This window comes from Dipodomys spectabilis, unplaced genomic scaffold (genome assembly GCF_019054845.1).
Source record: "Dipodomys spectabilis isolate Male_0828 unplaced genomic scaffold, ASM1905484v1 ptg000163l, whole genome shotgun sequence".
In the NCBI taxonomy this organism is placed as follows: Eukaryota; Metazoa; Chordata; class Mammalia; order Rodentia; family Heteromyidae; genus Dipodomys; species Dipodomys spectabilis.
In genome coordinates this window covers 11,724,315-11,864,689 of record NW_024870840.1, presented here as the reverse complement: position 1 = coordinate 11,864,689, position 140,375 = coordinate 11,724,315, and the positions used below count along the sequence as shown (strand labels likewise).

Genomic DNA, 140,375 nt, shown 5'->3' with positions numbered 1-140,375 from the left:
AAATGGTGAATGAACAGAAAATGTCAGAAATTAACAGAAACAAAAACTAATACAACTAGATACATTTTAACTATCTGGTGGTCATTTTTGAGTTTTTTAAAGTATATTCTCATATACTAAGTACAGAGACAGTTTTTCAGTGTTTTTGATGGGTTCTATAGTATAGTATACTGAAATGCAAATCTAATCCATAGATATCTTTCCTGAAGAAATCTTTGCACACATGCACAGAGAAGTTCATTGTACTATCACTTTTAATGTATTTATATTGTATTATATATAATAGATTTGTATAATATATTAGACACTAGTTTTATAGTGTTAGCATTGAAATTGGAGAGTAGAGGAGAACAGGATTGGGAAGGTTAAGAGAGATCTTAGATTTAGTGATAAAGTTCATTTTAAACTTTTATAAGTTGAAATACATGGAAGCATATCAAATCCTCACAGTATCATTTCTTGTCTTGGGTCTTACCAGTAATTCATTTAGATGATATAAGCAGATATATTAGAATAACCGTAAGAGAGTGTTTTCCTCAAAAAATAGTATTAGGGGCTAGCTGTGCAGCTAAGTGGTAGAGTATGTTTTAGCATGTGTACCCCAGTACCACACATAAAACTAAACAACATTTTATTTACCTTTTAAAATAATAAAAACAAAAGCATTTCAGGATTGAATAATATTTAGTACTTCAGCGAAAATTACAAATTTCAGTGCAAATATATTTTTCTGGGGGAAAATATATACAATAAACAAAAGTTGTAAGGTAGTAAAATTTGGAAGAACAGTTTTTTAAACAGAAAGTACCTACATACTCCCTACTTCTACACATACAGATAACCCCCTACTTTCAAAGTGGTTCTTTTTTTTTTGTACAATTGATGCCCTACATGGACACATCAGTATCAACTGATGACCATAGTTTACATTGGTAATCATTCCACAGGTTTTGGAAAATATAAAATAACACGTATACATCATTATCGTATGATTCAGAATAGTTTTACTGTCCTTGAAAATACTCTTTTAAAAATGCATACATTATAGGGCTGGGAAGTTGGCTCAGTGGTAGAGTGCTTGCCTTGCAAGCATGAGGCCCTGGGTTCGATTCCTCAGCACCACATCAGCAGAGAAAAGCCAGAAGTGGCATTGTGGCTCAAGTGGTAGAGTGCCAGCCTTGAGCTGAAGAGCTGAGGGACAGCACTCAGGCCCAGAGTTCAGCCAACACCACTGACTAAATAAATAAATAAATAAATGCTGGTATAATCCTAGGCTGTCATCCTAGCTACTCAGGAGACTACTCAGGAGGCTGAGATCTGAGGGTGGGAAAGATAGTGAAACTCTTATGTCCAATAAACTACCCAGAAAGAGCCAAAAATGGACTGTGGCCCAAGTGGTAGAGTGCTAGCCTTGGACAAAAGACCATCAGTGACAGCACCCAGTCCTGAGTTCAAGCCCCAGGACCTGCACCTAGCCCCCTCCCCCACCCCAAAATAGCATAGATTTAAAAATACAATCTCAAGGGAACTCTGAACCCCTGAAGCCCAATCATGGCTAAGATCAGAACCCCTGATCTCTTAACACTGGGCCATAACTAGCTTCTGCTCTCCAGTATTGGTATAGACTTGGCATCTACACTAAGAGCTTCCACATCAGGAAATGACGGCAGATAGTTCTTTTTTTTTTTTTTTTTGGGTCCGGTCGTGGGGCCTGAACTCTGGGCCTGGGTGCTGTCCCTCAGCTCTTCAGCTCAAGGTTAACGCTCTACCACTTGAGCCACAGCGCCACTTCCGGCTTTTTGTTTTTTGCTTATGTGGTGCTGAGGAATCAAACCCAGGGCCTTGAGCATGCAAGGCAAGCGCTCTACTACTGAGCCACCTTCCCAGCCCCGGCAGATAGTTCTTTATGAGCTCCACCAAGGACAATCTCCCTGCCCCCAAAGAGTGGCTTTCTCCTGATTAGCAATATCCTTCAGTGAGACCAACTCTTATGGACAAATAAATATTTACCATGTCTTCCACATAACCATATTAATATCCTTACAGGATTTGAAAACACAAAGCCATGTTTTTTCTCCTGTCTCTAAATTAATGACACCAATTAAAATGTAAGAGACTTAGCTGGGTGCCAGTGGCTCATGCCTATAATCCTAGCTACTCAGAAGGCTGAGATCTCAGGATCTCAGTTCAAAGCCAGCTCAGGCAGGAAAGTCTGTGAGACTTTTATCTCCAATAAACTACTCAGAAAAAGCTAGAAGTGACGCTATGGCTCAAGTGGTAGAATGCTAAAGTTGAGCACAGAGAGGCTGAGGGACAGTGCCTAGGCCCTAAGTTTGCCAACCTCAGGACTGGCAAGAGAGAGGGGGGGGGGGAAGAGAGAGAGAGAGAGAGAGAGAGAGAGAGAGAGGTTCAAGTTCCCCTAGATCACTGGGACCAGTAAGAAGTCATCTTAATTCAATTTCAATGAGGGAAAGCTCGTCAAACTTTTATTACATTTTATTCTGAAAAAAATGAAGATTAATGAAAAATTATAATTGTGTCAATTCATTTGAATCCTTAGAACCTCATTATACTTCCTAGACCCAATAAAGAATAAACTACACTGCTTTTGCTGCACAGTATTTGCAAGTTTACTCCACAATCAAGTTGCATTATAGTAACGTTTTGATGACATACATTGACCAAGAGAGACAGTACAAATAATAGAAATCCTGTTGCAACCCAAATTAGAAAGGACCAAATAAAGGAAGAAAATAACTCACTGTGAAGAGCCAAGGAGTCAAGTTTGGTGAGAAAGGTAAGAGAAAAACAAAAGGAAGATGAAAGTTTTTATGTTATGATGGCTTTTTGCCTCACCATGTAGAGTGATGCCTTTTAGCTGCATTTTCACTGATAGAAAATACAGGGACAACAAAAAATGCTTGGAATAAGGCTAGGGATATAGCTCAGTGGTAGAGCTGTGCTTAGCATACAGGGTTTCATCCCTACTATCCACTCCAAAAAATATCCCTGAAGAAAAGATGTTCTTTCTTTTCGCCTTTTCATGATCTCAGTTGCTAATAGTCTTTAGGAGGGGGAAAATGAGACGCGGGGCAAAGGGAAGTTTCTCACTCTATGAAAAGAATCTTCTTTCTTTTATGCACTTACCTTCTATGGGCCCTTGGAAACTCTATTCCATCAGGGTATTCATTCTGAAGCCTCCAAGAACCATAGCAGTTCTGGCCTTCTCTAGGATGTCATTAATGAGCACTATGGTGGGTTCATTCTAGACTTTAATGGTGAAGCTGGTAACTGAAGGAAGGGGCTGGTCAGCTCTCCCAGACTGTCCTGTGAGTTGAGGCTAAACAACGCAGCAAGACCCCACATCCCCTGTGGGCCGTTCAGTCGTTAGACTCTGCCCTATGCGTAAGGTTTCAAGAATCTTCAAAATATTTGTGGGTTTTAATAAATCACCCTATCAAAGATAAAATGTGGCCAGCTGGACAATTTCAACTTTTCCCCACCTCCAATAACACGGGAGGAACAAGGGAAAAACTTTCTTCAGAAAAACCTACCCCTCATTCATGTCTTGGTGGTATATGGACTTACTCATCTTTTGGGGGCTCATTTTCCTCATCTCTAAAATGAATATAAGCAAAATTTCCTATTGTGAGAAGGAAATAGACAATTTAAGTAAAGCGTGGGACAAGTTAGTAGGTTCAGAATATGGCTCCATGCACTCAAGGTGTACCTCTGCCTTTTTTATTCTCTTCTTTAGAGGGTGCACCAGGGCCTTACAAGCATTGTGTGTTCCATTACAACCTGGCCTGATCTTGGAGATGTGCAAATATGAGGAAGGCTAGGGATAGCATTGTTTTTCCTCTCTACCTGCAAGGAGAGGGAAGAGGTGCCCAGGGGAAACACTACAGCAAATACTGAAGATGGGTTTCAGGACAAGAGAGGTCTGTCCTGGTCCATTATGTTTTCTGTGAACTAGAAATTATATCAGCTTTGTTACAACATTCTCAACAAAACTGAAAAGTTCAGGGTGCAAATGGCATTGGCATTGGACCACAATTGTAGGGGAGTAGGAAGGGGATAATGCAAAGATGAAAATGTCTAACATCCTATAAAATGTCTAGCATTTTATAAAAAACAAAGCTAGAAATACAACAATGGCTTCCCAACCATCCTCCACTCTCGCAATTATCAGGGTTTATTGGGAACGTACGCATGCACACCGCCCCCCCCCCACCGCACACCCTCCCCCACACCCTACTTTATCAAATTATGATTGACATATAAAAATATCTGAAATTACAAGCATGATCTTTGCCATTAATCTATCATCTCCCAACATGAATTCCCATTAGTATTAATAATAATATAGTGTCCCTTCCCCTTTCATCAATATTCTTGGAGTTCAGCATCAAAGACAATATCAGTTGTCTTCTACAGTCAAGTTGCTCAGACAAAGAATCCAAGGTGAGTCATTTATTATCCCCCTGCCCCTCCTCTCTAAACAAAGTCCAGTTAAGAGAAATGATGTGTCAGGAAGCAGACAAGGAGATGCCTTATCTATAGATTCCATCCTTGAACTTTAAAAAAAAAAGTTCTTTCTTGCATTTTCTATCTTTTTAAGCTGTTTCTATGTAATAGTAATATTAGATAGTTGGAAAGCTAGACTTTGCAACAGGAGTCAAAAGAGAAAACCTTTCATAAAAAATTTTCGTTGATGTATCAATGCATAAAGATTACACATTTTTATGGGGTGCCATATGGTATTTTATGCATATATTGTGTAATGTTTGAATCAGATTCAACTAGATACCTCTTCAAAGAAATACAATTCCTTTATAGTGAAAATGCTCAAAAATCTTCCCTCTATCTATGGAAATGCAACAGCATACCAGAACTTCTTGTTCCTACCTAACTGTAACAGTACCCATTGAGCCTTCTCCCTCCTCTCCCCTCCCCACAGCTTCAGATTACCACCACTCTTTACACTAATTCTCTATAATTATGAGCAAAGGAGAACCTATTTTTTCAGCCTACTCTTCTCCTGGAGAAGATTTTTATGCCAATTCAGTATAGTTTCAGTGTCCCGTTCCACATCCCTGACCATCCCCATATTAACATTATTCCCAAACTCACTTAAAGATTTGGAAAAATGGCCAGAAGATTGCACACTGCACAGGCCAAACAAATTACCTATCAGATCAGCACCAGAACATTTCTGAAATTCAGTTTTAGAATTGTTCAGTTTTTCTTTTCTTTTTTAAACAGTTTTCAGGATTTTACTTCAAACTCCATTAGCTCTAGAATCCATTCACTGGCAAAAATTACAGATGTCAAAGAAAAAACTTTAAAAGACAATTTCTTTGTTCCCCTCCTAGAGGCATAAGATACTTACGAAGATGGTTTGGGGTCAGAGAAGAACGTCCAGGATCCTGAGAGGATTCTGAATCGGGTCTTCTCCAAATCCCTACAGTTTTCCTCAATTTGACATTGGGGTAAGTTGATGAGTCAGTGGGGTGAGAGGAGCAGAGAGATCTAGTGAAGCCTGTGGGTAATCACAAGTGGCCTTCTGGCTGGAGCTATAGCATCTCTCCCTTGGCTCAGTGCCTCATGTACAGAGATTAGTCATTAACAAGCCTTCCCTGCTAAATGATATAAACACAGAAAGGAAGCTCCGGAGAGCCTTCAGATTCCCAGGACAAACCCACAGAGCCCCCAAAGAGGGAATGTGACCGGGCTCATGAACTGTGCACTTCACCTCTTCGAAACACTCCTCCTGGCTGTTCTGTGGGCTCCTGGGTATCCAGATTTCTGCCATCTTTCTTCTCCCTTTCCAAATGCTTTTCCTATCACATTCCAGCGACAGAAGCTACAGACTTTCTACAGACACTCTACAGACGTTCTCAGCCCTTCCCACCCCCGGCCTCCCATATCAAGCAATAACAAACAGATCCGGCTGTAGATTTGAGACATTCTTTAGAATAGCTTATTTCCAACCCACTCCATCCCTCTGCTGTACTGGGTCTACCACAGCTTCCTTTCAGAAGAATCACATTGGCCCCAAGGAGTCCACTGTTTTGCGTTTTTTCCTTTTCTATTTTTCTGTTTGCTAATTGCATAGCAGCATAGAGGATGGTCAGATGCCTGCTCATTACTCACAACTTTTGCCTGAGACTCATGCCTTCTATGAGTCCTGGTTTCCTAATCTTTACAATGGATAGATATGGAAAAACGATCTCACAGACTGTGATGACTATTAGTACAACATATAGTTTGGATGTTTAGGAAAAGTACCCAGCAAGTTGGGCATGGTGGCTCAAGGAAAGTTCACAAGACTCCATCTCTACCAATGGTTGAGCTTGGTGGCATATACCTCTTATCCCAGTGACAAAGGGAAGCAATAATATTGAGACCTTAGCTTAAAAACAACCAACACAAAAAGAGGCTGGAGTCATGGTGTAATTGGTAGATGAACTGCTTAACAGGTGTGAGGCCCTGACTTAAAACCTCAGTACACAAACACACACATACATGCACACACACACACATACACACACACACACCATAGAAAAATGAAGTGTCTCGTATACCAGAAGCACTCAATAAATTTGGAGCATTATTAATTTTTATTCGTTAAATTACACTTTCTGCCTATTATACACTCATCAAGTTGTTAAGTATTCTCCTAATCAATCTCCCTGATGGGGTTCTCATTACCTAAAAATAAAATAACAGATATTTAGAAACATTTCCACTCTCAATCATCTAGCCTTTAATCTATCTTTCTAGAATTTTCTCACATCCTGTGTCTTAAAGATACCAAGGTTCCTGTACCAAGGTTTCCAGTCTCCATTCTTTTGTTTTGTTACTATCAGTTGCGGGACTTGAACTCAGAGCCTTGGTGCTATTCCTGAGCCTCTTTGTGCTTAAGGCTAGAGCTCTACTACTTGAGCCACAGTGCTACTTCCAGGTCTTGAGTGGTTAATTGGAGATAAGAGTCTCATGGACTTTCCTGCCCAGGCTGGCTTTGAACCACTATCCTCAGATCTCAGCCTCCTTAGTAGCTAAGATTACAGGTGTGAGCCACTGGCACCTAACATTGCCTCCATTCTTCTAGCCAAGTTTTTCCTGGCAGGTGGTCCTTCAGTTACTTTCCTTTCACATACATACATCTTCTGAAAGAGGTGCAGAAAAAAATCTCAAGGTCTTCCTGTAAACAGCCTATTCCTTGTCCATCCTTACTCTGTCCATGCAACTCCCTTGATCTTTGCTGTCTTCTTACTGTTCCTGAATTCTCCCAACCTTATATTTTATAGTTTTCTACTTGTCACATTTACAAGAGCAAAATTTCCAGAAGACAGGCATGGTAGCAGCAGATTTACCTTGGCATTATTCCTTGGCTTAACATAGAGTCTCTGCCAGAAGTATTGCATCACTATTTGTTAAGTCAGTGAAGAAGCTTAGAAACAAACAACTTTCCAAAGTGGCATGGCTCTGTGTGTGTGTGTGTGTGTGTGTGTGTGTGTGTGTGTGTGTGTGTGTGTGTATGTGTATGTGTGTGTGTGTGTGTGTTCAGGTGTTCAGCATCTGAACTCAGGGTGCTGTCCCTGTACTCTTTTGCTCAAGACTAGTAGTACTCTACCACTTGAACCACAGCTCCACTTTCAGCCTTTTTGGTGGTTAATCAGAGATGAATCTCACAGACTTTCCTACCTGAGCTGGCTTTGAACTGTGATCCTTAGATCTCAGCCTCTTGAGTAGCTATGATTAAAGGCATATCCATGGCACCTGGCTATCGTTTGGATCTTTGGTGGTATATATGAAACACATGTCATAAATGCCTTTTCAAAAATTTCAGCATCTGTTTTCTCCTCCTACTATATAGTTCATCAATCAATCAGGATATATCTTGGGGAATCCCATGAAATAAGGAGAGCAGTGTTTTCAAATTGTGTTCAGGTAGAACAAAGAAATGGAGTAGGACAGGAGTTTAGAACTGTAAATGCTGGTAAATGATTAACAGCCAGCTCTCAGAGAAGTGGGAATAGACAATACATGCACACATATTTGTCTTAAAAATTGTTAATATGTATAATACCTGTTTTATAACTGATAATACATGCAAATTTATCTATGATACATTCCATATAACTGAATTCCATGTAATTGAATCCATTCGGGGTGTTTTCATTGAATTCCTGTACTTGTTAATCAGTTTATGGTGGTAGTCCATCTAAGGTTTGAAATAGGATTGCTGCTCGGTCCCCTAGTTCTTCTCCCACAATACAGTTACTGTCCTGAATTTTTGTGTGTATGAGCGGTGGTACTGGGGTTTGAACACCAGGTCTGTGCTCTTACTTGGTTTTTTCACTCAAGGCTGGTACTCTACCACTTGAGCTACACCTCCACTTCTAACTTTTTGGTAGTTAATTGGAAATAAGAGCCTCATGGATCTTTCCACCCAGGCCAACTACAAACCTTGATTCTCAGATCTCAGCATTCTGAATAGCTAAACCTCAAGCAGTAAGTACCTGAAATTGTATATGCTCTGTCCTGAAATTGTATATGCAATGTTTGTACAAATTGTTGTCTTTAAACCGAATCCTCTTTTAATTTCAATACCAAGTGCATTTGGATATCTCCTTGTCTTGATATAAGCAGCGTCTTCAGATAGTTTTCAAACACTGAGAGAATACTCTTTCCATTCTTGTGTGTACTCTTCATGCTGAATCAACTATAAACATGACACCTTATGTTTAATGTGCATTAGTATTTTTCCAGTTGGGTATCATGAAACTCTTATCTTCAATTAAACAGAAAAATACTGGACTGGAGAAATGAATCAACTGGTAGAGCACCAGTTCTGAATAAAAAAGCCAAACAAAATGAGACTCTAGGACTTCCACTAAAAGAGAGAAAAGGACAGAGAGAGAGAAAGAGAGAGATAATTTTTATCATTTAGACTAGGAAACAAAAGAGAAGAAGAAAAAAGAGGAGGAGGAGGAGGAGGAAGAAAAGCAGGAAAGTCTGTGAGACTCTTATCTCCAATAAACCACCAGAAAACTGGAAGTGGCGCTGTGGCTCAAGTGGTAGAGTGCTAGCCTTTAGCTGAAGAGCTAAGGGACAGCGCCCAGGCCCAGAGTTAAGCCCCATGACTGACAAAAAAAAAAAAAAAAGAAGTAAATATTTTAGCTGTTTTTGACCAGATATACTCTCTATCATATTTTATAACCCTTAAAAAATCAAATCTCTTTAGAATGTAGGCTGTATAGAAACATTTATAAACCAAAATTTATCTGTTCACTTCAATTGTTTTATCCCTTAGACCAGTGCCTTTCTGTGGATAGGAGGAAACGATTTGTTCCCCCCTGTAAGAAATCTGGCAGTATCTGAAGACAACTGTAATTATCACAAGTTAGAGGAAATGTTATCTAGTAGGTAGAAGCAGAGGCTGCTACTTACCTTACATAATCAAAATACAATGGATTAAGTCTTTATATATAAATTGTGCTCATTTTCAGAGTGCAAATACTCTTCTTGTGGCAAATTTCAGAGTACCAGTATAATGTTACCAAATCCAGGGTTGGAAAGAGAAGCACATGAGTGACTCACCATTATATAGTATTTCTTCCAGACAGACCCATCAGATGAGAATAAAGATGATGTAAGCATGATAAAATAATTAGGATGTGTTGGATTTTTAGTATTTGATCTTGGCCCTTAAAATGTCTTTAATTGTTAAGTTTATATAATTTCAATACATGATAAAAAGCTATGTTCACAACCAGTTCAGAGGTTCCTGAAAATGTACCAATTAACTCATGAACACAGGTAAGCTAGCTCCAGCAATTCCACTAGGAAAATGAGGCTTCACCCACACAGGAACAACAAAAGCAGGGCTTTACATTCAGATTTATTTACTCCAAAGCTAAGATAGCTGCTTCTCCTATACTTTTCTCCACTGTCCTACCCATGCAAAGGAAGATCAAAATATTTATTCTGTGAAATGTTTCTCAGGACTGAAATGGTTTAATTAATTGCTAGATAGAATAGAGAAGCAAGTAGTCACTGCCAGATCATTAGTGATCAACTCTAGTATAATTTAGTGATACAGCAGAAAAGCCATCTTAGGGAGGGAAAAAAAATCTCCAATCATGTAAAATACTATTTTTTAAATAATATTTTGACCTCTTTATCTCTTAGGAGACTTTTTAATTGAAAATCTCCTTCCCCTACATCCTAATATAGCAGTTCACCAAAGGTCAGAAACTATGAAAGAGCCTGAAATGAATGAGCAACAGAGCAGGTAAGCTTTGAATAGCAATATTTAGGTTCCAGAAGAAGAGAAACCTGGGTCAGGACAGCGAGAGGATGGCAGGGCCATTAGTAACACAGGCGGGGGCCACAAAGGGAATGGTAAAATGCACAAAGGAAAGAGAGGATATAAGGCCTGGAGACACTAGCTAACCTCTTTCCCCATTGGCTCAGGCCTGGCTGAGAGTGGTTCTGTCCCAACCCTGAATTAGTCTATTGGAAAGGGATTGGGGTCTTCAGCTTTGAATAATTATTTTTCTTATTAGACATTATAACCCTCAAGGATTATATTCTCTAAAAGCAGAAAACAATTCCAAGACCTACGGATAACATAGTAAGAATAATACTAAAGCACAGATATCAGAGTTAGGGGCCTGGGTTCAGTCTCTGGTCTGATCATGTGACCTTTATCATTTGATCTAAAAAAAAGATAGCAAAAATACATGTGTCATGTGTTCCTAGGTGAACACATGACACACAGTATCAAATGAACATATATGACAAAATTTACCAAAGTACAGCAGCTCACAGGCGCTATCAGATATAAGATCTTCTAGGGTGTATAAGCCATTAGGAAGCCCTGCCATCACTCCGCCATCAGCTGTTTTAAGCACCATGCTAAAGTCCCCATTGTGAAAAGATACTTCTACTGATGGATGAAGATGACACTGAAATTTTATCACAGCTTGTATGTCCAAAACTTTTTTGTTTGGCTCTGCAATTTGAGGTTTATGTTTGTTTGTTCATCTGGAGGATAGAGTTCTTCGAGACAGGTTCTAGCTATGGAGCCCAAGCTGGGATGAAGATGTCTGTCCTCTTGCCTCTGCCTCCCAATATTTAACACAGAAAGTCTTAACTGGTGTCTGTTCTTTTCAAAGTTAAGTAGTATATGAAAGCATAGCATCAGCTACTCTGTCTACTGTGCTACAAGTGTTGCAAGTAGAAAAGTAAATATCAATTAATGGAGGGTTTGGTTAATTTATATGTGGGTGTTGATAAAAACTGGCTCCCAGTGGAACACCAATGTCACAGTTTTGGAAGTTTGGAAAGTGCTGGTTAGTCAAAAGTTCATTGGATCAGAGCCTAAGAGACTTGGATTCTGGGTATCATTTGGAAGGGAGGGAAGCCAGAGAAGAATGTATCAGAGAACGGGCATGTATGCCATCTGCCTTCACTGGTACAGAGTAGTGTTGATTGAAATGTTCTTTGAAATGTCACTGAAGTTACACAAGATTAGCTATTACAACTATTTGTAACACAAGCCACGGCTCTCTAAGAGCAGATGTTATACATTTCAGGATGTAGCAAATAATCTATATTATGTTTATGGTTACAGATCTGACTTTGTATCATACTAGATACAATCTTCATTATGAAATCCTTAATTTTTTTAATGAGATCCCACATTTTCATTTCATATTGAGCCCCATAAATTATGCAACCAGTCCCATGTGCTCGTTCAGAAAACAAAGACTTCCTGAGAGAACACTGGAATTCCTTTGTTGGGCAATGCCAAAAGATGAAGCAATAACTCCCAGTCTTGGTGGGTTGGGCATTAGCTGCTTTGAGGTTTATGATATCCATCATTTCAAAACAAGTCAGCTGTGCACTAACACCACACATAAGCCACTCTGGCTGTTCAGAACTTTTGTTCTGTCCAAGGCTTGTGCTCCATTGTTCAAGGCCCAGCTGGAGTAGATAGTCCAAGCTGCATTCAGATCATGTACAAAATAGGATGATCCACTTAATACCATGTGTTGCTGTATGGGTGATATGGATGCAAAATATTCATAGCAAGCTCTCAATAAAAGACATAACAGAAAGAGGGTGGTCACTGTTGGGCTTAAGTGCCATATTGTATCTAACCTGTATTTAATACACCAAGGTTCTATATTTTGTATTGGGAAATCCTCTATTTAGGAGATGTAGCTGATGGTCCAATAAAAAATCTATTTCTCTTCAAGAGAAATAAAGCAAAATAAAAGAGAAAGGTGTGGGTTTAGAGCCTCCAGTGGTAGCAATGATGTATTTATACTACTCCTTAGTCAAAAGTTCATTGGATCAGAGCCCAAGAGACTTTTGTGTTTTGGGGTCCTGGCAATGGAGCAGAGTCAGATGTAATAAAGATCATGATACTTGGGTCCTTAGAAATGATACTGAAATTTCCGGGCATAGGTGGCTCATGCCTGTAATCCTAGCTACTCAGGAGGCTGAGATCTGAGGCAGAAAAGTCCATGAAACTCTGATCTCCAATAAAAACCACTAGAAAACTGGAAGTGGTGCTGTGGCTCAAGAGGTAGAGTGCTTGCCTTGAGTTGAAGACCTGAAAGAGAGTGCCCAGGCTCAGAGTTCAAGCCCCACGACCGACAAAAAAAAAAACAGAAATGATTCTGAGACAGAAGAACCAGATAGTCTATTCAGGAAGTAAAGCATTATTAATATTAAGCATGTACAACTCAAAGGCTTTGAACGTCTTTTGTAGAATTTCCTCTTCAGACAGACAGAGGCCACAGAGATGCTGTCTCCCCTCTGGCTCTCAAAGCACACTCCAAACTCCTCTCAAAGCATTTTAACTCTTTCTCAAAACTGTTCATTTCCTTATCTGTCTCCTTTACTGGCCTGTAAGCTCCTTAGAGGTGGTGGTGGTGATGTCTTGTTCTCCATATCCCTGGATCCAGAATAGCACCAATCCTGCTGGCAATGCTCAAGGAAAAGACTGAGTGGCGTATGACGTACAAAGATCTCCTGCAATTCAATAATAGACCAACAAGGAAAAAATGAGGAAAGTACATGAAGACAGTAGACAGAACAGTACATTAAAATGCTTGCCAAATACATAAGAAGACATTCAATCACAAAAGGCACAATAATTTTAAGACAAAAAATCAGTATTGCAAGCCGGGCACCTGTGGCTCACACCTGTAATCCTAGCTACTCAGGAGGCTGAGGTCTGAGGATCACAGTTCAAAGCTAGCCTGGGCAGGAAAGTCCGTAAAACTCTTATCTCCAATAAACCACCAGAAAACTGAAAGTGATGCTGTAGCTCAAGTGGTAGAGCACTCGCCTTGAGCTGAAGAGCTGAGGGACAGAGCCCAGGCTCAGAGTTCAAAAAATAAAAAAAAAAAAAGAATCAGTATTGCTGTTAGATACATTGAAAGATATTTAAAGCCAATTATAATGAGAAGTGCAAGTTAACACTGCAATGAGGCATTTTTTTTTTACCTGATCGGATGAACAAATTCAAGTTTACTCACAAATTAAGCTGGTAAGAGTGAAGAAATCAGCTGTTGCTATATTGCTAATGGGAGTATGAATTCACTCAGCTTCTAAGGAAGACCACCTGCAAGTATCCACCTCTGACCTAGTAAGTCCACTTCTAGGAACTTATCCTAAAAGATATTGGCAGATGGGTATGAAATGATGGCATGCTCCACAACTGTTATTAAACTATTGGAATGCTTCTTTATTAGTCAACACCGCTGCCCTGAGCCCAGGCCATACCCCACTGTTACCTTACCAACCAGTCCTTTGCCAAAATCACTACACTTGTTCATAACCCAGCAGCACAGAAGGAAATGCCCAACATTTCCAGGGGCCTCTGGATCTATCCTTCAGCACTCTGTGGCCAGAATTGTTCAGTACCCAAGCTGTAATAGCTGTTAAATATTTAGATATCAATCCTATGTTCAAGGTTACCCAGGGCAATAGAGTGGAATAGCAAACCTTGGGAAACTTCCCAATCAATAGCTCATGTTCATTGGACCTTACTACATGCCAGACACTGATGTCAGCTCTGGACATTACCATATCTAATCCTCAAGACAACCCAGAGTGGAGACCTATTGGAATTCTCATTTTAAGGTGAGAAACCTGAGACACAAAGTTGCCCATAGTCACAGAGCTAGTAAGGGATGGAGTTACAAGTCTATCAGTAGTGTGATTAAACTCAAATGTGCCTTTGTAGGGATAAATGAGAGAAAAAAGGGTTAGAGTTAAACCACAGAGTAGAATATTATATAGGCCTAAAGGAGGGGGAGAAGGGCTGGGAAGGTGGCTCAGTGGTAGAGCGCTTGTCTTGCATGCCTGAGGCCCTGGGTTCAATTCCTCAGCACCACATAAGCAAAAAGAAAAAAAAAGCCGGAAGTGGCGCTGTGGCTCAAGTGGTAGAGCGCTAGCCTTGAGCTGAAGAGCCTAGGGACAGCGCCCAGGCCCAGCGCCCAGGCCCCACAACCCAGAGCCCCCCCCAAAAAAAGAAGGTGGAGAAGCTCATTAAAAATGCATAATAGAATACATAAAGGTATACTACTAATAGAACATTTTAATGTGTGCAGTTGTTATCCAATTTATGGGTACCACACATATAATGTGTATAAAATCACGTTACATATGTATCACCCACAAAGGGAATATGTATGTGTACAAAAAATAAACTGGGTTTGTTTTTAGAATATGTATGGAATAGATATGTGTGGAATGTTTTGTAAGAAAGGGGTAACAATAGTTGTTTGCCTCTAGGGGGACAAAGTATCAAGAAAAGTATTTGTTGTGCATGCCTGTTCTACCTTTTGAATTGTATTCCAAGTATATTTATTGCCTACCTTACAAATCATATCACAAATTCATAATATTAGAAATATGTATAGAAAAAATTGAGGTAGGAAGCAAGAAAAGAAAAAGAGCAAAAATGTGTATATAGCTGGTCACTTGGGAATGAGAGTATAACCTCCCCTCAACACACACACACACACACACACACACACACACACACACACACACACACGTACCTGCTCAGTCAGTAGAAATTATTATTGAGCATTTTAGCCGAGACATTAAACATGAGGCTGCTATGCTGGGCACCTGTGGCTCACACCTGTAATCCTAGCTACTCAGGAGGTTGAGATCTGAGGATCGTGGTTCAAAGCCAGCCCAGGCAGGAAAGTATGTGAGACTCTTATCTCTAATAAACTTCACCTTCCAACCTCCCCCTCCCCCCACTTCCCAGAAAAAAAGCCAGAAGTGGAGCTCTGGCTTAAGTGGTAGAGAGCTAGCCTTGAGAAAGAGAAGCTTGGGGATAGTACCCAGGCACTAATTTCAAGCTCTGGGATTGGCACCAAAAAAAAAGTGGCGGGGGGGAATTTTAAGGATATTTGGTAAGTGGAGGCAAGGCCTCCTGAGGGAAAGGAAGAGTTTAGAAGGCTATGGCAAATGTGAGCAAATAGGGTGAAGGTTACTGGAGGCTTGTATACGCTGAATAATTGTGCCCTGAGTCATGTGGATAAACACACAGAAGCTGAGCTCTGGGAATGGAGGAGTGGAGGAGAATGGCTGAGGATTGGTGCTGATTAGGAGTCAATCCAGTATGCCCATCTCAGGCAAGAGCAGAGGAATATAGACTAGAAATGATCACACTTTATCCTGTCCCCACATCCAGTGCTGATAAGGAGTTAGGAAGTTGTAGAGTTCTCCCCCAAGGGACTGGGCTAGAAACAAAGAAGTAATTGAAGGGTTGGCAGAAAATAGGACCATGGGAAAATGGCTGAAGGGGCTAGGATTGTTGGTTCTGAAGGAGGACAATTACTGTCCCCTACTTGATAACTGTCTCACCATTCATTGTCAGCGCAATGGCAGCCATCTGTTCTCCACTGCCACAAAGAAGACAAAGAAGGGAAAGGCTTCAACTGCAGCATGAGCAATTTCAGTGTGATTTGGAGAAAATCTTTATCTGAAAAAAAAAATATAAAGTTGTCAAACACCAAAAGAACAGACTCTGGGGCTCTTGATTAGCCACTTTCAAATTCCCATTGAGTAAGGCAAGTTGATCACCTTTTCTGTATTTCAGTGTCTTCATCTTAAGCAGTGGAAAAAAATACTAGCCTCCAGGCTGGGAAGGTGGCTTAGTGGTAGAGTGCTTGCCTAGCATGCATGAAGCCCTGGGTTTGATTCCTCAGTACCACATACGCAGAAAAAGCCATACTTGGCACTGTGGCTGTAGTGATAGAGCGCTAGCATTGAGCAAAAGAAAACTCAGGGCTAGTACCCAGGGCCAGAGTTCAAGCCCCAGGACTGTCAGAATAAATAAATTAATTAAATAAACAAATAAAAACACTAGGCCTGTTGGGCATGGTTATGCATACCAGTAATCCCAGCACTCAAGAAAAAGGATCATGATAGGCTGGGAAGGTGGCTCAGTGGTAGAGCGCTTACCTTGCATGCCTGAGACCCTGAGTTCGAATCCTCAGCACCACATAAGCAAAAAGAAAAAAGCCGGAAGTGGCGCTGTGGCTCAAGTGGTAGAGTACTAGCCTTGATCTGAAGAGCTGAGGACAGCGCCCAGGCCCAGAGTTCAGGCCCCACAACTGGACTAAAAAAAAAGAAAAAGGATCATGAATTCAAGGCTAGCCTGAGCTATCTAGCACAACTTTGTTTCAAATAAAGAAACAGCAGCAACTTCCAAAAGTTGTCCTAATGATTTAAAGAGATTCTTTATGTACAACATTTAGGGCAGGGCTTGTTGTGTGGTAAATTCCCAATAAGTAGCAGTTGTTGTCTTTTGGTATAAAAAATACAGTATCTATTATGCACAAATTCCAAAGTGATTTAAACAGTTGCTTGAGATGGTGTCTTTGATCTAAGAAAATAATTCCAAGTATGTTATCAATAGTTTATGTATAAGCTCGTGCTGATAGCTCATGCCTGTAATCCAGCTACTCTGAAGGCTGAGATCTGAGGATCTAAGTTCAAAGCCTGCCCAGGAAGACAAATCCATAAAATTTTTATCTTCAGCGAACCAGCAAAACACTGGATATGGGGGTTTGGCCCAAGTGGTAGAGAGCCAGCCTAGTGAAAAAGCTAAGCAAAAGCAAGAATCCCTAAGTTCAAGACCCCGTACCAACAACAACCAACAAAAACAAAAAGTCAGTAACAGGAAGTCCAATTAAACTTAGATGTCCCTTTTGATCAATGCTTTTTGTGGTATCAATGTTTTTTACAAATTGCTGACTATGGAGCTGGGAAGGTGGCTCAGTGGTAGAGCGCTTGCCTTGCATGCATGAGGCCCTGGGTTCGATTCCTCAGCACCACATAAGCAGAAAAAGCCGGAAGTGGGGCTGAGGCTCAAGTGGTAGAGTGCTGGTCTATAGCTGAAGAGCTGGGGAGAGTGCCCAGGCCCAGAGTTCAGGCCCCACAACCAACAAAAAGAAAAGAAAAGAAAAGAAATTGCTGCCTGTGTTTATGAATGTGTGTGTCCCTGAATTCCTCGTGTCCTGCCTTTGGATTTATCTAGTAGTGCTATTGTGGGAAGATTTCTCTAAGATTGGAAGGAATAAGGTTAGTGTGAACTGGGGAGCTGGGTCTAGCCAGTACCATCTTGGCCATGTGGTGGAAAGTGTATTGGGTTTAACTGGTGCCATCTTGTTTTCATGGCTCATTATCAAGTTACCTTACAACAAATGAGGAGACAAGTGCCACTCTGCTTTGGGTGGCAGGAAGGACTGTAAGGGGACAGCTACAAGGGGCTTCTAGAGTTTAGTCTTTGGCCCTAGAAATTCCAGGTTTTGCCAAAGAGTTGGAACCCACTGAGCCCCAGGGACCAATGCATTCTGGGACGGTGAGCAGTCCAATGAGAGATAGTATGGGTGGCATCTCTAGTTGACAATGCTTTGACCTTTAAGATCTGAAGCAGAGTGTTAATAAGGATCAAGGTTTATTTTCTCACCAGCTGACAGAATAGAACATAGGATTTCTTTTCTCCAGTCTTGAGTTCTGGTGGGAGATTTAAATCAGCTTCCTGTGGACCCTTAAATGTTGTGGGTTGGGAGTGGGGGAGAGTGCTTTCACAGTTCTGGGTGAAATCTTCCTTCTTGATCTATTCAACCGGTGAGAGCTCTGCTTCTAGCAAATCAAGTGCTTTTTTCTATGGCCAGCCCAGTAGTCCTACCTTTGTCTCCTTGCTGGGAGTGCACAGGCCAGACTAGGACAACAGGCAAAAGAGTTGCAGGATATTACTGAATGTCTACACTGATTTCCATTTCAGAAATAAATCCATACTTGCATAATGACGAGTCACCATCAGGCATCATATTGAGAGGAGGTAAGACAAGGTGACGCTACGGAGAAACACATGTCACTGGAGAATAATGGTGACACACACACTGTTGTCCAGCCAGCCCACTCTTTGCTGTTCTAGGCTAAGGAAAGGGAGTGTACCTCATATCAGGTTTCAGAATCAGATAGCATGGATAAAGCTGAAAACAGTGAATGCCTTGTTACTTTATCAAATCTTATTTCCTTCCGAGCTACCACATTTTATCAAAGAGAATCAGATTATCATCACAACAGTGCCTGGCACTACTTTATTAAGGAAGCTAGATCATTACTCATTGGGTTTTAATTACTAGGCTTTCATTTTGTCAGTGTCTCCTCATTTAATTTTCTTCCTGGAAGTATTTCCTCGCCTTTCCCATTTTATTGTTACTATCTCTAAATATTAAGTATTTGGCTTATTAAAAATTTTAACTGATTTTAAACATCAGCATCAATCATTTTGTTAATAACTTTTGGTAAATCCATAGCAAATGAGCAAATACAACTAACCATAGGCTTTTCTTTATTCTTACTTGTTAAAATACTATTCTTATAGCATCTGTCAGCACAGCAGACTTCCCTAGACTCAATGTCTGAGTGTAAAATATTGAAAAAATGAAACTAATATGTCCATGAGAAAACACATAAATGTGTCTACAGCAATCACATAGAACTCTAAAGGTATGATCAGAACTGCATTCATTTTTCTCCTAGGGTATAAAAGAAAATGGAAAAAGAGATTATGAAAATCAAAGAGATCCTGAACAATAGCAGAAAAAGGAACATTTGATTTGTTTTTGTACCAGAGTTGGCTTTAAACCACAATCCTCAGATCTCAGCCTCCTGTGTAGCCAGTAATAAAGGTATGAACTACCAGTGCCCATCCTTTATAGGGCTGTTGATTTTCTTTTATTATTGCTGCTTTTCTATTACATGGTTACTAAAGTGCATTTCACTATGTGTCTTTGAAAGTCATCCAGAGAGAACAAACATAGCTGATGAACAACTAGTAAAAAACAAAAACAAAAGATGAAATCTGCTGGGTGCCAGTGGCTCATGCCTGTAAACCTAGCTACACAGGAGGCTGAAATCTGAGGATCACGTTCAAAGCCAGCCTGGGCAGGAAAATCCCCATGAGACTCATATCTCCAAGTAACCACCAGAAAACTGGAAGTGGTGCTATGGCTCAAGTGGTAGAGCGCTTGCCTTGAGCTGAAGAGCTGAGGGACAGCGCCCAGGCCCAGAGTTCAGGCCCCATGACCAACTCCCCACCTCCCAAAAAATGATGAAATCTGAGTCCACTGTGGCCCAGAGCCTAAGCCCCAATCTCAGGTCTGCCTAACTAGCAGCACAGACAATAAATTATGCCTACTGGCCTCAGTCTCATCTCTTTATGAGGATTAAATAAGCTATTGTCTATAAAGCACGGAGCCCTAACTGGCACACAAGAAGTGTGTATAGCCACTACTTCTATTTAAACAAGTAAACATACAACAAAGCATTCTGTTCATGAATACTCAGTCTCTGAGCTCAGTTTCCATGGGAAATAAATGAACATTTCTAAAACCTCAAATTTTAAATGAATTTTCAACTGTGTCCTTTTGGTCCTCTCCAGGATTCTCGGCCATGTTCCATCAGGCGCCTCCCACCCCCCTGGTCAGGATCCTTCTTGTCTAATTATAAACTAAATTCTGGCTTGTTAGCAGGAAAGATTTTCTCAGGCTCTGTTTTATAAACAATACCAGAGAAATCACAGATGCTTTGAAAACCAGAAGGGCTCTCGCGGCCTGCAGTCATTTTTTTTTTAATCTAGAAGATACCACAAATGACTCTAATGGCTTTAAATGTTGTGTATTTGCCCTCAACAAGCACAACACATTAAGGCTTTCTGTCCTGTAACATGCATCACACTGTCTAGTAACAGTTTATCTCCATGTCTGCCTCCAGCATGGTAAATGCTGTGAGAGCCAGAGCACATTTCATCCTTCATTTATCTCCTAGTCTTAACTCAGTGACACATACACAGTAGGCACTGCATAAGTACTTGTTGGATCCATGAATAAACCAATTAATGAAAAGCCAAATGAAGGCAGGGACATATCCAATACATCCTGTTATCACCTATGGCATCCATCATAGCGAATGAGTGACTGAGGGAATGAGGGAATGAATGACCATCATCTACTAAATCCACTTGAGAATCAAGCAACTTTTAGAATACTAGTAAACATCATTTTTGTTACCTTCAGCCACAAAACAATGGCATTTAAATGTCACTGTCAATTTTTAGAGATCTTTCAAGCCATGTTATCATTTGAGAAACTCCATTTTTCATGACAGTTTTTACCAAAAGTCTCAAACACTTTCATTAACATACAAATAATTAGGTTTCTTGTCCTGGTGTGGACTCAGTGTGGTTCTTTCTTGTAGGTGAGTGGGGAATGGTCCCCTCAGGACCTGAGCTTAGCAAAGCCCATAGCCAGAGCCTGAGCCATATTCTTTCTAGGATTGAGGCATAGCTGGAAGAGGAGGGAGGCAGCCTACCAAAAATCCATCCTCTATGAAAACCCAGGAGACTCTTGGGATTTCCCAAGAGAGTTATTTACTCTCTAAACCTGGGTCCCCTGTTAGTCATGATGTTGCAGGCCTGTAATCCTAGCATCTGAGAGGCTGAGGCAGGAGGATCACAGGTTTGAAGCCAGTCTGGGCTACACAGTGAATTCAAGGTCCTCTTAGGCTCTATAGGTAGACCCTGATTCAAAAAGCAAAAACAAAAGTTGGGTTCACAAGCAATAAGTCAGTTTAAACATAAGTGTAGTTCTGAATAGTCATGGATTGGTTCTAGGATCCTTGCAGATACCAAAATCTGAAAGTAGTTCAAATCCCTAGATAGAAAGGTTAAGTTGGGGCTGGGAAGGTGGCTCAGTGGTAGAGCACTTGCCTTGCATGCCTGAGGCCCTGGTTTCGATTCCTCAGCACCACATAAGCAAAATGAAAAAAGCCGGAAGTGGCACTGTGACTCAAGTGGTAGAGCGCTAGCCTTGAGCTGAAGAGCTGAGGAACAGTGCTCAGGCCCAGAGTTCAGGCCCCACGACCGGACCCCCCCCCCAAAAAAAAAAAGAAAGAAAGAAAGGCTAAGTGATGCTAGGTACTGATTTCCCATGCCTGTAATCCTACCTATTCTAGAGGCTGAGATCCAAAGATTGAGGTTCAAGGCCAGCCAGGCATGAAAGTCCAGGAGGCTCTTATCTTCAATTAACAACCAAAAAACCATAAGTGAAAGTGTAGCTCAAGTGGTAGAGTATCAGCCTTGAGTGAACAAAAGGCCAAGTAAGAGCATAAAGTCCTGAGTTTAAGACCTACTACCAGCACACAAAAATAAAAAAGAGAAAGAGAAAAAAGAGAGACAGAGACAATTTTTTAAAGGACAGAATTTAAGTCCCAGTCCCAGTACACACACACACACACACACACACACACACAGAGTATTTGCATATGACCTCTTGTATACTTAAATCATCTCTATATTACTAGGTTATAATGCCTGATCCTATATAAGTGCTGTGTAAATAGTTGTTATATCCTATAATAACACGAAAAATGTCTGTATCTGCCCAGTACACATTGTTTTGCTTTGCTTTTATCCTATGGCTGATCAGATCCACAGTCATATAGGCAGTGGCTATAGAAGGCCAATCACACTTTCTCGAGTACTTTTCCTGCCAATGTTTGCTCACACAGAAGACTCCAATTCCCTTTTTACTTCTACCAGACTCATACAAACCCAAGCTCACAGGGCCTTTCTCTGTGTGATGGAATTAATATAAACTTGGGGAATCCAGGCTTGGGTCAAGGAATTAGACAGTCTTCCATCTCTCCTCTTTGTAGGAAAACAAGACAAAACAAAACCCCAAATTGCTTCATTGACAGATGCAGATAAATATCAAAACTCTTTTATTCTATCTTCATTTTTCTTTTGTTGTTGTTGTTTTCCCAATTATCTATCATATCTTTTTAGTCATTGCCTTACTATTTATATTTTTATACCCAATCCGTAAAGATATTTTCTTAAACAAAAGCCCTTTCTTCCCTGAGAATAATCTCATACCAGATGCTGAAAAATTATTTTTGCCATCTAAACAGAGATCCAAAATGGTTCTCTGAGATCCCTTCTCAACTTTTCACCTAGAGAGTGGGTTTTAACTATGTATGCAGACATAAAAGTTAAAGACTATCTTTCTCAGTTTTCCTTGCAACCACATGTAGCTCAGGAATACGTGCAGAACTTATATGCATGAATTACCAGTCATAGAGCATGTTTTCTGCTTCTTTTTACCTCCTTCTTATTGGATAAAATGTAGTCATCATGGCTTCTTTTCCTTTTCAGTGATTTGCCTCTTTAAGTTCTTTTCTTTTTTCAAGAAGGAATTTTAAAATGTACTCATTATCTTGCCCAGGTAATTGTAACCCCTCTGTACAGTATTTTCACAATTTTAAAATAAAAGAAGGAATTTTATACACTTTAGTTTTGCTTCTTTAAATTCTTTTCCCATTTTATGACTGTTTTGTTTGGCTTCTTAAGCCACGTGCAGTTATTCTTTACATATTCAATACTTTTAACTATTGTAAGCATATACATTGCAAGTATCTTCCCTCTCCTCCTTCAACTTTAATGCACAGAATTTAAAAACTTTTGGTGCCAGTCCTGGGGCTTGAACTCAGGGTCTGGGCACTGCCCCTGAGCTTTTGTGCTCAAGGCTAGTTACTCTGCCACCTGAGCCACAGGTCCACTTCTGGAATTTTTTTTTTTTGGTGGTTAATCAAAAATAAGAGTCTCACGAACTGTCTTGCCCAGGCTGGCTTTGAACTATGATCCTCAGCTCTCAGCCTGCTAAGTAGTTAGCATTGTAGGCATGAGCCAGCAGTGCCCAGAAGAATTTAGGTATTTTTAATGTTAATTCTTTCTAATTGTGCTTTTGTCCTCTGCTTAAGAAATACTCTCCCCAAAAAGGAAATAAATAAAAAAATAAATCCTCTCCTGAGCAATGATGGTATAAACTGACTAAAGTTACAGTAGTATATTGATAGGTGAAATACTACAAAGAAACCTCTTTGTACAGCTAATAATACTTTAAAAACAAAGAGTGACAAGAATTTTCTATTAGGAGTAAGAAACACTGGGAGAAAGAAGTATGAAGAGAGAAAGTAAATGAAGTGGGAGTAGTTTATACACAGCTATAAAAATAAAACAGAAACCAGTTGACATTGTTTTAAGCATGGGGGAGGGGAGGGAAAGTGATAAGGAAGTAATTTGATTAGGGGAAATATCACAATGAAACAAACTCTCCTTTACAACTAATAGATACTAAAAAAAATACAAGAAAGAAAGAAAGGAGAGAAAGAGAGGGAGGGAGGGAGGGAGGGAGGAAGGAAGGAAGGAAGGAAAGGAAGGAAGGAAGGAAGGAAATATTTTCCTACTTAGAATCACAAAAACTGGTTCTGGGGCTGCAGCTCAGGACCTCACACTCTTGACATCTTGCATTACTCTAATACTTGAACCATATCTGCAGACCCACTTTTTGCCAGTTAATTGGAGATAGAGTTTCACAGGCTCTACTGGCATCCAACTTTGATCATCTGGCTTCCAGCTTCCTGAGTAGGGAGGATTACAGATGAGAGTCACTGGGCTTCAGATCATTTTCCTAAACCAGATGCTGGTGGCTAACGCTTATAATCCTAGCTACTCAGGAGGTTGAGACTTGAGGATCACAGTTTGAAGCCAGCTGAGGCAGAAAAGTCTGTGAGATTCTAATCTCCAGTTAATCACCAGAAAATCTGCAAGTGGAGCTGTGACTCAAGTGGTAGAGCACAAAAGCTAAATGACAGTGCCCAGGCCCTGAGTTCAAGCCCCAGGACCACCCCCACCCCCACCCCCAACACACATATACATACATAATAAAAATTAAACTTAAAACAACAACAACAAGTCATTCTCTTATATTTTAATGCAGCAATTTTAAAGTTTTGGTTTTCAAATATAAGTATTCAATTTTGAGAGAAGTAAACATGTATTGGTTTGGATTTTTTTTAAATACTAAATTATGTCTTTGGTGATACTTGAGGGATTTATGAATAAAAAAAAAGAATTCACATTTGAAAAAGAAAATTTTCAGGATTTGCTGTATATGCTTTCGCTTTCCTTCCATTTTTTTTCAGTCAAGTTTTCAAGTGCTCTTAAGATCCCTTTATCAATCTCTCACGCAGCTATGATCCTTGGTTTGTACTGAGCAGTTTATGCACCTCTGCAGATTGCTCATCCTTCAACGCTCTCCAGCCTTGGCCATTTGCCTTTCTTCCCCGGCTCGAGCAATCACAGAGATGGCACCTGTCCCAGCTGCTGCCACCACTGCCTCATATCCTACGGCCTTCAATTTCTCAATTCCCCCAGGGATGAGGACTGGACTTAGCATGGAGCTGCAATCTGACTGAACCCCGTGGAGAATGATTTTTCCAGCCAATGGACACTTCCCAAGGGGGCTGGTAACACAGCCAGCCAGTGAGAGACTTGGTGCCCTGACCAGCAGGTTTTCATCAGAAAAGCACAATGGGCTGTTCTGAGAAGTACAGCACACGAATGCTCAAAAGATGTTCCATGGTAGCTAGCAAGGTTTTCTGAAGGAGGAGGTGCAGGTGCATTTAAGCTTGGTGACATGCTAATTTATCTTGCTTTCCCTCCCCCTCTGGGTTCTTATCTTCTTTCCTTCCCTCTTCTTTCTCAAGGATTGTAGTTTTCCACCTCCATTGCATGCGCGCGGCGCACACACACACACACACACACACACACACACACACACATACATTAATGGCATTTTAAATTTTGTTTCATGCTTTCTAGGGAACCAAAACTGAAGAGAATTTGCCAAAAAAAATTAAAGGTAGATGTGTATGTCCATCAATACTTAAAATTCAATGTTTAATAAAATTGATAAATAGTTCTAGTAAAGATGTGAAAACTATAATCATTAAAGTTTGTAAAGATGGTATCAATAAGTCAGTTCATTTGGGAAGTCATTTGGTGAATTGGCTAGCTTCTGTGCGAGGAAAAATAAAGAGGCGTATAATGATCTAAGTCCTATTTAGAAGATACATGGGATAGGAAATAATTATGGCTAACTGTGAAAGTGGAACTAGGTGAAGCTAAAAGTATACTTAGATTCTGTTTGGGGCAATTGAATAGTATGTCAATTATATTCATTTCATTAAAACAGAAGGTGGAGGTTGAGGGTAGGGGCATCTTTAACATCTTCATAAAGTTCACCAGGAAGTGGTTTATTCCTGTAACCCTAGCTAAACTCTCAGTATCTCTGTTTGAAGCCAGCCCAGGTAGGAAAATTTGTGAGAATCTTTTTTTTTTCATAGAAAGCAAGAAAAGTGATTTATTCCTAAGATGGTGGAGGACATTCATCCTGAAAAATAGAGTTCGCTGTAAATGTGTGTGTGTGTGTGTGTGTGTGTGTGTGTGTGTGTGTGTGTGTGAGACACCAGTGCGCTCTGCTCTGCACATGCGCTCTCCCGCCTGGCCCCCGCCAAGGCTGGCTTGTCTTGCAGGAAGCACTTGTGAGTTGGTCAGAGCTGTCCCCCCATTCAGAGACACCCAGATTTCCCGGAACAGCACCTTTTCTCCCGGATGTAGAGTCGATTGAGAAGGCACCTCATTCAGCAGAGTGTAGAAAGGGTGGAGGAAAAAATACTGCATTGTACAGCAGGATCTTCAAGTGTGGTGTGAACTTTTAAGGCAGCTGATGCCCAGAATAGGCATGTCAAAGATGCATGGCATGTTGGGTTTGGAGGGATAAACCAAGGTACCAAGAGGCCCACGAAGCCCCAGAATACTCTCATCACGATGAGAGGCACCATAAGGCCCAGGGCGGTGCCCGCCAGCCCCTGCCTGCCGTCTTCTTCGGGTCCCACCAGGAGGTTTGTGAAAATCTTATCTTCAGTTAAAGGACAAAAACCCAGAATGGGGCCTGGGAAGGTGGCTCAGTGGTAGAGCGCTTGCCTTGCATACATGAGGCCCTGGGTTCCATTCCTCAGCACCACATAAGCAGAAAAAGCCAGAAGTGGTGCTGTGGCTCAAGTGGTACAGTGCTAGCCTTGAGCTAAAGAGCTGAGGGACGGTGGCCAGGTCCCAGAGTTCAGTCCCCACGACCAACAAAAAAACAAAAACAAAGTATCCAGAGTGGAGCTATGGCTCAAGTGGTAGAATGCCAACCTTAAGCAAAAAAGCCACCAAGTGGTAGAATGCCAACCTTAAGCAAAAAAGCCACGCGAGAGCGAAAGGACCCTGAGTTCAAGCCCCAATATTGGAACACACATTTTTAAAAATCTATCAAAACTATCAATTTAGCTCGTAAAATGAAAATATGTTTAAAAAGTTGGTCAAAGATACAGCTAAAAAAAAGAGCGGCTAAGAACATGGCTAAATTAGTGGTAGAGTGCTTGCCTAGCATGCATGAGGCCCTGAGTTTGATTCCTTGGTACCACATAAACAAAAAAAAGCACTGGGGTATAGGACTAATAAATAATAAAAATTTATACTTCTGGAACGTTTATTTTTTTAGTCACTCCATTATTCTAATCAAGAATTTGTAGAAAGCCTACAGATTGGGAGATCTTCACTAGCCATACAACGGACTAGGGTCTCATATCTAAAATATACCTTGAACTCAAAAAATTAAATCCCCCAAAAACAAATCCTCAAAGAAACAACTGCCCAATAAATAAGTGGGCTAAAGACTTAAAGAGAAACTTCTCTGAAGAGGAAAGAAGGATGGCCAATAGACACATGAAGAAATGCTCAACCTCTCTAGCCATAAAAGAAATGCAAATCAAAACAACACTGAGATACCACCTCACCCCAGTTAGAATAGCTAGAATCAAGAACTCTAATAATAACAGATGCTAGAGGGGATGTGGACAGAAGGGAACCCTAATGCATTGTTGGTGGGAATGTAAACTTGTTCAACCACTTTGGAAAGCAGTATGGAGGTTCCTCAAAAGACTCCACATAGAGCTCCCATATGACCCAGCAATCCCACTTTGGGGCATTTACCCAAATCATCACAAACAAGACCATACTAAAGCTACCAGCACAACTATGTTTATTGCAGTATTATTTACCATAGCTAAGATATGGAACCAACCCAGATGCCCCTCAGTAGATGAATGGATCAAGAAAATGTCGTATATATACACAATGGAATTCTATGCCTCCATCAGAAAGAATGGCATTGCCCCATTTGTTAAGAAATGGAAAGACTTGGGAAAAATTATATTAAATGAAGTAAGCCAGGCCAAAGAAACATAGGTCCCATGGTTTCCCTTATTTGCAATAACTAGTGTATGTCTGAGACAAGCAGAAAAGGTCAGATAAGATGACGGTAGGCGAAATGAACCCCAAGATAAGGACACAAGTGTTTTTTTCTTGCTATTGTTTCTAACCTATTTATAAGGTGATTATTTCTTTGCTTTGTGTGCCCCCCATGGTTAACCCCTGTTTTCACTGTATTTGATGTTGGTATAATTTGGGGAGGAGAAGGGAAAAAACAAATTGTTTAAATAGGGATACAGGTGGACCCATTGCAACAATGAGAAGTATAAGATGCTATGTCCAGTCCAAAAAAAGAACTTCACAACTTTGGCGGGGGGGGGAGTATAGTGGTGACGATGAGAGGGCAGGGATGGTAGGGGAAAAACAAAGGAGGAGGCAACAATGCTTGATAAGAAATGTACTCATTACCTTGCTCAGGTCATTGTAACCCCTCTGTATGGTATTTTCACAATTAAAAAAACTTATTAAAAAAAGAATTTGTTTGGAGCTATCCATTGAATAGATAAGAGTAAGCATCTTCAAATTCCATGCTTAAGAGTGTCTGTGCACCTATGGATCTGAGTCATGAAATTCACTTAGCCTGGAGAAATAATTGCTTGTCAGTATGAAGCTAAACTGATGAATAATTTTGACAACGCTGCAGACCAAATTAGTGAACTGCCCAACTTGAAATTTCTCTGTTAGCCCCTGTTTTTGCCAAGTGTTTAATTGTGAATGGCTATGATAAGCTATCGCTCTTCCTTCACTTAGAATAAACATTTGTGGGCTCACTGACATTACACTATCCATATAATGAATGCATTTGTTCTTCCCTTGTGCTACTACTGGTAGTTTAATGACAAGATACCTTGCTGGAAGATAGCAGAAAAGTTGAGGTCAGTGGATACTTTATGTGAGATAATAGGGAAATTTTGGAAATGTTCAAGGTAAACTAATTTAGTACAAGGAAGAGGAAAGGGCATGGCAAAAGCTTGGGAATTAGAATAGTATTGAATGTTGACACACCATTTAGAAACTAGAAATGAAGCAAGTTCCTCATGCTTTCCAAGGCACAGATTTCCTTCTGTCAGATGGGTATAATGGCAACTCCACAGAGTTGTTATGAGAACTAAAATCATGTCTCCCAAGAGCTAGGATAGTGCCTAGCTCATAGTAAATTGCTGATGAATAATCAAACGTTCATTTACAGATGGTTTTTGAAGGTAAATGAGAGTATATCTCTATCAACTTTGTCACTCTATAGTCAGTCAAACTCCTCTGAACTCTGTATAGCATAACTTCCTTTGGGCAAATCCATTTTAATGCAATTTTATTTAAGATTTCTTTCATCAGTTTATAAATGGATTGGCATACATGTTTCTTTGTGAGACTATTTATTTATTTGGTGCTGGGGTTTGAATTTAGGGCCCAGTGCTTGCTAGGCAGGTGCTCTATCACTGGGCCATGCCTCCAGCCCAGATGATCCCACGTGTATGTTCTCTGTGTCAGTTGCTAGGTTATTGTCTGTCAGCTCTAAGCCCATATTTCTATACTTGAATTTGTAATGCTGGGGCTGGAACTCTGAAAATTGTGTTTCTGCCTCACCAGATGGTGTGGTACTAGACAATAACAAATTTTATTGTACTGTTTATGGTTTTTTCTCTTTTTTTCCTTTGGTTTATTCCCTTTTGTCACTATTTTTGATTTCTATACCCTTTGTCTTGTATATAAGTTTATCTGATTTGGGGAGGGGAAGGGGAAGCACAGAAACAATGGGACAAAGGGTGAACCAATGATAATTACTAGACTGAACTACAGAACATGAATTACAGAGCTGAACTACAGAACAGGGGTAGGAGGAGGGAAGTTGGGAGGAGAAAAACTGGGGGAGAATGAGGGAGGGGTGACATTGTTCAAAAGGAAATGAACTAATTACCTGACTTTTGTAACTGTAATCCCTCTGTACATTTACAATAATTTTTTTAATTTTATGTATGTATGTATGTATGTATATATGTATGTATGTCAGTTGTGGGGCTTGAACTCTAGGCCTAAATGCTGTCCCTCAGCTCTTCAGCTCAAGACTAGCACTTTACCACTTGAGCCACTGCACCACTTCCAGTTTTCTGAGTGGTTTATTGGAGATAAGAGTCTCACAGACTTTCCTGCCCAGGCTGGCTTTGAACCGTGATCCTCAGATCACAACCTCCTGCGTAGCTAGGATTACAGGCGTGAGCCACTGGTACCCAGCTTGAAACTTCTTGTTTTAACTATGTTAATTTTTTTGTGCTTTACATTCAGGAGCTGTCTTGCTTTTAAGTTGGACAAAAATAGATGAAATGATGATTTTTAGACATTTGCTAATAGAATTCATTTGAGAGAAAGAAACAAAGAGGTCTGCCTTACAATTGCTCAAGCTTACTACCTGGAAGCAGTTTCTAAGCTACAGTTCAAGGAACAGGACTCAAAAAAAAACTCGCTCAGTACTGTTGCTGAGTGGAGGGGACAGAGGTCAGTCTTGATGCATCATTTCTCAGCTACCAGGGTGACAAAAATTATAGTATGACCACATTTCCGGTTGGCAAGACTGTAAGGTCACTGGGTGTGGTGATTCCTACCTGGAATCCCAGCTACTTCAGAGGAAGAGGCAGGAGGATCTTGAGTTTGAGACCAGCCTGGGAAAAGTTAAAGAGACTTCACCTCAAAAACAAAAATAAAAGCCAAAGAGTACTCAAGGCAAAGCTCCAGTGGTAGAATGCTTGCCTAGTAAGCACAAGACGCTAGGTTTAATGCCCAGTACTAACAAAACAAACAAAACTGCAGAGAAACAAGAATGCATATTGGTAAAACTGTTCTTAATAGAAATCTGGTGATTTCTATTACCAAACTACCTTCTCACTTACCTTCTGAACCAACGATTCCACTTCTAGAAAACTGTGCTCAAGATACACTTCTAACAATTACACACACACACACACACACACACACACACACACACACACACATTATTTATTGCATCACTGATTGCAACTGCAAAATACTGAACAACCTAATTGCCTTTATTTAGGAAACCGATCGGCTCAGTTATGATGTATTCATGTAATGGAGCATTATGATGTTGTATAAAGGAACGAAGAGGATTTCTATGAGCTGATAGGAGTAATCAGTAGGGAATGCATCACCAACTGAAAGAGAGCAAAGTGCAAAAATATGTGTACAATATGAGATGCTTTCCAAAAACATACATGTATGTTTTTACTCTTCTGTACAAAAGAAATGCAAGAAGGACAGTCCAGAAGTTAATGAAATCATTACCTGCAAGGAGCAGGTCAGATTGAGGTAGAAAGAATGAATGAAAGACTCATTTGAAAGTAGAAAGGAGGAGAATTAGTGTCACTTCGTGACTATATCTTGTAGAGGGCCTTAAATCAGATACCAAATAATATGGCAGGGACTGGACAAGCCTTAGATAGCTCTCCTAGCAGGAGATCTAACTTCACTCCCATATTCTCCCATTCTTCCATGTTTTGGACCTATCAACTGTGCTATGAGCCCCGCATCAGGCCTTGACAAATAGGAGACAGAGAGTGAAAGAGATCGGCACAGGTTAGGGAAATGAAACTTCTTCTCTTTAGAAATGTAAAATCCTATGTCAGAGGCAATTTCACACTCCTCAGTTTCTACATGACTTTCAAATGCTCTTCATGTTCATTAGCACAAATTAAGAGCAGTCTTTTTAATTTGATCTAAGTTAGAAGAGAAGCCAGGTGAGAAATGTGTGAATGTTTAATTACTCAGTCTTGGGATCTTTAAATGTTTAGTTGATCACCATCATAGGTTAAATATAATGCTGAGGAATCAATAATCAAGAAGTCATTTTTGCATGAAAAAACATTAACTTGGCGATTCCATATTCAGCAGTTTCTCATGAGTAAATCATCAGACATATACACAAATATTTAGGCAAATATTTTAATAGCACAATGGTGGAAAGTACCTAGATGTCCGGTAATGGAGAAATAGCTAAAGTATTACATCATAACTTTACTGCAATGTATTATACATGTATTAAAATTATTTTCCAAAGCTTTCTGATGATATGAGGAATTACTCAGAATACCAGAAAGTAATCTTACAGAGAATTTGTCTGGATCAAGATGCCTGCTAACAACAAAAAAAATGTTGGATATCTATAGCTCAGAGGTATTATTACTAATGTGGAGGGAATTTTTTGGAGCAGGATATATGTGCAAGTATATATATATATATATATGTATATGTGTGTGTGTGTATGTGTACATATGTACATATGTATGTATAAAATCCTAGAACAATTAACAAGAAAGGAAAAATTACAAGGAGAAATTCACCAAAATGTTGCAATTACTATCTTCACATTAAGAGGCTTTGGGGAAATTACCTTCTTATGTTTTATAGATATTCTCCATAACTCATAAGTACTAAATCTATTCTGTGACCTCCTTTCATTTCTTTCTCCAAAACTCTATATCCAATTCATCAATTGAACAATTTCACCTTCCAACAAATTGGAAACTATCTACCCAGTCCTCACCACTCTATATACCATGGTCTGTGATCAGTTGCCTGAGTTTCTAGCCCAGGCTTCTTTCTTGTCTTTCAGCTTCCACAATTGTCTTCCCACCTCCACCCTAGTTTTGAGAGGGAGGAGTACTAAAAAAAAAAGAATTATGGGAGGTAAAAGGAGAACTCCATTTAGAGAATGAAAAGTCGCAATCGTTACCTCTGATAGGGTAATGGAGCAAAAATGAGACTAAGTTGCAAATCTGACATGCACATGAATAGAATGGCTTTCCTACTTGGTTTCAATGGCATGCCCATCTCCCATTACTCAAATGAAACACAGTAAAAAGCTCTTATCTGTGGCAACCTTGAGTTAATGGTGCTTTTGGGTTGCCTGTGGTAAATCCTTTCAGATAGAGCACGGAGAAAGTGGAAAATTTGGATCACCATGCAAACAACATTTTAAAAAAAAGGTAGGAGCCAAGATGGAAAATGAAGGACAAGGAAAAAACTGCAGGAAGAAAGCAGGGCACTGATATTTCAAGCCTGTAATCCTAACTCCTAAGGAGGCTAAGAGCTGAGAATCACAATTCACAGGCAGCCTGGGCAGGAAAACCTGTGAGACTCTGATCTCCAATTAACCACCAAAAGACTGGAGATGGAACTGTGGCTTAAGTGATAGGGAGCAAAAGAGCCCTGAATTCAAGCCATAGGACCAACATGAAAACAAATGACAACAAGAAAAATCTTGGAGGGAGAAATGACCAACAAATCCTCAGATAGTTTAAGATTGCACCCCAAATTCCCCACAGTATGTGTAATGGAGGCATAATAAACCACTTAATTTCAGTATGAAAAGAAAAACGAAGTTCAAAAATCTGAGGAGCATAAGGGTATCCACTGGGGCATTTATCTTAGGTGAATAGATGAGCTGGATGAGGTCATATTCACTCTTGTTTTGGGGGCTGGGGATTTAACCTAGTACATGGTAGGCAATTGCTCCACACTGAGCTAATTCCTAGACCTCCATATTGTTTTCTAGTTGATTTCTTGTGAATATCTCATGATAAGGGGCATTTCTCATTCATTTCCATATCTCCTACACCTGCCACAGAATAGGTATGAGAAAACATTTATAAAATAAATGGATTAGAGAGGAAGGAAACAAGAAGGGAAAGAGGAAGGAGGAAAGGAGGAGGGAGAAGATGGGAGGGTAGGAGGAAGAGGAAGAAAGGAAAAGAAAAGGAAGGGAGAAAGGAAAAGAGGTGGGAGGGAGGAAGGGGGGAAGAAGGGGAAAATTTATGCTAAGAATGGCTAGTGCTTCCTGAGCACTTGCTTTACCCAGTTCCAAGTGTTTTCATATATTACATAAATTCATCGATTCAAAATTAGAACCCAATATCCCACCACCACCACTATTTTTTTTTTGTCAATAGTGGAGCTTGAACTCAGGACCTGGGTGCTGTCCCTGAGCTTTTTTGCTCAGTTCTAGCACTCTACCACTTTGAGCCAAAGCTCCACTTCTGGTTTTCTGGTGCTTAATTGGACTTAAGAGTCTCATGGACTTTCCTGCCTGAGCTGGCTATGAACCTCAGTCCTCAATCCTCAGATCTCCTGAGTAGCTAGGATTATAGGTGAGCCCCAGCGCCAAGCTTCTTTAGTATATTTTTACTGTCAGTGATCAGATGTATGGTATCAAGGCATTCTCTAATTAGACTAGTAAAAGAACAGATGTTTTTACTTTTTTTAAAAAGAGGGATGCTCACAAAAGCTATTCTTATGTAAGTTGTCCAGGTGCTCTTGGCTTATGAAAATACATATGAACACCAGAGGCTAGAAAACTCTGAGATGATGTCCTCATTATTCTATTATATGAACTACCAGAAATGACAGCTGACTCAAAGCAATTATCCATTTAATCCAGGCCTCCCCAAAGCAGCTTGCTTTGGCATTGCCTTCTTCACTAATAATTAACCTAACTTAGATCTATGGATTTTTCTCATGGGTCTTTGAGTACATTCTATTTCAGTGGTCATCCATCAACTCCTTACTGAGAACCTACTTAAAAAGTGTCAGGCACTTTCCTAAGTGCTTGGGCCCAGGAATAACCAAACAAATTTACTGCTCTCATGGTGTTTGTACCACTTCCCAATTGGGGAAGTTACACACACACACACACACACACACACACACACACACACACACACACACACACACACACACACACACACACACACACACACACCAGTAAAGGTTCTTAAATCATTCCTTTTCCTTAAAAGAATGACAGGTAGTTCCTCAGTAGGGAAGCAACAGGTATTCTGCATTCTTCTCTCTCTCTTAAGACCCTCAGCAAATCTTACCCAGAACCAAATCACTGCCCAGTTCTTCCATTGCTACCATCTGGTCTAAGCCTTCAGCATCACTCATCTAGATAATTGAAATAGACACCCATCTGGTCTGACCATTCTTCTCACCCTTCATTTTCCTTCAGACAACAACAGAGGGATCCTTTTAATATATAAGCTGATCCTGACACTGCTCAGCACCCTACAAAGATTCTCTTGTTTCACTCAAAATGAGAATCAACGCAGTCATCCACAAGGCTCCATACAATGCATCCTCCATACTGCCTTCTCTTACTGTTCTCTCCCTTTACTTTCATTGTTCTAGTCATAGTAATCTTCTCCATGATACACAAACCCAAAGACATGTCTCCACCTCAGGACCTTTGAGCTAGCTCTTCTCTGTCTCAAACATTTCACCCCTGATGTCTGCATCTTCACCTTCAAATCTCTGCCCTGCTCTTGTATACTTCTAATCTCCCTTCCCTTGCTCTACTTAATTTCCTTTCCTCATTACACATATCATCCTTTAAAAGAGTTATGTTTGCTATCTTTTCCCCCACAAGACCATGAATTTGTTTTCTTTCCATTGTTTATGCATTCCTGGAAAGTAAAATAATGCCTGCTAATAATGATAAGAACAGTAAATATATATGTAAATATATATGGCCATTACTACCTTCATCATCATCATCATCATCATCACCATCATCATCATGAATATCAAGGAAGAGGAACTATGGAGGGAGTAAGGTTTTCCTACTTGGAGACACCATAATTCAGAGACAGATCAAAGATTTCCATAATCAAAGATCATTGGACTCAAATTCCAGTTCTGTCATTTACCTGGGACCTGGTGCATGCTACTAAGCCTTTGTGTTTTTGTTTCTATTTTTTTAACCACAAAATGGGAAAATGACACCTGTTTCCCAAACTTTCTGTACTGATGAGGTGGCAGAATTGATAAAGGTCTGTCTTGATCAGAGCACAATTACCAACTCTCTCAAATTAGTAATTTCATCTTACCTTAGCCAGATCTTATTTAACAGAGTGGATTGGGCTCAAAACTTGTTCCTTGGTTCTCTGGGCTCAATTCAGGCAGTTGTACAATGAAAAGAGGCTGCTGGTGGAACCTTTGGGCCTCCCAAGACATTGCTTCACCCTTTCTGAGGGGTTAGCTAATCTATGGCTATTAGTTACTGAGCCCTTCAAAAGTCAACAGATAATAACAGGAGATAAATAAAACCTTTGTCACTTACTGCTGCCTTGGTTTTATACATAGGCTGCCAAAATGAGTTGCAACAGGAACCTTTGAACAGACTAGTCAAATGGTATGTGCTGATAAACGTTTATTTAGAATACAGCTCTCTTTCCTGGAATTGCTCAGTAATGAACCAATTACTCTAAGATCCACTTAGATATTTGGAGCAGTTGATCCCAAGTTTAAGGCCATTAGGCACCTCCCTCTGTCTTCCTCAGAAAAATCTTAGGTTCCCAAAGTAATCTTTAGAAAGTAAGGGATAATTCTTACATTTTTACTTTAATTAAACTGAACTTGATCAAAACTTACACTTAACACCATGAATTAGACTGTCATACTGCATAGCTGTACCTCAGTCAAAAACGAATTAATCTGATGTTTTAGAGAGATTGAACAGCTCAATTTAAAACATGCTCATTCACAATAACCAAATTAACAACTGTTCAGCAAACTGAACAGCTTTTAGAAGAAGATATACAAATGGCTGATAGATATATAAAGCAATGTTCAACATCCTTAGATATAAAGAAAAATCAAAACCATATTTAAACTCTACCTCCTGCCAGTCAGAATAGCAGCCTTCATGATCCCACTATACAACTATTAGGTAAATATCAGAAAGAGGGTAATCAATATACCAGACAGACACCAAATGATGCAACCAGCTAAGTGTTCAGCAATACATGAATGGATGGATAAAAATGTGGTATATTTATATACTATGGAATATTATACAATCATAAAGAAAAATGAAATCATGCTATTTTCAGGAAAATGAATGGAAATAGAGGACATCATACTGAGCAAGTCAAGCTCAAAGAACAAGATATTGTCTGTTTTCATTCATAAGTGGAAGCTAAATCTCATAAACACCTATTTTAGGTCATGAACACACCACACACACACACACACACACACACACACACATATATATATATACACACACAACACACAACACACACACACCACACAACACACACACATATATATACACACACATATATACACATGTATATATACACACATATATCCATATATACACATGTGTATATATGTATATGTGTATATATGGATATATGTGTGTATATATGTATGTATATACATATATACACACATGTGTATATATGTGTGTGTGTGTTGTGTGTGTGTACAGATAAGCACAAAACATGAGTCTAACTAAGGGATAAGTTAGACTAGCCTCTAGTTAGACTATCTAGTTAAACTAGCATCCTATTTAGGAAGAGAGAGAGAAAAGGGAAAAGAAAGAGCATTAAAAAATTGGGATACACTGTACCATATACGAAACAGAATAAAGAACCTCAATGAAAGCTGTTGATCTATGGCAGGTTGGGGGAGAGGAAGCAGAAACAGGCTGTGTTGTGAAGAAGGTACTAGTGAGAAAGGATTGGGTTATGAAGGTGAGAGGATAGATATAATTAAAACAGGTTGTTAGCAAGTATGAAAATAAAATAATAGCTGCTGAAATCATTTTAGGAAGGGAAGAGGAGGGTAGGGGAGAGAGATGGTAGGAAGACAGTGAAATACAGTGTCACAATTAGTATCCCCCCTTGTATAGCTAATATATGCTAACGAAGATAATCTAAAAATATAACGTGCTAATTTATTCAACATATACTTAGCATCTATTATCTGTGGTGGATACAATTCTAGACACTAGAGATCTAGCAGTGATAGGGACACACAAACAAACATTCCTGCCTTCATGGGGCTTACATTCTAATACAAAAGACAAATAAGTAAGACAAAATACTTGCCTAGAATAAATGGAAAGGAACACGTAAAGCAGGGAGCATGGTGGGCATGCAAAGCATGGGGAAGATGCTGCTTTCCAATAGTGAGGTCAGGAAAGGTCTGACTGAGAAAGGGCTGTCTCAGGGATGACCTGATACTGGAAATGACAGTGAGCCACTGGGACCTCAAGAGAAGAGAGAGCCAACAAGGGCAGTAAGATCTTGACGGGGCCTCACTTGCCTGCATGTTTGTGGGTCAACTGGAAGTCCACTGCTGCCGAAGGACCCAAAGAAGTTGTAAGAATAAACTGGGGACGGTCTTGGGGTTATGTTCTGGGTCAACTTTCCCTTTGAGTGAAATGGAGCTAGTCAAAGGTCTTAAGCAAAGAAAAAGCATTATCTTCCATTCCAGTGACACCATGCTGACCACTGTAGGAGCCAATGTACTCTTGAGAATCTTGAAAATGATTCTCAAAAGCATACAGGCTATTTCAAAGATACAAGGCTTAAACATTGTTATGTTGTCTGCAGAGTGGAAATGACTCAAATGAATGCCCATCAACTGATGAATAAATGAAATATGAGGTTTATCTCTACAAGGTACTATTATCTAGAAAATGAGATAAAGTACTGACACATGCTATCATAGGATTGAAAATAATGCTAAATGAAAGCAGTCAAACACCAGAAGCTATATGTTATAGAATGCCATTTATATGAAATTCCCTAAAAGCAAAAAGCAGATGAGTGGTTGCCAGTGGGTGGTAAAGTGGCTCTCTGGAGGTGAGTCCCATATTAGTAAGTAAATACACTTTCTGATAAAGCTAAATATAAAATGCCATACAGTATATAATATCCTTTCTAGGAAATGCCCTCAATAAAGGAAACCATAGAAGCAGAAAGTAGATTAGCTGTTGCCAGGGACTGTGGAGAGGGAACGGAGAGAGACTGCTAGTGAGTCCAAATGGTCATTTAACAATGGGTTCTGTATTGGTCCTGCATTCACAATAGAGTTTGAATCCTAAAAGATATTTTGATGGTGTTAAGTGGAAAATGAAATATATCAAATCAGTAACCCCTCTGTACAGTATGTTCACAAATAAAATTAAGTTAAATTAAAAAAAAGAAATATATCAAATCAGGACTAATTTGTAAAATTCTGGAGGAACAGTTGATAAATACAGTTATATAGTATCTATATATAATATAGACAATAGTATATAAATATAATGTATAAAGTCAAATTTACAGGCCTATTCCTTCACGCATTCTGTGACACACATTTCCTTTCCCCATTTGCTACATCTGCCACACTGTTTCCTCTACCTCTTGAAATCTCTTTAATGAAGTTTCTCAAACTAGGATAGTTCTTAATTTTGACTGTTATTGCTTGAAACCATCAGCTGTCTGGGATACAGTCTGGATATCAACCTATGCTATAAGCAGTTCTAAAGTGTAGCTAAGATAACCATTATCATAGGACTATTGCACTTCCTATACATAGAGAAATAAAGAAGACAAGCAAAACCCTTGCTCTCATAGAAGATATTATCCTAATGGAGAAAATAAGTGTGTTGCTTTCTAAAATAAAATAAGTTAACAGAGTGACACATCAAATGGATAAAAGTATATACACTAATAAAACTAGAGAGCAAATGAGAAAAATTAAGGGGACATTAGATACTATGTTAAAAAGGAACTATACAACTTGTGGGTAGGGATGGGAGGGAGAAACTGGGGGGGAGAGAGAGCTGAGGTGATATTGTCCAAAAAGAAATGTACTCATTACCTGACTTATGTAACTGTAACCCCTCTGTACACATCTTTATAATAACAATAAAAAATTAAGGGGAAACTTGAAATATTCTAACCATGTGACATTTAACTGGCAAAGAGACACCATGTGAGAAAAACTTCAGACAACAATGTAAATAGCTCACGTTCAGAATCAGGACACCCCCAATCAACAGAAAGCAATAGGAACAATGCCATATGGAAAGGTAAGGCAGGTGACAGCCAGCATCAGAAGAAGCAAGGATGTGTGGCAACTTCTATTCTCATTGTGGTTAAGATGTTTGCAAAGACTGTTTGCAAAGGTAACCACCACAATCCTTGCATCTCTGAACAAATGTTCTTTACAGTGCAACTTGGAGGCTTCCTCTGATCAAGAGGTGACATTTCTTTTCTCTTCTTGATCTGGGCCTGGCACTGTAACCAAGAAGATGTAGAGTTGACATGGTGGGACATTTGATACTTGGCCTCAAGAGGCCCTGCCATGTCCTCGGTCCGGTCCTCAAGTCCACCACATAAAGACACCTAAGCTAGCTGCTGGATGATTAGAAGTTGTATGGAACAGAACCAGGACACCTCCAGTCAGCAGGAAGCATCAACTGTCTGTGAGGCCAACCAGCCTATCCAACCTCAGCCAAGTGAAGAAATAACTATAGAGTCATAAGAGTGAACACAGGGCAGACCAGCAGACCAGTTGACCTGGCTGATAGTTAATCCTTAGATTATGAGCAAGTAAACAGATTTGTGTTCTAAAACCATGGACAATGAATGGTAGACATTACATAAATCATTGCAGTTCTAAAGAATGAAGGAAATAACATTTTTAACATTCTAATGACCAATTTTGTCTCAAAATGTATTGATGGATCATCTGTAAGAACCATGGTCTGCCTTCAATACTCCTAAAATTACATAAAACATTAAGATCTCCATCTGAGAAAATGTAGCTCACTGGGCATGGCTGGACTACTGGGGCCTTAAACCTTTCTCCTCAAAATGAAATCCTATTCTCAAGGATTATTCAAACTATGTGAATCATACACATTAAACAGAGAGAGAGAGAGAGAGAGAGAGAGAGAGAGAGAGAGAGAGAGTCAGAAGTCATTTGACTCTGCCTCATTTGAACAAAGAATTAAAAATTTCTGATGAAAACCAGGATCATATTTGATATCAGGACTGGTTGCATGTGAAAATTAAGTCTGAAGTGTCTGTGAACTCCAAACTGATGTTTTAATTCTATGGTATGTTGAAACAATCAAGAAGCATTATGTCATTCTTTAAAATGTAGATGATTAAGAGATGATCTTTAAACATGAACTCTTGGAAATAACTTTGAAACAAGCTTTCTCCAGGCATAAAAATCTATTATGTGAAGAAATTCCTTAATTAGTAGAAAAGGAAAAGAAAAACATGTTTGTTCTTGCTGTGCATAATTATGTAATCTGCAGAGAAATGGGGTTGACTTTGATGATATAAATAGCATTGCTGTTTTTAATCATTCTTCAAGTAGTAATATTTAATCAGCCTTCGTGGCTATTAATTTCCAGTACCTTGTAGTATTTTCCATTAATGTTTAAGAAGGGGCTGGGAAGGTGGCTCAATGGTAGAGTGCTTGCCTTGCATGCACGAGGCCCTGGGTTCGATTCCTCAGCACCACATAAGCAAAAAGAAAAAAGCCGGAAGTGGCACTGTGGCTCAAGTGGTAGAGCGCTAGCCTTGATCTGAAGAGCTGAGGGATAGCGCCCAGGCCCAGAATTCAGGCCCCACAACCGGACCCCCCCCAAAAAAAAGAATGTTCAAGAATGTTTATTACCTCCCTGGAATGTTGTTCATCATGCTTTATTACATATTAGTCAGTTGAGAAGAAACAATGTCAGTACTTTCCAAGTCAAGTTAATCTTTTTTAATTCCAGTGTCATACAGTCACTATCTGGAATGGTAGAAATGTTAGAGAAACTGGATATTTTCTCCCACTTGACTACCCACCAGATTCCTCTGATCTATTGCATTAGAGAAAGGAGGAGGAAGGATAAGAAATAGAACAAGAACTCAGATGAAAGAAGATGAAAGGGCAAATGTGAGGACATAAAGAAGAAGATGCTGGATGTTTTTAAGTGCTGAAAATTGATCTTCCACCTGCTGGACAAGTCTTCTACCACTGAAGTTAAAATCCATCCAAGAAGAGGAAAAAAAGAAGATGTGAATTAAAAACAAACAAAAACCAGATGCTGAACCAAGAAATTGGTATTTCAAAGGTATCTCAGGCAGAGGCTACAAGGACCCTTGTAATTACTAGTTTTAATTCAGCACACCCTTTAGAGCTCATCTGGGCATGATTCTACCTTCTGTTGGGTCATGGCAACTCTGAGAACATCACAACTGCTAGTCATGCTACAGATAAACCCTCTTTCCCAGGAATCTAGGAACTGACACCCCGACTGAAGGAGTTCTGTGGGCTCCATCCACAGCCCAGAGAAGTCTGGAGGTCTCACCTCAAAGCCATGGAAGGCCCGTGGGGAACAGCAGAGGTGTAGCTGCTTCGGAATCTGACTAGATAGTCACTCCTTCCTCCTCAAGATACTCTCTGCATGTGAAAAAAATCCGGCAAAGTGGGAGCTTCACCAGAAAAGCTCTTCTGCCCCCTGGTTTTGAAAAGGGAGCCCTGAGCTCTGGCTTGGATTGGTGGCAACAACATCTGTATTGGAGAAAGCTGAGGAAAGGAAAGTAGACCCACCTGGGCACTCCTTCCTGGAGGAAGGGCTGATCTGGCTGTGGTGCCTTCAGAGTCATGGTACTGGTTTAACGCAGATTTTATTTCTGAACACTGGTATCATGAGGATGTATTGTATGTGGAAAGAGGATGGTATGGAGGGAAGGGAAGGGAAAGAGGAAAAGAAACTGAAAAAGGGGGAGAGAAACTATTATTTCAAGATATCCTTGTGTCTCAGGATATTCTTGTCACTATAACAAATACTTGTACTAAACCTAAAAGAAGAAGATTTCTTTTGGCTTATCCTTTTGAAGATTTTGATCCAGGATCAAATCCTGCCTTATAGACTGACTACTGGTCTGCTATAGCTCAGCACTACTTGGCAGGGACACAAGGCAGAGGAAACTTGTCTCCTCTCATCCCTATAGACCAGGAACAGAGGAGAAAATACACAAGAGACTGGGATTCCATTAGCCCACCTCCTAATAGAGACAGGTTGAGGGACAGGTTGTTAACATATGGACCTTCGGGGTCTATTCTAAACAGCAGTATCTGCTCTGTAATTGATATTAACTAAGTTAGCCACTTCCTTACTGAATAACAATGTAAAAATGGAAAGTCAGGTTGATTTTTTTCCTAGGAAATGTCTCTTACAGATCAAAGCATACAGATTTATAATCAAGGACTTAATCACTATTATTTAGAACAGTGGGAAGAAATGGAAACTACCAAGAACTTCTAACCACTGGTCTAGGCACCTAATATGAAATAATACTATTCAGACACTATAAATCAAATTCTCATTGGTGAGGAGATGAAAGATACTGTAAACTGGGCGCCAGTGGCTCACACCTGTAATCCTAGCTACTCAGGAGGCTGAGATCTGGTCCAAAGGCAGCCTGAGAAGGAAACTCCATGAGATTTATATCTTCAACAAACTACTCAAAAAAGCAAGAAGTAGTGCTGTGGCTCACCTTGAGCAAAAAGAAGGAAAAGAAAAAAAGAGGACACTGTATTCATAGAACTCCTATTCACAAATTGCCACTCAACTTGTAAAAAAAACACAGACAGAACTGAACTTTTGCTGTGTTTAATCACTGACAATTTAAGAATTTATTGTGTCACCATCCTCGGAAAGAAGAGAATCTATAAAGATAAAAGAAAAGGCGATTTCAGTGTCCATTAATGACAGACTAGGGAATTCCAATCAATATTCCTACTAAGAACCCAGACAAAGTTGTTTTTAACTTTCTACCTGGAGGTACTGGAAGTAGTAAAGATTATCTGACCAACTATAAGAAGATAAAAACCCAGATAAGTGAGTTCGATGTTTGAAGCATCTTTTCTCTTAGGAGCATTTGTTAATGTTGACAGAGACAGTTTTGTGTCAAAAGTTAGACCCTGTTTAAAAAAATAAAAAGAAACCACAGTGATGTGGTTGGGACCCTGAAGTTCTGTCCTTTATGAGTGGAGATAAATTGGAAGAGACTTTCGATGGCATGTAGCTACGCTTGAAATCTCTGGGGGCCAAGAATATCTCCATACCCTCCAACTTCCACAAGAAGTAAAAGGCCTGGGAGAGGGGAGGAGGGGATTTTAAGCCAAAATGTATTTCTTCAAACAACCTTTCCAATATAACATTTGATTCAGTTGAAGAAAACCAGGTGTAGATACAGATGAGATTATATGAACAAAACCCAGCAAAATAAACAGAAAATAGAAACACAATCACATGATCTCCGAAGATTGACACTAAGCAGACTTTACAACAATTAGCTTGCTCTGTTGCAGGAGATAAAATACAAGGCTGAACATTTCAGCAGAGAATGGAGGTGGGAAATAAAACATAGCATAAATGAAAGAATCAATTTATTTTAATTCTAGAACTGGAAAGAAAATAATCAAAATTAAGAACCTAATGAATGACATTTTACCAGATGAGACTTTGCTTTTCCTCTCTTTGAGAAATAAAGAACTGAAAAACAAATTAGAACAATTACAGAATGACAAACTGAGCATGATGGCACACACCTGTAATCACAGCACTCCAGAGGCTGAGACAGGAGTTGTATCTTAAAAGATCAGTGTGGAGAATAGCCAAATCCAATGGAAAACATAAATCTACAGACTGAAAGTTAAATTAATGAACTTTACAGAAAAGACAAGGGGGGGGGGCAAGTTTTGTAGTCAAAGATGACTTTAGGAGTTCTGGCACAGTCAAAAGAGTGATATGATTATCTCAGATACACACAGAGGGAAGAACAAGCTTGTTGCAGTTAAGAGGAAACAGCATTGCCTGGCACCAGTGGCTCAAACCTGTAATCCTAGCTACTCAGGAGCCTCAGATCTGAGGATCACGGTTCAAAGCCAGCCTGATAAGGAAAGTCCGTGAGACTCTTATCTCCAATTAACCACCAGAAAACCGGAAGTGGAGCTATGGTTCAAGTGGTAGAGCACTTGCCTTGAGCTGAAGAGCTGAGGGGCCGTGCCCAGGCCCAGAGTTCAAGCCCCACAACCAACCAACCAAAAAAAAAAAAGGATTCAGCATGAAATCTAAATAGAAGGCTTCAAATTTTACTTATTGAATTTAATACCTAGGCAGGTCTAACAAATGGCCCATTATTCCTTGAAGACTGATTATTTTTCTCCTGTGCTCACTGGCTGAAAAGGACAATCAAGACTTCATTAACTCAAGAATCCAACCACCTTAAACTCCTTCCCTGCCACCTTAAACTCATGCTTGGCCTCCCAGCAGGCAAGGTAGGGGGTACTCTATGAATGGATGTTAGCAGGAAAACATATAGACTTGCCAACATTACGTTGGTGTTCCAATGTAATGATATGTCTAGTACAATCTACACAGAAAACAGAATAATATAGACAGGCTTTTTTTAGCTTTGAACACCATGATCCAGGATCCATTTTTCTCTGAGGGCAAATTAGAGGCAAAAAGTGAGATTTAAGCAGGTGACACCAACTTCAAATGAGACAACTACAACTTTGTGCTACAATCTACAATAGTACCTAATGAGGGATATATATATATATAGATATATATAGATATATATAATATGTACCTATTTATTTACTTTATTAACACATAACACACAAAAACAAAAACAACTGGCTGCCATAAACTTCTGATTTATTTATTTAGAAAACATCACCATTTTCACAATAAACTTTGTGACTAATGAAAATGATAACGCATGCTCTCTTTACAGCTCAAAATTTCCCCTCAAAAGGTTAAAATCTAGTAACAATAGTAATAGCTATTTATGAGCACTTCTATATGCCAGAAACTGTCTTAGTGAATTCACTCATTAAAGTTATTTAAATATATCTGACAACATAAATTATACATGATACAATAATATTGTTTAATGGAAAGTCAGACAATTATCTTTTAATCTGAGATTGTTATTTTTATAAAACACATTACAACAAGGGATCAGACATTACAACAGGTACAGCAAGGGATCAGACATACATAGATGAGAGAAATTAGGGGGAATAAAAAAACACTTTACTATAATAATAAACTGTAAGTAAATCTATGGTTTTCCATGATATTAAATTTTTCTTCTGAAAAATAGAAATAATGTCAAAACCAATGGACAGGAAAATAATTTTATCTTTGCGTAACCCTTTACCTGCCAGCCTTATATTTTTATTTGGCCTTAACATTTTAAAGTATATCTGGAGCAAAGCCACCTTATTGCCTGGTAGAATCAAAGATGAATTTTTCAATACCAACTATAGGTCCAGTTGTTCACGATGTAGTTGTTCTAGCATTTACTTATATAACTACTGCTATAATATTGTGCTTCCCCTGAATATCATTCCAAACAAAGTTATTCAAAGTACCTCAATCATTTTTATAATCAATTTTATAAGATATAGTCAAATTCCCTAATATACTCAGCAGCAGAAAATGCTAAGACATACATGTACTTAGAAGACTAGCCGAATTTTACCTAATAAAGAGCATGACATACTTCTAAAATTATTACATGTCTTAAAGGTTTACAAGTAATCTGGGACATTATTTAGTCACATTCTTGGTTATTATAGAAAGGTGAGCTTTAAATGCCAGGTGGCCATTTGATTCTTAGAAATTTGGTTTTCTTGTCTAGCTACTTTTGTTTTTCTCAACTTCTTTGAATCTCCCATGTAGTCTGTGATGCTTATTAAACAACCATAAATTCCCAGAATCCCTTGACTCTTCAAGTAATATAGGATTGTAAAGGTCTTTCAGTCCACACTCTTGCAGAATGCTTGAACCCCCTTTGCTCCATCAACTTAAAAAATCCTCATCTCCGCACCTGCTCCAACAGGGAACAACCCACACATTCTCTTTTCCGTTGTCATCCTTGCAAATGTCTTTCTTATACTGAACTACCTTCTTTCTAAAACTGACACTGAGAGAGCTTCACGCATCTCAGCCCTAGCCTTGACATGATGACTTTGGGCTAGCCAAACTTCTGCGTTAGTCTCCTTCATTGTAAAGTAAGGATAACACATTGTATTATAGGAGTGTGGAGATTGAATAAGGATGTTCATAGAGCACCTGGCACAACAGAAAGCCTCTGTGAGCCACAGCATTCATGCACAGCTACCCTCTGAGATGTAATGGCAACTCTCATTTACTCTCCTCAAGCCTAATATCTTTGTCTCCTTCAATATTTCTTTGAACAACATTGTGTACTTGTCTTCCTTATTCTCCTAGTCCTTCCTGTCTGAATAAATTCAGTTCTTTGAGAGTAGGCTCAATTGCCAATCCAAATTTTAAACACTATAATCAACTGTGTGTGTGTGTGTGTGTGTGTGTGTGTGTGTGTGTGTGTGTGTGTGTGTGTGTGCATGTTCTGGGGTTTGAATTCAGGGCCTGGGTACTATCCTTGAGCTTTTGTGCTCAAGGCTAGCACCATGAGTCACAGTTCCACTTCTGATTTTTGATGATTAATTGGAGATGAGAGTCTTAAGGACTTTCCTGTTTGGGCTGGCTCAGATCTCAGCCTTCTGACCAGTTTAGGATTACAGGCATGAGCCAGTGCCCAGCCTATGATCAACTATTTTATCAATTGAAAGCAAACTCCATACATTTAGCGTCACTGCAAGATAACATTTCTCTTTTCTCTCTTCCTGATTAGGTCTCCTCCCTTCCTCCATGTCTCTTCTGATGTCCCCCATACTTGGCTCTCTGGCAAGCTGGGCTATGGAAAGGAATAGGGATGGATACTTTGTGGCTCCAAGGTAAGATGACAGACATGGACCTCACACATTAGGATGTGTCTGAGAAATGTCCCTCCTCATTCTGGTAAGATGGTGGCTCTTCCTCCTCAACAGTGGCTCCTCTCTGTCTGCTCCATTCCTTCTTCCGGACTTCACAATTCTGCATGGTGGCACCGTACGACATCTTCTTCCTGGGACTCCCAGAAGGCTCATGGTTGAGTTCTGTCTCTTCAGCTAATTCATCCTGGTCAATGATCCCACATTTCTCCTCAGAGAGATTCTCTGGGTCAGCCCATTCCTGCTTCTCCCCAGAAGCAAAGACTCCATAGAAGATCACACCACTGTAGTGCACCAGTGCAGCTATGAGGAACACATTCTGCCACTCCTCACGGGTCTAAACCAGGAAATAATGCACCAAATTCAATATTTCAGCCCAAAACAGCGATTAGGAGTGTGTCATAAAGGCTACTACTGGACAAAAGCACCTGCTTACAGCAAAGGCAGCTCTAGATCTGGCGTCCCTGGGAGAACATGTGTCCAACCCAACATTCAAGACCCATACAAAATTTGAGTGCTTAAAAACGTAAAAGCGTCAGCGAGAGCAGTACATGCCTGTAATCCCAGCTCTGAGGAAGGCATAGATAGGAAGTTCAAGGCTGATCCAGAGGAAAAAAATGTGCAAGACTCTACCTGGCTCAAATGGTTCAAACCCCAGGACCACAAACAGTTACAAATCACAATTAATGCACACTTTTAATCTTAAGAGCACATTTGAAAATAAATTCAAGCAAGGCACTCATGGCTATAATGCCTATAATACTATACTACTTAGCTGAGAACTGAGGATCATTGTTCAAAGACAATTCAGGCAGAAAAGTCCTCTATCAACCAGCAAAATGCCAGACTGGAAGCATTTTGAGGTCGAATTCCAGCTGAGCAATCAAGTCTGAGTGAATATATTATCCTGAGTTCAAACTTCAGTACAAAAAATAAATACATAAAATTATAATATAAATTACACACAACACCGTTGCACCGCTATGTTGAATATACAAATGGGGTTTTCTCTCACATAGTAGGCTAAAATAAACAGCATAGTACCTTACTATGCTAAACATCAGAGGTTTCCTTCATGCCTACCACTGAAAACATAGCAATATTTGGGCCATTCAAGTATTCAACCTTGAAAGTGGTGCTGTGGCTGAAAATGATAGTAGTGCACCAGACTTGAGCAAAAGAGCTGAGGGATAGCGCCAGGCCGCAAGTTCAAGCCCCATGGCGACCACCAACAAAAAATAATAACAAAGTATTCAACCTTGAAAGCCATAGCTTATTTACAATCATTGTCTATATGTTAAAAACAGTAAACCAAAATATAATAGGAACTTATATTTAAAATTAGAGGGTAATAGTATCTTGGATTCTTTATCATATCATGGACAGAGAGAACACAGATCCTCTGTCTATAAAATTCCCAAATCCCATCTTTTTTTCTGTCAAAAAAAACCCAAAAACAGTCACCTTATCTTTTCTTCTTTAAGAAGAGGGAAGAATTTCTGAAGATGTATTTGTAATAAGCAATCAAAAACAAGTAAGTAAAAACCTACGATTCTTTTCAACCATCATGAGTTAGTAATTCTAATGTACATAAGGCAAGACCTACCTTTTTTTTCAGTGATAAATCTAGAGAAATCCTGTGGCCTGCAGTGGAATTCTCTGTACCACCCACACTAGTCTAAATATACCAAGTTGAGTTCAGTGGGGACTGAGGGCCACACCCTTGAGAGTTCTTAGAAGGGTCATTAATGTCATGTTTATTCTCTTTCTTAACAGGGAAGTATAACAGCACTAAGGCTTGTATGTTGGAACATGCTAAGGCATAGCTAGAAACAGGCTATAAAGTTTAAGCACTTGGAATTATAAAACAATCTTGGGTAACTCATTCATCCTGAATGGCTCATCTCAGTTTTTTTTTTCTGTACCTCAATAGTCTCTAGGGCCTTTGCCCTTTCCCCTAAACATTTATTTCCCAGCTGATAAAATGTAGAGCCAAACAACAATTAGCCCAAGTGCCATCAACAAACAGTGGCTTAGCCAGGTGTGGTGGTACCTGTCTGTAATTCCAGCATTCAGGAGGTGGAGGTAGGAGGATTGTGAGTTCCAGGCCAGCCTAGAATACATAGTAAAATCCCTTTCTCAAAAAGCAAAACAATAAGAAATGTACTCATTACTTTGCTCATGTAACTGTAACTCCTCTGTACAGTATTTTCACAATAAAAATCTTATTTTAAAAAAAGCAAAACAAACAGATCAACAATGATATAAAAAGTAGAAGAGGAGGTAGAAAGGAGAAGAAGGAAGAAGCTGAAGAGGAAGACGTTGTTCACCATTGTTAAGGCTACAACTTTAAATTGGGGTAAGGCCTTGGGGTCTTCAGCTTGCATGGCCCTTCTTTCCTCTACTATTATAGCGCATAACCACAAAAGAGAGCATTACCTTGTGCTTGGTCATTGCCCCAACGATGAGAGGACAGACCATGCCGGAGAGGGTCCCCACTCCATTTGAGATCCCCATGAGAATGCTGGCGTAGCGGGGCGCAATGTCCAGGTGGTTGACGTTAAAACCTAAGGTAAAGCCAAACCTTCAAGGTCAGGGTCAAGCCCAGAATCCAAATGCCCTCTGTGAAACATGGCTTACCCCAGCTCTCATCCGTCTATTTGATCTCCTCAAGTATATGACTGATACTCTACCAAAAGAGCCCAATGGAGCCTCACTACGCAGTGTCTGATCTAAGTGGGATACAATATTCATGAGTGATTAGGAAGATCTACATGGACTTGGATTTAGAACTACCAAAAATAGAGGGTTGGAAATCAGGAAAAGGGCAAAGCTACAGAAGAGGCTGATTGCAATGGGAACTAACTGCCAATATTGCCCAGGGAGTATATCTTAAAGTTAGACCTCAATTTTGACAGCTTAATCAATATGCAAGTCTGAGCAAAAGATCTACAAACTTCCTCAGTTTCTTAAAAAGCTATAAAGTGAGGCACTTATCTTACAAACTTGTTTTAATAATTAAGTAAAGTAACATGTTACTTTATGCCAAAATATGCTCTTTTTTATTTTTTAACTTTATTTATTTACTTATTTAGAGATGGTATTTTACTATATTGGCCAAGCCCTAATTCAGACTCCAGTGATTCTTCTCTGTCTCCTGAGTAGCAGAGGTTTTAGACATGCACCTCTAGGTCTGTCGATCCAAAGAATTTTTGATGTGTAATTGATTGTCCATCTTGTCTACCATCATCTTCCCTAAACTAGTAAAGCCTCTAGCACATGGTAATCCCTCAATGAATTTGTTTTTATTAATTATCGATGTGAGCTACTGAAGTATATTTTCCTTTTGGTTTGTTTTTTATCTCTCTTCTGTACAAAGATCCTAAAAATAGTATTAAAAACATTTTTTTCTTCTAATCTGACTCATTAGTTGATTATTTTCCTACTTCCATTCAGGGAGAAATTTTAAGAAAACCTTTCTTTGGAGGCAGTAATAAATATACCATCTCTTTTAGATCACAGTGCCAATCAGAACATGAAACTGCTTCAAATTAGTTAATCTTACTGTGATATGAATGTGATGAATGCTTTGTTAGAAAAGAATTCAAAGATAAGAAGCAATTAATATCATTGGTATTATATTCTGATACAAAGCCAGACTAGGCATCTATGTTCAGTTAAAGATGATAGAAGAAAAGCCATTTAAGTGTCTAGCTATACAATACCAGTGGTTCAAGTGTGGGGGGGAGGGGAGAATCACTGATATATTTTTCATAGCAGATAAAAAAAATTACACACCAGCTGGGAGAATCTGTCTTCTCTACCTAGGATATTTCTCAAAGCAGTAACCAATTACTTAGCCCTGTATCTAACCTCACCTATCTTGGTTCTGATGTCTATAATCAGCTCCAAATTCGTGCCAGTCTTCCCTGAGAATCCTAATTATCCTTTATGAAGTTGACACACAGGAGAGCTTGAGTAATGGCTGCTCCCAGGGTTGTAGTCCTTCTCAGAGTGTCATTGTTGAGTCAGATCTTTATTCCAGTCTAAGCACTCAAAATACTTGGGCAAGTTAAATCACCTCCCTGAGCCTCCCTTTCCTCATCAGTAAAATAGATGTAGCAATGTCCTTTTCACAGGATTGCAATGAGGATAAAGTGAGATCATAGTTTTAAAGTGGCAAGATAAAGTAAGTGCTTTTAAAAGGCAGCTCATAACCCCGGGAGTACTGGGTGCCTCTCTTCCTGATTGTGACTTAATTGGCAGTTCAGGAGAATGAAAACAATATGAACCAGAATGATCCAATATCTCTGGGAACAGGATATGAATCTCTTGCCTCACAGTTATCAAGGGAAGGAAGGGGTTCCTCAACATCCTCCTGGAAGCAAGTCATAATTGATCTATCCTCACTACTCAACATGTGGACTACCCCCTCCCTCCAGACATGGTAATGATGGTCTATAATCGCAGCACTCAGGAGGCAGGGGCTGGAAGAACACAAGTTCTGTGCCAACCTGAGCTACATAGTGAGTTCAAGACCAGGCTGAGCTACCAATTGAGATCCTGTCTCAAAAACCCAAGGGTTGGGTATGTAATTCAGTGGTAGAGTGTTTGATTAGCACATATAAGGCAATAAATTCAATCTCCAGTAATCACACACACACACACACATGCACATGCACACACACACACACACACACACACACACACACACACACACACACATACACACACACACAGAGTATAGAATAACAATACCATCACTCTGCAAAGCTTGTAGAAATGTAGACTCTCAGGACATACTCTAGACCTACCAAATTACAATCTGCCACTGGTGACCAGCTCAAGTTATTTCTTTTATACATTATAAATAGTCAAGCAAGGTCTCAAATCCACTTCTATGTTCTTCCAAGCCCAACTTCTTACCTGTAAGCTACTTTGAAAATAGACATTTTTCCTTCCTAAAAGAAACAAGTAGCCAGGGTCCAATGGCTCACATCTGTAATCCTAGCTACTCAGGAAGCTGAGATCTGAGGATGCTCAGGTAGGCAAGTCCATGAGACTCTTATCTACAATTAATCACCAAAGGGCCACAAGCAGAGCTGCAGAGCAAATGGGAGAACACTAGCCTTGAGCAAAAAAAGCTAAGGGACAGCATCAGGCCCTGAGTGCCATTGAGCTCTAGGACTAGCACACACATGAAAGCAAACCACAAAAGCACGGTCTTGTCTTTCCTTCCCAGTAATACATGGTGAGTTTATAGACAAGATTCAGAAACCCAAAGAATGCTTTACCTGAAATAGCAAAGCCACTAAATCCTACAGCAAGCACCAGAAAGGAGATAGCCACCCCTTTGGTATGGGAAAAACCAACCACCAGGAGCAAGGTGGCCTCCATGCCAAAACCTGCAAATGGAAAGAGAATAGGGGCAATGTTATTCTCATATCAGTCAGCCCAACATCATTGATTTATCAAGTAAGAATCCATATTTCCCCTGTCCTAAATGTATACAATCTGGCACAGTACTTACAGGTGTTTCAGGACTTCATGACTATGTTCATGTGACCTTTCTAACATTATCCTGTTGCACCCTTGAGCTCCAAATGATCCCAGTCTATTCCAGCAAGGCTTCCAGAATGAGGAATGCTGTTAGTTCACCAAGGGATAGTTGCTCATTCCATTTCATAAGCCAGGTATGGGTGGCTCATGCTTGTAATACTAGCTACTCAGAAAGCTGAGATTGAAGAATCATGGTTCAAAGCCAGCCCAGGCAGCCACAAGACTCATCTCTAGCCACCAAAAATGCCAGAAGTAGAACTGTGGCTGAAGTTGTCAATCATCAGCCTCAAGCAAAATCATTAAGGAACAGTGCTCAGCCCTGAGTTCAAGCTCCAGAAAAAAAAAGAAAGAGAGAAAGAAAGAAAGAAAGAAAGAAAGAAAGAAAGAAAGAAAGAAAGAAAGAAAGAAAGAAAGAAAGAAAGAAAGAAAGAAAGAAAGAAAGAAAGAAAGAAAGAAAGAAAGAAAGAAAGAAAGAAAGGAAGGAAGGAAGGAAAGAAAAGAAAGAAAGAGAGGGGGGAGGGAGGGAGGGGGGAGAGAGGGAGGGAGAGAGGGAGGGAGGAAGGAAAAAGAAGAAAAGAAACTCTCACATAAAATATGGCTTCTCACATAAAATAACATGATAGATAACCTTCTAATATTAACTGTTGAAAGCAGCCAGACAGCTGTAGTGATCATCTGAAATAAAACACAATATCTTACTGTTTGGGGAGCATAAAAGAAAATTCTTCCCTTTTAAGTTCACCCAGCTCTCAGGCCTCTTTTTTTAATGAGACAATTGCACTAAACAGCAGGACAAAACTATTTTCTGTTCCTTTCATTCATAACAATACAACACAATAAAATATGATGATAAAATTATAAATAAGTTTCTTCTCACCATAAAAAGAAATGAAGAGAGAGAAGAAAGAAGGAAAAAAGAAAGGAAGGAAGGAAGGAAGGAAGGAAGGAAGGAAGGAAGGAAGGAAAGGATGGAAGGAAGGAAGGAAGGAAGGAAGGAAAGAAAGAAAGAGAAAGAAAGAAAGAAAGAGAAAGGAATGAAATGAAATTCAACTAACAGCAGACAGGAAGATGGTATAAACACCCTTTGCAGTATGTGAAGTTGTGGGGTACGGGATGGGAAGGGGAGGAAGGAAGGGTAATTAGCAGGGCTCTATTTTGGAGACAGTCCGCTAACTCCATATGATTGAACTACAGTTACCTCCAAGGCTACATACTTGGTTCACCTTATTTCACTTCTCAAAAGCCAAAGCAAACCAATCACAGGTTCTTTCTTTTTCTTCTTTAGGTTAGGGCTTGAGTTTAGGGTCCAGACCATAGACTCAGAAAGAGCTGACTTCAGATTCCACTCAGAACCACTATATTGTGACCTTGGACAAATCATATCACCTTCCCAATTCCTCAGCTAAAAATAAATAAAGGCCAGGTGCCAGTGGCTCATGCCTGTAATCCTAGCTACTCAAGAGGCTGAGATCTGAAAATCACAGATCAAAGCCAGCCCACTCATCTGCAGGACACTCATCTGCAAATTACTCAGCAAAAAGCTGGAAGGAAGTACAGATGTAACTCAAGTGATAGGACACCATCCTTGGGTGAAAAACCTTGAAGAAAGAATGTGAGACGCTGAGTTCAAGCCCCAGTAACTCCAGCACAACACACACACACACACACACACACACACACACACACAATGAAATGCCAACACAATCTTATAGGACACCAGAAGATGAAACTGATCTATAAATATTAAATGTGTGTGCATATGGATACAAATGGCAGCCAGAGGTCCAGTATGCAGATACTTGAGAAGCCCCTTGGAATTCTTTCCTCAGGCTTCATATGGAGTTCTGACGGTTCTGAGGGCTTAAAAAAATCTGTCACCTCCCACTGTCACTTTTGCCACTGCCGCAGGCCTGGGCCCCATCATCTTACATGGCAACTCCAACATTTGATGGATCTTCCTTCTCTGTCCTCTTCTGATCCATTTGCCACCTCAGTGTGTTTCTCAACTACACGCTTAATTACTCTTTCTTTATCATTAATGAAGGGCCGCACTTCACTAGTACAGTGCTAATAATAGTCCTCTTGCTGCTCCTCTTCTGCAAACCTTGCCTCTGTGCTCATGTCTATTCATCCTGATGAAGCTCTTTGTCATTCTCACACTCTACAGCTGTTTCCTAACTACACAGGTCAATCTCAAGTCTGTGCAGAGTATTTGCACATGCTCTTCCTTTGCCTGGATTCCTTGTTCCCCATTAACTTCTCTTTTTCATTAAAGTCCTCTTCCAATACTGGCTGCTTTCTCTAGAAACCTTTGTGGATAACCGTCTCACCTTTAACCAGGGAAGCTGACATCTCCTCCTTCTTCCTTATATACTAGAACTTTTTTACATTGGTGTTTCTGCCTCTCCATAAAACCATACTTTTACTACAGAATCTAGCTGGCAATGTAGTAGGTGCTCAATAAATAAAAGTAAATTGATATCAAGGAGATAAAATGGGATCACCAGGTATAATCACCTATTGTAGATATTGATTGATATTTATCTGTCTGAACCCATGTCTTCAAAATCACCATAAAGAAGGACAAACATTAGTAACTATTAAATGTACAACTACGGAGGGTCATAGAAAACTACGGAAGCAGTAATGCTGCTTGTTTCATTCAGCTTGGTTTGGTACTAGAGACTGAGCCCAGGGCCTCATGTCCATAAGCAAGCAAAACTTCCACTAACGATCCACATCCCCAACCCTCCTCCTTGTCTGCCTCCTCTTCCTGACCATCTTCTATGTACCTCCTCTTCCTTCTCTTCCTCTCTTTTTTTGAGATGGAGTTTCATTAGATAGCTTGGGAAGGCCTCAAACTTGTGATCTACCTGCCTCACCCTCCCAAGTTGCCAAGATAACAGAGCACTATCGTGAGAATGGTTTTTAAAACTGCTGACTGAAGAAAAGGCCTTTAAAAGCCTAAATGGAAAAATGAAATATAATAGAAGCCTAAATGCTCCCCCACGGTATAACTCCTGTTTTCACTGTATTTGATGTTGGTATACTTTGTGGAGGGGGAAGGGAAAAAACAAATTGTTTAAATAGGGATACAGGTGGACCCATTGCAACAATGAGATGTACAAGATGCTATGTCGAAAAACGAACTTTACAACTTTGGCAGAGGGTGGGGGTGGGGGAGAACGGGGCAGGGGCAGGAGATAGGAAGGGATGGGAAGGGGAAACAAAGGAGAAGGCAACAATGCTTTATATGAAATGTACTCATTACCTTGCCCATGTAACTGTAACCTCTCTGTAAGGTATTTTCACAATATAAATGAATAAATAAATAAATACAAATAAAAACCTAAATGGGGTGATGCATGCCTCTAATCCCAGCACTCAGAAGTCGGAGGCAGAAGTTTCATAAGTTCAAGGCTAGTCCAGACTTTATTGTAAGAACCTATCTCCAAAATAATAATAATAATAATAGGCTTAAATGGTTTCTGCTGACAGTTAAAAATCTGCAAGTAGAACTGTGTATTTTAAGAGATTAACAATAAAATGTAAACATTGGGGTAGTCAATGCATCCTCAAATGAACCTATCTTGAGTTGAGAGAAACACCAGTAGAATTTTAAAAGTTATGAAAACTTTCATTTCATATTTAAAAAAAAGTCTGAAGCTCACACAGGCAACTGATTCAACCAGACTGGATTTTTTTTACTTTAGTCACACTTCACACATCCTTTAGCAAGGCATACAAGAATCTGACATTGTTCTCCAACGATCTTGGAAATGTGCCTGATTGGGAATGAACAAGAACTCTAGACTATCATGTCTTAAGGTGATGAGTTTGTGCTAAATGGTGGTAACCTCCTAGAATCCTTGACTAGGGAAGAAAAGAAGGATGTGACAGGCTCCAAGACATGTGTGATTCTCCTCAGATAACAAATGTCCTCTGTATTTGTTTTCATGAAATGGGAAGTTCTCTAGAAGATCATTGTTATGGCCTTGCTGTATCAACATATATCTGGATTATCCAGTGATAGCACACAACTCTGTTTTCCTATCATTACCTCTGTATTTAAGCAAGGTATCTTTTCTCCTTAAAAAAAAATCCTAGGTTGGGGATGTGGCTTAGTGGTAGAGTGTTTGCCTAGCATGCATGAAGCCCTGGGTTCAATTCCTCGGTACCACATAAAAAGAAAAAGCTGGAAGTGACACTATGGCTCAAATGGTAGAGTGCTAGCCTTGAGCAAAAGAAGTTCAGGGACAATGCCCAGGCTCTAAGTCCAAGCCCCAGGACTAGTAATAAAAAATAAAATCCTATATAGAATTTATGGAAGCAAAAGGGGAGGAAGATGAAGCGCAGGAAGAAGAGGCTGACAAGGAGAAGGGTTGGGGATGCTGGGTCATTAGTGGAAATGCTTATTTAATAGACATGAAGCTTTGGGTTCAATCTTCAGTACCAAACAGAGACAAACCAAACTACAAATGCTACTGCTTTCCCTGATGTACACGGAGATACTGAATCGAGGTATTTTTCAAAGATGGAAGAGGAGCCAGGAGATTTCATATGCAAATAATAATTTCTGCAGTGGTGGGGAGATTTTCTCTCAACTTGCTCTTGGTTAGAATGTAAAAGATGATTGAGAGCTCTCCTCCACTGGCCAACATCATCTCCACCAATTACAGAGAGGCATTAGCACGAAACAGGACAGAACTAAATATGACACAACACTGTCACCAAACATGTTCAAGAGTCTTCAAGGCATCTGGGTTTTGAAGTGGTTGTGAAATTCGAATTCACCCAAGATCTGACTTCAACTTGCTGATTTAGAAATACATTACTTTAGTCAATGGAGACATAATTGAATAGCAGGCATTTATTGAATGCTTCATTTGGAAAGCTTCTGGTATTTTTGTTTGGTTTGGCTTGGTTTTGTTTTGCTTTGCTTTGTTTTGCTCTCGTATATAGCCTAGGCTGGCCTTAAACTCAAAATCCTTCCCATCTTAATCTCCCTAGTGCTGGTTCTATAAGCATGTACAACAATTCCTGTTTATCATTTTAGATTATTAATCACACTGGATTTCCATGATGTTGCAGGATCATATTGTACCTGCTCCTGAATCTCCCCATATATATTCTTTATTTCCAAATAGACTTTACCTATCTAATCTTGAATAGGAACAGAGTGGCTAAGAGCGTTAGCAATGGGATCAGCCAAACCTCATATCTTACACAGGATCAGAACTTCTGTCTGTAAGTTGTATCTAGTAATAGTATCTCTTCTACATAGTGATTCTACGGATTAAATAAGATAATGTATGTAAACAATTTCACTTAATGTTGGGCACAGACAGCACTCAATAAATGCTCATTTATAAAGCAAAAAGTAAAGAAGAGGTTAGAAAAGCTAAACAGCCATGAACCTATGAGAGTCCATAACTAATTGCACCTGCCTCTTTTGAAGAATGTGTCTTTGCAAAAGAAAGCATAAGCTAAACAAAGCAGGAGAGTGGTTGGTATGAATTTGTGTGTACATGTGTGTATGCATGCACCACCCATGCACAGCATAGAAGAATATGGAGAGAAAATGCTTCTGTGCCTTTTCAAATCATATGTATGTGAAGAATAAGAAGGAGAAAAGGAAATAAACTGGATAAAAAAATCAATATGGCTGGGAGCAGGCAGCTCACACCTGCATTCTTAGCTACTTAAGATGCTGAGATCTGAGGATTGTGGTTTGAAGCCAGCCTGAGCAAGAAAGTCTGTGAAGCTCTAATCTCCAATTAACAACCAAAAGCTAGAAGTGGAGCTGTGGCTCAAGAGGTAGAGTGCAAGTCTTCAGCACAAAAACTCAGAGACAGTGCCCAGGTCTTGAGTTCAAGCCCCAGGACCAGCATATAATAATAATAATAATAATAATAATAATTGATGATGATGATGATGAAAAAGATAAGCATACATAACTGGAAGTTATTTTGTTTTGCCTTGAGTATAGATGGAAGAAATATTTCTTTGGTTTTTAAGTGTGTCCTGATTTATTAAGTTGTACCCCCTCAGATTACATGAGTACATGCTGATGTCCGGGCCTGATACAATAGATAAGCTGGGGAGATGGACTTAGGGGTCTTTAAGATCTGCTCCAATAACTAGATCCCACTTCTAACATATGTTCTGAAGCTCTTCTACTCTAAGTCCACAAAAGCCACAATGCCCCCTATGAAGTCCACAATACCTCCGCAGTTCATGATCTTCCTGACAGCAGTCGTGGTCAAGATTTTCCTGCTTCTTAAATAATCAGCCAGTTGTCCTCCAATGGGCACAACAATTGTCATCACCATGTGTGGAACCGCTGACAGGAGACCCACCTGGAGGAAAAGAAACAGTGAGCCATCTTTCATCTTTCATGGCTTCTGCGAGATACAGCTTCATACCTCCCTGCTCACCCCTATGCCAAAGCCACAGCCACTACTAAATGTAATCATCTATTATGGGTTCCCAAGGAGGTCTGGGTTTTATAATAAAGGATCCATGAGTGAATGACTTTCAGCTTACACTCCTCTGTCTCATCTACCAGACTGGAAGCTCCCTGAGGGCAGAGATGACTTTTACTAATCAAGAAGCCTAAAAAGCAACCAGCACGTGGAGAACAGAGCACTCCCTGTGAGCAGAGTGCTCACTGCTGGCAGCCAGCATCATGTGGCTGCTGGTTCTTCCATGGTCCCTTCCGATAATCACTGCAGCTGTTCACACATCTATCTGTGTTAGGAGGCTGCTCTTACCCATAGAGGGAGGAGGTTTTTATTCTCTTATGATGATAGTTGATGTTTCCTCATGGAAACATCTCTTCCCGAGACACAAATGACTAAGCCAGGCCCAAAGAAACATAGGTCCCATGGTTTCCCTTATTTGCAATAACTAGTATATGTCTGGGACAAGTAGAAAAGGTCAAAAGCTATGTACATATGACTAGATAAGGTGAAGTTAAGCAAAATGAATCCCAAGATAGGGACACAGGTGGTTGTTTCTTTCTTGCTATTGTTTCTAACACATTTATAAGGTACCATGTGATTTTTTTGTTGTTGTTGCTTTGTATGTTCCTTCCCCTATGGTATAACCCCTGTTTTCACTGTATTTGATTTCAGCATAATTTGGGGAGGGGAAGGGAAAAAAAACAGAATGTTTAAATAGGGATACAGGTGGACCCATTGTAACAATGAGATGTACAAGATACTATGTTGAAAAACAAACTTTACAATTTAGGTGGGGGGGAGTGTAGTCGTGGAGGTGGGGTAGGTGGGGTAGGGGACAAAGAAAGGAGGCAACAATGCTTGATAAGCAATGTACTCATTACCTTGCTTATGTAAAAAAACATATAAAAAAGGCAATCTCTGGAAATGTTAAAAGAGTTCTTTCTAGCCATCATAAGCAAGGGTTGTTAATACTATAACCCACATGATGGAGTGAAGGATGTATAGTCTGAGGATTGAACTTTAAGGTTCTTTCTGCTACTCAATAAGTAATTTATAAGGAGAAAAAAACCCACACTATCAAATCTTTTTTGTCCTTTCATATTCAGTATTTGAATGAGCTTTCCAATTATTTAAGACTGACTAGAACTTAAAATTATTTATTTATTTATTTTGTTGGGCCTGGGGCTTGATCTCAGGCCCTGGGCACTGTCTCTGAACTTCTTTTGCTCAAATATAGCACTTTACCACTTGAGCTATAGAGCCATTTTTGTTTTTTTCTGTTTATGTGGTAATAAGGAATCGAACCCAGGGCTTCATGCATGCTAGGTAAGTACTCTACCACTAAGCCACCTTCCCAGCCAGAAGTTAAATTTTTAGTGTAGCTTTGATAGAAAAAAATGAGAAAGCTATTACATTTTGAAGAGAATATATAATTTGCCTGAACATCAGGCTATTAGGTATCATAGACTATTATAAATTATTAACAGCAATTTATTTCATAATATAAAGATTTCTTGGCATATAATATATAAATAAATTAATATAAATATGTATATAATATACAATACAAATAAATATAATAAATCATGAGACAATATATATTTTATATTATAAAATGTAATTATATAACATGATTATATAATATATAATACATTTTGCATCTCTCTTGATTTCAAGAGAGCTAAAGTTCAAGAATATTCAAAACATCGTTGTGTTTACCTTACTTATTGCAAATCCAAAGACCTCTTCAAAATAAGCAGGCTGACTTATTAAGAGCAAATAAAAGGTCCAGCTTCGGCAAAAATTTGCCACAATGATTGCATAAACCGGCAGTGATGTAAAAAATCTTTTCCATGGTGTATTAAATTTCTAGGGAGTAAAAGAATACCATAAGATTTTTCAATAAAGATATTGATGTGTTTTTTAAGAAAATAACACTATCATTGAGAGAATTAATCAAAGAAAAAAATGTAAAACTTTTATCTATCTTTTTTTTTTTTGATCGTGGGACCTGAACTCTGGGCCTGGGCACTGTCCCTGAGCTCTTCAGCTCAAGACTAGCACTCTACCACTGGAGCCATAGTGCCACTTCCCGCTTTTTCTGCTTATGTGGTGCTGAGGAATCTAACCTGGGCCTCATGCATGCACTCTACCACTAAGCCACCTTCCCAGCCCTATCTATCCATTTATACTTACACTTAGACTAACCAAGTTGGTTCCTTCTCCTATACTTGTCTCTATATAGGTTCTCTCCTCATTAGAGATGGTTGGGTGCATTGCTGGACACTCATAGGCCTGTAATAGCCAAAACATGTACCAAATAATCCCAAACATACCTGCAGTTAAAAAACAAAAGGGTGGAAGATAATGTCTCATTTTCTTCTATCTCTAAATTTTTCACTTTTTATGATACTCCCAAATAGTGGTCTGTTTTAGTTAAGACAAAGAATTGTGTTGAATTTCCTGTTGTTGTTAACTGGTTTTTAAAGGAAGATAATGTTCTGCTCATTTAAAACAATGGACTCTAATATAAACGTTAAATCAATAATAAGTAGACAAGGGTTCCATTTACACGATAAACTTGTCTTCCTAATTTCTGTTTTCATACAACAAACTCACAGCCAAACCCTTATACAATAGGATACCATATCTATGCCTCACTATGTGAACCATGATGTCAGATCACTCACCATAAATGTAAAAGACGGAGGCCCAACCAATGTACTGCACCAACACCCCTGCCAAGGGCATGGCTACCACTGCCCCTGCATAGGAACCTGGAGAAAAGAAAAGATTGACAGACAAATTGGCCCATTGGCATGCAAGCCTTCTAAAACCACAGGGAGTTCATGTGGCAAAATTGAGAATAAATCAGCCCTGAGTCCAAACCAAACTACCTGAATAGGAAGAATCAGGTAAACTCCCAGTTTACCTTGAAAACTAAGCTCAGATCTCAGCCTCCTGAGCAGCTAGAATGATAGGTGTGAGGCACCAGCACCCAGCTCATCTTATTTATTTTTTTAGGTATTCTATTTTATGAAATGAACGGTTGCTGGTTCTCCAATTGAAAATCAATATAATCGCTAGGTGTGGTGGTACACATCTGTAATCCTTGCTGCTCAGAGGGCAGAGGCAGAAAGATTGCAGGTCAAAACTCAATCAAAACCCAGTCTCAATATTTATACAGGTAAATACTTACCTGTATGTTTATCTTGTCTAGACAAGATAATAAGAGCTAGAGCCCGTGACCTGGCCTCTCTATCTTCTGTAGCTGTAGCATAGTAGCAAAGAATACAAACCCTGCTGAACTACCAATAAATATTAACTGAAATGAAAAGTTAACATCTAAAACTTCTTCCAGTCCATGGGTAATTAAACGGTGGCTTCAGAAATGAAGCATGAGGAAGTGGTGCTGTGGCTCAAGCGGTAGAGCATTCACCTTGAGCTAAAGAGTGCAGGGACAGTGCCCAGACCCAGAGTTCAAGCCCCACGACTGACAAAAAAAAAGAAATGAAGCATGAAAGGAAATTCTGCTTTCTATAATCCAATGTTAAGGGTGATCTTGAGGCAATAAGAATTGGAGGAGTCTTCCAGAAAAATAGATTAAATCACATCTTTCTAAACTAAGCTACCCCCAAGGAAGGTCCAACTTTGGCTCTGGAATCTCAATGTAACACCCGAGGAAGTTCAAAGACTCAGAGATAAGATAGGAATGAAATATCCATCACCTGGGATTGGTTTGAGGACAAACCAAGCTGCATATGTGAAGTTACCTTGCAAGCTATCAAGGTTTATACAAATGCTATTACTGCTATATCATGGATCAGAATGACGAGGTACTTTTTTTTTTTTTTGAAGCTCAGAATTCCTTAAGTAATAAGGTAAGCATTCCAGGGCATATGTTAGTAAAGAGCTTCAGATCAACTCTGCTGTGTATGGAAAAAGTAGTCTTCTGCCCAGGCCAGATTCCCTGGAAGGGAGCACAGGAAATGTGGTTGAGGTGATTCAGAGATCCACCTGGAGCAGGGAAGATGAGAGCTAGCCAGCCCACAACGAAGAAGATGCTTTCTGAATGTCAAGTTCTGGGCTAAATATACTGCACCTAGAGTTGATTATTTGTTTGGTTTTGTTGCCATCTGGTTTATTTTTACCAGTACTAGGACTTGAACTCAGGGCCTGGGTGCTGTCCCTGAGCTTTTGTGCTCAAGGCTGGTGCGCTACCACTTGATCCATAGCTTCACTTTCAGGTTTTTATGTTAATTGGAAGTAGGAATCTCACAGACTTTCCTATGCAGGCTGGTTTTGAACTGTGATCCTCAGCTCTCAGCCTCCTGAGTAGCAAGGATGACAGGCATGAGCCACCAGTGCCTGGCTCTGCACCTAGAGTTTTAATTTCCCAATTTTTACCTGATGTAGTTACCAATGTTAGCCACATGTTACAGGAGAAACTATGGCTTGGAAAGGGAAAGTAAATGGTTTTTGAGGACATGTTTCCTATAGAGGAACCCAGGTTTGTGAGAATCTCTCACACTATAATAATTCAGTCCTGCTACTTCATTGCCAAAATGTCAATAGTGCCTTATTGTAAGAAGTATTCTTTCAGTCAGGTGTAGGGATGCACATCTGTATTACCAGAACTCCAGAAGATGAGGCAGAAGGATACAATTTCATAGCAGGACACAATCTCAAAAAGTAAAACAAAATGATTCTTCCATGGGAGAAAGGATCTATCAAACTCTGCATCTTTCAGACACAGCTTTAATGGAGGCTCCTCACACTCACTCACTCATCACAGCTCCTTGAGTGTACCCCCAAGAGCACATACTACTCCCAGACTAAACCCCAATTGCAGAGAGTACCTCAGTGCCTTATGTGCTCACAGAGGAAGCCCCAAAAGATGGTGGAGTGTCACGATGAAGAAGAGTAGCTGAGCTGGGAGTGGGAACACTAGGCATGAGAATTTAATCTGTTTTTTTCCTTCCCAAGCCTCAGTTTCTTTTTTTTTTAATTTTATTTAATTTTATGTATATTTTTATTGTAAAAATACTGTACAGAGGGGTTACAGTTACATGAGCAAGGAAATGAGTACATTTCCTATGGAGCATTGTTGCCTCCTCCTTTGTTTTCCCCCTACCATCCCTTCCCTCCCACCTCCACAACTACCCCTCACCCCCTCACCCCTTCCTCCAACCCTACCCATCCACCAAAGTTGTAAAGTTCATTTTCAACATAGTGTCTTGTACCTCTCATTGTTACAATGGGTCAACCTGTATCCTTATTTAAGCATTTTGGTTTTTCCCTTCCCCTCCCCAAATTAGAGAAGTGTATCTACAAAATGCAGGGCACCAACATCAAATACAGTGAAAACAAGGGTTAGACCGTGGGGGAGGAACATACAAAGAAATAAAAAATCACATGGTACATTATAAATACGTTAGAAACAATAGCAAAAAAAAAAGATATTTGTGTCCCTATCTTGGGGTTCATTTTGCTAAACATCATCTTATCTGGTCATATGTACATAGCTTTTGATCTTTTCTGCTTGTCCTACACATGGACTTGTTATTCAAATAAGGGAAACCATGGAACCTATGTTTCTTTGGCCTAAGCCTCAGTTTCTTTAACCGTAAAACAATATAGTGTGAGTAAGTGATTTATGGAGTCCTCTTCTCACACTAGTATCTTTTCAGATTAAGATCCGATAAGCTCCCAAGCCTGGGTTTCCTTCTGATGGAAGATAATTCCCCGGGACTGGTCTTAGAGCTGAAGCCACTCCTTAGCTGAGACATATAATAAGGCCTGTGACCTTGACCAAGTAACTTTCCTTGAGAATCAACCCTTTCTTAAATCAGTCCTTTTAGGGCTATAAAAAGACAATATGGATTGGGAGTGGCTGCTTAGGCATTCTCAATTTGCTGGCAAGTCAAAAAGAAAGGTCTTACAAATAAACCAACAGAGAAAGCAAGGCCAAGGATCTAAAAACCCACAGTCAGCAAGTAGTAGCTAGGGTAATACTCTGGCCAAAAAAAAAAATGGTTTTTCAGGACAGGAAAGGCTAAAGACATTTTAACTGTTCATGCAATTCCAAACTAAGCACAAAACAGACATGAGTGAATATTTCATAACAAATCCCCAGGAATATTTCTGATGGTTCTTGTTGGTGGTTATTATTTAAGGGCTGGTGCATGGCTCAATTGGTAGAACAACTCTTAGCAAGCCCAGAGCCCTAAGTTCAAATCCCAGAATCACCAAAAATAAAAAAGGAGAGAAGAACAAAGAAATGAAAATATAGAAATGAAGAGGAAGATTTATTTCTCCTTTTCGCAAAGCTGGCCTTAGAAAAGACATGCTGGCCTCAGAAATCAGACCAAGGAAGAGAGGCAAAGCAAGAAGTCGTGTGAGGAAGATTTCCTCCAGAAAGCATGTCTCCACAGACAGGCCAATTTGAACAGCTATTCAATTCAAACCACTTTCACAACCACTAATGAGCCTTCCTTAACAAGGACATATTAAAGAAGCTTGAAGAGGAAGAGTAGCATGATTAAGAACTAATTCTTTTGTTACAAACAAAATAAATAAAAGCAGGCATTTGGGATCATGCTGTGGATAGACTGACCTGCATGGACAAGGACATGAAATGAAAACTCAGAGATTTCCCAAGATCAGCTCTACAAGGAAAAGGACTTGGGATCATAAATAAAAAAACTTGAATTTCTAGCAACATTACCAAGAATCCATGGCCAATCTTCTCACCCAGTCATTGCAAAAGCAGCCCCCAAAAGATAGCATATATTATCTGGGCACGAGTGTCACACATCTGTAATCCTAGCTAGCTACTCAAGAGGCTGAGGATTGCGGTTCAAAGCCAGCCTCTTATCTCTAATTAACAACACACACACACACAACCAAAACAGAAGTGGCACTGTGGCTCAAGTGATAGAGTAAGAGCCTTGAGTGAAAAGCTAAAAAGAAGAAACACAAAAAGATAACTCATTACCTTACTTAAGTAACTGTAACCCTCTGTACAGCACCTTTACAATCTTTTTTTAAAAAAACAAGATAATGTATAATTTTCTTTCCAGGTACTGGTGGCTTATGCCTGTAATCCTGGCTACTCAGGAGGCTTCACTAAAGATAACAGTGGAAACACAATGGGACAAATCCAATCCTTACAGCTTGGGCCACATTCTGACTTTTAGAGTCTAAAGCACATTTGCCTTCATGGACCCTTTTCCCTATAAAAACATTTTAAAGTACATTTTGCAGTTTATGATGTCTCCTTTTTGTTTTTGTTTGTGGCAATACTGATGCTCAATGCTTGGCATTTGCTAATAAGCAACCCCCCCACCACTTGAGCTATGCTCCCAGCTTTTTTTTTGCTTTTAGTTTGTTTTCCAGGAAGGGTCTCTCACGTTTGCTCAAGTCAGCCTTGGACAATATCCTTCTTCTACCTGTGCCTCCTAAGTAGTTGGTACCTCAAGAGTACGCAACCACTCCTGGCATGTTAACAAGATGAAGTTCACTAAGCTTTTAGTCAGGCTAGCCTCAAATAGACACATTCCTGTCTCTACCCTCCAACACCCAGGATTGCAGGCACGAACCTCCACATCTGACTACCATATTGTATTTCTAACTTTAGCAAAATTTGGAGACCCAGGAATTAAAATTACATCACTCTTTGGGGAGCACTAATTTTCTTTGAGTAAGATGAATGGGTACCACTTCATTTTTATCTGTAATATTGTGAATATATGAATTTAAATATCTCTATGCTGATGTTGACATGCTAGTAGTAAGGAAAGTACCATATCAAGAGAGAGGTAAACTCATTGCAGAACCTGTGTTAACTTGGGTAAGTCATTGCACTTCAGCGTCAATGTTTAAAAAAGAGGGACTTGATAATCCCACCTCTTTCACTTTTGGTCTTAGCCAATGGCATTTGTTGGCCAATCCAACAACCACCTCCAACTGCTTATCCCTTCTCCTTCTCTACTTCAGATGCTAGTTCTCCTAACCTTCTTAGAAGATGACACAATTAGGACCAAGGAAATATAAGTGAAAGTCTAGTTGGAGCTGTGGAAAGCTATTTTGTTTTCCTGGTCAAAGGAAGAGAAGGAGCAAGAACAGAAGCAAAATGAGGACTTGCCAAAGAGAAATGTCTGAACACACCTAGACTCTAGATGACCCAATAGCAGAAACCAGTCACTTTGGGAAATTTACTATGTGGGGGGAAAAAAGGAAATTATTTTCAAGGTTCTTCGTAGATTTCTTTTCAATCCCCAAAAGCATCCCTAAGTGAAACTTGTTATGATTCTCACATACTTACCACAAAAAGAAGTTGTGGCCAGACGGCTTCTCTCCAAAGGTGGTGCCCACTTACTCCACATGCCATGGCAGGCTGGGTAGGTCACACCCTGCAAGAAGGGTTGAAAGTCAATCATTTTGACTCCTATTTCTCTCTGTGCTTTAAATTCGGATCACTATGGGATGAATGGCCCTTTACTGTATATAAATTTGAAAGCATGTGAAGCATTGTAATGAAAGTGATCACAATCATAGCCATCACCAGAGAACTGAAATGGCAGGACAAGATAGGAGATTTAAAAACAACAACAACAACAACTGAGTAAAAAAAAATGTTTTTTTGGTGAGGACCATGTTGTCTCAGACATTATCAAAACTTCAAGGAAAGTCTATCTCTTACCTCCACTAGGCCCTGCAAAATTCTGACACCCATGACACAGCCATAATGTACTCTGGCTGCAGACGGAATGAACATGTTCAAAGTTGATGTTAAGAAAATGGCAGCTCCAAAGACCCTAAAGAAACAGAGCATTGTGTTATTGAATGGGGCAAGATGGATGAGATACTTCAGTGAAATATCCAGAAACCAACCTAACAGCTCATGAAAGTTCATTGTAGAAATTAAAGAGGCATTAGTTTAGAGAAATAGGTGATGTTTGGGGATCTGATATGTTCAAGCTAGACTCCTGGGCTGCTTCTTCCAAGTTTGAGTACCAGGGCCAATTATAAAAACATTTATAGCAATGCAGGAATGTCCTGCTTAGATGATATCCATATTGGTCCAGAATGACCAAGTTGAAAGGAACTTGCTAGACATCTACCATTCTACCTGGCTCCATCTAAGTGAACATCTCTCTTACCCGTGACTTCTATATTTGTGGGATTATGTCTCTTGTTCTCCACAATGCTTTTAGTAGACCACAAGAGAAACTAATGACTATCCAGCCATCAGCTTATGATCAGCCTGGGACCAGCCAAGCACAAAACAAGTCCTGTACCTACCTATCTCAGCATACCAGTACCACCAGTACCACCAATAAATACCCTGCCAGTACCACTTGCTTTCTCCTCCCTGCCCTGCCCAGGATTCACTGGAGGTAAAGAGAAGGAGGTGGTTTCTTCTCTCCTCCCACACATTATTAGTGGCATGCTGTAAAAATCATATTATATGTGATTTTCTTTGAGGGCAGAAGTGTAAGCAGTAACCAAGGAGACCAAAGCAACCCATATTTGATTACTTTTTTAAAAAGAATATAATGGGTAGATAACAATAAGAGGTACAAATTAGAAAAGGATTTAAGGTGGGAGGAGTGGGTGAGAATATTGAAAAGGTGATATTGATCAAGATGTACTGTTATTGAATGGGGCGATGATGCATGCTTCAGTGACTGGCAACTTCTTTGTACAACTACTTAAAGATAATAGGAATATTCAAGAAGAACCTAAGGAAAGACAGTTATGTTTCTACAGTTTTAGATCTCATCATGGTGGCTTTCAAATTCTTTGACCTTGACCCATAAAATAGAGCTCACTTTGAAGCCCATATGATACCTACTCACACACAAATGTAATACAAAAAAGTTTCAATAATATTTCCCCTATGTTGCTAGCTTATTTTCTGTCTTATTTGACTACCTTCTCTTCCATTCCTCTCTCTTAAAAATTCTTATTGGTGAATCACTATGTTAACTTCACAACCATCGGATGAATTGTTTTTTACAATTTGAAAAAAATTACTCTCTCAGTTTACGTAAAGTCATCTGAGAAACATGAGAGGTGGCCTGAAAATACATCAGGTACATGATACATTTTACAACACCTCCCCCAAGTGGCCATCTTCTTGTGCTTGACTGCCTCTAATGACAGGACTCACTGCTTATTGAGATAACTCATAATTGCTAAAACACTCAGCTTCTCAGACCCCTTCCATGGGCATATCTTTGGCTGGGGCCAAGGTTCAAGGGGTAGAGCCACCTGCATCTAAAGCACTAAATTCAAACCTCAGTACAAAAAAAAGTATTTTGCCATCTGAAGGTCAGCCCTATTGAACACAAGATAGAACCTTTGTGGTACTTAGTATAAGTACATAGGTTCACAGACCATCATCAGCAATTTAGTCCAATGTTTCTTGTCACAAATGAGAAACTGAAGGTCAGAGAGAGACTGCAATTGAGTAGAGGTAACTCAGTAAGCCAGTGAGGAGCCAAGAACGGTTCTTTTCCTGGCTCAAAGTTAATTGCCCTTTTGACCAAATAAACACTTAGTGAGTTGTAAGTAACACTATTTTTTTGAAAGTCAAGGATTCAAGAGCAGGTTCATTTGAGAGCCACATCTCTAAAGTAAATCTATCTGTACAGTTCCTGTTTTTCATCCTGAACCCCTTAAATTGAGAACCAACTGTGCAGATTTTTTTTAAAGGTACAGAGCTGCATTATAAAAATAAAAACAGCCTCAAGTATGGACCATTACAATAAGAAGCCAAACATTTTACTAGGTATTGTGGAAAGCTGAAATATAGCCTGGGTAAACAGCACTCATGTCAATATATTTGTTACCTGTTTGCAGCAAACTTGTTTGAAATGAAGCCACCTGGAATTTGTGTCACTATATAACCCCAGAAGAAAGATCCATGGATAAGGCCCACTGTCTCTGGATCCCAATTAAATTGTGCTATCTGGAAACGAGAAACAAGATCCAATTGTGTTAGAAAGCAGAAGATAGAGCAAACAAAAATAAAAACAGCCTCTAGTAGGAACCATGAAGATGGTAAGCCAAATACTCTACCAGATATTGTGAAAAGCTGAAATATAGTCCCAAAAGATATCCCCATCAAATCCCTGAAAGCTGTCATTTCTACTTTATCTAGAAAACAGGTCTTTGTGGATGTAAGTCAAGGATCTTGAAATAGATATCTTGAATTATCCAACTGGGCCCTAAATCCAGTGAGAAATCTCCTTAGAAGAGAAAGTTGAGAGAAAGAGATGACATAGAAGAGAAGACACGCAGAGAAGAGAAAGGACTCAAAACAGAGGTGGTAGCTCCTGGAGCCCCCAGAAGCTGAAAGAGGAAGTAAAGCCCTGTCAACATTTTGGTTCCAGACTTCCGGTCTCTACAACTATGAGAGAATAAATTTTTATTGTTTGAATTCATCAAGTTTGTGGTCATTTATTTTGGTAGTCTTAAGAAACTAATAGCTAGGCGCCAGTGGCTCATACCTGTAATCCTAGCTACTCAGGAGGCTGAGATCTGAGGATTGAGGTTCAAAGCCAGCCTGGGCAGGAAAGACCATGAGACTCCTATCTCCAATTAAAAAAAAAACAAAAACAAAAACACCAGAAAACCGGAAGTGGCGCTATAGCTCAAGTGGTAGAGCACTTGAACTGAAGAGCTGTGGGACAGCACCCAGGCCCAGAGTTCAGCCCCACAACCAACAAAAAAGAAAGAAGAAAGAAAGAAAGAAAGAAAGAAAGAAAGAAAGAAAGAAAGAAAGAAAGAAAGAAAGAAAGAAAGAAAGAAAGAAAGAAAGAAAGAAAGAAAGAAAGAAAGAAAGAAAGAAAGAAAGATAGGTAACTCCCTATAAACAATCTCATTTTGTTTGCAAAACAGTCCATTTATTTCCATTTTATAATACAGTAAAGGCAATGAGAGTTGATAAAGAAAATGCCAGTTCTGCTCTCCTACTACACACTTCATACTTCCAAAAGGATTCTGCCACCCTCCCAATCAGAGGCAGATTTCTCCCTGCTGACCACACAACTGACTGGACACCAAAGTAGAGAGAGCTTAGTCATAGGCTAGACTCACTCAACATCTCTCTGTGTCTGTTTCTGTCTCTGCCTCTGTCTCTGTCTCTTTCTCTCTCTCTCTCTCTCTCTCTCTCTCTCTCTCTCTCTCTCTCTCTCTCACACACACACACACACACACACACACACACATACACACACACATACACACACACACACATACACACACACACACACACACACACACACACACACACACACAATCAATCAATCAATTTGGAACTCAGAGATTACAGTTAAACAATAATGGGCACTTAACTGAAATCCCAAAGAATATGGAATCAAGACTGAGTAAATCAGCTCACTGCCAAGGTAAGCTGATGGAATTCAGCTGTAGCCGAGAGCAGCCAGAGCAAAAGTCAGAAAGCAGTCCGTGGAGAGATCCAGAAAAGATGGAGCAGACATGGAGAAGCAGGTGAGAGACTGCAGATGAGGGCTGGCCAACTGGAGACTTGAGCAAAGGACATTTTAGATCTTATGGGGCAAAAGCCCGCCCACCCTGCACTTCTCGTAGTGTCTCTGTTCCCACCGAGGGAAGGTTTACACAGACTTATTTTCCTTCCTCAGTGGTACAGCCTGGATTTCAGTGCCACCTCAGGCTGGGGTCTCCCTGCCCAGGCCACAAACATGTATAGACTTGCTTTCTGCACAGAGCTTTCATGAGACTCCTTCAGCCCTGCCGTAATCCCTCCTCAACCTGAGCTTGTTTCACACACAGCACTTCAGTTTCTGTAACCAGCATTCCCTGATCAGGACGAAAGGACAATATGCCAAAGGCTCCAGCGCTAAAAACAAGTCCAGTACTAGGGCTTAAACTCATGCCCACAGTACTCTCCCTTAGCTTTTTTGCTCCAAGTTGGCGCTCTACCATTTGAGCCAAAATTTTGCTTCTGGCTTTTTGCTGGTTAATTGGAAATAAGAATCTTACAGGACTTTCCTGTACAGGATAGCTTCAAATCATGATTCTCAAATCTCAGCCTTCTGAGTAGCCACGATTATAGTCATGAGGCACTAGCACCCAGCTAACAGTCAATTTTGAAAGAAGTTTGGACTTTTCCCTGACCATAATGGCAAATAATATCTAGGTTTCTCAAATTCTAGTCCTTTTTTTTTTTCCATTACCATATGCCAGACACTATTCCAAGGGCTTTAATTTTGTGTTTGTTTGTCCATTTGTTCATTCATTTTGGTGCCTGAAGAGTGAACCCATTCCTTGAGCATGCTCACCACATGCTTTACCACTGAACTGCAACCTCAGCCCTAATTCATAATTATTAAATTGAAAAGTGATTATATACACATCAGTTAAAATCACCCTTCTTACCACTTTTAGAATATATATCACATGGTTGTATGTGTGTGTATGTGTGTGTGTGTTTGCACGTGCACTTGAGTTGCTAGGGAGTAAATGAATCCAGAGCCTTGTACCCACTAAGCAGATGATGCTCTACCCATAGACCACATATTTACTTTAAAAACTTATCTGGATAGGTGCTGATGGCTCATCCCTATAATCCTAGCCACTCAAAGGACTGAAATCTGAGGAACATGGTTTGAAGCCAGCTCAAGCAGGAAAGTCCATGAGACTCTTATCTCCACTTAACCACCAAAAAGCTAGAAATGAGGGTATGGCTCAAATAATAGAGCATCAGCCTTGAATGAGAAAGCTAGGATCCAGGGCCAGGCCCTGACTTCAAGCCTCTTTACCAGCACAGGGGGTTAAAAAAAAGATTTACTTAGTCATACTGAATACTTCTCTCCTTTTGAAAATAAGGATTCCAAAAATAATCTCAATGCCAAGTGTCTAGGTTTTTCCTCCATAAACCCAACCAAATGAATATCATCATTTGGGGGCACTTTGTCATTCTAGCAGACACACTTAGCTGATACCTAAGTTTTGTCCTATTTGAACAAGAGAGACATGATCTGCGAGAAATTGGAGTTGTTGCTAGAGCTGCTAAACTATTCTCCAGGCTAGAAAGGATGGTGTAAAGCATAGTTTCAATTTTAATCAATTCTTCTAAGACTCTAGAGGGTAAAACCATAGAAACTTGAGACCACAGACTATCATTGTTCCTTGGATTTATCAAAATGTCTTTTCTATATCCCTCCAAGCAGACTCTATTGACCTGGGCCTATCTTTTCAAGCAACAAACAAATGCAAAACACCATCTCATTTTGATCTGGGCATCAGCAGACAAGTTTTAATTAGCTGGCCTTGCTCACAAAAGGCTGAGAGAATGCATGTGATACACATCTGAAACCTCACTAATATACATCATTCTTTATTTACGACATGCATGATATGCTCCTCCTCCTCTATCCTCCCCTCCAATTCCAATCCTTCGCCCCCACACCCCCCCCCCCAAAAAAAGACAGGATCAATTTTTAGGACATATTCTGCTGTGGCATCAGAAAGAAACTGGTTAGAAAGAATCTCTATGGTGCTATTTTTCTTTGGCAGAATAATCTCTTAGTAAACAAACAAACAAACAAAAATCCTGCAGACCAACTTAAAGACTCCTTTTCAATGGACCAATATCAAATTTTCCCAAGCCAGTGCTTGGCAGGAGACTTGTCCAGATGATGCTAATAGATGTGGCAAAGAGAGCATGCTGCTGCATCTTTTCAGTCCAGAAAATAGCACAGCCCACAGCCTTGGAAAGTCATACAGGATACACAACATTACAGGCTCTTAGTCATGCAACACCTTTCAAGCACAGCTTGTAGAGTAATAACTTTTTCTAAAATCCTCTGGACTTCAAGTTAAGAATTTAAAATGTGCAGGGTGATGATGGACCAACACCTGTCATCTCAGCTACTCGGAAGACTGAGATCTGAAGTTCAAGGTTCAAAGCCAGCCTAGACAGTAAAGGTCATAAGACTCTTATCTCCAATTAACCAACAAAGAAAAAATGCCAAAGTGGAGTGGTAGCCCAAGGGGTAGAGTGCTAGCCTTGAGCACTAAAGCTCAGGGACAGTGCCTAGGCCCTAAGTTCAAGTCCCAGGATTGGCACCCGCCCCCCCTCCCCCGCCAAAGAAAAAGAATTTTAAAAATGTTAATTTTAATAAAGGGTTCTTAAGTTATCAACAAGTTTCCAAAGAGGTTCAGACATGGCTGTCTCAAGTACTGAAACAGACTATGTATTCTCATTCTCTTTCTCTCTCTTCCTCACTTTCTCTCTCTCTCTCTCTCTGTCTCTCTCTCTGTCTCTGTCTCTCTCTCTCTCTGTGTCTCTCTCTTTGTCTCCCACCACCCCACGTAAACACACACATTCTTCAACTATCTTTCTTCACACCTCACCAAAATCCTCTTTCCCTAGTCCAGCCATCATTTTCTCTGGGAATTCTTTCATGACATCAGGCTGGGCTAGGTCTTCTTTAGATGAGTCTGAGGACTCTGTGTACCACATCAGCAGAGCAACACAACCCCCAGATTGTCATCACGTACCATAAGTCTCCATGAGGACAAGGGCCCAGTCTATGTTGTTCACCATCTATCCAGAACCCAACACATAGTTGTCACTCTACATTTTCATTGCATCAATGAAGGACTGGCAGTACATTCTTTCTTGCAGCAAAGCTTTTACACAAGTACTGTCAAAAACAAAATCTGCCATAGTTTGAGTATACTAACCTGAATTTCTGGTTTCCCATTCACATAGACAGTGCTATTGTTGACCATTTCCACAATGGCAACTCCAAGATTGCACCGAATCCCAAAGGAAATGCAGAATCCTAGCCCACTCATGATGGCGATGATATAACGCTTGGGAATGCCACAGCAATGGCAGTCACACAGTGGGGGGCTTGGCCTGCATGTCTGCACTGGTCTTCCTTCTTCATTCAGCTCAATGTTATCTTCTTCTTCATTGGTCCCATCAATTTTTCTACATTAGAAAAGGGATGGACAGAAAACAAAAGCCAAGATGAGAGGGATAAAATATGTACTACACAAAAAGAAAAATTCACTGAGTGGAAAAAATAAAAGGAAAACCTACAATATGATACAGCCTGTATTCTGTGGTTATTATTATTATTATTATAGCAATCATAATGATTAATATTACTGTTGTACCAGATAGTATGTTGGGCTAATATGGCATTAAATCTTTTAGATCTCATAACCACCCCATGAGTTATTATTACATTGTTTTTATAGATGAGGAAACCTCATCTATAATGGAATGGAATGTTAACCAAGTCCAGAGTTTATGTCCTGTATTGAATTTCCTGCTGAAAGAGGAATGTCTTCCAGCTATTTCCTTTTAGCTTAATTTTAGAGACACTGGAAACTTGCTGAAAATATACTCAGACAAAAAATTAAATAATTGATTCTTTATTTCCTATTCTTCTTAACTAAGTGTTAATAAAAACAAGTTTTAAGTCTTCTTCTAAGTAAGGTAAGGAGGCTTTTTTGTTGTTGTTGGTTGTGGGGCTTGAACTTTGGGCCTGGGTGCTGTCCATGAGCTCTTCACCTCAAAGCTAGCGCTCTACCGCTTGAGCTGTAGTGCCACTTCCGGCCTTTTCTGTTTATGTGGTGCTGAGGAATCGAACCCAGGGCCTCATGCATGCAAGGCAAGCATTCTACCATTGAATCACAACATATACCCAACTGGTTGTCTAGCCTTTCTTCTTTGGGTAGATCTTCTAAAGAGGTGATCCTTAGGAAACATCTTGTATTCAAATGGCAAGTTCAAGTGTCTTCCAAAGGGAGTATCCTTCATTGACTTCTAGGGCCATTAGAGTGAATTTTAACTTCTCTTCTTATTTTTTATTTTTTGTAGTAGTGAGTTTGAACTCAGGGCCTCACACTTGGTAGATAGGTATTCTAACCCTTAAGCTATGTCTCCAGCACATTTTGGGCATTGGTTGTTTACAAGAGAGGGTCTTAGTTGATGTTCAAGCCAGCCTGGACTACAATTCTCCTTTTTGTGCTTCCCTTTGCTGTTAGGATGACAGGTACATGTCACCACAACTAGCCACTGTGCTTCTCCTATAGCTTGTGGTAACAGATGCACACCTTTGTGCCCAGACATTGGTTGAGATGAAGTCACATGAACTTTTTTTTTCATTTTGCCTGGGCTAATAACCTCAAACCATGATCTCTCCCTCTAACCTATCTGCCTTCCAAGTAGCTAGGATTACAGGTTTAAGCCACACCCATTGAGCTTTTTTCTTTCCTAAGAGGAGTAATTGAGCAAACATTCTTTCTGCAAATGCTTACCAGTTTTCATAAATATTAAATTTAATATTAAACAGCTAATATAGCAGTTAAGAAATAAATTGAAACAAAATAGTTTGCTTGGTCTACCAATCCATACAGAGATGGTCTTGGCAGTTTCTTCTGATAAGATTTAAAGCACAACTATGGAGAAACAGATATGCTAGACTCACTTCAGTTTATCAGATACTTACTAATTTTACTTAATGTGTCTGGCACTGTGGGAATTGTTGGGAATAAACAATGAATGTGATGTGTTCTCCACCTTCCTTCAGTTCTTAGGCTGGTAGGAAAGACCCCTATACAAAGAGCTAGAATTACTAGATCCTTCAAGCTTTGTTGAAATCAAAGAACAGGATAAAATAGAAGGAGATATCTATAACAAAGTTTGAACAACAGAAATTTACTTTCCTACAATTCTAGAAGCCAGAAACCCAAGATCAGGATGTTAGTATGGTTGGTTTCTTCTAAGACCTCTCTCCTTGGCTTGTAGTTGGCCATCTCGCCCCATAACTCTTCAATCATGTAACTTTTGTGTTTTTCTCTCTGTGTCCAAATTTCCTCCTTATGCCAGTCATTTGAGCTAAAGCCTCCTGTAGCCTCATTTTAACTAAATTATCTCTTTAAAGACCCTATATCCAAACACTTCCATAATGAAAACTGAGGATTAGCACCAGGGGAGAGGATAAAATTCAACCCACAATAGTCCCTATCTTTTAAGTGGGCTAATCATTGTCATTGTCTCATAGGGTTAATGAATGCCACATGTAAATAATTTAGTGCAGAGATTTATATTAATAAATGGTAAGTACTGTTATTCTTGCTATTAATAAAAGTGTTACTTGTCCTAAACTTAGCATCTCTATGTTCATGCAGATGCTGTAAATGGGGAGTAATAAAGAGTGATATTTTCAGGCAGTGTGGGGCTTTTAGGAGCTTAATTAAAGTCAGCCCCAGCTGCTGCACTCTGATTCTACCATGGCTTTGGCACCAGGACAAGGTTTTTCTCAAAGCAAGCAGCCTTGCTTTCTCATAAGGACTAAGCATTGCAAGGTTATAGGAAAGCCCTTCCCTGCAAGAGGCAAGACTCCCCACTGGCCTTGCTAAAACTTCCTAGTACTGCCTCAAACTCTTCTACCTAACCTTGTCTGAATGCTCTCCTCACTCCCTCCCACCTCTGTTTTCCCTCAGTAAGCCTCTTATGCGTCTAGTCCAGTCTTGCTATGCTTTTTAGAAGGCCTAAACCAACACTGAGGGATATTACAACACTCTGGGTCAGGGGCTAGAGAAAGGGAAGGAAAGTAGTGAGAAAAGGGCAGCTATCCCTGATAGAAGGAAGCCTTTGCTCCCTTGTTTGCAGGGACTTGACTCATCTGATCTGAAGCTACCTCCTCCTAGCACCTGCCCAATGGGAGACCAGAGATATGAGGAATAAATACAGGACTGGATTTGCGGACTGGGAATCAGTCCTGATCTCCCTTACCTGCTGTGACAGCTAAGCCATGACTTCACAGAAAATGTGTATGAACGAGAGGGAGATACTTCCTGATTTGTCTGTGAGTCAGGCAGACCCCATCTCCATGCACCCAGATAGACTGAAACTTAATTTCCAACAGCCAGGACCTCAGAGTAAGATTCAATACTTCTTTAAAAAATTTTATAACCAGGTGCTGGTGGCTCCTGCCTGTAATCCTAGCTACTCAGGAGGCTGAGATCTGAGGACCATGGTTCAAAGCCAGCCTGGGCAGGAAAAGTCTATGAGACTCTTATCTCCAATAAAACCATCAGAAAACCAGAAATTGTGCTGTCACTCAAGTGCTAGAGTGCTAGCCTTGAGCTGAATTGCTGAGGGACAGCGCCCAGGCCCAGAGTTCAAGCCCCACGACTGACAAAAATTAAAAATTAAAAAATTAAAACATTTTATAGCACATGTTAGTTGTCCAAGGGTCCCGCTGAGACGTATCTGTGTATGCCTATGATGTTGACTCACCTCCCCCATCTCTGTCCATCATCTCCCACCCTACTTCTTAAGACAATATGAACAGGTTTTATTGTCCCAGTTCTGTAACTGGATGGGAAGTACCTTGACCATATGCATTCTGCTTCACTCTTTCCATTCATCCTCCCAAAAGTACCTACCCCCAAACAAGACTTCTGTACATTCCTACCATTCATTTCTTGAAGTGATTTGCTCTAGAAACATTAAAATACTGGATGGCTTAAGATGTAGCTCGGTGGAGGGTGCTTACCTACCATATTCAAGGGCTTCGGTTCAATCCCTAATAAGGCACAACATGTAAAATAATACCAATAACAAGTAATATATTATTTCTTGCATAGGCAAGCTCACAGAGGAAAACTGAGAAGCAGACCACCTGTATAATGGACCACACAAGGCTTTAGACAGTCGGGTAAGCTGACTTGATTTTCAGCTCTGCTGGCTCTGAGTTTAAGGCAATTAACTTAGTCTTTCTGACCACATTTCCTCACCTGTATAATAAATTCAAATCCTATCTCCCAGAGCTTTTTTCAAAAATGTATTTTATCTGAAAATGCTAAAAACAGAGGGGTTATAGTTACATAAATCAGGCAAAGAGTGCACTTCTTTTCAGATAATGTCACCTCCTTCTCTCAGAGTGGATTCAGGGTACTGGGGATCAACACAGGACTGCAGGCATGCTAATCACATACTCTACCCTGACACTGTATCTTCAGTGTTTTAGTTTTGAATATCCTTCTATTACAGCAGTTATCATATTCCATTAGTTTTGTTTTCATGAAGGTAGTAGGTGGTGAATAAATACGTGTTGATTTGCCTCCACAAATAAAGATCTCTCCCACATCATAAACGCGCTGAAGGCAAGAGCATTCTCCTCATCATCTTTATTTCTAGTTCATAGGGAATTTTCATTCAGCAGAATAGAATCTTGCAGGTCAATCCCAGACATTATTACTGACTTGAAGAGTTTAGAGACAGGGTATGGATCTATTCATCCCTGCCCAGAAACAAACTTTTATAGAAGGATGAGAGAGAGGAAAGTTAGTGAAGAATAAGAAAGAAAAAAAGATAAAGTCCTTTCTGAAGAAATGGAAGACTTTAATTATCCATAATAACTATTTACCCCATCCAGTGTTCTCTTCATGTTTGCTTGCTTCGTCTTTTAGATCAGAGAATCTTCATTCTTTCCAGTGACTGTCATTGTTGTTTCTCCAAAAATAGAAAGCTGCAGATTGTGGGTTGCCAGCCCTTTACACAGGAGGAGGCTCATGACTACTGTCCTCATATACAATTGTCCAGTAAGTGCCTGAACCCCATGGTCTAATTGCTTAAGATATGCTAAGTAGCCTCTAGGCCCTTACAGAACTCATCCAAATGTTCCTACCAATCATGGAGATTTTGATTTATTTTTAGGAAGAAAAATCCATATTTGGAGTACAAAGTGAGCAGAACTTTGCAGATAATTTTACCAGTTTTTTTTAATCCATTTACTTGCTTTTTTCTGGTGTTTGTTACAGGATGGATTCTGAGCTATAAGATGGAGATACATCCTCCATCTCAAGATGGAGGGAAAAGGGAGATCAAATATAATTAATAAAACCCAACCAAAAACCTTCACAAAGCGTCCAGAGAGGAGACAGTAGACAGAGTCTTTTCATCTCTTTCCTTCTTCCAACCCAATAGCAAGTCAGTGATGATGTGGGGGGAAAAGAATTTATTGAAGCCAGGTGCCAGTGGCTCACACCTGTAATCCTTCCTATTCAGGAGGCTGAGATCTGAGGATCATAGTTCAAAGCCATCCCGGGCAGGAAAACCCATGAAACTCTTATCTCCAAAAATCAGAAAACCAGAAGTGGTGATGTGGCTCAAGTGGTAGAGCACTTGCCTTGAGCTGAAGAGCTGAGGGACAGCGCCCAGGCCCAGAGTTCAAGCCCCAGGACTGACAAAAATAATTTTTTGAAGTAAACGTAACCCTTCTAGAAGGCTAATTGGAAGAGTCAGTTTGCTAGAGCGACTACAGCAAAACAATACAGATGGGGGAGCTTAAACTTTAAAAGTTACTTTTATGAATTTGAAGGCTAAAAGTCCAAGAGGAAGGTGTCATCAAAGTTGGATTTTCCCCAGGCCTCTTTGCACTATCAGTGGCCTCCATGCATCCTGATGTCTCTCTGATTTCCTCTTCTTACCAGGACACCAATCCATACAATCCACGCTCCCACCCAGCCATTTCTCATAGGGTTATAGGTTAACCCACTGGGAAAGAGAAAGACTCATTTCCTCTCTTGTTAATTCCAAAAGTCTAGACCACTGATGACAAACCTGCCGACCTCTCTGTATGTATATATCTATACATATATATGAGTGTATATGTAAAACACATGTCTACAGCATATGTAAACATATGTTTTGCTATTTATATATGAACTTATATATTATTCTGTACGCATATGGAGGTTTTGAAGGATTTGAATTAATTGCCTGAACAGCTACTAGACTTGGCCCATCCAGACTGGCCCTCCCAGGGTGCCTAAGTGCTTCCTGACATGCTTTCCTAAGTTTCATTCCACTTTGGTTGAAGTAGATCCTGTTGATTACAGCAAAGTGCCTTGATGGATGCAGCCTATTTATTAGGTCGTAGAGATGGTTTCTGTGTTAATAGTGAAGTGTGTTATATCAAAAAATATCACGTAGCCTCTGTAAGTAACACAAACTTGCGGCCTTGCACTAAGTTTTAAGATCTATTTAAGAGATCTTGTCAGGCCTCGAAGGCCACTGAAAGGACACGGGCTTCAACGCTGGGTGAGGTGACCTGTAGGTAAGGCGCACTCTCTGCACAGTGCTGAGAAGGCATCTGGCTTGGTTGAATAGAACCACATTGCCTTCAGCCAAATGGCCTGACAACACACATGCAGGGAAGTAAAAGATGTCACAGCAATTGGAGCCCAGGGTTTCTTGATCTCAAGCAACACATAATTTAATACACCTCTGATACATTTGTGTAACAAATGTATTAAACTGCCATCAAACTAACCTCTGCTTCCTAAGTAGCTAGAAATCCAGGCATGAGCCACTGTGCCCAGCTTCCCTGATGGGATACTTACAAGTTGCATACATGTGTCAAATTATTACATTATACTTCATAAACATGCACAATTACTATGTGTCAATTAAAAATGAATTGGAGAGGGGCTGGTAAGATGGCTTAGTGATAGAGTGCTTGCCTCGCATGCATAAGGCCCTGGGTTCAATTCCTCATCACCACATAAACAGAAAAAGCCGGAAGTGGCGCTGTGGCTCAAGTGGTAGAGTGCTAGCCTTGAGCTGAAGAGCTGAGAGACAGCACCCAGGCCCAGAGTTCAAGCCCCATGACTGAAAAAAAAAAATGAACTGGAGAACCAGGTGCTGGTAGCTCATGCCTGTAATCCTAGCTACTCAGAAGGCTGAGGTCTGAGGATCATGATTCAAAGCCAGCCTTGGCAAGAGCCTTGTTCATGAGCCTTCATAAGCCTCTTATCTCCAATTAACCACCTGAAAACCATAAGTGGCACTTTAGCTCACGTGGTAGAGTGCTAGCTTTGAGCAAAGTAGCTCATCCCAGGCCCTGAGTTCATGCCCCATGACTGGAAAAAAAAAATATTGTGGGGGGGGGGGGGGTGAGGAAGAAGAAGAATATGAGCGCTGAACTGGTTTGGGATCTAACTGCAATTTATAAGCTGCATGACCTTGACCAAGTTACTTAACCTCTCTGTGTCTTGGTTTTCTCATCTATAAAAGTATAAATAGAATACTCCCCTCTTTATGGAATTAAATGAATTTATAATGCCTGAAACATTATTATTTTTAGGCACATGCAATCTGAAGACAGCCATGTTGTCATTGAAATTGAACAAATCTGAACATCCATTTCCAGATATTCATTTCCAAGTTTACTCTTATGTCGATACAGTCCAAAACTAGACTATAAGTGACAATTCTTCCTTCTTACTACATTCCTAAAATTTGTTGTGCTTTTAGCTGAGTGATTATTCAGCTGTTTTTATCAATGACTGTTCTCCAGGAAGCTTAAGAATAATGCCTGCCTGTAATCAACCCCACGCGTGAACTCTCAGATGCTTCCCTGTAGAGCTGTCACTCCCCTGCCCAGGAGGAACATTCTGTGATTTAAAAATAGCTCAAGAATTTCATTGGGATGAGGATCTCAGCCTCCAACATTATTAGATGTGTATGACTTCCACTGACTACTCAGGTGGAAAGCAGGAGTTCTAACTTCCCAATGCCCTTTACAAAACAGAACACAGATCTTTATGATTTCACATCACTTGTCCTGTCAGCTGGTATAACATGAACACCATCAAGGTAAGGAGGAAATGCCTATCTTACCAGAGGCCTTTCCTTTATAATTATCTTATTGACTTGTGGTTAACACCAAATGCAGGGCAGAGTGGGTCTCTGTCATTCTGATGCTCTGCTCAAAAACCGCTAGGACCAATTTGGATACCTGGTCAAGCTGTGGTCCCCCTTCCATCTGCCCCCATTCCTTTGTCAATAATTTTTATTTATTTTTTTATTGTGAAAATACTGTACAGAAGGGTTACAATTACATGGGCAAGACAATGAGTACATTTCTCATCAAGCATTGTAGCCTCCTCCTTTGTTTTCCCTTCCCATCCCTTCCTCTCTCCGCTCCCCCACCCAACCAACCTTCCCCCCCAATCCTCCTCCCCCCCCCACCAAAGTTGTAAAGTTCGTTTTTGACATAACAACTTGCACATCTCATTGTTGCAGTGGGTCCACCTGTATCCCTATTTAAACGATTTGTTTTTTTCCCTTCCCCTCCACTAGCGATCCCTGAAGGAAATAAAGATGTTAAGTTTGACTTTTTTTTTCAAAAGCTATTCTATAAATTAGAACAGCTGACAGTACCTGGAATTTATACAGTTTATTCTCTGTCTCAAACATTTTGTTAGCTGATTTGTTAGAAATCTTTTAGACTGACTATGATACATTTCTGTGAAAGCTATTCAAAGAGCCCTAGACAATTCAATTTTGGGTTGAGATCCCAGGACTTGGAAATTATTAATTTTATATATCTAAAAGAACTGATTTAGCAAACAAAGAGCTTTCCATGGGAATGATTCCATAAAACATAGCAAAACCCATTCTTACAACCAGTCTCCTATTGGAAACAACCCCCCCCAAAAAAGCAATAAAATTTCCCCCCAAAAAAGCAATTAAACTGAATTTTTAAAAGACTATTCCTAAGGATTTGGGGCAATATTTCCTGAGCTCAGCCAAGTCTGGTGATTATAATGGTACCCATGGTCCAAAGTCTCTGTTTTTATTCCTGATTTGGCCAGATTTCCTATGTTACCACCTGAATGAGCCAATGAAGCCCTGTGTCTTCTGTTTGTATTTCTTATCAAATACACACCACCACAATAAGAGGTTACCTGGGGATTTTGCATTGGAAGGATAAAACACTTTTTAAAATGCTATTATAATCATTTTCTGTAATTGGCCAGTTTCTGCTGCTATCACTAAGCTAGGCTTCTATCTGTCCATAATTCAGCATGGCTAAATGAAGTCCTTTTGTTTTCAATTACTAAAGGAATAAAAGTGCCCAAACTTACCTCTTAAAGTGCATACTTGCCAAGAATAATCATGAAAAACTCAACAACAGGAGCATGCATGTTACCAAACACACACAAAAAAATTATTAGAGGGCAACAGAATCTTTTTTTTTTCTTTTTTTTCTTTTTTGTCAGTCATGGGGCTTGAACTCTGGGCCTGGGCACTCCCTCAGCTTTTCAGCTCAAAGCTAGTGCTCTACCACTTGAGCCACAGTGCCACTTCCAGCTTTTACTGCTTATGTGCTTATGTGATGCTGAGGAATCGAACCCAGAGCTTCATGCATGCAAGGCAAGTACTCTACCACTGAGCTACCTTCCCAGCCCAACAAGGAATCTTGTAACATAAATTTAAGAGATGACAGAAGAGTTCAAAGGAGATGACATTCTCTTTCAAATTAGGATTAGAAATGCTTATTTCCATACTTAAAGGCTTACAAGGGGTATTTTTTCACATTTATTTATATAAGAGATGTTTTTAAGTCATGCTACCTGTACATAAGGACTATTGATTAATTCATTTATAAAACCTGAGAAGAAATGTACTTTGTAAAAATTAACAAAGTATCACATCAATGTATTCATTTCTGGCAAATTCTTATACCAGTATGTTTTATGTAAAAAAATAGTCATGTTGGGTTAAGACTACATCCACATCCAATTTTACAATAGTACTGAATGTTTCCCACTGCTACCAGGAGAAAAACTTTTTGCTTTAAGGAATATCAATTTTTAAGTTACCTTCTTCAGATTATCATGCCACTAACCTTTTCTTTGAAAAAATAGGCAATCAGGAAACATTTTGTATACTTTATATAATGAGCTAAGATTTGGCCAAAATTTCACCTTCATCATAGTGAAAACTAACTCAAAATTTTGAATTTTTTTTCTTTTCAAAGCATAGACATATTTGGCTTCACTATCATATCAATATGAACTATTCTCTTTCTATCTTTCTATCTTTATTCATTCGATGCCAAACATACCCTATAGAGTACCACCATGACCAGTCAGTGCTGATAATAGACAGAATACTTGTCCTAGTATTTTCCTAACTTGACCTAATTTTGGTACATCTTTTCTTTCCTCTGGCCATACACAGAAGTAGCTCCAGAAGCCATCTACTGGACTTACCCACTCCCTCCTTATTAAAATGTAGTTTTTATAACACGATTTTATAAACATGCTTCAAAGTCTCTCCCATGGTGACAGCGAGAGGTTACTTAGAAATCATACCCATAGTTGGCATTTAAACTTTACCTTTGTAAAATTCCCAGCGAATCTCCCACCGCATTCTTCACTCCTTCTTTCCCAGGTTTCAGAATTTTTTCTCTGAAGGTCTGGAAAGCTTTGAAAGGCATGTTGAATGGGGCACCTCCAAGCTGTTACCAATCGGTCTCCTTCCTCACTTCCACCTCGGAGACCACTCTGTTTCCTCCTGATGAACACCTGCCAGTCAGTTCTCAAGAAAGGAACTACCTTAAATCAAAAGGAGGCAAAACCCAGCCCGATCATACAAAAAGAGACAACTCTCTCCTCTTCCCTCCAGGGGAGTGGAGGGGAAAGAGGCTGGAGGTTTTGTGGCTGGCAATTCAGCCCCTTGCGAAAGCTACAAGCCTAGCAGCAGCCTGTGGCCGCTGTCTCAGGCAGCCAGTCTCAGACTGAGCACAGCCTGGCTCCCTCCCTGGCTGCAGCTGGAGAAGCTGAAGTGGGCTGCCACCCACCAGGGGTCCTAAGAGCAGCAGCAGCATCTGTGGCCAACTCCAGCCCCTCCTGCCTCACCTAGCTGGCCTGTACTGCTCTCTTAGTAATTCTTCCCCAGGTGGTGTTGCAACCCCTGCCCCACTGCTGCCTGAGCTTATTAATGAGCTCTCAGCCAGAGCAGGCACCCGGAGTGAAGTGTATGAAACATTTACAAACCCTCTGCTTTCCTGAGGTCTGGCCTCACCGACGGGCACTCAGCCACTACTTCATGCCTTTTATTCATTCATTCCCCTTGTGGGGAGTCCTGGACAGTTTTTCAGCCAGCCACTAGCATGATGGGGTCCCCAAAAGAGCCCCTGCATTTGAGGCTAAATGCAAACCCCAGGCCACAGCCTTTAAGGAGGCCATTGATTTGGACCTCATCAACAGAGTGGGCTCTCTCCAGGTGTGGTCCATTTGTGCCATTAGGACCATCTAATTGAAAACATCTGAGTCAGTTCTAGCACTCCTCATTCTCTTCAAGATAAATAAAACCCTTTATTATGAAACCCAACCCCAGGCCCCTTCTTGACACATGAGATACCAGACCATGCTTCTTGTCCCACTAAGCTCCATAGTAACAACTTCCCTGATCTCTGCAAGGTCCTTAGTGACTCTGGGCTTTACTGGAGTCATACCCTCTCCCCCTAATTAGGTAACTTCCTTGTCCCTCCACTGAAAATTCCTAAACATCATGAAGGCATCTATTTTTTTTTCAGAGCCTCATAACAAAGGAGCTGTCCATCTTCCATACCCCCAAATTGCCTGTCCTCTTCCCTAGCAAGGTCTGGCTGTCTGTGGAGCTGGACTGGGGATGGAAGAGCAAATTGCTCCCACGTTTATGGCGGTAGGATGTTACCTCCATCAGTGATGCTTCCATAAAGAAAGAGCCCTTATCTAGGATGGCTTCCACGTTCCAAGCCCCAGGTCGCGTGTGAGTGAGAAGCCACGTGCTGCAGGCACACAGATTTTCCAGAAGCCATTTCCACAAAACTGGCCATTGCCATATGCAAACTACAGTCCAAATCCTCCTCCAAATTTTGAATTAAGCCAAGTCAGAGCTGGTCCTCATAGGCTAAAAACTGCTAATATCTATTCGGCTGTTTCTGGGCTACACTGTGTGTTAAGTGCTCAGTATATATTAACACTATCTTTTCACCACTGATTATAGTTAGTAACATCTTATTTTTCTCAATTTTACTGACAAGAAATTGAGGCAAAAAGATTAGATTTGCTGAGATCACACAGCTAATAAATAACCGGACCAGGTTTCAGATCCAAACTACTCTCTTTCTCTTCTCTCCTCTCCCCTCCCTTCTTTTCTCTATCCTCCCTTCTCCTGCTCTCTTTTCATCTCACCCCTCCCCTCTTCTCTTCTTTCCTTCCCTCATATTAATGCCATAGGAAACCACACATTTAATCTCTACCAAGTCTTTCTCTCTCTCCAGAAAGTTCATTTATTTGTTAAAATGAAATACAATCTGATTAAAATTTTTAAACATGCTCTCTCGCTACAGAAAGTTATCACTGGTGAGGCTTCTAATCTATTCCTCCATCCCCTTCACCAGCGACTTTAGGTTACCTAACTCTTGCAGCACATAATGGTTACATTACTAGGAAGACTAAATCCATCTCTAAAAGTCTTTGGCTGCTAAGAACACTAACCATTCCTGCAGACTGTATTGCTCATAGATAACTTTGCAAAGTTTCGTGGTGGTGCATTGGATGGTTGCTAGCAATAGTCATTAAAGTTTTAAAGGAGTATTTTTAGGCATCAGAACTTAAGCACTTAACATGCATTAACTCATTTAATCCCCACAATGATCCTAATACAGGTTGCTACCATTAGTTAATATAATATCTTCCATAGATATGAAAGCCAATGCATGGAGAAATTAAGTAAACTTATTTAAGTTCACACAACTAAGAAACTGAACAGAGATGGGGATGTGGAGCCCAAAATTCTGACTTCAAAAAAATGTACTCAAGTTCTAGAGCTGTTGGTGTGGGACCAGAAAATACAAAGCTAGTGCTATGATTTGAATATTTAGTGTTCCCCCAAAAGTTCATGGTAAAGGATAGATTCCCCAGATTATCATCATTGAGAAGAAATGGGGCCTACTAGGAGGGGGCTTTAGGTAATTGGAGTATGCCCTTCCAATAATAGTGGGATCATATTTCTTTCTCCTTCCTGTCACTTTCCAGTCATGAGATGAGTGATTTTGTTCTACTATGTGCTCTCACCATGATGTTCTATGCTGCCCCAGGCACAAAGTAAATCTGATTTTGGACTGATTCTCTCTAAAAAATTATCATCTAAAACAAATCTTTTTTTCCAAGTTGTATTAGATAGTCATTGAAATAATAAAATCTAACGTAACTAGACTTAACAGAACCGAGGCTCATTTATTGATTCATTACTTCCTTGAGAGTCTATTGGTGTAGGATGTGGAGGACTTTTCTAGGCATTAGAGATATAGGTTGAACAGTCATATTCCTCTTGAGGAAATAAACAACAACAGAATGGGTCCATCACATTACAATGAGTGCCCACTTAGAGGAGAATGGGAGTTGAGCAATGATGCCAGCCTTTACCTTCACCTAGAACATGGCTGATGAAATAACTTGGGACATAGTGACACCTTCTGGTAGTTTATAGATTACTCATGCCAGACATTTTCCCACCAGAAACTAACCAGTTTCAATATTTATTCTGCATACATTTATTGAAACACTAAGTGTAGACTTAGATTTCTGAAATATTTAATAATGTATGCGATTAAATATATCAACAGCTCACATATTTTGCTCTGGGTTTTGTTTTTCTACAGAATATTTTTAAGCAGGTTATATTGATTCCATTTTTCTTTGCCATCAACAGTTATTAGACCAGCCAATGTGATGGTACATGCGTACAATCCCAGCACTTGGGAGGCTGAAAGTTCAAAGTCAGTCTGGGATGAATAGTGAGACCTATCTTAAAACATCTAATTCTTGTTTGTGTCCTAAGACTCTCACAATACCAGGCCTGTAACAATTTTCGGGCTTCTGTTTTTGAAGAGTAAGTGTATTTGAACGAACTATGCTAGGTAGGTTATTGCTTCTTTGTTCAAGCCAAATTTAGATATCATTAAGTCAGAGATAGAGGTACATGTCTATAATCTCAGCACTTGGAAGACTGAGGGAGAAGAATCAAAGCTAGCTTGGATTACAAAGAGACTTGATTGCCAGCCTGGCAACTTAGGAAGAAGCTATCTCAAAAAATAAGTAAATGAAAGCCGGGCGCTGGTGGCTCACGCCTGTAATCCTAGCTACTCAGGAGGCTGAGATCTGAGGATCGCAGTTCAAAGCCAGCCCGGGCAGGAGAGACCGTGAGACTCCTATCTCCAATAAACCACCAGAAAACCGGAAGTGGTGCTGTAGCTCAAGTGGTAGAACGCTCGCCTTGAGCTGAAGAGCTGAGGGACAGCACCCAGGCCCAGAGTTCAAGCCCCATGACTGACAAAAAAAAAAAAATAATAATAATAAGTAAATGAAAGTAAAAGATATGGCCTGGGAAGGTGGCTCAATGGAAGAGTGCTTGCCTTGTATGCATGAGGCCCTGGGTTCTATTCCTCAGTACTACATAAGCAGAAAAAAGCCAGAAGTGGCATAATGGCTCAAGTGGTTGAGGGCTAGCCTTGAGCTAAAAAACTGAGGGACAGCGCCCAGGCCCAGAATTCAGGCCTCATGACCGACACAAAATAAATACATAAAAAATAAAAAGAGGAGATATAGATGTCATTCAACAGTAATAAGGAAAATGTGGACATTTACTGAGCACAGTAGCACCAAGTAGCAGTTCAAGGTGCTTTATAAATATGCTTCATTGAATCCTAATAAGACTAGATGGTATGATTCTTATATTGGAGAAAACTTGTTCTAGTTAGTGAAAGAGATAAGGTCTAAACTCATCCAGTCCATATAATTGTTCATCCCAAAGTAAGAGTTTCTGTGGACTTTTTTTAAAGGAAATCACAGCAAAAGAAATGAAGATGCAAAAATCAGATGAAGACAGAAGGTAAGCACTGAATGCTGAATATTAACAGTATATTAAATTTAACTGAACCTTGCTACAAATTTGTAACAATCCCAGATTTGTTATATTCTTTGAAGGCTAAAAAGATAAGGACAAACAAGCCACTTTAGAAGCACATTAACCCCTAAAGTGACAACTGAAATTTCTCCTGTGCATGTTAAACCAGTGTCTTATTTGATATGATTCTAAGAAGTTTCATAACACAGTCCAAAGCTAATTGAAAAGAAAATTTAAAAGAAAACTTAATGATGCATGGCCCAAACAAGGTAACCCAGGACCAAGATCTCCAGAGTCAGCTTCATTTAATTCAGAATTTCTAGCAGAGCAGTGGGTTGTGGACCTACTTCATAAACATTTCTCAAAACTGTGACTTTAAATGTTGGGCCAAGACTCACATTACCCATCCGTTTAAATCACCTTATAGAGTTTGAGCCATCTACTGAGAATATTTTTCCAAATAAGAGATTTTTTTTCATCTTTTTACAAAAGTGTTCAACGACCAGGTATGATGATTCACACCTGTAATACCAGCACTCACGAGGCTGAGGTAGAAGGATGGCTAAGTTTGAGGCCAGTCTGGGCTACATCCTAAGTGTCTTGAGTATCGTTAGATTTTATAAAAATGATTTTTCTCCCTGTTCCAACATATGAACAAATGCATAAAGCACTCTGCATTCTTATCTCCATTGAACATGGATGCTACCATTTTAGTCTAAAATTTAAAAAAACATTATATACAAATACAGTTGTTTTGTCTGGCTCCGAAGTCCATGTTCCCATGGAAATGCTACACTGGCAGGCTTAGAGACATTAGCCTGCAATAAGCCTTCAAGTAAACAGATTATTATTACATTCCAATCCTAGACACTTAAGTGTTTCCTAGTATCTTCACATAAAGCCCAACACTGGATTTACCAGTAGTCTAGGCCACCACACAAAGAAATATGCCCCAAATTAGGGGAATAAACATTAAGTTGGCACATCAAATGGGAATCATTATACCATTATTTCTACTATGAACATGTTTCAAAAGAACTGTTTGGCTGGCACTGGTGGTTCACACCTGTGATCCTAGCTACTCAGGAGGCTGAGATCTGAGGATTGCAGTTCAAAGTCAGTTAGAACAGGAAAGTCCATGAGACTCTTATCTCCAATTAACCACAAAAGGATGGAAGTTGAGCTATGGCTCAAGTGGTAGAGTGCTAGCCTTGAGCACAAAATCTGAAGGACAGCACCCAGGCCCAGAGTTCAAACCCCAGGACTGGCCAAAAAAAAAAAAAAAAGAACTTCTAGGAAGAAAAGTTTAATATAGGATATGTATAACAATTCCACATGTATGTATTATGTAGCTCCATTTAAAAATGGTTTCACATTAGATTCGGGGTATAGTCAGATGAGGATATAGTCAGAACGCAGCTATGTGCACATGGGAGTAACAAAATAAATGTCGAGAGAGAACGTAAAAGGATGCACAGGTAAACAAGTAGCAGGTGAAAAAAAAACACCACCATAATTTCCAGGCTGAGAAAGAGTACAAATAATACAGGCCAGAGAGGCAGAATTGCCACGGAAGTGGGCCACAATGTGTGCTCCACAATGGCAAAAGAACTAAAAAGGTGCAACAAGGTAGGTAGCTGGGAGCTAGTGGCTCATGCCTGTAATCAATCCTAGCTACTCAGGAGGCTGAGATCTGAGAATCACAGTTCAATGCTAGCCCAGGAAGAAAAAAGTCCATGAGACTCTTGTCTCCAATAAAATACTCAGAAAAAGCTGGAAATGGTGCTGTGGCTCAGCTGGTAGAGTGCTAGCCATGAGCACAGAAGCAGGCTCAGGAACAGTGCCCAGGAACTAAGTTTAAGCCCCAGAACTGGGGGGTGATGGGGGAAAGGAGAAAAGATTTAACAAGGTGGGCTGTTGCACTCACTATGAATGAAATTGGGAAGCCAGAGCTGAGATGCTATTGCTTTGTGATGCTACTCGGGTGCCCTCTGCTGATATTCGCTAGTTAGTGAAGCTCACAGCACTAGAAATTTTCATATATATGGCTTGCAACCCAGGTTGCTGAAACAATTTGTCTGCCTGAGATTGAAAAAGAAAAAAAAAAAGCTTTTAATATTCAAAAGCTCCATCTGGGTGAAAAATGACTTTTCCAGGGACACTTCCTCTGCCCCAAGTTTATAAGGTTTGTTTTATATATATAGCAAAAGCAGCAGCCTTGAAGTTGATTTTGATCATGTATATTCCTGTCATCTCTTCTCCCTTTCAACATTTTCTTTTAAAAAAAATAGCGATAACCTTTATTTATTTTGTGCTAAATTTATTCTTGTGCCCTAAGTTTTGGGTTCTTCAGTTTCTTCTGGGATACCTTTTTCTTCTGTGCATGCTCCTCTGCTAGTTTAGGAACAACTAGCTCCTTTTCAATAAGGATCATTTCAGTGTGCCAGAGGGAGCTCACCATGGGCTCTGGGAGCTCTGTGGTGCATCAGTCAGTCTCAACAAAAGCATCTCTGGAAGTGAGGAATTCATATAGGAAAAGATGCGATATATGATAGAGTACTCAACTATAGATTGGGCTGGGGGTGGGGTAGGTCTCTCCCTAGCTCTCATTTCTTTGGGTTAAAACCCTTTCACCAGGCACAGGTAGGTTATGCCTATAATCCTAGCTACTCGGGAGACTGAGATCTGAGAATTACGGCAGGAAAGTCCATGAGATTCATCTCCAATTAGCCACCAAAAAAAAAAAAAAAAGCAGAAGTGGAAGTGTGGCTCAAGTGGTATAGTACCAACCTTGAGAGAAAAAGCTAAGGGGCAGTTACCAAACTGAATTCAAGCCACAATATGGCACCAAAAAAACACCTTTGTTCACATTTAAAAAAAAAATAATCTGCTCAGAGACAGGGCTTTCTGAATTACTTCATTCAAACTAAGTCCTAAATTCTTTTAGGCAGGAGTAAAATTAACTTTCGAAAATATTATTAAAATAGCTGGTGGCTCACACCTTTAATCCTAGCTTCACAAGTTTGAGATCTGAGGATCACAGTTCAAGGCCAGCCCAGGCAAGGAAGTCTGTGAGACTCTCGTCACTGATTAACCATTAAAAACCAGAAGTGGAGCTGTGGCTCAAGGTGGACAGCACTAGCATTGAGTAAAAAAGCTCAGGAACAGCACCCAAGCCCCAAGTTAAAGTACCAGGACTGGCATGCACAATGCACACGCATAGACGTGTACACAAACACACACACACACACAAAGATCGAAAATATTAAAATAAAAACATAGAGCATACTACACTTACTAAAATCAATTTCTCAAACTTTTATTCTGGTTATTTTTTAGATAGTTGTTGCAATACAAAAGGTATCTTAGCTGGATGTGGTCGTTCATACCTCTAACACTAGTCTCCAGAAGGCTGGGCAGGACTGCAAGTCTAAGGCCAGCCTGGGTTACACAGCAAGGTCCAGGTTAACCTCGGCTACATTTTGAGAACATGTCTCAAAACAAACAAACTGAAAGATACATGACTTATTACATTTTCAAACTCAGTGATGTAGAAAATTTCTTAAAACCCTATATAGTTTAGGTTGTGTTGTCACAGATTCATTTGCCCTAAAATTATTCCAAGACAAGTAAATCACAAAGTATGAAATCACAACTTAATATGGTAAGGTAGAACAAAGCTAAAATTTATTTGGTGCATACTCTGCTTGCTATCAGGATTTTCATACATTTTCCTTTAATAAATAAAAGCAACCCATGTGAGGTATTTTACAGGTTAAGAAAAAAAATACACTACTTCCTTAGTCAATGAAAAGGGCACTTATAAGCATTCCAAAATAAAAGCAAAACAAGTGGGGGGAGGGGGAGAGAGAGAGAGAGAGAGAGAGAGGAAGAGAGAGAATTTTCTTTTAGACAATCCTTTACATATATAACACATTTGTAATAATAGGAGAAAAGAAAAACAAATAAAAAAAACCTTCATGGTAATTTTCGTCCACAGGTGCTCTTTAATCTTTCAATTATAAACTTAAAGCACAAGGGATATAAATGTTTTTCATATCTGAGACAATTTCAAGATGGTATAATACTTTGAAAAAATTGTGGTCATAGGAACACATTATTAGATTAAAATCAGCAGTTTTCAGAGGCAATTCACAACAAAGAAAGAGAATGGCAACTGCTCAACTAATAGAAATGACTTAAATGAAATAACTTGGCCAAAGTGGGAAAATTGTAGGAGAAATGTTGTAAAAAATGTAGCACCACCATTATCTCAATGAATGGCAACTTTCAACAAGTAAAAATTACCTAAGTATTACATATTATGGTTTTCAAATAATCTATTCTCAAATTTAGAAATTCAAGTCATATAAGCTGTTATATGAAGGTTTCCTTCTAATTAGAAATTCAACACTAACATCAAGTCATTTTACAAGATAAAAAAATAATTTTCCCAAATAGTAGCTACTGAATTTTTTCAAAGAAAATATCAACAATAAATACATATACCCATATGTAAACTTTTCCCAAAAGAAATAGTTTTAAAAATAAGCAGCTAATGTGGACAAGTTGTAAATGTATACTCAGAGCACTGAAGTTTGGCAGAGAGGGAGGTGCTACCAGAGATATCTTGGTCACTCCAGGTACGCTTGTACTACTGTAGAAGTTCTGGTTTATATTAATTGGCATCTTGAAGTCTGAAAGACCATGTTGCCATTTTTTGACTTCTCTAATTTTTTCACTTTATTGGATTTTTTTTTTTCCGCAATCTCCCTAGTCTTTCTAAAACCATGCCACAAACTACAGCTTACAGACAAACTAGATGTGAAAGATGGTTTATTTATGGGCTCTCTTAACTGACTGCTGGCAGCAAAAGTAACCGCACCAAATTATATTTTATAATCAAGTACTGCCTGATACATGTAGAGTGTGCAACTGTGCAGGTATTGCTCTCAGTGAACATTCATACTCAATGAATAAAGTTATTACCAGCACACAAAACTTCATATGACTTATTTTAAGTGACTGCTGGTTCCAGATGATTAAAAACCACAAACTGTGTGGCAGCAATTGTAATACATATACAGTTCTTTAAAAGATAGTTTTAAAGTTATCACATAGCAGTGGAATATCATTTTTTAAAAACAAATGACATTTATACCATAAGGCTTTGTGGTTGAATAATCAGAAAATGAAAGAAAACATTAAATTAAAAATAAAATGTTTCCTGTTAGAATTAATTCTCTCCTTTCTAAAATGGCTGATTTTAGACATTATAATATTCAGACAAAAGGTTCTTGGAATTTCTAGTAAAGAACTTTTGTAGCAGTAATTGATGAGGTCAGATTATCTGGCAATCTGAAAATCAATCTGATGGTAGTCAGAAGATACAACTGTTTATTTTTCAGTAAGTTTATTACATTTGAAACAATACAGAAATCTCAAAAGTTTACTCATTAAATATAGTTTAATTTTTACAAATCTCTTCTTGAAAATGTAATTTACATATGCTGAAACCTCAGAAGTGTGAATTAAAATGAAATATGAAGGTTCTAGTCAGGGAAATCACATCAGAGTGTTTTGTCAAATATCTGTACAAATCAAGTACATAGCTCTTCTGTGATATAGTAGGAAAAAAATGATTCTAAATATATTTCAAGTAAATGCAGAAAAATACATTGCTATTTGAGGCAGATCATGCTAAAATATAATTTACAATGATTAGTTTGCATTTAAGATGATCAATAATGCTTTTGAAAGTGATGAAATCAAAGTAAGTTCTGAAGTATTTGCTCAGACTTTTGTACTAAACATCAGTACATCTGAAAAGTTAAATTGGAAAAAGCAAATGACCTGATCTTCCTCTTTACCCATATCATTCTCACTCAGTCATACTAAATGCAAACAAGCAAATACAGCATCAAGATTTTTCACATGAAGACTGATAACTTATGCAGGTAGACTCTGTACCACAAAGTATGTAGTAGGTGAGCTTGAAGTTACCATCAACTCAATGTTTTAATAACATCAAAATTTACAAGCTAAAATAAACATTTGATTTAAAAATTCTGCTATTCAAGATTAACTCCATTGTCCATTTTCTCTTTGAGATTGGTTAAGGATTGGGTCATTAAAAACCTGAAGAGGAGTTTGGGAGAGGAAAAAAAATCCTCAGTGCTTTAAAAAAAAAACTCAACTGGTTAGAAGTCCACTCAACTGTTATTCTGGCTGGCATGGAAACAGGTACCTTCTTTCACAAAACCGTTGACTTTCCTTCCACAGCAGTTTCTTCAAGCCAACTATACAAAGACGTAAACCAGCTTACTCATGATTAAAACTGAAGTAAACCTGCAAAGGAGCAAGAACCTTCATCCAAAAAGATCTTTTAAATCATTGCTAGCTGAACTGCTATTGGTCATAGGAGGTGGTGGCTGTGCAAAGTTCTGTGGATTAAAGAAAGGGTTGCCCTGCACACCAAAGGCAGACTGTCCCATCAAATTCACCTGTGCGCCCACTACTGAACTGCCCATACCTGGAGAGCCTTGAGGAGGTACAAACTGATTAAGCCACTGATTTGGTTTCTGTTGTGACAGTTGATTCATACTAACTTTGGGTTTCTGAGGACCAAAGAGATTATTAAGGGCAGACATATCTGTGGGTCTTTGTTGGGGCTGCTTCACCCCAGCAGGAGGTACATTCAGAGCACTGAAGTTTGGCAGAGTGGGAGGTGCTCCCAGAGACATCTTGGTCACTCCAGGTGTGCTTGTACTACTGAAGAAGTTCTGGTTTGTATTAACTGGCATGTTGAATCCTGAAGTCTGAAAGCCCATGTTGCCATTTAAGCCGTTTGTCAAATTCCTCTTTGTATTATCAATCGGTGTAGAAAACATCATGCCCAGGCCCGTGGAAGGAACAGAAGTGAAAGTATTGGAAGCAGGAAGTTTAGGGGTACTAACAGAAAGGCTTGACAAAGATGACATATTATCCATCAATGTGTCTGTTAAGTCCTTTGTCTGAAAAATAGGAGAACACTACTTTATTGTCAAGCAACCCAACTGCTTTATAATTATGAAACATTTGGTAGATTAAATTTTAAAGGACAAATTAAAATTAACCTTAAGATACTCAACACCAAGTTAACAAACTACAGCCTGCAGGACAATTAACAGCTTCCATCTGTTTTTCTACAGTTTTACAGATGATTATTTGTAATCAGTTTGGTAACAGTAAACACAAACTACAAATTTATATTAAGTGAAATGTTATCTTCCCCAAACAAAAATGCATGTCTCACTAGAACATCTATATTATAAAAAGAACAAAAGGATGCTATGTAATTTTCACATTTTGGATTTCGTGAACATTTTCTTGTATTAGTACTTGAAAAACATTCCAAATTTTGTCTGTTTCCCTGAAAAGATTCTTTTCTTCAGAGAATTTACCCATCAAAAGGTAACAACAACATGATTTATATAAAGCCTTTAAGATGAAGTAATTTATTTTAGAGAATATAAGTCCTCTCTAATCAGGGTCCTTATTCACAGCCATAGCACCAGCATTCATAACAATGCTAAAACACAGCGGGAAGTACATTCTGCTCAGGTGATACCAATACATCTTCCTAAACTCAAAATCCAAAATCAGAAATCACTTTAAGCTCAAAAAATATATAAGAACATGAATATTAACACTTTACATATGGAAGTAGTAGACTAGTTTATAGTTTACTTTCCTTAATAGAAATACAACTGAAATGATACAAATAAATGAGGCCTGACCTGTTTAACTGGAGCAATGGGTGTGTGTACTTGGGGCTTAAGAGGCTGCTGGCTTTTCAACTTATGTGCTTGCTCCTGTTCTTTTGCTAATTTCTGTTTCTCTTCAAGTGTAAGTGATGCCTTAAATGAAAATAGGGAAAAAAAAAATTAACTGCCAACTTCACAATTCCATTTGTAAAAAAAAAAAATTCATCTTTAGCAAAGCATATAACTGTGTTTGACAATCCTTACTACTACATTGGTGATTTCCACAAGTAGGTTATATTTCTAGTTACTACCATATCTAATTCCAGATATGAACTCACAGGATCTATGCTAAAATACTCTAGTATAAAGCAAGTATTACTTTAAATTTTTTCATTAGAATCATCTTTGGAACCAGGTACTAGTGGCTCATATCTGTAATCTATTCAGGGGATTGAGATCCGAGGGTTAAAGTTCAAAGCCAGGCTGGACAGACAGATCTGAAAGACTCTTACCTCCAACTAACCAGCAAAAGGCTTGGAAGTAAAGGGATGGCTCAGTGGTAGAGAGCACTCAGGTGGACACGCACGCACATGCGCAAACAAACACATGCTTTTTCCCTCAGCACCACATAAGCAAAAAAGAAAAACCCGGAAGTGGCGCTGTGGCTCAAGTGGCAGGGCGCTAGCCTTGAGCTGAAGAGCAGAGGGACAGCGCCCAAGTCCAGAGTTCAGGCCCCACAACCAGATCCCCAAAAGTAATTTTGTCCTATAAATCTGGAAGTTCTTGTTAAACTCTATAATTAGTCTGACTCTAAAAGAGCTAAGAAGAACTAAAAAACAAAAAGAAAGCATAGTTTTTAACTGCCAATGTCAGCATCAACTCAATATTCTCTTTCACTAAATCTTGTTTAGAGTGTAAGTTCACAATATTTTCTTACAATTTTGTGAACTACTATGTCCTATAGGCCCTTATCTTTACATATTCAAGTATTCATATTTTTGTGAAGAGAAGAACTGACCTCAGCAAAGCCTGACACAGTATTTTTACTGGATGCTAAACAAAATTTCAATAGGAAAGTGTTTTATAGTTTACTATTCAAAATTGGAGGAGCCACAAAACCAGTAGGAGGAAAAAAATGTATCCCGATTCTCTATCTGCTTTGAAATAGAATCAAATCTATTTTAAAAGGTCTCTTCAAATAGCATTGATTCACCTTTTAATTTTGTTCTTTTTTTTATTGTTATTATAAAGGTGATATACAGAGGGTTGCAGTTACGTAAGTCAGGCAATGAGTACATTTCCTTTTTGGACAATGTCACCCCTCGCTCTGTCCCAATTTGTCCCTTCCATCCCCCCCCCATTTTCAAATAGTGTCTAGTGAGTTGATCCACCTGTAACAAGTCATTCTGACATCAGGTGCCCTAGCAGAATAGTCTCCATCACCTCTGTGTTATTCTCGTCAAAAATCTACAACCTTAGCCTAATTATCAGAAAATACCAAGCAAGCCAGATATGGTGGTATATACCTGTAATCCCACAACTTGGTAGGCTGAAGAACGATCGAGTTTGAGGCCAGCCTCAACTACATAGCAAATCCAGGCCAGTCTCTAACCTAAACCATCCCTTCAAAAAAATCAGACAAGGGGCTGAGAAGGTGGCTCAGTGGTAGAGCGCTTGCCTTGCAAGCCTGAGGCCCTGGGTTCGATTCCTCAGCACCACATAAGCAAAAAGAAAAAAGCCGGAAGTGGTGCTGTGGCTCAAGTGGTAGAGCGCTAGCCTTGAGCTGAAGAGCTGAGGGACAGCGCTCAGGCCCAGAGTTCAGGCCCCACGACCGGACCCAAAAATAAATAAATAAATAAAAACAAAAAAATCAGACAAAAACTGAAGGTCATGCTACTAACATTTATTCTTCAAATGGATCACAAAACAGAGAATGAAAGGAAATAACGTGGGTGAGGTTGCTGGGCTCAATTGGTGGCGATGTACAGGGAGAGAATTAAGATAAGAAAAAGCAACAATTAGAAAGAGCCCAAGGAGATGGATAGCACAAATCTGCTATGGAGACCACCAACACAGGGACAATAGAGAAGAGCCTAGGGACCAAGTGCAGAGAGTCAGGCAGTCTAGGAATGTCACCATGTGAGAGGCCACATAATAAAGGAATCTAAAAATCTTAAGTATGTTTATTCTCAATATGGGCAAAGGCCATGTCACTGTTAAGACATTTCATAAAGATAAATATAGAACAATTTTTAAGACAGTTACTGTATTTTCCAACAAATACTTATAGTTTAAACAAAGTATCTAAAAATGATAAAGAAACTCACTCTTTTATGTTTATTCTGTATCCCATCTTCTTTATTTTCTGATTCACCACCAGTCAAAAGGTCTGTTCCAATATTGTTAAAAACCTTGTCAATCTGCTGACATAGAAAAATGTCCACTGATTGAAGTCATTTCCATAAAAATGTGACTACTTAATATTTAAAACACTCTTAAATGAAGACAATGTCAAGCACTTTCTTAAAAACTTAAGCATCTTCTTACCTGATTCCCAGGATGTGTAATTTTGGTGTCCTCAGAAGAATTCATTTGATTTCCTATGTCCAAAGATCTATAGAAGAGAATAATAATAACAAAACAAGAGAAATGAACTTAGATCTCTCTTTAAGGAAAGTTATAATCTTTTCACTATTTTCTACTATAAATATCTGCTGGCTCAAATGTACATATTTTCTTTAAAATTCAACAGTTGGGACTTACTGGAGAATATACTCAAGAGTGCCATAAAATAAAGCAAGTTCAGCTCTGTCAAAGAACTTATTATAATCCAGGTGCTGGTGGTTTATGCCTATAATCCTAGCTACAAAGGAGGCTGAGATCTGACGATTGAGGGATTGAGGTTCATAACCAACCCAGGCAGGAAAGTCCCCATGAGACTCAAGTCCAATTAACTACCGGAAAACCAGAAGTAGAGCTGTGGCTCACAGTGGTAGAGTGTTAGCCCTGAGCAAAAAAGCTCAGGGACAGCACCTAGGCCCTGAGTTCAAGACCCTGACTGACAGAAACAAAAACAAAATAACTTATTATAAATGTCACTGAGAGACAACATATGATATGGAGAAACTGATCATTAATTTCAGAATGACACTAACAAGAAGTAATAATCACTGTGACAGAGACTGATCTATGCCTGGAAAAGTAGGTAAGATTTAGAAAGGAGGAAGAAAGAGGGAAGGATCTATTTCCCCACTCAAATATAAATAATAAATACTAAAAGTGAGTTTCATGGGTACAGATATAACTTAGTGGTACATCTTTAGCAAATGCAAGACCCTATGTTTAATCCCCAAGCATTAAAAGAAAGTTTTTAATATTTTTATTTTTTAATTATTTTTATTAGCATACTATAGTATATGGGGGAGTATTCATCATAACATTGCTATTCATGTATAAAATATAACCTTATCAAACCTACCCTTCTATCAGTCAGTCTCCCTTACTCTTCTCTCCCTTCAAAAGCACTTTCAGTAGGTTTCACAACATTCTGTTCTCAAATATGCAATAAACTACTTCAACCCATCTTAAACATATTCTTCTAGGTTCCTACCTTAACAGAGCCAAGCCATCAAACTTCACATACATATGCACCACAGAATACTTAGAGCCTACAAAGGACTCTCTCACTTTTTTCTATAGTACATGTATTTATTTCCATAAGTCTTACCTTATACTGGGGCAGAAGCTAAAAAGTTTCTATTTGGGGACCTTGCTCATGATTGAAAGCAATTTGGCTGATTTTCAGATGCCTTTTGGTTTATGATTTTAATACTTTAATATATATCCCAGATTTATGTACTTTGCACTGTGACAAAGAATATAGTGAATTTTTGACTAAAATAAAATACCATTCCCCAGTGAATTATTTCCATCTTTACAACACTAGTGTTGTACAAATAATTTAGAAAATCCCCCTTAAAAACAAAAAGAGGTGGATGCTGCTATATTATAAATGCTCCTGGGGTTGAGGAAAACCAAAACACAAGCAGCTCATAAATTTGGAAAATATTTATAAGTGATCCATTACATGTTCAGCAACCTGTGTTTATAATACTAGTGGCTAATATTGACAAAAGATTTATTTTAGAAACAGAATTTTCTTTTTGTAATATATTGAATTAAACATTTGTACTCAAAGATTAGATTTGATTTTCAACAATATCTTACTTTAGCTCATTTCAAACTATTAACAAGTTGGGGACTTTTTTTAATGTTTTACATATGACTAAATAAAATACAGAACATTTTCTATTCCGTATTTCAGAAAATCAATCATGACATAATTTTAATTTCACCCCCAAACAATGTGCAACCTACTTACTTCTGCTGCTCTTGCATTATATGAAGTTGCTCCAGTTTGGTCTTATGTTCAGACTCCAATCTGTTAAGCATTTCTTTTATGACGGAAATGAAAGAATTGAACTGGTATAATAAGAAATTGATATGGTTATAACCTTTCAAGTGTAAGGTAGATGTAACCAATTAAAATAATTCAATAAGCTAAACAATATTCTCCATTTTTTAATCCCAGCATCATGATGCAATGATAAAATAATTAAACACAAAATATCATAAGAAGCTTTTCAATCTTCATATAATAGAGACATGATAGTTAATGAGGCTTTAAATTCCAAAAAATAAATCTTTGTGCTTATCAGGAAATATTTCATTTAAGGATATAAAGAAAATTTCCATTTATTCAGATTGTTATAAATATAATATCTTTGACTAACATTGTTAATAGGAAAAGTCAGTCTAAATATTAAATATCATAACTCAACTTTTTAGTTAATAGAGAACAAGCTATGGTTAAACATTGGTTAATTACTTATAATTCTTATGATACTTCTCAGGGCATCATTAATAATTTATTTTAATGGCCTATGTTATAGGAAGGATCTACAAAACACTTTGCTACCCTTCCCAAATTTTACAACTGTACCTCTGTGCTGAGTGCATATACGTATATGCACAGAGGTATATACATATATCTGTATATATGTGTGTGTATATATGCACCTCTGTGCATATTATGTATATATGTGTGTACATATATGTATATATACACACATATGTACATACTATATTTTATTACTTCACTATTCTTCCAACTAAGTTTATTAAGACTTCTATTTTACCTCTGAGGACAGTTGGGATCAGTATAAGATAATTACCTCACACACTATCTTAAATAGCAGTTACAACTCATACTATCTCTGAAAAGCTTATGCTCTTTTCAACATTACACTGCCTCTTTGTAGGCTGTCAGCAACTTCTGCTTCATCATGCCATGAAAATAACAAAAGGCATATTTCCTTAATGGTTTACCATGACTGACTTCCTGCTGATTAAACTTTTAAAAACTTTTAAAATATACTAACAGAAAAATCTAAATGCATAGTTCAAAAATTTCACAAACCAAACATACTCAATTTAACGAATAGCCAAGGGGGAAAATACAAGCTTCCCATACCATCTTATATTAATTTTCTACCTCCATACCTTTTAGGTGACTTTCAGTAACATAAATTAGTTTAGACTGTTTTTATACTTCATATAGATGGAATCTTCAGAAGATTCTTTTCTATGTCTGGGTCATTAACTCAATATTTTGCTTGTAAAATTCATTCATATTGTTTTACATTTAGCTTGTGCAGAAAAGGGTTAACATTGTTATTTTTGGAAGAATCTGCTGGCAAGGCTGGCTGGCCTTTGGCCGTGTCTGGGCACTTAAGATTTTAGGAAGGTTCCTCATTGGTTTGTCATGACTAACCTGTTTGTACAAAGAACATGTTCCATGCTGAACATGTGCTTTTCCTTCTGGGAATCTGGAATTTGAGAGCATGCTTGGCAGAGGGTACTACTCAATAAAACTCTTGAGTGCCAAGTATGTAGTATTAGTTGGTAACATTTCTCATGGACTGCCAGACTTACTTCAGAACAGAAAGCAGAGCATATCCTGAGTGCTTTTTCCCAGAGCCATTTCCCCCAGAATGCATCTTTTTCCTTTCCCAACTATGCTTGCTAGCTTTTTACCATCACCAATCAACTGTGAGTACAACTACTTGTGCTCCACTGAGTCATCTCATGGAGTACTCGTAGAAACCCCTTCCTAAATGCAGTATAGACAATGCAGCTATGTGCTATTCTCTATTTTTAAATAAAATTTTAAAAATGCAAAAATTTGCAAAAAATTTTCTATTTTTAAATCAAAATGCAAAAAAAATGCAAAAAATACAAAAAATGTATTTTCCTAAGTTACTGTATTTCATTTAATTATAATATACCTAAATTATTTTAAGTCACAGCTGACACAAAGGGTAGTCTTGAATTAGGAACCCTGACCATGAAATGAACAGGAAAGTAAACCATATCCATAATAAATTAATGGGAAACATCCTAAGACATAATTCATGTGTATCTGCAGACAAAAATGGTTCTTAAGCCAGGTGCCAGTGGCTCATGCCTGTAATCCTAACTACTCAGAAGGCTGAGATCAGAGGATCACAGTTCAAAGCCAGCCCAGGCAGGAAAGTCTGTGAGACTCTTTTTTTTTTTTTTTTGGTCCAGTCGTGGGCCTGAACTCTGGGCCTGGGCGCTGTCCCTCAGCTCTTCAGCTCAAGGCTAGCGCTCTACCACTTGAGTCACAGCGCCACTTCTGGCTTTTTTCTTTTTGCTTATGTGGTGCTGAGGAATCGAACCCAAGGCCTTAAGCATGCAAGGCAAGTGCTCTACCACTGAGCCACCTTCCCAGCCCAAGTCTGTGAGACTCTTATCTCCAATACGCCACTCGAAAACTGGAAGTGGCGCTGTGGCTCAAGTGGTAGAGCGCGCCTTGAGCTAAAGAGCTCAGGGACAGCACCCAAGACCAGAGTTCAAGCCCCAGGACCAACCAAAAAAAAAAAAAGTTCTTAAAAAAAAAAAAAATCAAGGCCAAGCACTGGTGGCTCACACCTGTAATCCTAGCTACTCAGTAGGCTAAGGCCTGAGGATCCAAAGCCAGTCCTTGCAGGAATGTCCATGAGATTCTTTTTTTTTTTTTTTGGTCAGTTGTGGGGCTTGGACTCTGGTCCTGAGTGCTGTCCCTCAGCTCTTCAGCTCAAGGCTGGAGCTCTACCACTTGAGCCACAGCACCACTTCTGGTTTTTCTGGTGGTTTACTGAAGATAAGAGTCTCAGGACTTTCCTGACTAGGCTGGCTTTGAACTGTAATCCTCAGATCTCAGCCTGCTTTGTAGCTAGGATTACAGGCAGGAGCCACCAGTGCCCGCCTTCTGTGAGATTCTTATCTCCAATTAACCACCAGAAAACTGGAAGTGGTGGTGTGGCTCAAGTGGTAGAGCGCTCACCTTGAGCTTCATGAAGAGCTCAGGGAGAGTGCCCAGGCCCAGAGTTAAAGCCCCACAACCGGCCCCCCCCCTCCCTACCCCCCTGCCAAAAAAAATCACAATGCTGACAAAAACACATATCAAGTAGAATTTTATGTATATATATATATATATATATATATATATATATATATATAATAAATTTGAAAATATTTTAAAACATCTTAAATCAGAAATACAAGAACTAAGAACAGAAATAAAAAGTTGAAGACTGTTTTAAGTATATTATCTTATTCTTTCACAATATTCATTATCTCTCATTTTGCCAGCCATAAAGCCAATCCTGCCACCATGATATAAAGCAAGTATTAATTTAGGTACAACCTTCCTTTGTTTATTATTTTTCTTTGATAAAATCCCTAATTCTAAATGCTTCCTGTCTGTCCCTCCCAGAGGTTCTCAGTTAAACTGAACTCTTCTCAGTCTTTTACATTATATTTCATTAAACACCAGCTCTATTATGAGCAAAATGTGGATTTTTGCTATGCTATATGTCAAATTTCTGTTTCTAGCACTGTGATAAGGCTGGGGATAAATGAAGGATAAGTTGCAATACCCAGCATTTGAAGGGTTCAAAATCTGCAGGAAGAATCACTATAAGCACACAGCTGTGATAAGTACAAAGGGAATGCAGAGACATAATTCTGTAATAATTTATTGTCCCTTCGCTCAATCATCTCAAATTTAAATTTAAAAAAAAAGGAATTTAAAGTTTACATACTCTGAACTCACTGTATATTATTCCATTTCCCTCAAATTATGAACTTGAATTATCCCCTTCCCTACAACACACAGAATCTAAAAAATGTCCCTAATTATCATGTCTTTCTGCTATTTAAGTTCTTGTGTAATTCCCTATCCTGGACTTATGATATGCTTCTAAGCAATAAAATATGACAAAAGTAATTAGATGTTGATTCCTTGATTACACTATAAGAGATTGTAACTTCAGTCTTGATAGCAGAACTCTTTCTCACTGGCTTTGATGAAACAAGCAACCACATTACAAAGGCCCAAGTGACAGAAATGACAGTGACACCCACCTAACACACAGCTAGGACTAAAACCCTCAACCCAACAGGCCAAGAAGAAATGAACAGTGCAAACAATCAGTTAAACAGATTCTAAGCAGACAGGTCCTTGGATGAACTCCAAGTTCTTAAATGCAGCACTATGAGAAACTGATCCAAAAAGTCAACTAAGCCAAGTCCCAACATGGCTAACTCTAGGAACTTTGAAATGAATAAATGTGTCGCTCTCAAAACACTAAACTGGTTATTTGTTATCTAATGATAATTACACCAACATACTCTGCCTTTGTGTCAAGTTTGTATCCCCAAATTTAAAACAGTCCAAATCTTGCTCAATTTTTCCAACATCCTGCTCATTACCATCTCCCAATGAGGCCTTTAATAATCTGTCTTTGTGCTCCAAGACTTCCTTCATTTAGCTCTCTGGCATACTGTATTGTTTCAGCAACTTCTACATGTAATATATTAATATAGTTACTAAAAACAAGTGATGCCAAGAAAACAGTAAACTGAATTAACAAAATAATCACAAAAATGTTCCCACCTGATTCAGATTGAGATTGTTTTCAATACTCAGAGGAATGAGATGAGGCAATACTTTTCCAGCCAGCTGTTCTTTGGTGATTCCCAACTTCTTATGAGTAAAAGTACATTTGTAAATACCTGACAGAAAAGATTGCAGCCAATTTTATAATACCAGAAGTTAAAAGAAATCATGAAAACAGTATATTTATATGAAATCTTCTGGTAATTCGGGAAAGCAAAACATTTTCCCAATCACTGTCATAAAATGGAGATACTCTTACACAGATCAGAATGATTAATAGCCTTCTCATTAACACAGATTTACTAAACACTATGACAAAATCATCTTCTGATTGAAGAGTACATTTAATGACAGAGCAGCATTAAAAGCTTAATCAAAAAAAAAGCTTAATCAGATCTGAGTTCAGTTATTATACTGTAGCAATGAGGTTACAGAATGCCCCCCTGAAAATTTACAGCTCATACTTAAACTTTACTTTAAAACATCTAAAAGTAACAGTACAGTAACAGTAACAGTACAGATCTACACTGTTACTCACTTCTTCAGTAAGAAAAACACATGGGCTTGTTGGACCCTCTTATTTTGTATTATATCTAGAGAAGATGATATCTGTATTTGTGAAGCTAGTATCCTCAAATATCTTATATTGTCAAGATTCTATCACTTTTGCTAAAATCAACACAGCCAAGGAGAAAAATTCTACTAAGGCATTTATCCCATCATTTTTCAATTACTAAATGCTACATACATGAAAAGTACAACTGCTTTACAGATTGGAAATCTTACTGATACAACTGCAAAACAATGGAGTTGTATTAAAAAAATAACTTTTCAGCTACCTAAAATTCCCATGAGGACAGCCGGTTCCTTGGATGGAATCTGTTGTAAGAAGGGCAGGATATCATCAAGCACAAACCACTTATCCAAGTATTCCAAAATCTTTCCTAAGCACACTAATGAATTCACACGAACCTATTAAAAGAGAGAAATTGCATTTGTCACATAAAGTCTTTATAATCTAGAACAAAATATTCAAATGTAAATTTAATCTTAATATACACATATGCTAAAATCTCAAGAATAAACTAGACTTTGAAATCATATTTATAAAAATTAAAAATTCACTTAATTTTTCTAACTTGTTTCAAAAAAAAGTTATGATCACTTTATCAAGATACTACTATACTACTGAGCTAAGATGAGGAAAGACCTCAACTCTTTTAGTTAGTTAATTAGTGGCACTGGGGATCAATCCCAGGGCTCTGTAAAATATTAGACAAACACCCTCAGCCTCAAAAAAAAGTTAACTTTTAAATGTATGCATTATCCTGCCCATGTAATTGTAACCCCTCTGTACAGTATGTTCTCAAATAAAATAAAATTAAATTAAAAAAAAAAAAGTTAACTTTTTTCTAGGTAGAAAAAAGCAGTGCTTGGATTTGAACCCAGATCTTTATGTATTCTAGACAAATGCTCTACTCCTGACCTCTATAGCCAGGCTTCATTTTTTTTTTCAATATTTTAAATAAAGTCCTTAGTAAGAAACACATATATTATAAAAAGCTTCCTAAAACCTAAGGACATTTCTTTGAGAACATTTAAATTATAAAAAGGAATACAGGGCTGGAAAGGTGGCTCAGTGGTAGAGCGCTTGCCTTGCATGCATGAGGCCCTGGGTTCGATTCCTCAGCACCACATAAACAAAAAGAAAAAAGCCGGAAGTGGTGCTGTAGCTCAAGTGGTAGAGTGCTAGCATTGAGCTGAAGAGCTGAGGGGCAGCGCCCAGGCCCAGAGTTCAGGCCCCACGACCGGACCCCTCCCCCCGCCCAAAAAAAGGGAATACATTCTCCTTGAAAAATGATCAGTCTCATAGGACCTCATTTTAACTGGATTCCTGGATTCCATTCATTTTTGAACAGTTCAAAAACATATGCAATTATCTGTATTTGCCTAACACAAAGTTTTCTATTTATAAATATCCTTAATACAGTTACCAAAACTTTCTACATATTAAGCTTTAGTAATTATATTAACTGCTAATATATTAAAATATATATTGGTAGACTGTACCAAGTGTCCTAGAACTACATGAGAAATAAAATATTGATTTAATTTTATTTTCTATTATGATGTTTATTAGTCCTTTAAGTCATAACTCATATAGTTTAAAGAGTATTTTACCTAACTCTGTAGAATTTTGTTTTTTCCTTATTTTCAAGGAACAGAATTAAGATACAGGACTTATCTTTTAGCAATTTCCTAGTTAAAGTTTTCAACTTTATAGGTCTAGATGCAATTCAGAAATTCATATTTGTCAAGTTGAATTAGATAAGAACACTAAAAATGTTATCTAAAACACATTTAAGTGTTGGGAGCAGTACACAAATGATAGAACATCTACCTATTGAGTGCTCTGAAATCAGAATGCTACTACCAACAACCAACAAAAAAGAAATGAAATAAAATACACTTAAAATATAAAATGCAGCCGGGCGCTGGTGGCTCACGCCTGTAATCCTAGCTACTCAGGAGGCTGAGATCTGAGGATGGCGGTTCAAAGACAGCCCGGGCAGGAAAGACCATGAGACTCCTATCTCCAATAAACCACCAGAAAACCGGAAGTGGCGCTGTAGCTCAAGTGGTAGAGCACTTGCCTTGAGTTGAAGAGCTGAGGGACAGCGCCCAGGCCCAGAGTTCAAGCCCCACGACCGACAAAAAAAAATATAAAATGCAAATCCATTTCTGAGTTACTATTCTAAATGTGTTCATTATAACTCCTTGTAAATACCAAATCTATATGGAGAAAATGGCATCTTTTTAAAACATAACCATCAGTGGACAGTAACAGATCATTTAAGTATCTATGTTTCCCACATCTACACACTTCTCACATATACTCAGTGCTAAGCGAGAGTATATACTTCAAGAAAATGTATGCTAAAATAAATTTATTGGCATGAAGTAAGGTATACAATATGAAATGAGGAGAATAAAAGCCTGTAATCCCAGCTACTTGGAAGGCAAAGGCAAAAAGGAGCATCAGTTCAAGACCACGTATGCAAAGTTATCAATAGCTTATCTCAAAACACACAAACACACAGACACACAGGCACAGACACAGAAACACACACAGACACACAGACACACACACACACACACACACACACACACACACACAAAAAGGCTGCAAGTGCAGCTAAAGTGGTAGAGCTTTTCTAGAATGTATGAGGCTCTTGGTTCAATCCCCAATATTGAAAATTGAGGGAAGAAAGTTCTTTTTTTGTTTGGGGTCCGGTCATGGGGCCTGAACTCTGGGCCTGGGCGCTGTCCCTCAGCTCTTCAGCTCAAGGCTAGCACTCTACCACTTGAGCAGCAGCGCCACTTCCGGCTTTTTCTTTTTTCTTATGTGGTGCTGAGGAATCGAACCCAGGGCCTCGAGCATGCAAGGCAAGCGCTCTACCACTGAGCCACCTTCCCAGCCCAAGGGAAGAAAATTCTGAAATGACATTTTGAAAATGGAATATCAAGCTATCTATAACTACCATCCATTTTGGAAACTCAGTCATGAAGGTACAAAACCTTAAAGGATTGTATTTCAAATCCTTTTAATGATGACAAAGAAAGAGGCATGACAAAGAGAGGCATGGAGACTTGTTAGTACCTACCCCAGAGCTGTAGGATAGATAGTAACAAAGTCTAGAGTTAAGGATTCTCTTCTCTATGCCTGCTCATTTCAGTAATGACCTATTTCCTTCTTTAGTGGTTTAAAAACCAAAAAGCATGAACTAAAACAGATTAGATGGCTATGAAGTAAAATTATTTGTTTACATTGTTTTGCTTATAATTCTATTAAGCTATTAACTTTTTGTTATTTAAATTCACACTCTGCCACATAAAGATGGATGGTATCACCCAGGGAACAAGCTTTACAAAATGCAAATTTAACAATATACTCATTTTCAAAGATCAGTGTAAAAAGAACATTCAGGCAAAGGTAAGACATCTCTCCCTCTTCTCAAAAGCTGCTATGGAAAAGTATTCTGAATGACTTCTATAAAGAAATAGTAACATGTAAAGTCCTTCAATTTGTTAGAGATGATGAAATGATGAGAACTATGGCATTTACTCTACCTTCCTTGACTAGGAAGTAATTTAATGTTATGAATCCTATATTCTGCTGGGTGATAGTGGCTCATACCTATAATCTTAGCTACTCAGGGGGCTACAATCCAGGATCAAGGATCATGGTTAAAGCCATTCTTGGCAAGAAAGTCTATGAGACTCTCATCTTCAATTAACCACCAAAAAGTTGGAAGTAGAACTGTGGCTCAAGTAATACAGCAATAGCCACAAGCAAAAAAGCTCAGGAACAGTGCCCAGGATCTGAGTTCAAGCTCCGGTAGCAGCGCGCGCGTGCACGCACATACACACGCACGCACGCACGCACGCACACACGCACACACACACATTTAGAGATAGATGACTAAAGGTAATGTTAAATAAATAATAAATTGTTAAAGCAAAAAGGGATTCAGAAAACAACAATTCAACTTCTCTGCTGAAGAATTCAAAGTAAGGAAACATGGAGTAAGGTGTGGGATCCAGGATTCTAACTATATATTGGAAAAAACTATGGCTTATTTTCTATTTATACTCATACACAAACATGTATACACACATACAACACACGCGCGCGCGCACACACACACACAAAGAGGTCACTTATAACCAAGACAAATAATGTGAACAAACTGCTTAGGGTTATTAAAAAATGAGAAAATGATAAACTACTGAATATATAATTACTCACAGCAAGGGAAGACGTTTGGAGACAGGCATTTTTAATTCTTGGTATCAAAGCATTTTTCATGGAAGGGTAGTCTATAAGATTTGCAAAGGTTGGAATGATGTTTAGACAGAGTTCCTATTAAAAAAATACATCTCATCAATTTAGAGAAAGACTCATCTTTTCTTATATTCAAAGACAATCTGCCTCTGTATGGCTAATTTGTCAGTTAAAAATGAATTTTCACATGTTATATTATTTGGTCCTTTCCACAACTCTCTGAAAATAAAAATAGTTACAATCAGTTTAAAACCAGTTTGGCTACACAGAGGCTATGGTATTGTATCAAAAGGTTATAATTGCAACTCTTTTTTTTGCCTTGAGAGAAGTTCTTGCTATGCAATACAGAATGGCCTAGAACTAGAAATCCCTCAAGCCTCAGCTTCCTAAGGACTAGGATTATAGGCAGCAACTACTATACTTGGCTACAATTCCTTTAGAAAAAGCTAACAAGTAGAAGTAGACACATCTCTCCCACTCAATCTACTTATAAGGGGAAAAAATTAACATCAATCTCACACTCTTAAATAAATTTAGTAGACAAACTGAAATGAGTCAACAGAGTGACCTAAAATGTGTCATCTTAATTCTAACAAACTAGGCCAGATGTGGCTGTACACACCCATAAGCCCAGAACTTAAGAGAGGTTCTCCAGACCTGAATAGCAGATAAAGAAAAAAAAAAAAAATCAGTAAATAATGCTTTAAAAATTCTGTTTTTCTTTATCTGAGTCTGTTTACTGACAAAAAGACTAAACTTTAAAGTATGAAACTATTTTGTACGAAAGATGTTCTTAATATAGGATCTATTTTCCAGCGGGTCATGGAGAAACATGCCCCCAGATACTCAGGGGGCAGGACTGGGATGATCAAGGGTTGAGGCCTGCCCAGGCAACAATCTGGCAACAAGTTGGGTATTATGGTTGACAAATATAATGTCAGCTATGTGGGAAGTTAAAGGTCTGAGGCCAGCCTTGGACACACAAGACTCTTATCTGAACACAGCAAATAAAAAGCTAGGGGTATGGAGCAGCTACCTTTTCAAGTTCAAGAGGCCCTAACTTCAAACTTTAGTATGACAGGAAAAAAGAAAAAAAAAAAGAATTTTCCAAAATGAAAAAAAAAATTAAACTACTCACTTAAGGATGGTGCTGTGCCACTTCTACTTCCTAAAATTACATTTTTAACAGCAATCCAGAATGATTTTCCAGACAAAGACCCAAAGAACCAGAATTTTAATAGCAAAGACTACAAAAAATGAACCTTTTGACAAGTATATACTGTTTCAAGATTGTCTTTGTGGGACAAAAGCCTGGCGATGTGCTTCTTCATCTCCTTGCCATACAAATTAACCTCACTGCAGGACAATATTGCATTCTGGTTTTCTTGGTATTGTTTCTGTGGTTCTGAGATTTAAACTTAGTTTAATAGGGAGGTGCTCTGCCAACTTGAGTCACAACCCCTAGTCCTAGGAACAGGATTTCTAAATAGAAAACTGAATTAACAAACATAAAAGAAAATTACAAGTACAGGAAACATAACATCTATGCCCTTTTCTTTTCAATCATAATTATCCAATTAGAAGTAGAAAGAGGTATACATAATTCAAGCTACAATAAATAAAACTTTCTTCCATAATAGTGCATTTCTGATGATAGCAATAAATCTACTTATGATAAAGGCACCTATCAAGAATAAATTCCTTTATGAATCATGAATCATTTAATTCTTTAGTTAGGAGTAAATATGTTTAATAACAGTGTCAATAATGTAATTTTGACAAACAGATTCACTACTGAGTTCTATATAAAATGTTGTAACTTAATCCTGAAATATGCTTTATCTTCTTCTGTTTTAAGAATCTAAGTTAGCACAAAACATAAACAAATCAAATGCAGTACCTGAATCTGAATAGAAGGAGCCTCCAGTGCTCTGTAAACCATTGGTAGGACACTGTTCTTGATCTCATCAGGAGGAGTTTTGGTTAGCAGCAAATCCATTTTTTGTAGGAAAATTAATAAAATCTGTTTATAAGATAAAAAAGAATATATGATAAGATTCAACATATGCCAAAATATAAAGGTTTTGTTTTTCAAAAGAATAAGTTATATATTTCGACACTCACCATGTTGCTAGCCTGAAGGCGTGGAAGACAAAAACATAAAAATCAAGCCTCTGACATTTCTGGAAGCATACCACTTAGAATCTGCTTTCAGTCTAATGATTTAAATAAAGACTAATTTTCTAGTTTTTACGTATCTACAGTAATACATCACCTACAAATACCCACTGTTCAGAAAGCTTCTGGGGAAAAATAAAAGCTTTAACACACTTTAAAAAAATGTCCGAGGGGCTGGGAAGGTGGCTCAGTGGTAGGGCACATGCCTTGCATGCATGAGGCCTTGGGTTCGATTCCTCAGCACTACATAAGCAAAAAGGAAAAAGCCAGAAGTGGCGCTGTGGCTCAAGTGGTAGAGCACTAGCCTTGAGCTGAAGAGCTGAGGAACAGCGCCCAGGCCCACGACCGGACCCAAAAAAAAAAAAAAATGCCCAAAAAAAGTAAATTTTATCTCTTTATTTATGAAGTTTGAGAGAAGAGAGGATACAGAAAAGAAAAAAATCTGTAAGGAAAAATTCTAGAAACATTTTTAACTGACCTAGGCTTTTTTTTTTTTAACCGAGCTTCCTCCACTTATTTAATTTATAAGGAACAAACTAGCCCTTCTATTAATCAGAATATTGTTTTGCCAAGGCTCAGTTAAAATTTTTCAAGAGAAGGGCTGGGAAGGTGGCTCAGTAGCAGTGTGCTTGCCTTGCATGCATGAGGCCCCGGGTTCGATTCCTCAGCACCACATAAGCAGAAAAAGCCAGAAGTGGCGCTGTGGCTCAAGTGGTAGAGCACTAGCCTTGAACTGAAGAGCTGAAGAGCTAAGGGACAGCTCCCAGGCCCAGAGTTCAGGCCCCATGACCGACAAAGAAAAAATACAAATTTCAAGAGAATTTTTTTTATTGTTACTAATCAGGTTATATAAAGAGGGGTTACAGTTTCATAAGTCAGGTAATGAGTAATTTCTTTTTGTTATCCTTTCTTTGCCCTCTTCCAGTTTCCCCCTCCCATCCCTACCCACAAGATATATAGTTTATTTCCAACATACTGTCTACGGAGTACCACTGCTGCATTTTATTCACCCTTTGTCCCTCCATTTTTGTTCCCCTCTTACCCTCCCAAAAGACAGAAAAATGAAGAAATAAGAAAAAAAAAGAAACAAAAAAGAAACCTCTTGTTTCCATTTCCTGCACTTCATTTTGATAAATTTTATTTTAAATGTTCAGAGACACAGAGGCATCATTCCTTTGGGTTCCTCCCTCTAAAAGAGTCCTCAGGAAGAATTTTTAACTGGAAACTAAAAAGGAAAAAGAATCAGAGTCGGGCACTGATGGCTCATACTTGTAATCCTAGATACTCAGGAGGTTGAGATCTGAGGATCACAATTCAAAGACAACCCAGGCAGGAAAGTCTGTGAGACTCTTAACTCCAATTAACTATCAGAAAGCCAGAAGTGACACCAGGGCTTCACCCTGAGTGAAAAAGTTCAAGGACATCACTCAAGCCCTGAGTTCAACCCACATGACTGACCCCTCACCCCCCACCTCCAAGAAAAAAGGGAAAACCAAAGAATGGAGGCAACATAGAATTCAGGTCATGGGCTCCTTAGAATACTATCTTGACTCATTCATATCTTGGGGAACATGTGACTCCATCAACTTTCCTCTCTGTGCTTTGACTACTGGCAGGAAGCCCTGCTTCAGTGCCTGTATTCACCTTCCTTGCTTCCTCCCAAGTCCACAGGAACTCTCACCATATACTACCTTCTATATTCCCTCTTTCCAAAGGAACCACAAAGTCACAGCTATTACATCAGAGAGCTAATAAGCTATTGCCATGCAGAGGAAGAAAAAAAAATATTTACTATGTGCCAGAAAATGTAATTTCAGCTCAATAACCCCTTGCATTTTAGAAAGGAGGAAATGGAAGCTTTAAGATGGTAATTAATGATAAATCTAAGTCATACTTCAAGTAAAGAGATAAAGTAGTCCTGGAGTCAAACCCAGTTTTATGTCCTCTCTGAACTTGAAGCAGAGATGATCTTGAATCTGTCAAGCATATATTATAATAGGTATTTTTTCACTTATACATACACATTACATAAGTACATTGTTTCAATGGTAATCTAAGCATTTTCTTCCTTTAATGAAAGTACATTTTACCAAGAAAGTAAAGAGGAACAATTGGAGGTAATCATTTACAAGTTCAAGATTGAAATAACAAAACAAAAATACCTAAAAATACAAGAAAAAAATTAACATTTTAAGCCTATAACTTTCAATAAAGTCAAATGGGAAAAGAATAAAGCAAAAATGCAGGGGGGAGGGGGAGTGGGAGATGGGAGGGTAGGGATGGTAAGGGGAAACAAAGGAGAAGGCAACAATACTTGATAAGAAATGTACTCACTACCTTGTCCATGTAATTGTAACCCCTCTGTACAGTATTTTCACAATTTAAAAAACTTATTAATAAAAAAATTTCATTGTAATTTATTTCCTGAGATGAAAACTTATAGAAAGTTAAACACATTCACCTACAAAGTGTAATTATAATTTTATGGATGGTTCAAACATATGCAAAATAGCTAATGAAAAAGAGTCATACAGTCACAATCTTTTAACTCATATAATTACTTCTTTTGTTTCAGTAACAATCATCCTTATGAATAATATCCTATAAATATGCAACATAACCTACAACATACCTGGATTGGCTCCTGCTGTTTAAATACAGGACCAAGTTCCGGTAGAATTAATTTGACATATTCTTCTTTGGTGCATTCCTCAGCAATCAGTAAAACATTGGGCAAAACAAAAGGTACCATGTCAGGGTTGACAAATTCTGAAGTCAAGCAAGGCAAAATTCTCTGCACAATGACTCGCTGAAAAACAAAAATATTTTTATAAAATCGATTGATTTCAGTTCTTTAGCATTAACATTGAAGCCTCAAGACTTTTATCTCTTTAGGTAAAATATCATGTAATTTATGGTTGAAATTAAAATACATTTTAGTGAAAAATGCTTTTGCTAATTATGCCAAAACAAATGGCATAAGCTATGACTATCTGGGTAAAAGAAGATAGATGGGCCAGGCACTGGTGGCTCATACCTGTAGGATTAGCCCAAGCAAACTAAGTCCGTGAGAATTTTATCTCCAATTAACCACCAGAAATCTGGAAGTAGTGCTGTGGTCAATTGGTAGAGCACTGGCCTTGAGCTGAAGAGCTCAGGAACAGCACCCAGGCCCAGAGTTCAAGCCCCATGACCGACCAAAAAAAAAAAAGAAGATAGATGGTCCTGTATTTAGGAAGCCTTCACCACTTAAGTCTTCACTGATGCTTCTATTCTTAATTCCTAATGTCCTGTATTTTTAATTGCTGCTTCATGCATATTAACCTATTTATATTTACCATAATGGCCTTTAGAGCAGGGACAGCATTTTTCTCTTTTCTCTACATAATCTTACCACTTAAGTAAAAGACTAGACAATTAGTAAGTGGCCATTGGTTATGTGATAGATTAAAACACTGGAAACATTTTTGCCAGAATTACTAGGTTTACAAGCAGTGATTTTAGACTATTTTAACTCATAGTTTCGTAAGTGAGAGGAAAAGTTAAAGGATCTGGACAGGCTACTATCAATACAGAACTACATCCTTAACTCATGATTGAGCAGTGATCTCCATAATTACAGTCTGATGTCCAACTGCTGATTTGACATGGGGTAGCATCCTTGTGGCTTTTAGTTAATTATTTTGCACCATAATTGAGTTTTTCAGTTATAGTCTGCCTCATTTTATAATCATGTAGGTACTAAACACAAAAGTTGCCTTATTTCTTGGAATAGTTTTTTATAGTAAATCAAAGTAAATTTTAAAAAATCTTAAACACTGATACAATAAGAAATTGATGAACAACAAACCTTAGGCAGTTTTGATAGAACCTTTGGTAATCCTTTGAAAAACTGTGATTTCTGAAGATTATCTCTTTGGAATAAAGTATCAAAATATTGAAGTGTTACTGCACCAACATCATCAAAGAAAGGAATCTAAAAATATGGAAATAAGTTATTTTGATAAATACTGAAAGGATTTCACACAACTGAAACAATCACATACAATACAGTGAGAAAATAATCAGACACATTAAACAAAATGATAATCATTTTAATAGTTGTATTTTTAAAAATCATATTAAGAAAATAAATTTTTCAAGTTCTTCAAAATCAGTTATCAAATTTGCTACCAGTTAGCAAATGCTGAGCAATAGCATTTGTTAATACAACTCTAAGATATTGGAAAAATTAAGTAAAATATCTTTTGTGGGGACTATGATGTGGATGTTTGGGGGGATCATTTAATGTGCCCCTCAATAGGTCTCTAGGGTTCTAGGAAATAGGATTCGGCTCTTGCCCATGATGACTCCTGCTGTCTAAACTATTTCCTCAAAAGGGAAACACAAGTAGATGGTCCTCAATGTATAAAAGGGTTACTACAGGCTTATTACCTACTAGGTAAGGCAGACACTTTCAGCTCCTACTGAAAATCTTGAGAGCAAAAAGAATACTATATTCCAAAATCCAGGAGTGATTTATAGGCTTTGACTTCTCAGGGAGTTCAAAATGTCTGCATATGTAATTACAACTATTGGAGGAGAGCCTATTAGCTAAAATTAAATATTGAATAGTTAATACATTCAAGAACACATGTCATGTGGAGACAAAATCTTGCTTTAGAAGAGCTTTGTCTTCTTTAACTTTTTTTTTAAATTTTTTGTCTATTCATCTAGTGCAGTGACCCAAGCATACTTACCTTTGTCATTTGGTCTGCATCAGGTCTTACAGTTGGAGTTACATTTAGCAACAGTTTCACATGTTCACGGACTTCTTCAGGTATATTTGTGAGTGAACTGGATCCTAAACGACTCAACTATTCAAAGAGTAGTAATATTACATGAGTATAAACTATTTTAAAAGGTATACATTTTAATAATCTAAGAAACCACTTTAAATTTCCACATATTTATAGACCAAACAAACACTAAGTCTATTGTTACAGAGTAATTAAAATACTTTTCTTTAATACCTGAAATTATTTCCATTCCTAAAATCTCCAGTCTTTTAGAGCATATTTCAATATTCACTCTAGCAAAAGTCTAACTAATCTTCATTATTTATGGAAATTATTCTTATGCAAATTTGAAATAAGACATCCATCTCAAGAACTTCTGACCACATTATAGAAGAAAAATAATGCTTAGTTTTGCATGCAAGAAAATATTGATAGGCAAATACCTGATCCAACTGCCTACTGAAACTTTTATAAATATCTTGCTTGTTGACTTCAAATATAGGTTTCCCTTTATTAAATACAGCATACATGACAGTTCCTAAAGAATACATATCACTGGCTGTTTCACAGCTCACAGAAAGTATATATTCAGGAGCCAAATATTCAGGATTTGGAAGACACAGTGATGGTAAATTTGGGTCCCATTCTTTACAAGGAAACTTAGGCTGCAATGAGACAGAAAAGAGATAACACAGGTTAAATACTTTTACAGAAAGTAAACTATTATCAAGTTGTAGCAATTTACCTTCAAATTCATGTTAAGTTCATGCAAACAAGTAAAAATGTCACTATCATCTTCAATTTTTAAAATTCCCAAATTTAGAAAGTATACACAACTCTTTTAACTCAGAAACTACTGAAGTCTCGTCTAGAAGATATATAATTACTACAAAATGCAGTGAGTAAACAAACATTCAAAGTTTACCTCATGTCATATACAGGCTTCATGTTTTACGGGCTAGGACGGACTGTTGTTTGAAACTTTATACTTTCACTAGCTATATGACTTAGTTAATATGTTCATAAGATTATACCAAGAATAAAAGTGTACTAGTCAGACATAGTACAGTGCCTCAACAACAGTATATATGCAACCAATACCAATTATTTCTAAATTCCTTAAAAATGGTTGTTTAAATGAATAGCTGTATTCATGTAGATAGGCCAAAATACCCAGAGGAAAACCACTACAGAAGAAAATAATTTGCTAACAGCATATCCCCAGGGAAGTCACAGTTAACTGTGGATGTTCTTTAGTCACTCTAATTCTTTTGGTAAGCTTGTCAGAAATAAATGAAAGGGCTGTGATAATGTAACAAGGAATGTTCCCTCTACCCAGTCTCATATTTACTTTGAAAAAGAAGACAAATAATGAATTTTCACTGGAATGGATTGAATAACATAAACATCTCTAGGTCTTCAAAATGTAATTCTTGGGAGATAAGAGTCTCCAAGAATTTTTCTGCCTGGGCTAGCTTTGAACTGTGATCCTCAGATCTCAGTCCTATGAGTAGCTAGGATAACAGGCATGAGCCATCTACTAAAACTATAAACTTAAACATACCCGTGTACTACTAGTCTAATTATACACATTTATCTAGGTTACACTGAATTTTTTACTTCATTCCAGATGCAATCACTAATTCTATGATTACCTCTTGTTCAGAAGGATTGGTTGATGACACACAAAAATCAAAACCCATTATTTTCCAGGCTCCACTTTTATTCAAAATTATATTTTCAGGAGTAATATTTCCATGAACCATTTTGACACTGCTATGCAAAAATGACAATCCTTCAGACACCTATAAGTGGGAAAATAGGCAGTATTTTATTTAATAAAAGTCCTTTCAATTACATCAAAATGTCTCATGAAAATCTTAATAATTATTGCTGGCTGTACCAGTAAAGAATTTTACATATCAATTAGCAATCAAATTTCATCATAAAAGCAGAAGTCTCATTATTTCTAGTTGCAGGTCAATCTAAACATTAGTGGGAAAAAATCCTGATAAGCAAAACTAACTAAGTGATCCCTCACCTATCTCGGGACTTACCCCCCGCAATAGGTGAAAACCTAAGAAGTAGCAGTGTTAGACAGTCATCCCTCACTATATCACAGTTCATGTATTGCTACTTCACAGTTTTCACCTGCTGTGGGGTATCTGGAATGTAGCTCCTGCAATAGCTGAGGAATCACTATGTATTTTTTAAAAAACCATTGATACAGTGAAGCCATAAGTGAACCATGATATGGTAAGGGACAACTGTATTAAGCTCCTTTTTATAGGCATATAAGCGGAAGTGATTTTAGCTTCCAAGATTTATTTAGTTCCATAGTCTGAAATGTGAAGGAATGAATCTAGATTCACTAATTAGTTCTTTAGATACAGAGACTGAATATTAAGATTTTTTACTGACTTATACTTCATATTGAAATTCAGTTTTCTGAATATCATGCTTAGTGTTTATATATTCAGTTGATGTTCACTTACTCTTGCATTGGACTGATAATTGCTCATTTTTATATGTGTACCAGAGATTGTCATCAAATTTTTACCCAGAAGTGAAGGCTGGATTTTTTTGTTTCCAGGAAGAGGGAGGTTTTGGCAAGCTAGTAATCTTGATTTCCAGAATATTTTTATTCTTAGTTTTCTATAAAGTCCTGTTTTGCTAGTTTCCTTATTTCTCCCAAGGTTTGAAGCACTATGATTTGCTACCTCCTCCCATATTCTCATTATTCTCACAGTTTTAACTATCACCTATGTGCTGACTGTTTCCAACAACTTCTGCTCAGGCCTCTGTTCTAAAGTCCAGATGTGATTAACTGAATATTTTCTTGTCTTATATCCACTTTGATGTCATTCTTTTGTCTTACCCTCTAAGAAATCCAAAACTATTTCTCCTACAATCTGTTAAAATGTAACTCAGATCATTACTTTCTTGCTCAAACCCTCTAAATTTTCTTCCACTTTCTTCTAGAGTAAAATCCAAAATATATCAATTCTTCCTCTGGGTATCCATATGACTTGCTTTGACTTTTCCAAGTCTTTTCTAAAATGTCCCCTTTATAGTGAGATGTTCTGGACTATCCAATTTAAAGTGCAAGTCTCCTCTCTCCCTCATACAAACCATTCCTTTTTAAACTCTTTTTCTTCATAGCACTTATCAAAATTTCATTATCTATATTCTCACATGCAAATGTTTGCAAAAGGCAGGATTTTTTGTTTTGTTCTCTACATACAGCAGCCAGAATTGTGCCAAACAGATACAATCCAATACATATTTGTTTCTGAATGAACAAATATACCAATGAATCATCTTTAAAAGTTCCTGTTAGATGCCTAATATGGCAATGTACATCAGCAATACCATCTATTCAGGAAGGAGAGACAGGGAGAATTGTAGTTCAAGGCCAGCATAGAGGGAAACACACACACACACACACAAACAAGGAGAAATGTCCATTAGACTTTTCTCTAATTAGCCAGAAAACTGATGGACTAGGAATGTGATTAAGTAGCAAAAAAGCTGAGTGAAAGCATGAAGCTCAGAGTTCAAGCCCCAATATTAGCGTAGAAAGAAAAGAACATAAGATGCAAGTACATGTCCCTAAAAAAAAAAAATGCATACAAATACAAGAGCTTTTTCACAATAGCAAAAAGAGTAGAAACAATCCAAATGACCATCAAGAGGTAAACAAATAAATAAGCTACATATCCATACAACAGTACTCAGCAATAAAAAAATGAACTATTGATATGTATATATATATCATCAAGTATATATAACATAATGGGTCAATCTCAAAAATTGCCAAGTTGGCTGAAAGAAGACTAAAAGAATATACACCATAGGATTCCACTTAAAAATTCTAGGGAAGGGGCTGGGAAGGTAGCTCAGTGGTAGAGCTCTTGCCTTGCATGCATGAGGCCCTGAGTTCAATTCCTCAGCACCACATAAGCAAAAAGAAAAAAAGCCGGAAGTGGCGCTGTGGCTCAAGTGGTAGAGCGCTAGCCTTGAGCTGAAGAGCTGAGGGACAGTGCCCAGGCCCAGAGTTCAGGCCTCATGACCAGACCAAAAAAAAAAAAAATTCTAGGGAGGGGAAACAAAGGAGGAGGCAAGAAATGTACTCATTACCTAGCCTATGTAATTGTAACCCTTCTGTATGGTATTTTCACAATTAAAAAAAAAAATTCTAGGGGAAAAAAAGACTGATCTAAGGTCAGTGATCTCCTGGGTGAAACACAGAGTATACAAGGAGCAGGAAGGAAGGATTACCGGAAGTTTAAGGAACCCTTGATGGTAATGGACATACACTAGTAGCTTGACTTTGCTCAAGGTTTCACAGGTATGTATATGACAAACTTACAAGAGTGTTTACTTTGCATATGGTACTTTATCTTATGCTAGTAATACCTCTAAAAGATTTTTTTAAAAAAATATGATCCCTGTCAAGAAACTCAGCACATACTGCATTGATCTACTCTATGGTATGGAAGATACTATTCTGATAGAGAACAGAAAACCTGAAAAAGAGCAGACATATATAAAACATTAATAGCACCCCTTTATTAGCTACTAAATTTTTAGAAGTAGACCATTTTTTATTAAATATCTCATTATATTTTACATTCTGTTATAAAATATATGTACATGGCATATAATGCAAGAGTCGCATACTGGTATTCATCCCTGTAATCCTAGCTACTCAGAAGGCCTGAGATCGGAGGATCATGATTTGAAGCCAGCCAGGGCAGCAATGTCCCTGAGACTCTTATCTCTAATTAATCACCAAAAAGCTCCAAGCAGAGGTGTGGCTCAGGTGGTAGAGTACCAGTCTTAAGCAGAATAGATAGAGCACAAGGAACCAAGTTTATGCTCCATTATCAGCACACATGAAAAAAATTATACCATTTAAGCCTAATAAACTTCAGGAAAAAAAAATATGGACCATAGAAATAGTTTTCAAATTGTTATTAAAAATCAAAGATTTACATAAAGTAGTTTACATGGCTAATAAATAACTAAAAACTACTTTTTAAAAAACCCTTTTACATGTTGAATAAAAAAATACATACCTGAAGCAAACCATATTTAGTTTCTACATCATACAGTTTATAATCCTTAATGTCTGGAGATATAGAGGAAGGTAGATTTTCCCAGTTACCAAGAACATTGGCTAAACTGGCAAAAACTGGTTCTGTACAAAATGCCAAGCAATCTCTGTTTTAAAAAAACATATGTATTACTATCATTTTACACATTATTAAAGTCAAATATACATGAAATATCAAAGTTCTTATTAAGTTACCAGTAAGGTAGGCTCTTTTTAATTTGTATAATTTCACATAAATACACACCTCAATCAACAGAATCAAGAGGATTTGTAAACCATACTGGACAAAACACTCAATGTTTTAAACTATTATAATAATTATGATTTTTTTTTTTTGCTGTTGGTCATGAGGCTTGAACTCTGGGCCTAGGCACTGTCCCTCAGCTCTTCAGCTCAAGGCTAGTGCTCTACCACTTGAGCTACACCTCATTTTGTCCCCCAATAATGACTCACTGAAAAGACAAGAAATACTAGTAAATGAGCAGACTCCTACTCTCAGGCAATTACTACATTCCATACTTCTCTGATATCTTCCCTTTTTGACCACTATAGCTGAGCATACAGTTAGCATACAGACCCATAAAAAATGTGAAAAAAGTATTGATATTTCAAAAGAAGAGCACATATGCACATTATAAATATGTTATATTTTAGGGAAATAACCAATCCATACAAAACAACACTTAAGTTTCTAAGAATTTTTCACTGATAATATTTGAAATAGAGAGCTGGGAAGGTGACTCAGTGGTAGAGTGCTTGCCTTGCATGCATGAGGCCCTGGGTTCGATTCCTCAGCACCACATAAGCAGAGAAAAAAAAAAACCTGGAAGTGGCACTGTGGCTCAAGTGGTAGAGTGCTAGCCTTGAGCTGAAGAGCTGAGGGACAGCGCCCAGGCCCAGAGTTCAGGCCCCATGACCAGACCTCAAAAAAAAATTTTTTTGAAATAGATTTCAAATATAAATATATATGTAAATATTAATTCAGGACATCCATTATATATATTTTTGTAGAACTTTACCTGGATTCTTCTAAAGGATGTTGGACAGTAAGAAGTCGAGGGTGTCGAAGCCGTGTTAACTGTTGGACTCCTCGTTTTAGACAATCAATGATTTGATCCTTCTCAAATTTTTGGTATTTGTCAATCAGCTTCTTATCAAAGACAAAAACAGCTACTTCCTAACAAAAGAATTGTATAACTAATTTACTGAAGCAATACATAAAAGTACTAAAATGATATCTCAGTGTCTACTTAAATTACATATCTGTACACAATAGTGTACACAGAGAAATAACTCAAAAACATTAGTTTTTTTTTCAAAAACATTAGCCATGAATATTTTAGCACCTCTGTGATACTTTTCTGGGTGATTCCCAGAGCCTCATCTAAAGAGAATATAGGAAGGGTTGGGAAGGTGGCTCAGTGGTAAGAGTGCTTGTCTCACATTCATGAGGCCCCAGGTTCAATTCCTCGCACCACATAAACAGAAAAAGCCGGAAGTAGTACTGTGGCTCAAGTAGTAGAACACTAGCCTTGAGCTGAAGAGCTCAGGGACAGTGCCCAGGCCCAGAGTTCAAGCCCCACTACCAACAAAAAAAGAAGAGAATATAGGAAAACAGTATGGAGGAACATGTTATCCCAATACTCAGGAGTCTGAGGCAGGATGATGTGATTCGCTAGCAAAAGTCCACATCAAAATAAATACGTACAACTGATTTATTATTAATTAATTAACTAAAGAGGAACAGAATTAGAATTGTGATGATATGAGCAGTATAAAGAAATTGTTTTTCATTTTTCCATACACAATAATCTCTTATTTAACCAGAATTCAAATATAAGTTAGAATGGTTAACTTTAAATGTATAATAATAATCCTGAATACTAGAAAATCCTGAAAATGCTAGAAAATACTAGGAAATTCTTTCGAAACCCTTTAAAACATAGGTTGAATGTCAAGGGGTCATGTGTCAGATACCATTTGTTTATATAAAAACCTAATTTGTAAGCAGCTTTGAAATATAATCTATACTATCATCCTACTTCTCATCTTAATATAGGCAGAGTCTAAATGGTTGCCTGCACAGGAAGCTGCTCCCCTACCACTTCTTTTTTAAATCATTTACAACTTATATCTGCTAAGAGCATGTGTACTCATATCTCATCTGTTTTTGCTTTGGGGATTTGTTGTTGTTGCTTTTTGTCTTTTGAAGGGGGTCAGTGGGGAACAGAAATGGAGGAAGGAAAAGTGAACATATTCAGTCATGGTACTCAGTAGACACTATGTGGAAAATTAACTATGTGACCTGTAAGCAGGGATTGGAGGGTAAAACTAAGGGAGGGGTGACACTGTCCAAGGAAGGGGTGACACCGTCCAAAAAAGAAATGTACTCATTAACTGATTTATGAAACAGTAGCCTCCTCTGTAAAACACCTTAATAACAACAATAAAACCATATATATTTTAAAGGTTGGATTTTGGAGAATTTCAGAGATATTTAGATTAGGGATGCTCAACTTATACAAATCTGACCTTAGTTATTTTGAATATTAGAGACACAAAATAATCAAGTAAGGGTTTTATGTAATACTAATTTGAACTAAAAACAAGTGACCTAAAAGTTTATACCCCTATCTCACCATTCATGTGCAAAATCTTATTTTAGTAAGTGTTCTGTTAGAACACATTTTTCAAATGCTTCTAATTTAAATGTGTTTATTTTTCAAGGCGTCTTAAGTTTAAAGTCTTAAAAAAAAAATGACATGAAATGACTCCGGAGCTACTGCAATTTCACCACTCTTAGGGAGGAAGACTACATATAGTTGATAAAATAAATTTATGAAATTCTTTCAACGACTCATTTACTATTTTAGGTCAAAGATGACAGATATATACACAGGTCAAAACAGATTATTAACTATTTTTTAAATACCTTCCCTTTGTTTTAACTAGTAAATTTAACATTACTTTAAATATAAGATAATTTCCGACTATTTTTATTTCTTTGCTATCAGATTAAGCATTGCTAATATGAAAATCTGAAATTCAAAATGCTAACAAAAAGAAATATGTAGGGTCAAAAGCTTTTAAAATTCATTTTCAGTTAGGAATACACAATCAGTATTTATTTATTTTATTTCTTATGCAAGCAAGCAAAAGTAGATTGCAAGGTGACAGTCACAATAAACAAGATTCAAGGTATAAACATATTTAGTTGTATGATCTCATAAGATGAAACAAAAACTGCAGAGACCACTTAAGAACTCACTAAAAAATTTTTGGCATTTCTTAACATAAAAACTCAAACATGTACTTAAAGGCATTTGGCATGTGTGATTTGTTTTCCAATTAGGCTGAGTGACTTACCTGTTTTGTTGACTTTTTTGTGCCATTGAAAATCTTCCATGCTAGCCCATTGCCACCGCTTGCAATGTGTCGACCAACATCGAATTCTCTAGTGACAGGATTTCCCATAACAGCACTAGTGACATCAGCTGTTACTTTTGTAACAGTACTCTTCAATTTATTAAGCATGGACTCCATGGCTGCAGTAGTTATAGTTACCTAAAAACAAAAGGACATAGAAGAATTAATTACTTTCTATTTATCTAAGTACTTACTCATAATCTAGTTTGAAAAATTTAACCCCCAAAGAATGACCAAAACAATGTCATATACTTATTACTCATACATTAGTTTTGTCTTCAGAGAGCTCAATCCGCCTGAGTGAAAATTTACTTAGAGTCAAACTACCAAACTGTATCACATCAGTTCTCTCTCATCAAGAAAACACACAGCCAGGTGCCTGTGGCTCATGCCTGTAAGCCTAGCTACTCAGAAGGCTGAGATCTGAGGATTGTACTTCAAAGCCAGCTCAGGCAGGAAAGTCCAGGAGACTTTTATCTCCAATAAATCACCAGAAAACCAGAAGTGGCACTGTAGCTCAAGTGGTAGAGTGCTAGCCTTGAGCTGAATAGCTGAGGGACAGCACCCAGGCCGAGTTCAAGCCCCATGACTGACAAAAAAAAAAAAAGTGACATGAAAGCAGAGAGAGAATAAATATTAAGATTCATGTCTCACACCTGTAATTCTAGCTATGCTATGTAGAGGGCTGAGATTTGAGGATCATAGTTCGATGCTGATTCCAGCCAGATTCCACACCAGTGTTAGAATGGCCATTATCAAGTAAACAGTAACATATGCTGGCAAGGATGTGGTCAAAAGGGAACCCTAATGTACTGTTAGTAGGAATGTAAAATTGTTCAACCACTCTGGAAATAGTGTGAAAGTTCCTCACAAAATTAAACATACAACTACCCTATGATCCAGAAATTCTACTCCAGGACATTTACCCAAAAGATTACAGATAAAGCTATCTGCACAACCATGTTTACTGCAGCAGTATTCACCATAACCAAGACATAGAATCAGTCTAGATGCCCCTCAGTGGACAAATCGATCAAGAAAATATGGTGTATATACACAATGGAATTTTATTCATCCATTAGAAAGATACTGCATCATTTGTAAAGAAATGGAAAGATCTGGAAAATATTACGTTATGCTAGGTGCACTCAGGCCCAGAGAGACAAAAGATGCATGTTTTTCCCTCTATATAGAAACTAGATTAGATTATAAACTTAATATTGAAAGGAGTGACATTAAGATACATTGTATTTATAAACTGCTTTGTTTAGGCAACTCCTTTGTACATCTAAAAGATAATAATTTTTTTAAACAAGAAAGAAAAAAAGAAGTTGTAGATCAATAGAGATTTGGAGGGGCCAGGAAGGAGAGGCAGGCTCAGTTGGTAATCGGATTATATCTACTAGAAGGTTTTTAGTCTAGCAGGGAGGATGAATGAGTCTGTGTATAATTGAAGTAGAAAATGTGCTTGTATGAGAACTATGAAACCCACTGAAATTGTTTTAGGAAGTAGAGAAGAGAGGTTGAGATTGCCTGGAATACACTGTATACTTGAGTGGAAACATCAGAGTAATATATACTTTGTACAACTGATATATGATAATAGAATATTTAAAAAAAAAAAAAAAAAACACATAGCCGGCACCAGTGGCTCACACCTGTAACCCTAGCTACTCAGGAAGGTGAGATCTGAGGATCATGGTTCAAAGCCAGCCCAGGCAGGAAAGTCCGTGAGACTCTTATCTCCAATAAACCACTAGAAAAGCGGAAGTGGCACTGTGGCACTAGCCTTGAGCTGAAGAGTGCAGGGACAGCACCCAAACCCAGAGTTCAAGCCTCAGGACCAAAAAAAACCCCAGCTGGGTACAGGTGGCTCACGTATGTAATCCTAATCAGGAGGCTCAGATATGAGGATTGTGTTTTAAAGCCAGGTGGGACTGGAACTCTATGAGAATCTTATTTCTAGTAAACTACTCATAAAGATTGGAAGTAGCACTATGGCTCAAGCGGTAAAGCAAAAGAAGCTTAGGGACAGCACCCAGGACTAGAGTTCAAGCCCCAGGACTGGCAAAAACAAAACCAAAACAAAAAAGAAACTCTAAACCCCAAGCTAAATAATAAAGATATAATAGTAGTGATAAAATGGAATCCTAAACTAAATTGTAAAAATTTGGGATCCTAAAATAAACAGAATATATAAATTAGGAAAAAAGGAGGAACAAAAGACTAACATGGCAAATAGAAAAGAGCAAGAGGACTGACTTAAAACCAACTGCATCAATAATTACATTAAGTGTAAATGATTTAAAATTTTAATCAAAAGGCAGGGATTGTCAAATTAGATTTTAAAAAGATTTAACTATAGCCTATTTACAACTCTATTAAAATGTTTAATCCTGGAGTGGTGGCTTACCATGTCAGAGGGTCTGGGTTCAAACTCAGTGACATACACACACAGGTGATGTATATCTGTGATAACATATATTTCAACTGATAAACATAAACCCCAAGGTTTTGATAAAACAACACAAAATAACAATATATAGCAACCTAAAATTAAGATCCTTTGCAACTATTTAAGCTTCTAAAAGAAGAAATAGATGTTATCAACGTAAAAACATGCAAAGGGTGTACTGTTTTTCAAAATTATTTTGTGATACAAGAGTGAAAGTATTTCAAGACCACTAGAGAAAAACACTGGTCTGTACTGTTTTCTCCATTAATTATATTTACACAAATATTACCTACCTTTTTAATGAAGGATTTAAAGTATATGTAGAAATTAATGCACTCTCCTTTTTAAATTAAATGCTGGATTTTTTGCAAGCAGCTACGGAATATTGGTCTTGGAATTATGAAAACATTTATTTGCTATGGCAAGTTGCTCTCCATAGATAACTGCTGTTGATTTTGATAGGGAAGTAAAGAGAGAAAATCTTATTTAAAACCAATTTCCATTCCTCAAAATACTAAACAAAGAACTACCTTAGGATGCAGCAATAACACTCACAGACATTTATCACAAAGATGACAAATCAGGATAAATAAAGGCACTTATATGCCCATGTTCACTGATGCAGCACTATTCACCATAGCTTAGTTACGGAAATGCCCAGATGCCCCAAAATGGTTAAGTGCATCAGAAAATGTGGCATATGTATGTACATTTATACATTCATGCACACACATGCATATTTATATACACATGTATACACACAAATATATATGTATACATATGTATGATGGAATTTTACTCATCCCTCAGGAAGAATTATGTCATATGCAGGGAAATGGACTTGGAAAAATTATGTTAAATAAGTCAGACTCAGAGGCAAAGGGTGCATGTTTTCTCTCAGATATGGAAATTAGATTTATACAGATATATATATGCGCAGAGATGAATTGACTAAAGTACGGTATAAGCAGGGGAGGATTACAATGGTATAACTCCTATGAACAACTAACTTACAGTTTAACAAAATGAATTCTGGGAAGCTGGAACATGTGTTGTCAGGGAGGGGGAAAGAGGGACAGATGAATGGAGAGAGGCAAATACAATCATAATATTTGCTGCACATATGTATAAATGGAACCAGGTAACTTGAGGAGATAGGTGGAGCTGGGAGAGGTAAGAAAGAACCATGAACAATGGAAAGAGTGACACTGATTAAGATGAATTGTCATACACTGACATGTTGAATTGAAATCTCTTCATGTAATTACTGAAAGATAATTTAAAGGGGCTAGGGATGTGGCTTAGTGGTAGAATGCTTGCCTAGCATGTGTATGAAGCCATGGGTTCTATTCCTCAGTACCACATACACAAAAAAAAGCCTGAAGTGGTGCTGTGCCTCAAGTGGTAGAGTGCTTGAGCAGAGAGAAGCTCAGAGATAGAACTCAAGCCCTGAGGAGTTCCTATAACTCTACCTAACTATATTACATGTCATTCACCTCCTTATAAATTAGTATTATAGATGAAAATGGAAACATGTCTGTTCTTCAGGGAATAAGTCCAATAGCACTCAGACTGAAAGAATTCCATCACTAAAAAAATATGAATGTATCATCCTACAGAAATATTATGAGCTGAAAAATAAGTTTTGCAAGAAGGCAAAAAAATATAAAAGGAAATACAACAGAAAAAATATAAGAGGAATGTAACAGAAAGGATTATTACCATTTGCCAAGATATGAAGAGAAAAAAGATCACAATACGCTCTAGAAATGACAAAGACCTTTATTAATTAAAGAGTGTATAGTTTTGAGAGTCAATAGGCAAATTTGAGGTGCCAATCCATCACCTAAACAGAGTTAGCACTGCATAAGGTGGGAACAGACATGGAAGCTCATCTGGTAACTTAAGTTTTATTGACGTGTACACCCTACGTACCTGACAGTGTAATAAGTTAGGAAGTAAAGGAAAATAAACTATAAGGAATCTACCATTAAGAGAGGAAGAGACAGATAAATAAAGCAACCACAGTATTAGCCTACAGAATGATAAAAAACTAAAGAATATATATGCACAAAGTGTTATAGGATAAAAAAAGAGGAACAAAAAAGTGTTTTCTAAAGTTGGGCATGGTGGCACACACCTGTAAATCTAGATGCCTCAGAAGGCAGAAGGATCAGGAGTCAGAGGCTACCTGCACTACAAAGATCATGTCTCAAAAACAAAGAGTAGGAGTGAACCAGAGAATGGGACAAATATAAGAGTAAAAACACAAAGTAAACTAGAACCAATTTTAGACAAAAGCTAAAGGAAAAGAATAAATATGGTAAAGGAGTCTATAAAAAACAGATTACCAAGAAAAATTAATAAGTAATCAAGCTATGAGAATCTCAGAGGGTTTAAGACATGAATAGATGATTCATCACTCCATTGAGTATAGTAAAAGATGTCCTAGGGATGGCAGGAGGGAATACAGCAATACTGAAAAGAACTGTAATACATACTTTAGGGATACTATATACTATTTACAGAGTATAAACAAAGCAACAAAATAAAAGAAAGGACACCTGGAAATACAGACATGGAAGATAGGGAAGAAGTGGTGGGTAAAGGGGATGCTTGAAAGGTGCCTGGATATCTATTGCATAATTACATAATCATATTTATAACTGTAGTTATAAAGTATTAAAATAGAAATATATTAAAATATACAACTGTAGCTGGTGCCGGTGGCTCACGCCTGTAATCCTAGCTACCCAGGAGGCTAAGATCTGAGAATCGCGGTTCAAAGCCAGCCCGGGCAGGAAAGACCGTGAGACTCCTATCTCCAATAAACCATTAGAAAACCGGAAGTGGCGCTGTAGCTCAAGTGGTAGAGCACTCGCCTTGAGCTGAAGAGCTGAGAGACAGCGCCCAGGCCCAGAGTTCAAGCCCCATGACAGACAAAAAAAAAAAAAAGAAAGAAATACAATTGTAATATGCTTAGTAACATGCTATCACAATTATACTTATGATATTGCCTATTATTTAAACAATTTTATGTTATACTTCTCATTTGAAACAAATTCTTTAAAGGTTGAATTGAAGTATCAGTGAAGGAGAATAAGAAAAAAGTATGAAAACACAAAAAGAAACAAGTATGAGTTAAAACTAAAAAACTCAGTGGTGACCAAATGAAAGACACACAGCAAGGAATTTACTTCTCCTATTTCCAATTTCAGAGTCGGAGTGGAGATGAAACACTTTACACCAAGGCAGACTATGTAGAAGATAACTATTTTGTGGGAGAAATAATTCAATTTTAGATAATCAACATCTGAATTTCCCAAATAACAATTATATGGAGCTATAAAGTATTTTTTTTAATACAAAGGCCTAAAACTTAGGGGGAAAAAATGTCTACACTTACAGTAAAAATCTAGCCCCACAAGCAGGGCACTGTCTACTCATGGCTGTGATCCTAGCTACTCAGGAGGCTAAGATCTGAGGATTGCAGTTTAAAGCCAGCCCAAGCACAAAAGTCTGTAAGACTATTATCTCCATTAAACTACAAAAAGGCTGGGGGTTGGGGGGGGAGCAGAGTTATGGTTCAAGTGGTAGAGCACTAGCCTTGAGCAAAAACAGCTCAGGGCCAGCACTCAGGCCCTGAGTTCAAACCCCAGGATCAGTTCCCACATACACACACACACACACACACACACACACAAAATCTTGCACCATGAATCAGTATAGAAAGACTATGCCCTTGCAGGCTGGGAATGTAGCTTAGTGGTAGAGTGCTTGTCTAGCATGTATGAAGTCTGGGTTCCATTCCTCAGTACCACATACACAGAAAAAGTGGGAAGTGGCGCTGTGGCTCAAGTGGTAGATTGCTACCCTTGAGCAAAAGCAGCTCAGAGGCAGTGCCAGGCCCTAAGTTCAAGCCCTGAGACTGGCAAAAGAAAGAAAGACTATGCCCTTGCAAAGGTCATCTGAGGACACTCAGATAAAAGTAACAGAGGGCCAAAGACAGAATAATCTCAATGAGCCAATAGTCATTTGAGGGGCTAGGAAGGTGGCTCAGTGGTAGAGTGTTTGTCTTGCATGCATGAGGCCCTGGGTTCAATTCCTCAGCACCACATAAGCAGAAAAAGCCAGAAGTGGAGCTGTGGCTTAAGAGGTAGGGCACTAGCCTTGAGCTGAAGAGCTGAGGGACAGTGCCCAGGCCCAGAGTTCAGGCCCCTCGACCAGCAAAAAAAATTAATTAATTAATTAATTAATTAAATAGTCATTTGACATGTAAGAAACCTGGAGTCCAAACTCTTTCTTAAAATGACAGCTTTACAAATATTTACTAATGAAGATAAAAATGAGCTCCCCCCACCCAATAATGAGTTATAAAGGACAGAATTGCTTATTCATGAAAGCCAGTTCTTCTTGTATACTTCCTAGAAATTCAACTACCTTCATCTCTTAAATCACAGCCTGAATAAGATTTAAGATAATCTCATTAATACCCCAATATTGTATCACTCTACCATCTTGCACTCAGTAATCATCTGGCCTTGAGTAGGATCAGTAGGTCAATCTGTTCTAACACTAGAATTGATATGCACTTTGCAGAAAGTGGGTGGAGTATTGTAGTGCAAGATGTTGCTGGCAGGGAGCTAAAAGAAACTGGTAATTCTTTTTAGTTATGCCTGCTCATGAACTCTAGAGGAGGAACACAATAGAAAAATTACATTTAAGCTAAAAAATTCTTGAATTTCCTAATAATACAACTTCAAGAATACTTAAAAATAGAATTAGCTAGGGGCATTGGTGGCTCACACCTGTAATCCTAACTACTCAGGAGGCTGAGATCTAAGATGATGGTTCAAAGCCAGCCTAGGCAGGAAAGGTCATGAGACTATGACCTCCAATTAACCACCTAAAAACCATAAGTAGAGCTGTGGCTGAAAGTGGTAGAGTGGTAGCCTTGAGAAAAAAAAAACAAAAAAAAAAACTCAGAGTCAGTGCCTAGGCCTTAAGTTCAAGCCCCACAATTGGGAAAAGAAAAAAAAGTAGAATTTGCCTGTATCTTTGTTGAAAATATTGCAGCATAAATAATGCTACTTTAATTACATATGACAATGAAATTATATTTAATGACTTTCAGTCTCATGGTACCTACAAAGAATAATAGACTATCAATAGGCACAAAACACACACTGACTACTGAAAACATTAAAATACAGAATAAGCTCTAAAGTCTGTTACATCCTTTAAATAAGAATAAGGGTCTGATATTTCTTTCAATAAATGCCTGAAATAGAATACCACTTATACAATCATTGGTACTTAAGTATTCATAAAGTGAAATTCTGTAATTCTAAGTAAAAAATACTTTTGCATATTATATACTTTTAATAGAATCCTTCTTAAAATTTGGAGCACCATTGGCTCATGCCTGTAATTCTAGCTACTCAAGAGGCTGAAAGCTAAGGATCATAGTTCAAAGTCAACCTAAGCAGGGAAGTCTGATCTCCAATTAAGGTAAGAGACGCTTATCTCCAATTAACCAGAAAACCACAAGTAGGGCTATGATTCAAAGTGGTAGAGCCCTGGCCTTGAGCAAGCGAAAAATCTCAAGGACAGCACCAGGGCCCTGAGTTCCAGACCCACAACTGACAAAAAAAAAATAAAATAAAATAAAATTTGGGACAAAAATGTTGTAACCACACTCCCACAAGCAGTGTTTATCTATTTACATTGAAAGAATGTAGAAATACAGTCTTGAAATACATATTTCTTCTATAGGAGCACTCAGATTATGGTTTTTTGGTGGTTACTTGAAGATAATGGTGGTTACTTGGAGATAAGAGTCTCACAGACTTTCATACCAGAGTTGGCTTTGAACCACAATCCTCATACCTCACTCAGCCTCCTGAGTAGGTAGGATTACAGTCATAAACCACCAGCACCCGGCAAGAAAATGTTTTGAATAAATGGTTTAAATTATTTTTTTGGTCTAAACAGAACTCTAGTTTAATCTTCAGAACAAAGATTATATCCACTCAATACAATCATTATCTGTATGGCTACAGAAAGTATCTAACTATTATCAGTAGAGCAAAAAGAGCTTACAGAAGACAAGGCTAATTAAAAAAAAAAAACTAGAGATTTAGCTTTGTATAATGACTTTTACATTCATATACACGTTATTGAATACTTACTAAAGATAAAAAATCAACATGCTAAGTTCAGTTGGAATAACAAACAAAATATTCAGCAGTGATACTGGCAAATTTAACACCAGTGTACAATGCAAAATTTAAAGCAACATGAGAATTTATAAAGCAACATTTGTTTAAATATCAATTAGTTAATTTGAGAGCTTGAAGTGTGATCCAATGGTAGAAAGCACTTGCCCATGCATGCATAAACCCTGAGTTCAATCCAAGCACCACCAAAAAAAGTAAATAAATAAAAATCTTAAAAACTTCAACAAAAATATGAGTTCAGGAGACATTCAATCCAAAGCTGTTATTTGTGAGCGGGGAGAGGTGGTTGTCGTTGTTTTAGAGATTCTGGGAATTAAACTTCAGGCTTGTGCTTCACTTGAGCCACCCCTTCACCCCATCCCACCATGCATCCAAGTTTTTTAAAAGGCATCCTATATAATTGCAGCCTATATAATTAGTAAGCTATACTTTCTCTAAGAAGTTAATCAGGGCTGGGAATGTGGATTAGTGGTAGAGTGCTTGCCTAGCATGCATGAAGCTCTGGGTTTGATTCCTCAGTACCACATACACAGAAAAAGCCAGAAGTGGTGCTCTGGCTCAAGGGATAAGAGTGCTAGCCTTGAGCAAAAGCAGCTCAGGGATAGTGCCCAGGCCCTGAGTTCAAGCCCCAGGACTGGCAAAAAAAAAAAAAAAAAAAAGTTAATCAGTGCTGAAATTCTGTTATTTTTTTAAAAAGGAAAACTAATAGAGTAGTAGATTCTTGCTATTCAGCCCCTTCAGCTGGAGATGAGCAAAGGAATAATTCAGTAGGAAATTACACTAAATGTTCATTAAGGTCATGAAGTCTACAGTTCTTGAAGTATGAAATATGAAACACAATATAACCACAATGTGTGCAAATAAACTGATCAAACATTGTCTAAGACAAATGTTCTCCAATGCTTGAGGACATTTAAATAACCTATGTAATTTGTTAAATCATATAGATATTAATGTATATCTCAAACTTTGGGAATCAGAATTTATAAATGAACACTTAAGGCATTTGTAGTTGATTCTGATGTGCAGCAATGCATGAGAAGTATGTATAATCTTGGGTGTCAAGGAAACCTCAGTTCAAATGACAATTCTAATACTTACTTGGGCTGTTATCACCATCTAGCCCCCCTTACACAATTTCTAATCTATAAGGTGGAAAGCCATCCAGATCTCAGGTGATTGCTGTGATGATTAAAGATGAAAGTGTATGTTCAATGGCTAATACAATGCCAGCACATTCATTTAATAAACATTTCTTAAGGTACTTACACAGTATCCAGATATGAAGAACATCTTGTTAATTTAAGTATAATAAACATGGCAACCCTGCAATAGTATCTTGAAACAGGAAAATCTATCTTGGCCAGGAAAAATCTTCTCTGAAGTGAATTGTATGACAAACATTAACTGAATGAAAAGAAAAGGAGGAGCATTTTCAAAAGCCATTCAACTGAGGAACAGAAAGATAAACCAGGGACAAGGAAGAAAAAAAGTTCAGAAAGGATTCTAGAGTTGAAAGGGCAAACAGAAAGCCACAAGGCATGGCCTTATAGGGCATGTTAAGGATTTCAGTCTAACTTAAAACCAATGAGAAGCCACTGAAGGATTTAAATATGGAGACGTGATTAGATCCATATTATGAAAAAGACACTGCATCTAGTTTGGAAAACTACTGAGAGAACCACAGGTAGACCACAATCAGGGGGCAAATAAAGCAGTCCAGATAAGTGATGATGGTTGGAACTAGACTAGTGTTAAAGATGAAGATTAAACTGTCGTAATTAATGTAGCAAATCAATAGAGCCCTGAGAAACTATGTGACATGAGAAGTGTCAAATCTCAATTTCCATAGAAATCAATGGAAATACAACACGGTAGATCATGAATTTCAAGTAACTGAATTATTTCCAACTATAGAGTTTGTAAAGCAATGTTCCATTATATAGAACTACAGTTTTACTGTGTTTTGCTGTTATGAATCTTAGAGACAAAAAAAGTAAGTTTCTGCATTTGTGCAAAAGCAGACCTGAAAAGAATAAAGGCTCATTCCTTTACACAATCCCTTCTTCCTCAAGCAGCCTGGGGGGAAGGGGGGGGGGGCGGTCCTTGCAAAGTCCAAAAAGAATCTTCAAGCACCTGACTTTCAATATCAAGTTTTATAATGACTGGCTAGTTTAGAACATTTTTACTTATTAAGTTTTTCACATCTGAGACACGTTATTTTTAGAAAACTTACTCAAGTATACAGTTCTTTAAAGTATCATCACACAAACAATTCCTGGATTTGATATACAAAAAAAGAAAAAAAATCTAGTTGGCAACCTACAACTGGGTCCCTTATGGCACAGTACGTTTAGGTCACTTCAGTGTGGGGTCTCATCAAACCTGTTAGGCAGATTTGATAACATTGGTGTCCTTAATTTTGGTCACAGGTATATATGATCACAGTGTTTGCAAGCTTTATCGGTCTAAGCTTCATCCTTTTTCCGTCATTTAGAAAACCAAGGAGTACACTGATGGAGATTTCAGTCTTAACAAAACACCTGCCCCACCCACCTCACACACACACATACAATAACCTTCCCTTGGAGAACTATAACTACAGTCGGAGAAGGACGCCGGGAGGGCAGGGCCCTGGTCCGTGACTTTAGTTACCAAAGCCAGACCTCAGAACGGACAGGAGCTGTCTCACCCAGTCCTGGGGCAGTGTCCAATTTCCCAAAAGAATATCAAGATCTCCACCGCAGAAACCTGAGCTCCCGAACGACGCGGGAGCTCTCCCTCGGCAGATGACCCAGGTCCGTGGTCGCCCCAAGGCCTCTCTGGGGAACTCGGGCCTCTTGGCTCTCTCGAGCTAGCCGTTCCTCCGGCCCAGCGTCTCACGGACGCCCAGCGTCCCGCCCAGTCCGCAGCCCGGTCACCAGGCAACAGTCGCCAGCCCCGGTGGTTCTGGCAGGCCTACCCTGCGCGCGGGTCATTCCCCATTCTCCCGTCACCGGCCACAGGAGCCAAACGACCGCGACCGCGCCGGCGCCGGCGCCGCGGGAGGTGGCGGGAGCCCGCGGTCCGTCACTCACCTCCCGGTGCTCGTCCCAGGAGGGGCGGTGCTGGGGCTCCTCCCCCGCCCCCTAGATGCCACCAGACTGCGCTTGCTCGGGCCTCCCCACACCTGGCCGCCACAGTCCGCTTACTCCATGGCCTCGGCCGCCCGCGTAGCCGCCCAGGCCGGGACGGGAGGAGGAACAGGGCAAGGAAGGGAAGGGACTAGGGAGGAAGAATACCGAAGGGGAAAGAGCCAGAGACCTGCCGGCCCTCGCATGACGTCACTTCCTGCTGTATCGGAAGGGGCGGGGCCTAGACTTCCCTCCGCCTCCGAGAGGCGGCGGGGCGGAGCTACAGAGCCAGGGGCGGAGCCAAAACTTGAGCTTACAGCGGTCCTTTTGACTCCGCGGTTTCCTTTTTGCGGCCAGAACGAGCTTCCGAGCCCTGAGAGGAGCGGGTCGCGTTTTATGAGCTCTAGAGATGACTTTTGCAAGAAAAGGAAGACATAGCCCTATAGGTCCTAGCCGGATGTGTAATAAAGGTAGAGCAACAGGTGACTGGCGGGTGATTGGACTTCGTTCTTCCGGGCTCTAAAAACCCCGCCCTCTTCTCAGGCCACTGGATCTTTCTGGAGCCAGGCCTGAAGAGCCCACGCCGGGCCTTTTCCGAGGGTGCTTCCATAAAGTTCCCCAGAAGGGGCCAGGAAAGCTGTGCTCCTCAAGTGTTACTATGCATACTTATCACCTAGAGAGCCTAGTCAAATGCAGACTACGGTTCACAAGTACCGTCGGATATTCTGCATTTCTACCCAGTCCCAGACTTGGCTGTTTACTGTGCTACATTTCGAGACACAAGAAGTGATTAGCTCTTACTTCTTTAATGAAAGTTAGGTAAGTTGTCCTGCGCTGACCGGCTCAGTCCCCCACTCCCCCCACAACCCCATCAGGTAACCCCTCTCCTCAGTCTTCGCACACTTCCGGCCAGCCTCTGTGCATGCACACTGCCCGCTGCTCTGCCCGCAATACTTGGGGACTGACGGACGGACATTACAAAAAGAATCTGACTAATGGATTTTTATTTCTGTCATTTTGTCATAAACATCTTGCATCTTATGTTGAGATTGGGGATACCGTTTCCAGTTCTCTAAAGTAAAGAAATAGCATAAATTCTTAGTTTTTCTCTCCCAAATAACTAGAAACAACATTCCCGACGCTTCAACTTACTCCTTTATCTCGCTTAATTTCTTTTTATTGAACTATTACCGAGTTG

General features: G+C 38.7%; 2 protein-coding genes across 6 annotated transcripts; both read right to left on the bottom strand.

The window, feature by feature from the left end:
• Positions 1-47,447: 47,447 nt before the first annotated feature.
• On the bottom strand, positions 47,448-85,796 carry Slc17a8 (solute carrier family 17 member 8). 2 transcript variants are annotated; one of them, XM_042693294.1, is made up of 12 exons: positions 85,696-85,796; positions 75,223-75,475; positions 70,338-70,456; positions 68,183-68,297; positions 67,805-67,892; positions 62,169-62,255; positions 61,675-61,814; positions 61,198-61,347; positions 59,241-59,373; positions 52,750-52,860; positions 49,895-50,022; positions 47,448-47,792 (listed from the first exon to the last, which is right to left on the bottom strand). In XM_042693294.1, the coding sequence occupies exons 1-12, from the start codon at positions 85,794-85,796 to the stop codon at positions 47,448-47,450; spliced, it is 1,770 nt and encodes a 589-aa protein (XP_042549228.1). The 2 variants fall into 2 exon arrangements, with proteins under 2 accessions (XP_042549228.1, XP_042549229.1); XM_042693295.1 differs by lacking the exon at positions 61,198-61,347.
• Positions 85,797-95,207: 9,411 nt separating this feature from the next.
• Positions 95,208-139,378, bottom strand: Scyl2 (SCY1 like pseudokinase 2). Of its 4 annotated transcripts, XM_042693023.1 has the most exons (20): positions 138,757-138,906; positions 137,334-137,443; positions 134,876-134,970; positions 127,311-127,508; positions 124,964-125,121; positions 123,907-124,051; positions 120,481-120,630; positions 119,269-119,490; positions 118,787-118,903; positions 117,898-118,023; positions 116,680-116,856; positions 113,770-113,892; positions 111,834-111,947; positions 107,863-107,995; positions 107,021-107,139; positions 102,380-102,480; positions 100,546-100,612; positions 100,326-100,421; positions 98,032-98,151; positions 95,208-97,266 (listed from the first exon to the last, which is right to left on the bottom strand). In XM_042693023.1, exons 4-20 carry the CDS (start codon positions 127,485-127,487, stop codon positions 96,622-96,624), a joined length of 2,790 nt encoding a protein of 929 aa, XP_042548957.1. In that variant the 5' UTR covers positions 127,488-127,508; positions 134,876-134,970; positions 137,334-137,443; positions 138,757-138,906; the 3' UTR covers positions 95,208-96,621. The 4 variants fall into 4 exon arrangements, with proteins under 4 accessions (XP_042548957.1, XP_042548956.1, XP_042548959.1 ...); XM_042693022.1 differs by lacking the exons at positions 134,876-134,970; positions 137,334-137,443; positions 138,757-138,906 and adding an exon at positions 139,142-139,378; XM_042693025.1 differs by lacking the exons at positions 134,876-134,970; positions 137,334-137,443; positions 138,757-138,906 and adding an exon at positions 139,142-139,378 and having other exon boundaries at positions 100,326-100,418.
• Positions 139,379-140,375: the final 997 nt, after the last annotated feature.

Coding starts and splice junctions, on each gene's coding strand:
- Slc17a8 (XM_042693294.1), bottom strand. CDS start 85,796: ATGCCTTTCAAAGCTTTCCAGACCTTCAGAGAAAAAATTCTGAAACCT. Junction 68,298..70,337: donor AACAAGTTTGCTGCAAACAG/GTAACAAATATA, acceptor CTGTTTCTTTAG/GGTCTTTGGAGCTGCCATTT. Junction 50,023..52,749: donor TAGTGGCTTTGCTATTTCAG/GTAAAGCATTCT, acceptor GCTTTACCTTAG/GTTTTAACGTCAACCACCTG.
- Scyl2 (XM_042693022.1), bottom strand. CDS start 127,487: ATGGAGTCCATGCTTAATAAATTGAAGAGTACTGTTACAAAAGTAACA. Junction 113,893..116,679: donor AACAGCAGGAGCCAATCCAG/GTATGTTGTAGG, acceptor TCTTATAAACAG/ATTTTATTAATTTTCCTACA. Junction 111,948..113,769: donor CTCCTTCTATTCAGATTCAG/GTACTGCATTTG, acceptor TTTTTTTAATAG/GAACTCTGTCTAAACATCAT.